This window comes from Pungitius pungitius, chromosome 7, assembly GCF_949316345.1.
Source record: "Pungitius pungitius chromosome 7, fPunPun2.1, whole genome shotgun sequence".
In the NCBI taxonomy this organism is placed as follows: Eukaryota; Metazoa; Chordata; class Actinopteri; order Perciformes; family Gasterosteidae; genus Pungitius; species Pungitius pungitius.
Window position 1 is genome coordinate 7,149,743 of NC_084906.1, and position 121,578 is coordinate 7,271,320.

General features: G+C 44.7%; 7 protein-coding genes across 11 annotated transcripts; 4 read left to right on the forward strand and 3 right to left on the reverse strand.

The window, feature by feature from the left end:
• Nucleotides 1-946: 946 nt before the first annotated feature.
• On the reverse strand, nucleotides 947-2,696 carry magoh (mago homolog, exon junction complex subunit). The gene is made up of 5 exons (XM_037469002.2): nucleotides 2,496-2,696; nucleotides 2,105-2,163; nucleotides 1,611-1,721; nucleotides 1,254-1,336; nucleotides 947-1,163 (listed from the first exon to the last, which is right to left on the reverse strand). The coding sequence occupies exons 1-5, from the start codon at nucleotides 2,584-2,586 to the stop codon at nucleotides 1,064-1,066; spliced, it is 444 nt and encodes a 147-aa protein (XP_037324899.1). The 5' UTR covers nucleotides 2,587-2,696; the 3' UTR covers nucleotides 947-1,063.
• Nucleotides 2,697-2,825: 129 nt separating this feature from the next.
• aatf (apoptosis antagonizing transcription factor) lies at nucleotides 2,826-5,011 on the forward strand. Its single transcript, XM_037468990.2, has one exon. It carries the CDS (start codon nucleotides 3,045-3,047, stop codon nucleotides 4,689-4,691), a length of 1,647 nt encoding a protein of 548 aa, XP_037324887.2. The 5' UTR covers nucleotides 2,826-3,044; the 3' UTR covers nucleotides 4,692-5,011.
• Nucleotides 5,012-6,018: 1,007 nt separating this feature from the next.
• On the reverse strand, nucleotides 6,019-10,341 carry uck2a (uridine-cytidine kinase 2a). The gene is made up of 7 exons (XM_037469000.2): nucleotides 10,152-10,341; nucleotides 9,027-9,186; nucleotides 8,748-8,844; nucleotides 8,277-8,419; nucleotides 7,968-8,065; nucleotides 7,813-7,861; nucleotides 6,019-7,039 (listed from the first exon to the last, which is right to left on the reverse strand). Exons 1-7 carry the CDS (start codon nucleotides 10,254-10,256, stop codon nucleotides 6,894-6,896), a joined length of 798 nt encoding a protein of 265 aa, XP_037324897.1. The 5' UTR covers nucleotides 10,257-10,341; the 3' UTR covers nucleotides 6,019-6,893.
• Nucleotides 10,342-18,646: 8,305 nt separating this feature from the next.
• tmco1 (transmembrane and coiled-coil domains 1) lies at nucleotides 18,647-22,446 on the forward strand. Its single transcript, XM_037469001.2, has 7 exons — nucleotides 18,647-18,859; nucleotides 19,445-19,522; nucleotides 19,613-19,672; nucleotides 19,805-19,851; nucleotides 20,971-21,038; nucleotides 21,241-21,385; nucleotides 21,964-22,446. The coding sequence occupies exons 1-7, from the start codon at nucleotides 18,790-18,792 to the stop codon at nucleotides 22,060-22,062; spliced, it is 567 nt and encodes a 188-aa protein (XP_037324898.1). The 5' UTR covers nucleotides 18,647-18,789; the 3' UTR covers nucleotides 22,063-22,446.
• A 577-nt stretch (nucleotides 22,447-23,023) lies between these two features.
• aldh9a1a.1 (aldehyde dehydrogenase 9 family, member A1a, tandem duplicate 1) lies at nucleotides 23,024-27,242 on the forward strand. The gene is made up of 11 exons (XM_062563234.1): nucleotides 23,024-23,269; nucleotides 23,865-24,010; nucleotides 24,339-24,468; nucleotides 24,554-24,688; nucleotides 24,779-24,975; nucleotides 25,539-25,679; nucleotides 25,759-25,947; nucleotides 26,104-26,191; nucleotides 26,289-26,430; nucleotides 26,616-26,728; nucleotides 26,894-27,242. Exons 1-11 carry the CDS (start codon nucleotides 23,086-23,088, stop codon nucleotides 26,986-26,988), a joined length of 1,560 nt encoding a protein of 519 aa, XP_062419218.1. The 5' UTR covers nucleotides 23,024-23,085; the 3' UTR covers nucleotides 26,989-27,242.
• Nucleotides 27,243-27,521: 279 nt separating this feature from the next.
• On the forward strand, nucleotides 27,522-30,424 carry med8 (mediator complex subunit 8). Of its 2 annotated transcripts, none has more exons than XM_037468997.2 (7): nucleotides 27,522-27,631; nucleotides 28,115-28,236; nucleotides 28,497-28,641; nucleotides 28,739-28,879; nucleotides 28,991-29,078; nucleotides 29,175-29,435; nucleotides 30,016-30,424. In XM_037468997.2, the coding sequence occupies exons 1-7, from the start codon at nucleotides 27,626-27,628 to the stop codon at nucleotides 30,084-30,086; spliced, it is 834 nt and encodes a 277-aa protein (XP_037324894.1). In that variant the 5' UTR covers nucleotides 27,522-27,625; the 3' UTR covers nucleotides 30,087-30,424. The 2 variants fall into 2 exon arrangements, with proteins under 2 accessions (XP_037324894.1, XP_037324896.1); XM_037468999.2 differs by having other exon boundaries at nucleotides 29,175-29,414.
• Nucleotides 30,425-36,001: 5,577 nt separating this feature from the next.
• LOC119216295 (pre-B-cell leukemia transcription factor 1) lies at nucleotides 36,002-85,098 on the reverse strand. Of its 4 annotated transcripts, none has more exons than XM_037468992.2 (9): nucleotides 84,342-85,098; nucleotides 83,711-83,784; nucleotides 48,686-48,930; nucleotides 47,661-47,851; nucleotides 45,530-45,665; nucleotides 44,076-44,124; nucleotides 41,878-41,990; nucleotides 40,977-41,066; nucleotides 36,002-38,792 (listed from the first exon to the last, which is right to left on the reverse strand). In XM_037468992.2, exons 1-9 carry the CDS (start codon nucleotides 84,527-84,529, stop codon nucleotides 38,700-38,702), a joined length of 1,179 nt encoding a protein of 392 aa, XP_037324889.1. In that variant the 5' UTR covers nucleotides 84,530-85,098; the 3' UTR covers nucleotides 36,002-38,699. The 4 variants fall into 4 exon arrangements, with proteins under 4 accessions (XP_037324889.1, XP_037324888.1, XP_037324891.1 ...); XM_037468991.2 differs by having other exon boundaries at nucleotides 43,965-44,124; nucleotides 84,342-85,089; XM_037468994.2 differs by lacking the exon at nucleotides 41,878-41,990 and having other exon boundaries at nucleotides 84,342-85,097.
• Nucleotides 85,099-121,578: the final 36,480 nt, after the last annotated feature.

Sequence of the window (121,578 nt, forward strand, 5' to 3'; positions counted from 1 at the left end):
TCTCCGTCGTCACATGCACACGAAACATGGCCATTTAACTCAAAAGCCCCGTACATTTTTTTTAAAGCAAAATTGGAGGAGTTGCAGAAAAGCCCCCCAAAAATGCAGTTTAATTCATGCATTGGGTCTACGAAAGACGCATTACGGGCTTCATATCCGCTCAGTTACACAGTAGGGAGAAAGGGGCTGCCGCACACAATTGCCGAAGACGTGTGTTTGCCAGCGGCCAAAGAAATGGTGGATGTTTGGAGAAAAAGAGGCAAAAAAGTTGGACATGATTACTGTGTCCAATAACACTGTGTCGCGCCGCATTGATGCCATGTCTGAAGACATCCTGGCTGTACTACTCAGGTTCTCTCTCTCTCTCTCTCGCTGCAGGGTGAGCGACTTTTGCACTAACCATGCTTTTTGTTACTGAGCCTGTGTTGATATTGTCATGCGTGTTATGGTTATTTGCGCATGTTTAAACATGAGTCTTTATATGACAATAAAACAAAGTTTTGTTGCGGGTTTTTTTTTATGTGTGAATTGGGGGTGCGCCAACCCGGTTGGGACATGGAAGGGGGTGCGCAGGAAAAAAAGTTTGGGAACCGCTGAGTTATAGTATAAAGTGACAATTTTCAGTGTGCTGGTAATATTTATGCAGTTTCACAGATTTAAAACTTCTCTGCAGTACAGATTAGTTTCAACTTCTTTTAAAATTTTAATTCAACAGCACAATTGAGGTTTGTCACTTTAACAACTTTCGTTTAAACTAGTATTGTCATTTAAAGCTTTTTTGATGAGTTTGAATCAATTTTAAAAAATGATTACATTTACAAAATATGCTTCAATAACAATATTTTACTTAAAGCCTTTCTATTCTCTAGAATAAAATATATACTATAAAATGTAGAATAAAGGGTAAGGCATTAAGGCACATTAAGAGTAGCTTAGAGAAGTAGAATATTTTTGTCACCCTTTATTTAGAATAAAAAAAGTTCCACTCAAAACAAATGTACAAATACGGTAGTACAACAACAGAAAAATTACCTAAATCAATTAAAATGAGCAAAATCCACATTTAGATGGGCTTGATCTTGAAGTGTAGGCCGATGAGACTGAATACAAGGCATTTCAGATCTTGCACCAGGTAATAGAACACGCGAAGACCTTCAGGGTCCCTGAAACAAAGAGCCATTTTGAAAGTTAAGCTATTTGTCACTAGCAAATATACAGTGACTCCCTTCCCCGGGACTGGGTGCATTACTCACTTTGACTGGTTGACGTCAATCAAAGAGCCAATTTTGGAAGTTGTGAATGAAATGTGCTCGTCTCCAATGACAATCTCCAGTTCCTGTGAAAATTAGGGCAAAGAAAGGCTTCAATAACTTTTATGGCCAAAGCCATCGAAAATCTTTCATGTGTCCGACTATGTGATTATTGAAGAAATAACTTATGTCAAATCAAATGTTGAGAAATGTGGTCGTCTACATGTGCTGTACAAGTTTGTGACCCTATTTAGAATACATCAGGTCAAAACAAAAAATGTTTTCTAAGACAGAAATGGACAGAACATATTTTAGTAGATCACATTATCTGGTCACTCATGATGAATACGAGTGACAAACCTGTCTGCCAACTCTGTCGGGAGGAGGCCACAGAGCGTCGTCTTCCTTGGTGATCTCACTGTCATCAATGATCCTCTTTAGCTCCTCCATCACACTCTTGTGTACGTATGCCTGGGTTGGTACAAAGCACAAAGATGGACAGGGTCAAACTTTATAAATGTGTGGAGCCGGGTGTAACACGGATATGTCGTGTGAGGATTTATTATATGCACATCTGATTTTCTTAACACCAAAATCAGGTTTTAGCTTTTATACTGTGTTTTGACTGAGAATCACTGCATTGTAAACCATGACCACCAAGCCCCTTAAGGACCAACCACAACACTGAGTGCGTGTTACATACAATAATACAATAATGCGTGAAAGCACCCCGAATCTAGTCAAAGACGTATGTCGTTTGTTGACGGGAGATTCATTCAACAATGAAAGCAACCCAGACACAATTACTGCGTATTATTGGGTTTACAGTAACTTGCTTATGCACACCAACGTACCTCCTTCCTGATCATGACGTCATTCTTGTAGTTGCTGTTGTTCGCGTACCTCAGTTTACCTGAAAGAAAACGTTCAGTCTACAGTTAAAGACCTTGAAACGACGGAACACTTTAACACTCGTTTTGTTAACATCCCCGGAGGCCACATGGCGCTCACACGGCATGGATAGGTCTTAAAACAGTGCTGCATCTGTAAACCTATATCCTGCAGTATTAATCCAGTTCATACATGAATTAGTTGCAGCCAAATTAAAACACGGATGAAAGAAAAGAGATCATCTGCGACTAGCAACTCGTCTCGAGTAGGCTGCGGCCTAGCCACTACCAGGTGGCTAGCTACGTTAGCTTAGAAGCAGCTAACACATTAACTTTACCGCCAAATTGTACTTACCGTCGGGTCGGAATTCAAATTCCAGAAACTCGTGACCAAACTTTCCTTTGTGCCCAACATAATATCTCAAATAGAAGTCACTTGTTGACATTTTGAATCTCCAGAAAGTACGCTCTTAAGCCAAGTGCGCGGAACAAAACTCGAACGGCAAGAAGCGCTTTGCCTCGCCACCCATGTACGCATGCGCAGCTGGTCATGGGTCTAAAGGATTTTGATGCCCCGTAAGATGTCTTCCAGGCGTTCGTCACTACACTATGGACCTATGCTATGGACGTTATTACTGTACCTGAAATGAATTCGTATGTTTTTGTATTGAATCCCCTTATTCAAAATGGCCATATTTCAAATAGTCTCTTTTCTTTTGTATTTAGTTTGATGACTTTTGGACCCAAATTCCCTTTGGAGTAGGGGTTCCGCATTAAATAGACTGAACTCAGGGAAAAATAGAGCGCGACTTTTACTCGTCGTCGCATATTACTGATGTCATAACTCCCCTCGCCAGAAAACGGCTCCGACACGTGTGGTGGTAGTTCTAAATTATTATAATCCATGGCAGGCTCATTTTCTCTTGAGCTTGAGGATTTGTTGAATCCTTTGCCTAAGTTTGCTGATCCAGAGGATGACGACGATGAGTTGACCAAAGCCAAAGTGGTAGAAGGATTCAATGAAGATGAGGACGAAGACGGGGTTGGCCTCAGTGCCTTGCGAAAGCACAACACATCGTTACTCTCAGACACGGACAAACGGTATGTGGGGAAGAAGATCTCTCGTAAACAACTGCTGATGGATATTGAGGCGTCTGGTGACGACGACGACGACGACGATGATGAAGATGAAGATGATGAAGACGACGATGATGATGTAAAGAGCATAGAAGAGCTAGAAGAAGGAGATCCTTTGGGGAATGAGGGAGTTGATGATGAAGATGATTTTGAGGATGAGGAGGAGGAGTTGGCAGGCAGTGATGCTAAACTGGCATCTAAGTCAAAGGTTACAGACATAACCCTTCCTCAAGGAGTGGACTTCCACAAACTGACAGAGGACATGGATGACTTGGGTGTGAGTGAAGAAGATGATGATGATGACGACGACAACAACAGTGGCGAGGAGGAGAGCGAGGACGATGATAAAGACGCCATGGATGAAGTAACTGCCCGCACATTTTCTCAAGACAAAGTGGACAAGGAGGTTGAGAAAGGAAAAGCTGTGAAGGACCAGCTGGCCCTGTGGGACCAACTGCTCGAGGGTCGAATCAAAATCCAGAAAGCTCTGGTAACCGCCAACCAGCTTCCACAGACGCAGATCTTCCCAGAGTTCAAGAGGAGGGGTGGAGCAGAACTTGCTGGGGAGCTGAAGAACACGCACAAAGCTCTGAAAGCCCTTCAAAGGTCCTTGCTGGAGCTTCACGACCAGCTGCTCTACCAAAACGCAGACACGAGAGCCATTGCTCTGGGGACGTCGGAAGCTCCGGATGAAGATGAGGAGATTAACAGCGACGAGAATGAGGATCTAGAGGCGCCCCTGCACATGGGTGTAGCGCCCAAACGGAAACTGGAGATGGCAGAATATCCGGACTTCATGGCCAAGCGTTCTGCCGCTTTCCAGCCGTACCGCGACGCCACGCTGCAAAAGTGGCATGACAAAACCCGGCTGATCATGGGCAAAAGCAGCAAGGGCTTCGGCGCGTTCGACAGAAACATATTGACCCAGGTGGAGCAGGTGCTGATGGACAACGAGAGGCTGGTGCGGCGCACGCAGACCCGACGCTCAGAATACAGAGTCCTGGGGGTAAAACAGGACGCTGCTCTCACCTGTGAAACCATCTCTGCAGAGGGCGAGGAGCTGCAACAGCAGCTCAAAGCGAACACGCATCTGAATGACCTGGACGAGGAGATATTCGATGACGACGATTTCTACCACCAGCTGCTCAGAGACCTGATTGAGCGCAAGACGAGTGCATCGGACCCCAATGACCAGGTCGCGATGGGCAGGCAGTGGCTGGCCATACAGAAGTTACGCAGCAAGATCAAAAAGAAGGTGGACACCAAAGCCAGCAAGGGGCGTAAGGTCCGATTCGACATCCACAGCAAGCTGGTGAATTTTATGGCTCCTATTGACCACAGCTTGGTGAGTGACGAGGCCCGCAGCGAATTGTACCGCGGCCTCTTTGGGCAGAACTCCGCTGTCAGGGAGTGACGTGTCGGAGGTACTCAGGAGTACACACCGAAGTGCCAGGATGTAAAAAAAGCGGCCTGTGTGAGGACTGAGGCCGTGGATGCTCTTTGTCAGAGCATGGAGTCAAATTAATATCATTAATACCTTTTTTATACACTGTGTGTCCTTTCCAAGGAAACAAAATGCATCCGTGTTAAGGAAGAAAGATCATTTTATTCAAGTAAAATACGTACAAATGAAACCTCTTTTGAAGGTGGAGAACTGTTGTAAAAGGTATATTCTGCACATCACTTGTCTCAATAGTATGTTTTTTTTTCTTTTTCTAGTTAGTAAACAAAGCACCATAAAAAAACTGGTTTATATTAACAGACAATAGAATACCTGCATTGTGAAACTGCTAATTCAGAATGTCTTTTTGTTTCTGGTACATTATTCTTTGAGATGTTTCACAATACATCCTCAATGAGAAAATAAACAAATTAAAGCAAGTTCCAGTTATCTGCAGTCCTTTCCATACATACATGCATTGCATCATTTAAACGTATGTCCATCAACAGCATACATACAAGGAAATAATGATTAAACCAGATAGTCTGTTTTGGTACACTGCAGCCACCCGTGTGTAGTGTATTTACTGTACTTTATATTCAACCTTCCATAGTTATACTCAGTATGGATATGAGACATGCATGATGCATTCCTGGTTCCTAACTCGTAATGAACACAACTCATCTTCAGTATTGGGATTTCATCATTTAATTCAAATTCACGTTGTGGTTTTTTAATCCTCATCATTGTCTAAATATTGCTTTGCTCATCAGCAATATCACCAAAAGAACTATTAATGTAGATTCATGTTGGCCAACACGTAGTGAATCTAAAATATATAATATAGATATTGCATAGGCCCTTTTCACTTTGACATTTTCCAGCCATACATCACTTCGATGTTCAAACCTGACTTCAGTCAGATTACGGGCGTTACAGACAATACTGCAAATGCACCATTATATCAAATCTATATTCACACAATTCAGCTAGCTTAAAATACATTTAACAAAAGAAGCGCAGCTAACTGGCTGCGAGGTCATCAGTGAGGCAGAACACCAAAAATGCATGACCCCAAAATTCAGACAAAGAATGACTTGGTAGCTTTTAAGTTAGCGACAGCCACATTATCATCACTTTTCTCCGTTTCAGTAACTTAACTTTTCAACCTTTTCTCAGCATCTATAATGTGGCGCCACCCATGTGGTATTTACCTTTTATTATGTAGATGAGGAAAACGTCAGTCTTAAAATAAATATGTATTTATGAATCAAACAAAAAACATGTGTCAACGCAAAGCAAACAGAGTACCTGAGAACTTTATCATGACAAAATGTACATAGGACAAAAACCCAATCAAACACTTGCAGTGCAATTTTACATGTTGACATTTGAACAACTCAGTGCAATAAGAAACTTCCCATGTGTCTTTCAAATTAAACCTGGATACAACGCATCTGAATATTCCAGTTCAAAAGGATTCAAAAGAAAGATAATACCTTGTGGTTATTTCGTGACAACTTCTTATGAAATGAATTAAGGTAACGTTAGCATCACATTGAAATAAAAATAAATCTGTACACAAAAACAGCTCTTTGGTGATTTCATACATATATGGTTTGAGGTGGGAATCGGTTGTTTAAATTGACAAATAACTGATTCAGTTTGTTAGATTCAGATAAGACAACGCAAGACGCAAACGTCTGAAATATCAAACCATTAGTGCATTTTTTTCAAAATACAGTAGAACCAGTCAAATCAGGATTTACACAGATCTTGGAAAAAAAAAGACATGACAATTGCAATGCCAAAGAGAGGTCACACGGTGCACCTTATAACCGCAGTGAGCCAAGGTAAGGCCTTGCCTTTAGACAGCATGTCGCTTGAATGCATTCATTGCCTGGTTAAAGGCTGTCAGGTGTTGACATAACAGCGCCTGCTTCGTCAGTGCTGTGGTAACGGCAAGCAGCAATATGAAATTAAATAGCAACTTAGCCCCTTTGCATCCTTCCACATCCCTCCTCACATATAGTACACAAACTGAAGAGAAATACAACTGAAGGCGGCTTTAAACGCCGTGAAAAGGGATTTCATTTCTTCATAGCAAAAAGAGGCCTTGTGTGTCCCTGGAAATCAGCCCTGCCTTGTTAACCGTAGTGTTGCCCCCCCACACACTCAGTGAGGCCGGCTGCTCGACTCCATGTTTGGCTGCTTCTTGGTTGTCGTCATCGTTGCATAAACATTTACCCATCCGTTCAGCCGCTTCGTCAAACCGCCGTTCAGAATATCCTGGATGTGCTGGACAATAAGATTTATGGCAACTGCAACAGGAGACAAAGAGATAGTGTAGTCAGGCTTAGCCACAGTATGTGTGTCCTTTGTGTGACCATTACATCAGAGTCAAAAACCTACACGGCACATCTTTGAAACCCAGAAGGTAACGATAAAACGATAAAACCGCCGTTTCATCCCACGCACGTAACGAAACCAAACATCGACAAATGCTGGATGGATTCCCCGGAAATGTGGTTCAGACAATCATAGAAAAGATATCCACTACTTATAGTAAAACCCATGACTTCCCCATCAGTCGGAACAAATGACGTGGCAGCAACTTGTCGATCACAGGTAAGCACCTCCCTAACACATACCCTCTTTTATCCTCCATTTTGCTGGCACTTACTAAATGAACATGATGCTGTATTGGAGAAGATTTGAAACTACCAATCGAGAGAAAAAACTCATGTTTATAGAGGGAATAAATGCCTCGAATGTGAATGCAACAGAATTACAGCCACATGGCCAACATGGCTGTAGACTCGGGGTGGCTGGGTACAATTGGATACGAATAAAAGACACAACGGACATGAACTGAGTACCCTGCTTGATGATATGTACACTTTAGTTTCCTTTGGATGGTTCCAAAGTTCCCTTCTTGAGTCAACAGACCCATCGGTTTGGTTTCCACAGTAGCAGATGTTTTGAGAACACCATTCCCAGTTTAGAAGCCAACAACAAATACAGCTGTATCCTTTTTGGTAAGACTGTTCAAACAAGTGTCTAACATCTGGACTCCAAAAGCAAAAATACTCACCGAGATTATCAACTCCTCTCGGTATGATCACATCAGCATATTTCTTTGTCTGAATAGCGGCAATGAAAGGACAGAAAGGTTGGGTTGTGAGTCGAGGCTCAGGGCCACATTCATTCCAATGAGTAGAGTTACAGTAGACGGAGAAGAGCACTTACTGGCAGACAGAACTCCTCAAACGCAGGCTTCACAAAAGTAATGTACTGGGCTAAAACGCTTTCCAGGTCACGTCCCCGATCACTTATATCACGCAGCACTGGTAGATGAGATAAGAGCAGGGGAGAGTCATCTTTAACTTACAATAGATGGCTTTGAGGATCGTATGGTCTTCCTGCACAGGCTGTAAAGCTGTGTCCCTCTGCCTCCAAGTCTCTGGATCAACCTAAGCTACCGGCCGGATTTCCCAAAATGTCCAACCATCCTTGACTTGGCGGGGGTTGGGGAACTGCCATACTTGGATGTCTCACCTCTTCGAGATAGACGTGTATCCGCGTCGGTGTCCACAAACAGCTTCATTTGGAAAAGGTCTCGGATCTCCTGAGAATAGAACATCAGGATGCCCTCGAACAGCACCACGTCAGCAGGGTACACGGTCACCGTCTCTTCCTTCCTGCCACGCAAAAGACAGCACATGAAAACATGAGGGTTCCTCTGGAACCCAAGAGTGCATTGAACCAAGCCATGGTTTGTTGTAGTGAACGTTTCCTTTGTAAAAGGAAAAATCTTTACAATATTTAATTATTCAGTTGTCCAGGGCTATGTATATATATAAAAACATTTGCTATATATATATATATATATATTTATTTATTTATTATACACACATACATACATACACACACTAAATTTAGTTCTACTCTTTAATAGTGCCTTGGCTAAAACATATATATGCAAATATGTTGTGTCAGTGTGTAGCTGTAGGGATACGACTTTTTCACCTGGAATGAGAAACAAAGTCATAAACGGGAATGTGTACGGTTTTTCCCTCCTTGATGTCCCACAAAGTCGAGATTATAAGGTCGCAGTCAAAGGCATCTATACAAAAGAGAACAAAGCCGTTAAATCATTCCGGCAGCAGGATTTAATACATACAGATTAGCAGCTGGAAGGTCCTCTCAGAGCACAAGGCAGACGTTCCGCAGGAAACACACAGCTGTTTCAGCCTTTCATTGATCACCCTGCTGTGGCATGTGACAAGCTGATTAACACGGACACACCTGGGTGGTCAAAGTTGAACTGGCCCTTGAGTGCCATGGCCTTCTGCTCCGGGGTGAGGACCCTGTAGAAGCTGTCTTGGCTGAGGATGGCCACCTGCCGCTGGTGGTGGTCGATCTCGTTCTGGCCCAGCAGCTCCATGATCTTGCTGCACACCGACGACTAAGGAGCACAAAAAAGTGGCTTGGGATACGCCAACCTCAAACTTAGTCTGGCAAACAGATGCCCACACAGGCGGCGTGTGTGGGAGAGCAGGTGGCTCTGTGAGCGGTTACTCTTGTGGGAGAAAAACACGGCACAGTACTGGGAAGTCCCACCCACAAAACAACGGTGTTGACTCAACCACCTATAATGTCCACCTACACGGCCAACATTAGAAATAGGAAATGCATATAGCGGCCTTGTCCAAAATGGCTTGAATACCTCTCTGACATTTGGATAACAACATTTAAAGCACACATCGAGTTGAAGCAAGCTTTCTATTGTATATGAAGTCCAGATAATGTCTGACAGACCCTGCTGCAAGCAACTAAAAAAAACTGTCCATGTCTGGTCTGAAGAAGAGAGAACATCACTAATTGACCGACCTGACATTTAGTGAATACTGAATCGCGAATGATAACAGTTTTAGTTTAGTCTCATGACAATAAAGACACAATTGGTGTGCCTGTGAGCCAGCTTGAGAAATGAGGGCAAGTGACAATGCAGTGAGGGCTTGAAACAGAGGTTACATCAGTATCACAAAGAGGTTAAAACAGGTTTCAGCAGAGAACACAGATTATGAAAAACAAAAAATCATCACCAGAGTATTTCATTCATAAATGTATGCTAACAATTACAGCTGGTTGGTTATATTGAACTTCTTTCAGAGGCTGTAAATGCGTTCTATTGTTGTCTGGTTTCAGGTGCTGATAGCTGACTGTGCAGGTCACGCTAATTAAGATCTATTTTCATATCAGCAATATATTGGGAGTCCTTAAGTCTGATATCCACATTTTTAATCACCTAAGATAAATGACCTATTTGGACAACCCACGTGTTATCATATTATGATATAATATAAGCAGTTTGCCTAAACACCCATTACGGTCAATATGGTCTGTCTAATTGCTTTGACGGCCACGCACCTTCCCGCTGGCTGTCCCTCCGGCCACGCCGATGAGGAACGGCTGCCGATCAATGCTCTCATTTTCGGCTTGGTCACCTTGCTTTGTCTCGCTGTCTCCTGCCATGCTTCATCTGCGACACGATGCGGCCCTCTAAAAACACTCTCGCCGGGGTGAGGGAGCTCCTCGCGCGCTCCTCCCATTCGGTGATGCTTTGTGACGACGAGGGGGGGGGGGGGGGACATGTAATATCGTGATGCTAACGTCGACGAGATGAAGAAATCAAAATCTCACTAATTGCCACTAAATCTGCATAGTCGTAGTTTCACGTTTGAATAAATGTATTTATTTCAGTATATTTCTTAGATTTTGGGTGCACCTGCTCATCTGCCCATGCATGCAATTTACGGTAATGCGCGCGCGCGCGCGCACACTGGCGCGCACAGACACACACACGCTCGCACACTCACACGTGTGTATATATACATGAGCACACACAGAGTTACATATATAAATATAAATATATATATATATATATATATATATATATATATATATATATAACGCGTATGTATATATATATATATATATATATATATATATATATATATATATATATATACGCGTATACACATACGCACATACATGTATGTGTGTACAGATATGTTTTAATGTAATTCGTCAATGTAAGCATTTGTAACATAGTTAATATGGGTTAGGATAAATCCTGCTAAAATGGCTGAACTACGCCATCTACTGTTTTAATGTGGTACCTGAACGGACCAACGGACCAACGGGATTGTGGGAAAATCCTCCATTAAATTGAGGATTAAAAAGGAGGTAACGTCTTTTTTTTGTATGTCCGTGAACAATGTTTACTTTATGTACTTTAACAATTAATTTATGGTGTAGCTTTATTATTTTGGATGTTTGTTATCTTCGTTTATATTTGCCTTGGTCTTTTATTAATTAATGTGATGTTTTGTACATGTTTTAGTGTTTGTAATAATGTCGGGTTAGCTAGCTAACACCCGTTTTCTGTCGTCCTCCTAGACACGTGATCCCAAATTCTATTTGTGTCCGCTGTTTTATCAGGTATGTTAGTTTGTTTAGATGATTATTATTTACCACTATACGATCATTGCATAAGTGTTTGTTCATTAAATTGAGGATTAAAAAGGAGACACGTGATCCCAAATTCTATTTGTGTCCGCTGTTTTATCAGGAGCTCCAGAATCGCAAGTAAAAAGATAGAGGACACTTCATAGGAGTTACATTGGTGCCGTGACTCGTCCATGACTACGCCGGACCGGGCAGGTGTCTTCTCTCCGCTGCATCGACTTGGAGCTGAGGTCCTTTGGTTTTGAATGTCGGTCTTATTTAGCTAATAACTGCCATATTTCTTTAGGACTGAGTGGGTATTTTGATAGCAGGTATGAGTTTTAATGTCTTTGCTACATCTGGCATGACTCCTCTCAGTTTTGGCAGGGGGAGGGGGCTGCACATCACACCGGTTCCCTTTTCATTAGCTGACCAACAAGTCGGAGATAGGACAGCTTTTGGTGAGGATTTGGTACACAGTCCTTTCAGACGTGGGGGGGTAGTGACACCTCAGAATCAGCCTACAGTTGAGTTACCTCCACCACAGTGCGCTAGTACATCAGTTCCAGACCCTCTCTCGGATAGTGGGAGAGTAGTTGACCAGATGAGCACCATTGTGCAACGGATAGGGCAGCAGCTAGCTGAGAGCATTATGTCACATCTCGACACGTCAAGACCCGCAGCCTCTGTACATTCAAGTCATGAGGAAACGACCCAACCAAAAGACTCCAGCCGCACACTGGATCTTTCCCAAGTGCAGCTTGTAACTCAGAGAGGAGTCAAGGATCCACCTGTATTTCGAGGGGAGACTTCAGATACACTATCTGTCGAGGAATGGGAGGATTCAATGAAAAATTACATCAGAAAGAGTGGCATTCGGGTTGAAAATCAGGCTGAGGAAATTCTAATGCACCTAAGAGGCAGAGCCAAGGACGTTGTGAGATTTGGAGTAAGAAACGGTGAAGTTGATGTCCAACATAACCCACAGGCCATCTACGGGCTCCTTCGTAGACACTTCAGTACGAGCCATTGCTCTTCTGTGCCATTGGCTGACTTTTACTCCACCATACCGAAACAACAGGAAGATCCATATGAGTATTGGCTTAGACTGAACCGAGCCGCTGATGTTGCTGCAAGTTGTCTTGAGGAGCAGGGAAAGATGTTTGACGGCCCCAGCATTGAAGTCACACGGATGTTCATTAGACACTGCCCCAGTAAAGATCTAGCACTTACTTTTAGGTCCAAGACAATCGATAGATGGTCAGCTCGTGAGGTTCAGGAAGTGTTAGATGAATACCATCTGGAGAAGGGATTTAGGTCTTCTGCAGAGGGGGTTAGCAGAATCGACATAAATAGAGTTGAGGTTGGCAATATTGTAACTTCAGTCCCAGACATTCCTGGACAGAAGACGGCTGTGGATCAAGAGAACTCTACTCTGGAGAGGTTAGTTGGAATGCTAGAGAAGGTGTTGCTCCAGGGCCCGGGTTATACTCAGGTCAACAAAAGGCCACATTCCAGCAACAGACTCCCGAAAGTTGAGGGGTTAAATGAGATACCGTGTTCCATATGTAATGACGCTTCTCACTCTGCCCTCACCCATTGCCGAGAGAACAGGCTCTGTTTCCGGTGTCACTTACCTGGCCATCCAAGACGCACCTGCCCGGAAGGAAGACGTCATTCTGGGAATGGTCAGCAGGGAAACTAAATGATCTGTGTGCAGGGGAGGACAGCGCAGATCGAGTGAGTGAGCCTCCCACCTTGGATTTGACAGACATTGATGATTACGAAACATTGTGCCACACCTACCGTAATGTAGTTGCATCTCAAAAAACACTAATTGTGCAACGCTTGCAAAAACTCTCGAAGACTGATAGTCTATTCTACACAGATGTGACAGCTGATGGTGGGCATACTCTCAGAGCATTGATAGATAGTGGATCTATGGCATGCACTATAAGCGAGACAGCCGCCGCAAAACTTTCACAGTCCATCCCCGATATGGTAAAGAAGTCAGCTGAGGACTTTGTCATTGTTGGATGTGGGGGCCACCTTGTCACACCTTCTGCCATGTATGACTTTGCTGCATCAGTTTACGGATATAAAGTAATAATTCCTGTTCTCGTTGTACCAGGACAAACTGATGAGATGATTCTAGGTAGCAATGCCATCAAGTGGCTCATACCCCGGATGGAAGAAACTGTTACTGGCCAAAACATCACATCTCCAGAGAACAATGCTCGAGATGATATGCTGCCCCATTTGACATCCCTGCTGTCTTACTCGGATGGATGGGAAGGTGAAGCTGTGCCAAACAGAATAGGCACGGCCAAACTCAAAAGATGTGTCACTCTAAAGCCGATGTCTGAACATCTTGTGTGGGCTAAACTTCCTGCATCTGACATCTCTGCGGTGGGAAGGGCGGTCGTCATAGAACCCACCCAGTCAAAAGCCAGGCCTGCACAGATTTTAGTGGGAAGAGTTGTTACCTCTTTATGGGGAGATGGCTGGGTTCCAGTCAAGATATTAAATCCCACAGAGAAGCACCTCACCATTAAAAGAAATGCAAAGGTTGCAGATGTGTCCCCCTGTCTCTCTGTACAGGACCTACCTGAACCAGATCGCGTCCAATCCAATGTGCAATGCACACAGAGCTCACCACCTGCACCAAGGTCAGAAGAGGAGATATCACGCATCTTGAGTGGCATGGGGCTGCAGGATGTGGACCTTTCGTCTTGTGAAGTTTCCCTCAAGTGGAAGGATAAGCTCCTGCAGCTCATTGAGCAGTATGAATCCAGCTTTTCAAGGCATAAGATGGACTGTGGTGAGGCGGCAGATTTTGTCCACAGAATCCGTTTGGTGGATGACAAACCCTTCAGATTCCCATACAGGAGAGTCCCACCGTGCCATTATGACAAGCTTCGGACTGCTCTTAATGAGATGGAGGAGTTGGGGATAATTCGTAAGTCTCAGAGCGAGTATTCTTCTCCTCTCGTCCTGGTTGCCAAGCCGTCTGGCGATCTCCGCATATGCAATGACTTCAGGTGGTTGAATGCAAGAACAGTGAAAGATGCACACCCATTACCTCATCAGACGGACTCCCTTGCTGCACTTGGTGGCAATGTGTTTTTCTCCACAATGGACCTCACATCAGGCTTCTACAATGTCAGGCTGCATGAGGACGACAAGAAATACACAGCGTTTTCTTCCCCATTTGGTCTCCATGAATATAACAGGATGCCCCAAGGCCTCACAAACAGTCCTGCCACCTTTATGAGAATGATGATGTCAATCTTTGGCGATGAGAACTTTACAAGCCTGTTATGCTACCTGGATGATCTTATGGTCTTTGCTCCATCTGAACAGGTTGCGCTGGAGCGCCTGCAAATGGTGTTCTCACGCCTGGCTGCAAACAACTTGAAGCTCTCGCCTAAAAAGTGCCATTTTCTTCGCCGATCTGTCAAGTTTTTGGGACACATCATTAGTGGAGATGGTGTTCGGACAGATCCCACTAAGGTACAGGCTATAAATGATGTACAGGAAGCTGACCTGATGGAGGCTGATGAGAAAACACCTTGTGCAAAGAAGATCCGATCTTTCATGGGAATGGTTCTCTACTACCATCATTTTATTGAGGGATGTTCAGCTAAAGCTAAGCCGCTGTTCAACCTTGTGGCTGAGCCTGCGACACCGCACAAAAGAGGGAGATGTCATAAACCAAAATTCAAAAAAGGCAGAGTTAAACTGTCCCCGACGGACTGGACTGATGAGTGTAGGGAAGCATTCAGAATTCTGAAACACGAGCTTGTGCACAGTGTTGCGTTGGCCCATCCAGATTTTGGTGCACCATTCATCCTCGCTATTGACGCCTCCTTTGATGGCCTAGGAGCTGTACTCTCCCAGTTGCCTCCTGATGGAGAAGTTGCCAGACCTGTGGCGTTTGCAAGCAAGACACTGTCACATTCCCAGCTGAACTATCCAGCACATCGGCTGGAATTTCTTGCTCTTAAATGGGCAGTTTGCGACAAATTTAGCCACTGGCTGAAAGGGCGGTGTTTTACCGTCTGGACGGATAATAATCCATTAACCTACATCTTGACTAAGCCTAGGTTAGATGCATGTGAACAAAGATGGGTTTCCAAACTTGCAGCATACAATTTTGATCTGAACTATGTCCCTGGTGCAAAGAATGTGGTTGCCGATGCACTGAGTAGGGAGCCCTTTGTCCGGTCATGCATAAGCCACCGTCTTGTAACTGAACCGTATGCATTGTTATTGAACCATGTGAATGGAATGTTGGATAGGACAGTACAAGATGCATTCAGATGTACTACTAACTGCCAGTTGGTTGTTGACCACTCCGAGGAGCATGCGGTGGTCACTACACCTTCTCCGCAGGGGTCCCTTTCTTCACAAGATGTCTCAGCTGTGTTGGATGCACACGACTCTGGAGGTGTCAGTCAAATGAGAGGCACTGAACCGGCTATTCTTCAGCTTGCCGATGTTGATCAGATTGATTCTTTACCGAAGAGTGAACTGGTCAATTTGCAAGAGCAGGATGATGTCTTGAGCAGGGTTTTCTTTTACGTTCAGCGTCACAGGAGGCCCTCTAGGCGTGAACGTGCTGGTGAGTCTCGGGCGGTGATGAAACTGTTGAGACAATGGTCTAAGCTTTCCATAAAGAATGGCATGTTGTATAAGGTAAAGAAAGACAGACAAATGAACACGACAATTCACCAGATTGTTGTTCCAGACTCCCTGAAACTCCAAGTCCTCCGTGGCCTCCACGACTCATCAGGTCATCAAGGGCAGGCGCGCACACTCTCTCTCGCCAGGCAGAGGTTCTTTTGGATAGGGATGGAACGTGACATCATCAACCATGTGCGAAACTGCTTTCGCTGTATGGTTGGAAAGACCCCGGAGCCTAACATCCGTGTTCCACTTGAAAGCATTATCACCTCGGAACCAATGGAACTAGTATGTATTGACTTTTGGACAGCTGAGCAGACTGACAAAAAGAGTGTGGATGTTTTGGTTGTCACAGATCACTTCTCCAAATTGTCGCATGCATTTCCTTGCAAAAATCAATCAGCAAAGCAAGTTGCCCGTCGTCTCTGGGATGACTTTTTCTGCATCTATGGTTTCCCTAAACGCATCCATTCAGATCAAGGGGCTAATTTTGAGAGTCACCTCATTAAAGAGCTGATGGAGATGGCTGGCATTCAAAAATCACATACCACCCCGTACCATCCTATGGGGAATGGAGTTGTCGAGCGATACAACAGGACCCTCGGGAACATGATAAGAGCTCTGCCACCCCAGTCCAAAGCCAAGTGGCCACAAATGCTTCAGATGTTGACATTCTGCTACAACTGCACCGAGCATGAGACAACGAGTTTTGCGCCTTTCTTTCTAATGTTTGGGAGAATTCCACGTCTGCCTGTCGATGTTATGTTCCAGCATGCTCTCCCTAACGGGGCTGTTGTTGGCCACAATGAGTTTGTCGCTCACTTGAAGCGGGACCTGTCTGAAGCTGCACGCATTGCCCGGCTGAACAGTCGGACAGAACAGGCTCGTCAGGCAAAGAACTACAACCGCAAGGCAAAAGGGTCACCGCTCACTATAGGTGACAGAGTGCTGCTTGCAAATCGCGGTGAGAGAGGCAAGAAGAAAATTGCAGACAAATGGGAGTCCACAGTCTATGAAGTGACGTCTGGGAGGCCTGAAATCAATGTGTACAGCATCAGAGATCCTGTGACAGCAAAGGAAAAAGTTGTTCATAGAAACCTCCTTCTGCCTGTTAGTTTTCTCCCTGTGGGAGATGACAACGCCTTGGAGTCATGCTCCCCTTCAGTGGCGGGAGGTGAACAATGTGCCCCAGTGGTCCCTGTTGATGTACAGGACAGTGTGACAAAGACAATTGACTGGCTCCAGCAAATGGATGAGGAGAGTGATGAGGACACCACAGCCAGCCAATCGGATGTTGTGAGTGCTTCACCCTCGGAGACTGGAGTGACTATTGCCCCACGCGCTGTGTGTGAGGTTTTGGATACCTCGGATCCTCCGCTACAAGCTCTACAGTTGCCTTCCCCTGAAACTTCTAGTGGATGTGTGGTGTCTCAGGATGCCTCATGCCAGCCCTCGGCGGTGGAAGTTCCAAATATTGTCTCCCCGGACCGGGCGAATGAGACACTGTTAGATGCAAGTACACAAGAACAGGTGGTTTGTGCACAGCCACCTCCCCTTTGCACCAGGGCAGGTAGACCTGTAAAACCTCCACCTCGGCTCATTTGTGAAATGAATGAACAGATTGTAGATGGCTCAGTGTCATCGGTTGATTCTTTGTTTTATTTTGTGAAGAACATGTTTTCTGGTTAGAATGCTTTGAGTTGTTTTACAGGTACCTTACAGTTGTATATGTCATATAGCAGTGTTTACAGAAAAGAGGTGTACACGGCATCTTTTGTGTCTACGTTAGTGGTGGGATTGGCCAATCCGTTGCTGACTTAATTCTACGTGAAAAGTTTTCTTAACTGACTGAACTGATTATGCTTTTATGACTAAGCACCTGGACTTTGGTAGATGGTATCTTTGTTATTGTTTTTTTATTCGGTGTGCCCCAATTTAGCAGAATTTAAGGGGGGTGTATGTAACATAGTTAATATGGGTTAGGATAAATCCTGCTAAAATGGCTGAACTACGCCATCTACTGTTTTAATGTGGTACCTGAACGGACCAACGGACCAACGGGATTGTGGGAAAATCCTCCATTAAATTGAGGATTAAAAAGGAGGTAACGTCTTTTTTTTGTATGTCCGTGAACAATGTTTACTTTATGTACTTTAACAATTAATTTATGGTGTAGCTTTATTATTTTGGATGTTTGTTATCTTCGTTTATATTTGCCTTGGTCTTTTATTAATTAATGTGATGTTTTGTACATGTTTTAGTGTTTGTAATAATGTCGGGTTAGCTAGCTAACACCCGTTTTCTGTCGTCCTCCTAGACACGTGATCCCAAATTCTATTTGTGTCCGCTGTTTTATCAGGTATGTTAGTTTGTTTAGATGATTATTATTTACCACTATACGATCATTGCATAAGTGTTTGTTCATTAAATTGAGGATTAAAAAGGAGACACGTGATCCCAAATTCTATTTGTGTCCGCTGTTTTATCAGGAGCTCCAGAATCGCAAGTAAAAAGATAGAGGACACTTCATAGGAGTTACACATTGCATACACAAATATACATTTACATATCCATAAATATATAACGCTTCTTCTGGTATAATACCATCTTGTAAAAGGAAATATATTAATATATATTTACGACCTTTATTTTAGAGGAATGTATCGCACATAGTAAACAGTTTATTTCAGTTTGAGTACATTGAACCGGAAGTACTTTTTACACGTGTGACCTCCTCCAGAGAGCTGACGTCAGCCTAGTGAGTCTGAGACCGATGTAATGTGCTCACTGGCCGCGGTGTAGCCTGTAATGACAAACTGACTACTTGCCTCTGCGGCTGGCTGAACGGGACGATAATCGGGACATTAGCAACATGAGCACAATGTTTGCTGACACTATTCTAATCGTGTTCATCTCTGTTTGCACCGCGCTGTTGGCCGAAGGTGAGTGAAATCCTCCCGACTGTCCCGACAGGCTGCTCGAGTATGGAGGCATTTTACTACCGTCCAGGAAACACATTCCCTCTCAATTGTTTCACAACCTTCTACATTAGATAGCGCAGCCGTGTTTTTCATGTGATTAATATTGATTAATGTCTTTCAAATGTCTTTGACGACAAGTTGGGTGCTTGCTATACAGTTAATATCGCTAATAAAGCTACGTTAAGTAAAAAAGACGTTAGTATGTCAGACGGCGGAAATGACTTCCGGTTTACATTTCCACAATAAAAGACTTGCATTTACGTTCTTTACAATATATGGAGTAACTATGCTTTATTAATATCCTTGGTAAACGTAATGTGACAGTTATTGGACATTTAATGTCCAAGAAAAGTTGATTAAGAGTTTTTTCTTTTTTTAAACCTTCCCAGCATTCGGTAGCCACAAAGTAATCAGACAGAAAAATCGTACAAATGTATATTGTATCAATGCATATGTTGCCCAATATGAAACCCACGTTGCACAATATGTCTTTATTAGATACACAAACCTCTTCTTCTGCCCCCCCCCCTCCCCCTCCCCCCACAGGGATTACCTGGGTTTTAGTATATCGCACTGAAAAGTACAAGAGGCTAAAGGCTGAAGTGGAAAAACAGAGCAAAAAACGTAAGTGACTCATATGTGAACGTCATACTATATTTTCTCCATTGGCTCTGTAGACTTTTAATGCATTATCTGTTGCCTGTTTGATATTAGTTGAGAAGAAAAAGGAAACCATCACAGAATCTGCAGGACGTCAACAAAAGAAGAAAATTGGTAAGTTCACCGTTAACTCAATTGGTGGAGAAATAAGGCAAGCCTAAAAGCTAAAACCTCAGCATGTCTTAGCATTTCTTCCCTTTGCCAAGTGTTCTTGATAAGTGATGTTTGCCTCTGAATGCATTACAGAACGACAGGAAGAGAAGCTGAAGAACAACAATAGAGACTTGTCCATGGTGAGAGACCATCTCTTTGCAACAAATAGGCAATGCTTAGACTTCTTTATATTAACATACCCACTAGAGCTGCAACTAACGATTATTTTAATAATCGATTCATCTGTCGATTATTTGTTCGATTAATCGATGAATTGGATAAAAAAAATAAAAAAATGTAAAAACATTAATTTCCAACCCTTTATTGAAAAATAGAACTGACTGTGCACTTTCTAAATATGTTTTGCACTAACAGATTGCTCCTTGAACATCCCTAAGTAAGCAAATAATAAATACACAATAAATACATACACACATCGCATGATGTATACTTTACAGCCGCCAAATTAAATATATTAGGCACAAAATCATGAATCATTTCCGTGGTGCTCCTGTGCCAGGCCACATCGCTTTTGCATATCTTACAATCAGACATGTCAACCCTCCCGAATTTCAAAGCCCCTCCCGAAAATATCCCGGACCGACCTTTCTCCTGATTTCCACCCGGACATCAATATTGCTGCACCACCCGTCACTGAGCGCGCTGTTTCAGACCGAACAATAATAAAGGTTACACCTTGAAGTCGAGCGCGGCGATTAGAACGTAAAACTACTGGCGCTGCAAAGAAAACCGCAGCACCCCCCCCCCCCCCCCCGTTGCCCGCTAGGACCCGCACCCCCCATTTCAGTGTGAAATATTTAGGTCGCATTGGCTTCTCTTCCTCCGCATGTTTCAGAACAGTAGTACGGGTCTCTCCGATGTTCTGCTGCGCGAGCGCTCAACTTTTTTTTTTCTCAGCTCTGCGCGGCGCGCGCAACTTTCTTTTAATACTCAAAGATAATAGTCGCGCGACACAGCGAATCGATAATGAAATTCGTTGCCAACGCTTTTAATAATCGATTTTAATCGATTTCATCGATTCGTTGTTGCAGCCCTAATACCCACTCACATCAGGCCTGGGAATGTGGTTGTTTTGGCTGTAGTAGACAGCATTTAAAGGCTTTCCTACACTTTTACATTAGTCATGTTGGTGTTGTATATTTCATTAGTGCCAAACTGCATTTGTCCTTGTATTTGTAGTCAGATGTTACCTGACTTCAAATTTCCCTTTTTAATTGTGTGTGTGTTTTGGTTTGCAGGTGCGCATGAAGTCAATGTTCGCGATAGGCTTCTGCTTCACAGCGTTGATGGGCATGTTCAACTCCATGTAAGTGATGCACAAGGTTAAAATCAAGTTGATTTACGTTTTCATTTCTTGATGTATAGAAACGATCAATCGAAATAAGAGAAAAGTCCAAATGCTGACATGACAAACATTTTTCCCTCTGTGTCGATGAGGAATTGTGGATTGAATTTGGCCAAAGCAAATCTTGTGTGTTTGGTAAAAACGTCTCATTTGTTCTGTTCAGCTTTGACGGACGAGTCGTGGCCAAGTTGCCATTCGTGCCCCTTTCCTACATCCAGGGGCTGTCGCATCGCAACCTGCTGGGCGAGGATTACACAGACTGCTCTTTTATCTTCCTTTACATCCTCTGCACCATGTCCATCAGACAGGTAACGTCCCCCTTAGACCCGGTTCAGGGGCAGTGGGGGCCAAGCATTAATAGGAGTCATGGGAGCTCAAAGTGGGTCTGTCACATGAATTGTATCAGGATTCAAGATCATTTGTTCTTAAATAGCAGCATGTTGTGTTGCTAGCCTGTGGCCCAACAGTGTGAAAGTAATCTGAAAGTGTATGTTACATGATGTACAAATGAAAAATAAGATGCAAAAATATAAAGTAAATGTTTAATTTACTTAATAAGCGGTTTTGGTATCCCAGATATGTTACCGTTTCATCCTATGCACTTATGGGCAATTACTAGGCGAAATAACTAAAAAGTAGTATTTTATATCATTTTATACCAGGTTTTGAACATTTGGGGATAAGTTTCATTCTGCATGTTATGCCCCACAAAGAAATTAAGAACAGCAGTGTCCATATTTTCAGTTCTCTCATAGTCTCATAGCTATTTCCACTAATTTTTATTATAATATAATTTATTATAAGTAAAATACCCAGCATGCTACAATTCTCACCAAAGCGACAATGAGTGCCACGCTGAGTGTTTTCTTCTGCTTCTTCTCCCCAGAACATCCAGAAGATGCTTGGCCTCGCGCCTTCCAGAGCTGCAACCAAGCAGGCTGGAGGCTTCCTGGGACCTCCTCCCCAAGCTGCCAAGTTTTCCTGATCACCAAGCGGGCTCACCGGTGCTGTTCGTGCACATCGTGGCGGCTCCGTCCTCAGGGCACAGACGGAACTGGTTCTGCAGGGCTGTAGCGAACGGCTGAATCACTCCTGCTGGATTTTTCAGTCATGTTTAGTTTTATTTAACTTTTTAGAGTCTCACTTAGATGTAAAGAAAAAAATAAGAAAATTAGTCTGTGATTCCATTGATTACTAAAGGATACAGATGACACCTTGTGTTCAGCACAAGCCAGACATCATTTTGAGATTTGAATGATTCATTGGTGCAGTAACATTGATCCATTTGTCAGTATTATTGTATGTAATTGTCTGTATCCTTATTTCTTACATATTAATAAAGTTTATGATTACTCTTTGTTTTTCACTATTTCAATTTTATTATTTTATTCAAGGTTTGCCTAGCCTTCTTTTCTCCATTGGAAAGCCACATTCCCTCTGCACGGCCTCTTTTGCACACTTTGAGGCGCTGCAGGACTCCCTGTTGCAGAAATAGTTTTCTCCCCTCAGCTGTTCCATTGCTGAACTGTCAAATCTACAGGGATTTGCAGACATGTAGAGAACAAAGAAGTACTAAAGGACTAAAGTTATGAAACTAACGATGCAGTCGACCTGCCGGTGTTAACCCCAACGAGAATATAGAAGAAAATAGATGAGTATACATCCCTTTGTAAACTGCATTACAAAGGAATGAAGGTCCAGTTCCGTTTGAATCTTCTTTACATCAGTACATCTCTGTCGTATGAAAGCCAATTGATCTCATAACTGACTTTTTATCATAATTTCGACTATCACTTTTTTAGTGGCTTTCATACGGTCAGACTATCAAGCAGCAAACTACGCCCCGTTCTGGAGGGCGTGTCTTAGGGCGTGGGTATCAGGGCGCGTGACCGCGCTCTCTCCGCTGGGATTGGCTACATCTGAAAAGTTGAGCGAGTCGCCTTCACTGTGCGCGCTGTGTGACAGACTCTCTCTGCATATCTCTCTCCGTCGTCCATCAGGAACTTTGATGAACCGTCTCCGTGTCCTTGCAGGTACTCTCCCACTCACCATGGCCCAGTCAGTCCTCGACATCATGCCCGGAGCCGCCACGGGTACCGTGCTCATCACCGACCCGCTGAACTTCTGGGGTGGAAAGCGAGTGAAGCCCAGGACGGAGAAAAACGCGGAGCCCGTGTTCGAACCAGCGACGGGTAAGTGCTGGAGTCCGATCCGTTATGTGCTGATTAACACATCACGTGACTATCATGACGTTTGTAAAAATATGTTCGAAACCAGTTCAAAGCGTCTTCTTCTTTGGAAGGAGAAAGTATGAGAAAATGACTTGATTTATTACCTCTGTAAGCATTGTGACCTGGGACCTAGGTCTGAAGGCCTGCAAGATGGGCCTGTGGGCCCCGACTGAAAGGGGCCCTCAAAAGCTTGAATTATTTTAGTATTTTAAGTAATTTTAGCTGGAAATAACGTAATAATAATCACCCAATGCACTTGCAAGTTATGCAACTCCATTGCAGGGTTTCCCCTACCATTTATAGATTACCCCCCCCCCCCCCCTCCCCATTAGTATTATTATTATTTTTCAAGCTATCTAGCATCATAATTAGAAGAATTGAAATCTGGAAAAAGCAGTTTAAAGGAGATGTTACTCCCTGTTTATAGTCAAACACCATTAAAGCCATAAGATCCTTCGAACAACTGGATCTATGTAGGAGGAAATCACACTGAATATGTCGTTCCTTCACCCTGGTTTCTTGGAGCTCTGTAAGCCAGCTGATCTTGTTTGTGCAGGCCGTGTCTTGTGTCAGATGGTTCCCTGTGGGTCTGAGGAGGTGAACGAGGCCATAAAGAGCGCCCACACCGCCTACCTGCAATGGCGCAAGATGGCGGGCATGGAGCGGGCTCGGGTGATGTTGGAGGCCGCACGCATTATCAGGGTGAGCCGGTGGAGCTGCTTCATTCTCTCTGGAAACCAGCCGGACTTCAATGTTACGCAACACAAATTGGAGCAAACTTTTGCAAGCCTGCAGTAAGACACTAGTTACTCATTATGCGACCCCAACCTCTTGCTGACCTACATTTGCACAAAGAAGACCTTTTAGTGTGTCCATATCAGTTTGGATTTTAACCTTCGATGTAATTATTTATTTATACAATGACTATGTACATGCAATAACCGCAAGTAAATTACCAAGTAAATGTTTGAATAGTTTGGTCAAAGGTCTCATTCACAGCTTTTTGTTTGCGTTATTCCAATACAAACAGGAAAGAAGGGAGAAAATAGCAAAGCTGGAAGTGATCAACAACGGCAAGTCCATCACCGAAGCGCTGGTGGACATCGACGTCTCCTGGCAGTGCATTGAGTACTACGCTGGCATTGCTGGTACACTCGCAGGTGTGGTCACAAGCACTTTTTGTTCTCTTCTTTTCACTTTGAAAAAAAAAAAGTTGTCTTAAAAGTGGTGTTTGGGACATTGAAGGCCAGCACATCCAGCTTCCCGGTGGAACGTTTGCCTACACCCGGAGGGAGCCCCTGGGCGTGTGCGTGGGAATCGGGGCGTGGAACTACCCCTTCCAGGTGGCCACATTTAAGTCCGCCCCTGCTCTGGCATGTGGTGAGTGTGTGACGGTGGCGATTTGAGCTGTTTGTCCAGCGATGATGTGTCCCCTTTTTAAACCTTGTGCTACGGTGCGGCTGCATTTAGGTAACTCCATGGTGTTCAAGCCCTCTCCCATGACTCCTGTGACCGCCGTCATTCTGGCTGAGATATACAAGGAGGCGGGGGTCCCGGATGGGCTCTTCTGTGTGGTGCAGGGCGGGGCGGACACCGGCACCTTGCTCTGCCACCACCCGGGGGCCGCCAAAGTGTCGTTCACCGGCAGTGTGCCAACGGGCAAGAAGGTGCAGAAGCCGTACCGTAAATGCCAGATTATTTTTACTGTGGTGAAATTAATGTCAAAGACTGTAGTAGAACTTGGGAAGTAGAAACCACCATTCAATCTGTAAGCATTCACAGTTTTAAAATCAAAATATGTCATCAGCATGAATTGTTGGATCCAAAGAGATTTTTGGGGGTGGATGGAGGGGGATCAACTGGCCGCCCAGCGTTTCTGAGTTTGGAGTGAGACAAGGAGACCGGTGATGTTGTGATCTTCGCTATAATACATCTTTGAGTCTTGGCCAATCAGCGTTGATCTCTACAGTGTCTTCATTTCCCTCCCAACTTCTCACCTTTTACTCCAAATTTTACTGCCGAAACTATAATTTTGTCTTGGCGCAATATATGATCTTTAGTCAGATCAGTTTAGAATTTGGGTCAGAACCATTAAAAAGCCGTGGTCTTGAAGGCTTGAGGGTTCATCACGTCGTGAAAAATGTAAAGTTTAATAAAATAAGTGCTCCCTGAGGCTTCTATTGTCCCTGCTGTTGGTTGTTAATGCCCAGTGTGTCCCCCTTGCCCTCAGGTCATGGAGATGTCTGCAAAGGGGGTGAAGCATGTGACTCTGGAGCTGGGAGGGAAATCTCCCCTCCTGATCTTCAAAGACTGTGAGCTGGAAAACGCGGTGAAGGGAGCACTGATGGCAAACTTCCTGACGCAGGGGCAGGTGAGGCAGATGTGTCATTTAGGCGTTGTACAGTGTCAAGTTCGACCCGATCGAATGCATTCTTTGTTTCTATGCGTAGGTTTGCTGCAACGGCACCAGGGTGTACGTGCAAAGAGAGATCCTGCCCCAGTTCCTTGAAGAAGTTGTGAAAAGGACCAAGGCCATCCCTCTGGGTGACCCCCTGTTGGACGGCACTCGGATGGGCGCGCTGATCAGCAAGCCGCAGCTGGACAAAGTGCTGGGATACGTCAGTCAGGCCAAGAAAGAGGTGCTTCTGATCCTCTCTTATCGTCAGATCAGTCCCTGTGGAAGAACTGAGCCGCTTATCAGAGAATGCCCTTTGCTTTTGTACAGACTTCAAAGCAGTCAAGTGTAGTTCCCTTAGTTCCAATAAGTATTTTGATAATATGTCTTTTGTTTCCAGGGAGCCAAAGTGCTTTGTGGAGGAGAACCTTTTGTCCCCAGCGACCCCAAATTGAAAGGAGGCTACTTCATGTCACCTTGTGTGCTTGGTAAGTGAAGATACACCATCACATAATCACTCGGTTTCTATATGTCCCAGCATGTTACAGCATGTTACATTCTTTACCCCCCTACTCCCTGGCATAGATAACTGCAGGGATGACATGACCTGTGTGAAGGAGGAGATTTTCGGGCCAGTCATGTCGGTGCTGCCTTTCGACACGGAGGAAGAAGTGATGGCGAGAGCCAACAACTCCACGTTCGGTTTGGCCTCGGGCGTCTTCACCAGGTCAGCAGAGTGCACGCAGAGGTCACAGCTCCTGATTCAAAACGCTGACAGTAATAAGTGCTTCAACAGAGCAGTCAAAAGGAGTGATGTAATTACTGGGTGGATTGATTGTGTAATAGGGTGAAATGCAGATGACTGTGTGACCTTTTTCTGTTTAAAATGTGTTCCTTTCCTTCGCCCTGCAGGGACATTTCCAGAGCCCATCGCGTGGCTGAGAACCTTGAGGCAGGGACCTGCTTCATCAACAACTACAACATCAGCCCTGTGGAAGTACCTTTTGGAGGATACAAGATGTCAGGTATGGGGTATTAAAATTGTGCGAATGTGTGTTTTTAAATATTGCAAAACCATTCATAGCATGATGAATGTATAGTAGCGAGTGACCTGCATTATCTTCATTGAATGAAAGGAAGAGAAGTAATTCTAATCTAGTTTTAACCTGGTCTCTGTTGCGCTGCACCAGGTTTTGGCAGAGAGAACGGCCAGGTGACCGTCGAGTACTACTCCCAGCTGAAGACGGTTGTTGTTGAGATGGGCGACGTGGAGAGCCTCTTCTAAACTCCTCCCAGTTAACTGTCACAACTTTGTGCTTTCTGCCACACGCAAGTTCACGAAGCTCTCTCGAGTGCACCTACCTTAATGTGAACTAGTAAATGAACACAAACTGATGTCAAACACACTGCCTTTTAAAACACACTACAAATGCTTGTGTGTCCTTAATTAGACATTCTGTTTGTAGTGAACTGTTGTTTCAGCACTTACGCCTTTTCACCCAAATAAAATGTTTTCAATATAAAGTCCATGCCTGGTTACCTGTCTGTTCTGCCTCAGGAAACTCATTTGAAAAGCCAGCTGGGCTACAGCATCTGCACTCTACTTGCTCTTCTTTAACCTTGCCTCTTTTCTTGAACTCCAAAGCATCGATGGTGAATGCTGAGTACTCTTGAATAAAAGTTTGCCTTGGATTTTTTGCTGTCATTCTTCATCTGGCATTGGGTTGCAAAGAATGTACTTTGATTCAAAATCTGTGCAGACTTGAAACAAATTCCAGTCCTGCTGGAATGAAATTAATAAAATGTATTTATTATACGAAAGTTATTCGTTGAAAAACACGTGCATTTATTCTGAAACGTTAACCGGAAGTGTTTGAGACGGATTTAACGCAAGCATTTCAGTGATAACGTGTAGTTCAACAATGCAGGTAATTCTATATTATTACCCATATCTTGTCAATTAGAGTATCCACCTTTGTTAAATTATATGCTGTTAATTTATACGTAGACGTTTGTATTTAGCGTTTCTGGTTTATTACTTATTTCTGGGGCTGGGAGTAGCTAGCTTGCTAACTGATAGCAGCTAACGGTATGTTAACTAGCGTCTAAGCTAACTTAGGTTAACCTTACAGGGAAGTCAATCTCAACGTGACGTTTAACTGACATTGTTTTGATGAGTAAAGGCTCTTGTTCGGGTTGTTTGGTGTGTACACAGTGGAATATCAGCTTCCGTACCACCACACTGGAGAACAGCGTCTTTCTTTTGTCGTAGAGACTGTTTAACTCATCCTCTATGCGCAAATAGCAGCTGCAACGTCGTGGTGCAGCCCCGATGAACCGATAAAGTGACGTTAATAACTTTGCCACCTTGATTTGCCGTCTGTGTTAATCGTCTCTTTTATTTCCCTCAGCAACGAGAGGAGAAGCAGTTGGAGGCGGCGGTGGAGTCTCTCATTTCTCGTGTAGCACACGTCAAAAACGCGCTACACAGTTTCATCTACAAGCTGGAAAATGAATACGAGCGATTAACGTGGTGGGTAAAGCAGTCTAAAGAATAGCTGTAGTATGCACACCTTTGTGTAAAACCCCCCTCCACATTCATCAGGTTTACAAACTTTTCAACTTCATACTTTAATACATATGCTTGATGAGTTTTCTGCTGCTCTAACTTAGAAAAAGTAATCCTACTTTATATGTTTGGCCCAAGATGCTCTGTTTTGTCATGGAAAAAATATACAAATTCAGAAATATCGTTTTTACGGAGATACTGTGATTTGTGTTTGTTTCATTCAGGCCCTCTGTTCTGGACAACTTCGCCCTCCTATCCGGTCAGCTGAACACCATCAATAAGCTGCTGAAGAACGAAAAGACGCCATCCTTTCGCAACCAGGTCATAATACCGCTGCTTCTGTCCCCGGACCGAGATGAGGATTTAGCAGTGAGTATAAAAAGCCACGGACCAACTTTCCACTTCACTGACATCTTTTCTCTTTTAGCAATCTTTCTCTGACCTTTCCATTCACGGCATCTCGCAGAAACTCACGGAGCAGCGGGTCCCAGTGTTCAGCCATGAGATTGTACCAGACTACTTGCGGACCAAGCCTGACCCAGAGGTGGAAGAGCAGGAGAAGCAGCTGAGTGTAGAGGCGGCGCGAATCGGCCCGGAGGTGGCGCAGGTCAGTTGCTGTCTTACTTGTATGGAAAAATAAAAATAGTCATATGTCTTTTATCAATTACAGCGTGTTTTGCATTGTTCAAACGCCCCCTGGTTGTATTTTCATCAACAGAAACAGATCCAGACGTTGAATAAACTTTGTTCCAATCTGCTGGAGAAGCTGAACAATCCTCGTGATGACAGAGATGCAGAGAGTTCAGGTATGCTGCACTTTTACTCGACCAGGTAACTCATCTAAAATGTTTGGATACGTTTTAAATATGTTGACTCGTGTGTGTTTGTTGGTTTTTCCACAGCAATACGACAGAACAAGCCATCGTTCAACCCGGCTGACACCAACGCTTTGGTGGGAGCAGTTGCATTTGGAAAGGGGCTTTCCAAATGCAGGCCTCCCGGTCCAGTGGCCCCTGGGCATCCGGGACAAGGTCCCATGATGAGTGGAGGTCCAACATTACAGCAGGTCACCATTGGTGGTGGTTCAAGCCAGCAGGCAGTTATGGGAGGACCTGGTGCTCCACAGCAGCAAGGGCAGCCAGGTAGGAGACCTGGAGAGCTCGGTTAGTATGGCACCATGACTACCTTTGTTGTTTCTATTCTTATGAGTTATTTTACAGGTGTTAAAGGGATAATACGGTTATTTTGAAGTAGGCATGTATGAGGTGCTTAGTCAGTGTATTACCCACCGGTCAGCACAGCCGCTGTTAGGAGAAGCAGACACAATGTGTAGCAAAACAACTGTCTTCAAAGCCAACAGGCTCCATTTGTGAAAGAGTAGTTAAAGTTTCACTTTTTTCTTTAATCCCCCTAGTTGGAAAGGCTGTTTCTCTTAAAAAAGAGAAAAGTAGGGCCGAACAACAGTCATGTTGTAGGTAAATAGTTGTATAAATAGTTTTAAATATATATTTTCTGATCAGACCGTATTTCCCCACACATCATCTGAACAAATCAATGCACAGTAAAAGCTAAACACATTGATCAAACACATATTTCAATTAGACATGATGCTGCTGGAAAATGTATAACTTCTTTGTCAATCCCATCATTCGGGAAGATGGAAAGAACGAGACAGAAATTCAGCCCAAATACTTCAATACTAGCAAAAGTATTCATTTTCTCTGTATTTTCTTTCTTTCTCAGGAAAAATGCCCAGCAGCATCAAGACAAACATCAAATCTGCATCTGGTTCAATGCATCCTTACAACCGATGAGCTCCTTTTCTGTTTTCTTTTTTTTGTGGTTATGTTATAAGCATTTTTTACATTTCAGTCTCTGTCACAACACTTATTGATAGAATGGAGCAGCTACAAAGTAGTTACTACTCTGTTCTCTCTAAAGACTCAGACCTTCTTGTTTTGAAATGATCTCAAACATTAAATGTTAATACTTGCAACCATCAGTTTCTTTGTTTTTTTGTCATTGTTGATGCATCGTCTGAACCTCCTTGTTTGAGCCACAAGATGGCAGTATGTCTTCATTCTTTGGGAATAGCAAAGCCTGTACTTAGTACTCCACCATTGACCCTTTTTTCCAATTAAAGATCTTCTGAAAAAACGACCTGGTTGCTTCACAAACACATTTAAATTACTTCATCTTTTATTATTTTCATGAACCTAAGGAAATTAATGACTCTAATTAGTCATTGCATTTTATAATCTTAAACTAGTGGGTTTTTTTTTTTTACAATCAAGTGTTTCCACAGCCCTGTAATGTCCAAACTGTAATATTTTCCTATTAGATCATCCCCAGCGCTACGTGCCTTGACATGGACAGAACATCTGTCCCTCAAATGGCCATCCAGACATTCCAGACATGCACCCAATGATCTGATGTCCCTCGCGTGTCTCCGCCCGTGTCCTCTTCTCCTGCTCCTCTTTGCCCATTTCGCTGCAGTACCAAAGGTGAGAATAATGAGGGTGGACGTTGCTCCGTGTGGCCTGATAATGTCAAAGTGTTTAAGAGGCCAAATGAGGAAGTATCGGTGCTGACGTGTGAGGGGGGCCGCCCCTCTCTCTCTCTCTCTCTCCGTGTGTCCACTCTAATCCCCGTCCTGCTCCACGGCACAGAGGCCCTGCTGCTGTCGCAGCGCGCGGGCCCATCGCTGACCTACATACACCCTCTGTCCCCCCAACAGGCAGACGTCTCGCTGTGTCAGACGCCGTGGTCGGACGCTCTGCTGAGACAGCTCAAAGCTGCACAAGGTCAGACCTGCGTCCACACACGAGTTCTGGATCATAAACAAATAACAGGCGGCATTCCTGCAAAGCCGTGGACACGAGAAGGGTGATCAGTGTTTCTGCGCGATTCGTTAAAGGATCGATGCAGCTTTGGACCGTGTTACTATTTGCACGATGCAGTTCACATTAAATCGTTTTATTTGGATCTAAGATTTCTGATGTCTGGATTCCTTATTTAACAAGCAGCCATTTCCCTTCAGATGACTTGTTAGGTGTGTACACTAATTGTTGCATGATTTTACTATTGCATGCTGGGTGTAAGTCTCTACGAGATTAGTTTCACAACGTATTCAAATAAATCAGGAAGTGACCTAAACTTTCCCTGAGCCTCTTCTCCACTGTGCTTTAGTGTGCACGTCTCTACTTAGGATGCACGTCCCCACATGGTATTTAATGCCCATCCTCTCAAAACAATCCAGGTTTACTTGTGCTTTAATAAGCAGGGAGGCTCGAATCTCAAATGCCTTGTAGGAAAAGATTGTGTGTGTGAAAATGATGAAATGAATGATGCCACGATTAATTGCACTCAGCGGCTTCGGGGTCGGGGTCGTGGTGTTGTGCAGGCCGGCTCACTGGGACAACGTTAATGTTATTAGTGACAGCCTCTCCTGCTATCACCAGTCAGAATGTCTGCTGAGGCACATTTAGGTCCACGGTGTTGAGGCACGCCATGGTCTTACACTACTTAAGGCTACGTGTCTTCTGGACAGTTTGTGATTTAGAATTCAGACGTAGAGGTGAAACATTGGAAACCAATTCACGTTCGCACCGCGATCTAAAGCCAATCCGTTGGAGTTGTCCTTCAATTTCCCTTTAGCTGAAGGCTGAATATTTGGTCAAAACTTGATTTAGGAACCAGAAAGAGTTTATCATGTAAATTACAGTAGAATGTTATTTGGGTTTATTGCAAAAACAACAATACCAAACCCTGGTGACTCCAAACCTGCTGGCTGAGGCCAGCTTAAGCGAATTCACTCACTTCGTCCTGAATGGGTCATACCACATGACCTGTGGCTGAAGCTTAAATCGTACATGTTAATGAGCCGTTTGCATTCGATTGGACCACCAATAAAACGGCGGGCCCAGAACTCCATTGCATTAAAAGTTGTAGATTTATGGATTATTTGTCGTAACTAGTTTACCTACGAGCACGACGTACATTTTGTTTTAAAGTAAGAATAGATATTTGGATTTTTATATTAATATTCAAAGAAATATGTTTCACATATGTCAAATAGTTGACTGGTAATAATTATCTTCCAGTTCCAATCTTTCCATTTTCAGGCGTAACTGTTTATTGCCCTAGGCTCCTTCTTTTTTTTTTTAAAGGTTTAAAGCAATAAATAGCTTAACACCTAATTTCAGAAGTTTACTTTCATGTCAATATACGTTAAAAAAAAAGACTTCCATAAAATGCTGTATATTTCTACTTCCTAAATTTAAAGTTAAATAATTTAACAAATATCTACATATTTATTATGTGTTACATCTTTGTTTACATAATGCCACCTTTCAAAAATTATTTCACAGTCCGTGTTATGTCAATGATTAGCAAAGGAAGTTTGATTTTGATGCGTTTACCGTGCAGGATAATATTCCAAACCCCGGGCTCTGTACTGAAAGCTGAATATAATGAAATGATTTCATGTGGGTGTGGGACTGACATCTGGATACTTGAGGCTGTGTTTGTGTGTATTTGGCCAGCACAGTTCGTCATAGACTCAAGCTGAACTTCCAAAGACTAATTCAAAAATCGCAGCAAACGTTTGAAAGCCCAAAATATCCGGAGTTAGGGCCGAGATGAAAGTTTCATAACGTGTGTTTGTGTGTGTGTGTGTGTGTGTGTGTGAGTGACACATTCAAAGCCTCCATGTCCTCAGTGCGCTCCGTCTCTCACACCATGAGGGGTCAGCAGTGTTTCACGGTTTCGGAGGCACCGACCTGCCACCGGCTCAGATTCCTTAAAGCTGCTTCTGTTTCCACCATTAATCTAAAGATGAATCCGCTGCGTCCACCCGAAAGTGGGAAAACCCAACATGACAGCTGCCTCCTAAATAACAATACACACAGCATGTAGCAGGGTCACAGGAGGAACTGGGCAGCTTTTTGTTGTTTTTTTTTAATCAGACATAAATCCATCCTGACAACATAATCAGCATCGCCACCGCGAAAAGACACGAGTTCCCTCTGAAGCGACACACTGCAGCGGCCAAATGTGTCCAATGGCGTCATGTTCACAAAGGCAGGGGAAACATTTAAAGAGATCAAAACACGGATGCAAACTCCAAACCGATCAGCTGCACGAGGGGTCTGCGTTGTGGCAACAATGAGGCACCAGCAGGGTATCTGAACGTCCTCGACGCTAAAAAACATCTCTCTTTTGTTTGGGTTTCATTCTCGATCCATGTTTGGGAGAGATAACTTTCTTGTTTCTTTAATAAGAGCATTTCCTGGCACCGTTTTAAAGCCCCCGCCCCCCCCCCCCCCCACCCCACCCCACCCGTCCCCATCCTGTAATTGAATCACACGATAAGGTCGACATCTCGCTCATTATGGAAGCTTTAGGCAGATATAAAGAACCAGTTTACAGCCATAAACTCCCACGCCCCGGATGCTCCAGTTTCCTGCGGAGTCGGATTCAAATGTTGCACGGTGGAAATAACATGAAAGGCCTAGATGACACACGCTGATCTGTGAAATCTCCTCCGAGTGTCTTCTTTAGGAAAGTTGGGATGAGAGGAATTCATTAAACATCTGTGGGTGGCTGCACCCACAGTCTTTGCCAAACTGAACTGTTTCCAAATGAGAAATGTGCAAACACGCCCACGGCGGCTGATGACTGGACCCCGTTCACTGCTGCGGTTATTTTAGGATCCACACCATCGATCAGTGGAGGAGGACACTTGTTTCCCCACATCAATGCAGAACAGGGTCCCCCTAAGACAAAGCCTCGTACCCTCAGACCTCTGCGTCCTCCGCTCGAGTACGTGTGTGTGTGTGTGTGTGTGTGTGTAACTGATGAGCAGTATGCGTGAGGCGCTATGAGCCTTGTTATTGTCATTGATATAATGCGGGCCGCGGGCCCCGCTGCACGTGCCACGTGCACTGCGGTCTGGTTGAGGGTGATTGATTGGGACTCTGGGGGGGGGGTGGGGGCGAGGCCTCAGATCAGGTGCACGTAGCCAACGAGGGCGGGGTTTAGAGGAAAATGCTCTCCTTTCTTTTTCTTGCCAATGAAGCGCGTTTAAAACAAATGAAATGACGAGGACGCTCTCCCTTGTGACGTGTTATTCCATCAGAATCAAACAGCCTGTTGTGTGCGCACTGAGTGTCACCCTGGGCCCCATTAAGCCCCCAGAGGGGCCCCCTCCCGACACACAGCGGGAATAATCTGGAGCCATGGCGAGGCTCTACGGACGTAACTGTTAGTCGAGTTTTAAGGCCGCTGCTCTACATCCTTTTCCTTGGAGACGTTAATCGTGCTCTCGAGGTGTATTTCAGCTGTTCGTCATGTGACCGATGATTGTGTCAACATTCTGTTGCATTTATTAGTTGTTCATGTTACAGTAGTGAGGACCAGTGTGGAGATGAGTGAGGTTTAAATCTATTTCTGAAAGTAACTTTAAGCTATTGTCTATTCAACTGAATTAAAATATCAATATTTACACTTGAACCAGTTTCTACACATACTGTATAAAGCACCTTAAAATACTGTTGAAATTTCATGTCACCCAGACTTCTACTAAAATCTACTTTAAATAAATCGGACATTAAGGCATCTTTTGAATTGTGATTTGTGGGAACGACTTGCTCCTCTTGCAGTAGATCAAAAATAATAACACCCGTCATCTGAGTTATATTCCTTAAAGAAAAAAAGATTCAGTTCAATAGTGAGTGACCAAATTGTCCTAAAAATATATGTTGTTTAAGGCGATATTTCATTTATTTCTCATCCGTCCTATTTTAGCCAAGAGGATTTTGAATGGCTAAAGCACCTCAGATAGATTCTGCTTCTATTTGTTGTGAAGTAACGCTGTTGATGGGGTAGCATTTGTCGGTTGGCAGCTCTGAATCCAGCCGCTTCCTTCAAGGAGTCACAACAACGTGCAGCGCCTGTGACTCCAAATGGGATTTACACCTTTTCCCCACATAATGACTGAATCAGCCTCACAATGCCTTTTCTGGTTTCCTAAATGAGCACATGAATAAATGAAATGTGTCCAGCACCTCATACAGTGCCCCCTTTGGTAGAAACAAGAGGCTCCTCCATGTAATTACACTTGATCATGTTTGCATATGTCACTCCCACAGTCTCTGTCACGCTCTCTGAATTCGGATGCTCCTGGGAACCTTTTCCTTAATCCGCTAGTTAATGTCTCAACCCCTTCTTCTGTTCCTTCCTGCACATTTTGTAATTTCCCAAGGACAGATGAATTGAAGGAGCAGAATCAGACCCCCTGTCTGCTTCATCTGGAGGAGCGAGATAACCGTGGATTCCGCCTCTTTCAGGGAACGCACATTAGCCATGCCTCCAAGGGAGAGCAGGGTGTTTGGATGAGGGGGGGGGGGGCGGTGTGTCTGCCAGGAGCAACACAGCTTTCAGTCACTTGGAAAACTGTGAACACGTGCCCTTCACACCCTCGGCAGCCCGGGCCGAGGTGCGGCGCCACGTTCGTGTGGATAAAGTGCTCGCGCAGCGCTGTCCAGAGGTGTTGGACTGACGAGAGCGCAACGTGCAAACTTGTGTCCTACAGTGACTCCTGACCCTGACCCCGTTACAGGAGGCCCGAGGAGGAACCACGCACAAGTTTGAGTGGAGATTCAGCTCTCTGGGGGGGGGAAACTTGACCAAAGCAGGAAAAAACACACACAAAAAACTGCAATTTATTTATGCAACAAAAGAAAGTATTTATTTGGGATATGCATCGTCAGTACAAATTAAGAGGCCAAAAAAACCAAAGCCTTTAAGTTATTTTCTCCTCACAGAAAAAAATGGTTTGGAATTAAAAAGACAACACGTTTCCATTTGATACCCTTTTTACATACGCAGAGATCTTAAAAGTCAAAACCTGTCAAGAAAAAAGGCTCCACGGTTTCACTCTGAAATCCTCATAAAAAAGAAGTTAACATTCAAAACACTGCAGTACGTTATTTTATTGAAGAACAAAAAGGACATGCAACAAATAAAACATTTCATGTTTTACAAATTGTTTGTTTTTTCTTTTCCTTTTATATTCAAAAAACTAGAAAGCATCATTACATGAAGCTTTGAATAATATTTGACAGGCAACGTGAAAAGTAGATTTAAGTTCTTCTTTTCTTCTTCTTCTTTGAGGGGTGCAAAAACAACCCAATGTTTGCTGTCGATCCACTCGAGTGACTTCAGGAGACAACCCCCCCTACCTCCCTCCCCCTTTTATTGTGAGCGGGTGAGTCCAGGAGGAAAGACCCTGGTGAGTCTTGCTTGGTGCGATCATGCCGTGGTGGATTTCATACATGTGTAATAAATACAAACACACTGACAAACTGCTTTCAGGCGGTACGATTGATTGGGATTGAGTTTTGTTTCCCACGAGGCTCCGGTTAAACCAAAAAACAACGCCACGGGAGCGCTTTTCGCGTCGCCTTCATTCGGACAGCAGCCATCTTGGAGGCAGGCTTGTGTGACTTTGGCCTTGGTACAAAATAATAAGGAGGACTTTGCCTTAAATGCGACAGGAAGTCCGCCGGGGCTGCGTTAAAGTGGCTGCAGTCCGAAATCCAAAGATGAAAAATAAGAGTAGGGGTGCATATCTACATCCTGTATATAGAGCATTCTGGGGCTCATTCACATATGGTTGCTTAAAAAAAGAGACAGTCCTGTAGCAAAGACAACATTATATCAAATTAAAATAAACAAACAAAATGGAGACATAAAAATATATCCTAACCTTAGCTGGATTTGTGTGCCATTGTGGTGTTTGTTTCCATTTATTTGGCTTTGGAAACAGAATACTAGACGTAGTGAGATGCTCGCTAGTAGCGTGGATAATAATAAAATCCTACAATAAGAGGAAGAAGGAAAAGGTTAATCAAGCTAAAACAAATGTAGGATACAAATTCTGTTCTTTTTTGGTATCAAAGTATGCAAATGATATCTCGTATACATGATCGACCACATTGTACTGTACATAAAACAAATGTCAAAAATGTAATTTCACATTTTGGATTGGTGCCGTTTTTAGCATTAAAAAAAGTGAATGGACTCTTGAACACAAAAAATCCAATCTTATCTTTTTGTCATCCAAGAACTGGAGTTTCTGTCCAGCACTGACTGCATGTGGACTTTTATTTGAGCCAAACAAATGAGCACCTGATATTTTGACACAGAAAAGGATATTTCAGTGGTTTACCTCGAGCATTTCTTATCATGTTTGAAATCCCTTCATTTGAGCAAATGCAAAAACAATTTAGAATGCCCCATCAAGATCATCGCACATGAATTCCATCACCATGGCACCATGAAGTCTGAAATGTGATTATTTTTCTTTTGGATTTGGTTACCAGCAGTATTTGGCTACTTTGATGACGTCTGACCACATGCTGTATGTGCACTCTATTTCTTCCATATGCCACTCTGCATTGTTGTCTGTGTCATTTACAAATGTTCCCCTTTGAGCTCAATCACTGGCTGTTATTGTGCTTTAATGCACGCTGACGTGCCGTAATTGTCACTTCTAATGCCGTCGATTTAGTGTTTTTCGGGCCAAGTTTTCCATCTGTATTGTGGCTGCAGCCATCAATCACAATAGAACGTCAAATATCCTCATGAATCGCGCTCGATTTGTTAAGTGCTTGAATTGTGACTTCTTTGCATTGTTGCACCGCAGATGAGCACAAATCTTGCATGTCTGGAGATAAAATAGAAAATACCATATATGTCATTGTCTGCTTTACAGTAGAAACTATATAAATCGAGTTATTACCTGACCAATATGACTGAACTAATATAATAATAATAATACTACTACAAATTATGGGGTGGAAGATGTAAGGAATAAAAATGTAACGTTATTGAGGTTGAACTTTGGCTCGGCAGACAAACAGAAATGTGTGACTAAGGACAGAAGTCTTCTGAGGGGGGGGGGGGGGTTACAGAAAGATTCCAATAATTATAAAAAAATGAAAAAACAGAAATATTTTCTATGTTGTTGTTTTCGAATCGAGGTAGTGTGGAAACATTTCAATCTACAAGACGTGGGGCGTTACGCTGATAACTGTGTGAACACATAATAATAGTAACCATAACAATAATAATAAGAGAGATCCAAAGAGGCAACATGGACATCGAGGGGGGACTGTACAAAGTGTGAAGTGTGGATGTGAGTCCTCTCCACAGGCTGCTGGCGGTGCAGCGGCGGTCCGGATAGGAAACGTGAAACATTTGTCCTTAAATGTCATCCCGGACCCCGGCTGTGTCCCACCGCGTGACTACATACAGGGCGCCACGTCCAGTCCTGATGGGGATTGATCTTAAGTTTTGGGAGATGTGGGGGGGGCTGCCGTGATGGAGGAAGCTGAGAAGCAGGAGGAGTGAGGAGTGGAGGATCAGTTGGAGGTGTCGGAGTGAACGCTTCCGGGTCCTTCTGTGGGTGAAGTCACCGACGAGGGGGTCGGCGCATCCTGCCAGCCCCCGTTTGCCTGAGAGGGGAAAAAAAAAAAGAAGCATCACTCTCATATTCATTACTCAACGCAGCCGGGTCAAAACACTGAGAGGTACAACGGAGGCCCTGAGGGCAAGGTAGTGCATGAGCGCAGCGTGGAATGCTGGGATACGTGCAGCCTTAAGCCAAATGAGAAGCTCTCCCATCTGGAATTACGGCTAATATTTCAGAACACGACTGACGCAAAGAAATATAAAATCCTGTTTTCAGCCGAGCAGAAAGAGGGAATTAGAGTCTGCGTCTCAGCCGCGTGTCTCGGCCCCGCACTCAAATTCAAATAATGAAAAAAAAAAAAAAACCTGAGTGGAAAAGAAGCTGGGCGAGGATTTGTCTCGATAAATTCCTGTCACTTTTGTTTGAAAAAAATATGAATAACAAATGTGAATTTTATGAAAAGACCCCCCGAAACAAAACAAGTGCAATCAATGTCATGTGCACTAATTGTGGGGCCGACAGCTGGAATTAACATACAATAAGAGCAATGAATGGCCTTTCCCCCGCCAGAGACAGGCCTGTGAGAGAGCATTTAGGATATTAATAGTGCCTTTAAAGCCAACTGGAAATGGTCGTCAACAGCCTTTCATTTAGAAAAAGGGCTGTTATTTAGGGCGGCGTGGACGGGTCACATGGAAGAATGTCTGAATTGGCCCCTTTCAACATTGTAATCACGGCTGTAATCATCCACAGCATGCATTATGTATCAGCTCAGTCATTACCCAGTCATTTTGTTATTTTTCAGATAAGGTAGTTCCTTTAACTCCCTCCTTATCATTTGCTCCCCACTTCACTCTTGAAATCGGTCTTCAGATGTCTGGAAAACAATTTTCCTGACAATGCATGTGTCTCATTAACAAAAGCACAGAAGGAGACTTTTAAGGCTCACGCAGTGTTATTTTAGTTTCTTTAGTTTGAAAAAGAATAGTAGCATCTCTACCGCGTTATCCATTTGGAGTTTCTGTGTGCTCCTCTGAATTCAAGACCTCACCAAGCCAGACAAGGTGGAATTGACACTTTGCTCTCACCTACAAGGCCGACAACTTTGACAGGAATTACCAACACTTGGGAAAATATAATCGTCAAACTGAAATACGGAGCGCGTATTGCCGAGAGGCCAAAAACACGTATTTGCAGCTCCATAAATCCCAGGCAGACAGATGTATCCCGCTCTTCCATTGTGCACCGCGGGGCCTCCTCACAGGGCACAAGGAGTGAGCATCGCGGCGCGCTGTGGCGGCGTGCGATGCGTCGGAGCAAGCGGGCGTCAAAGGAGGACCGGATCCCGCGAGGTCAAAGGACTGCGAGGGAACAGGGGCCGCATACGTTAGCGGGGGGGGTAGGAGGGGGAGGTGCGCTCCGAGGCAGCCGGGGAGCCCATTTGAATAGGCATACATGTTTTTTCTACAGAGAGGGGAGAGGCGGGGGGGGGGGGGGGGGGCATGTGATTATCATATGGCCACTGAGGCACGACGGCGGCGGCGGGCGCGGCTCGCTGTCAGGGCCATTAGTGCGGCGGGAACGTGATCTGAGCAATGCGCTTGGATTGCTGTCCCAAGTCCACACTCTGCTCTCCTTGTGTCTGTCTTATCGATTTTCCCCCCTACGACACGGCTTGTCGCTGTGAATTTCCCCACTCTTTAGAGCCGCCAGCGAGCCAGCACGCCCCCAACCAACCCCCCCCCCCCCTCCTCCACCACGAACTCACACACAAAATGAGACAAACGCGAGGGGGGGGGGGGGGGACGCAGCCCCATGGCACACGAGGAGCTTTTTTCTTCCTATTTTTAGTTGAGCCGTGTCTTTAGCGGGAGCCTCTGGCCCGAAGGGCCGCTGGTCACGGGTCAGGTGGTCAGAGGGGATTTGAAGTCCGGTGCACGAGGTGTCACCTGGTTGCGCGGCGTGGTCGCGGCTGACGGTACGTGGCTGCAGGTGCCGCGGCGGACCTGATCCGACGTGACAGGCTCAGGCGGCGGCCCTGCGTGTGTCTTGCCGGCCACATGTCCGCGTGGGGCGGACAGCACGCCGCCCGTGGCGCGGGTTATGCAGAGGCAATCAACGAGGTGACCGCGGAGCAGAGACGAGTCCCGCTAAGTGGCATTGTGAGCCCCGTGGCTTTGAAATAATTGGCAGGGAGAGAAAGAGAGAAGAAAATAAGAATCCTTACATTGATGCCCTGCGGACTGTACATCTGGTTGGCTGTGAGTGCTTCACTGTATCCGCCTGTCTGACTGATAACATGGCGAAGGGTATCCACCTGAAACATTCAGAGACAACAAACAAAGCAAGGTCAGAGTCAACAACAGGGACGCTCGGGAGCAAAGGCAGAGGGGTGACAGGAGGACGAGACAAGACAACAAGGGTACGCTGCTGCCAGCACATCCTTGGAGACGGAAAGGCCCAATCAAACAAAAAAAAGAGCTTGAGGAGGAAAAAACTTAAGCTTTCTGCTTGTTAGAATAAAAGCCATTCAGCTAGTGACCACATTGGGAGGGATAGCCTGTGTGGTGAGACAGTAAAAGCCTGTAAAGCCAGCAGGTTTTATGACGGCTGTGTTCCATTTAGGTCCATGTGTTTTTTTTTCCTCCTCACTGGTCGGTTAGAGTTGGACAGAGAAGCAATGTGGGTGTGCATGTGGGTTAAAAACATGTAGCGGAAATGAAGTGGAATAAATCTGTGGGGCGCAATATTTGGGAGCAATAAAACAGAAATGAGTGCTTTCATGCTAGCAAGGCTTAGAATACTACGGTTAGTAAGACATTTTCCAACAAAATGAAAGGGTAGGTCAAAAAAACATCAAGCAACTACATCAATGTCACATAAAAAATGAATTCTGTTTTCACACAAACAAGAAAATGTGCAATTGATGAGACGAGTACACGGTGTACCAAGATGGTTACCACCATGGCAAGCCTCAAATTAGCTTAATTAAACGTCAGTAGCGCTTTGTAAACAAGCACCACCGAATGCTAAGAAAAGGCGCGTAGCGCGGACTTAAGTCCAAACGTCTACTGGGATTCAAGGTGGGACTGCCCCTGTTTCATCTGCTGTGCAGCTGGCGGCCCTACCTGTGACTGCACGTTGGCTCCCACCTGAGCCCCCTGGTACGAGTCCCCATTGAGAGACTGCACGCTCATGAACAAGTCCCCGGAGTTTGACATGTTAAAAGAGCCGCCAGAACCTGGAAGAAGAGAGGGAGCAGTCGCATCACAGAGAGACAGAGAGCAAGCAGCGTAAGCAAGTAGGCCGGTCCAGGCAGCAGCCTGGGGGGGGCGGGGGGGGGGCGCCATGCAGGGGTTAGCGGGCAGCCAGGCAGGCTTTGTTAGATGAGAGGAATGCAGCCGTTGTAGAGGAAACGGATGGACACAGGAGGACAGAAGAGGTACAGCTGTAGCCTGGCGAGAGGCGTGTTTGTGTCAGGTTTGCATTTGCTTTGATAGCGCCACACTAAAATAACCAGGTTAGTGATAATAACAGGTTACTCGTGGTGAACTTACAGTCCAAAAGCTTGTTTGTTTAATTTCAAAGTTAAATGTGCTTTATTCAGAATTAAGAGAATCCATACAATGGGAAGTAAGTAAAGACATAGTGAAGACGCTGAGTGATGCTGAGGCAGATTGACAGCTTCAGAATTGTGAAATTCTGAATATTTGGGCTTTTCCCATTTATTTTTCTTCTGAGGTTTTCAATGGAACTTTTTTTCCCACATATTGTGAAATCATCATAAACCTAAAAACAAATGGAAAGCTTTAATGTTGTAGCTATATAAATGCTATAGTGAATATGTTGTTTTTGACTAAATGCCAGAAAATATGGATTATATATCAGAAATATTTTTACCAAACTAAATACAATACCTTTTTTAAATTATAATGGATATAATTCTTCTGGAGTTATTTGTCTGGGTAGCCAGTCAGAAACAATCCCTGGCAGTCACCACTGGAAGCTAAGTGTATAATGCTAAGTGTATAATGAAATAGTTTAGTTTATTTTTTTTTTGCAACTAGATGAATGAATAATTGGTTCAAACAACAAATACATATGCAACAGGGAAATATATATATAGTGTATTTAAATGTTGATTTAGAATTGTTGTCAAAGAAGCTTTTTCATCTTAACAGCTCTAGATATTACCACGTTATTGTCTTGATTTTGTCGATACCCTATAATCTGACTGGCTCATTTATATTAGATAATAACAATTCTTGAACCAGAGATTAGTCAGGATGTGATTAGCTTAGCTAAATAATTTATGTTGTGACTGCTTGGATACAACAATGTGAACATAGCTCTTTTAATTTGTTCACTTTTCACAGGTCTAAGCTAGTTGTTCCGTGCTAACAAGGGTTCTGCTTTGACTCCTGGCGAGACTGTAAATACTCAAAATTCTGGACTTTATCTTTAAAAGAAGAGACTGGCAATACTCTTTCATTTTGTTTACAGTCAACAAATCTAATAAAAGAAGCAATTCAATTATGGACAAATTTATCTGTTTCAGTTTTAAATGTTATTCCAGAAATGCCGTAGTTTTCTGCAAACAGACAATATGAATATTTGGGAAACTGTTAACACAGATTGAACACAGATGCTTATAACGACTGTTGACATTAAATGTACTTCCGATTGTGTGTAATTTCATAAAAAACTGTCCACATTCTTGGACATTTGTTTGAGGGCCCATTGAAGAATGGAGAAAAAGGAGGCACTATTCCTGATGATTTTGTTCTTTATTTGATTTGTTGACAATAAAAAAGTAGAAGAGAAAATCACCAGACCTATTCTTTGAATGTCAGAACAGCAGAACATGATGAAAGCAGAGTTAAATCGCCATACATGAAGAATAGGATTAATTAAGATGAAGGCAGAAGGACATTAAGCATAGGGAGACTTGGGGCTCAGGTTGGCTTATCTCTGACACAGCTTTGCTCTAGAAGTGTAGTTGTACTTGTTAAGGTGACCTGTTCAATATAATAAGATCACCAGGTGATAGGCACAGTCCCTCATACGAGAAAGGCCTTTTTGTTAGTCCTAATTCGTTCATTCCTTACAAATCCCCAGCAGACTGATATAATGCAATAGTTGTTTAGTTGAAGTAATGCACAGAGAGGAGGTACATGTCTAATAGCTGATCAGAGCCAGGGACTTCCTGTCTCACCTGCAGAGTTTGGAGTTGAGGGTGAATTTGCTTGGCTTCCATGTGAGGATGCATTAGCCGCATTCACGGCAGTTCTCGCAGCGTACATGTTGGCTTCTTCTTGGAACTTACCAATGTTTTTCTTGTATCTGATTCTTTTATTCCCAAACCAGTTGGAAACCTGAGCAGACAAACAAGGGAGGGTAGTTTAATGCTCACAAAATCTCACCACACAGAGAGCCTCTCCCCATTTGGGGGGCAAAGCGTTCAGAGGTATCAGGGTAGTCGTCTTAGCGTAGCCTTGATGGTATGTAACGCTGCAGAGAGGTAGGGGCTACATAGACTGGTGCTGCGAATCCGCATTAGTGCCAGAATGGAATGATTGCCAATAACAGTCTCATTATGTCACCATGACTGCAGCTATCATCAGAACTCACGCACGCACCAATCAGTCAACATCCGCTAACACCCATTACTGCTAATGGACTCCCAGATGACGCCAGGGGGGTAATCTCGGCGCTAATGATAAACAACATTAAAATGAAAACCAAATCAATCCTGCAAAGTTTCCAATACGCAGAGTAGGTAAACATCTCCTTTATTATGGCCAAGAAACGGAAAGTCTACAAATCAATGATCCGCTGAGCAGCTTCCACAATCAGGCCCAGATGCATCCTCAAATCATTTGATATAAATTAATGAAACCAATTGAGAAAACAATCCATTCCCAAATGATGGATTCTAAACACAACCTGCTGTTTACCTTGGCGTTGCTTCTCTTATTATCAATTCTCACGGGATTGAAACAACTTCAGTGCTAGAATACAAAGGTGAAGGTGAAAAGAGAGCGCTGAGATGCTAAATATTAGACTTGTTTCGCTCAGCAGCAACTCAGCAAACATCTCTTCTTGTCTTCAGATGTTTGCTAAGTTGCTGCTCGTTTTATAGTAAACGCTCATTGCACGGCTCATGCCCCAAATGTCTGCAGTGCTACTTTTCAGAGGCTAATTACTTCCACACACAGCAGGGTCATTTGAACAATTTACTATCCTATTGGTCTTTTTTTGATCAATTAGTAGTTTTGTGAAATGTTTTGATGATTAGCGAAAACAAAACATATTTTAAAATCCTACAAAACTCAGAAATGCTTTAATCAATCAATCAATCAATTATATCTTGTATCCTACAGAGGTAACTTTACTAACTCTAAATTTGGTGCATTGTAAGTAAACATTTTCCACTGTATGGTTAGAGAAGAACTTTGACAGCAGCATTGTCTCTAGCCTGCGTTACCCCAATAAATACAAAGAGCCATTGGTCAAAAATAGCCTCGTCTGGTTTGAATTACAAGACGTCAAAATGATGACATATATTTATACTTTGAGTCCTTTCTTGTCTCACTGAAAGGTACCGCGGAAAGATTAGAGGAGCTGTCGGTAGCCATGACAGTCAGAAAACGTATTATTAGGTTACTTGCCAAGACGCTCGCGGCCCCTTCAGATTGGAAACCGCGTCTGTCTCACCCTCCTGTTCAGAGGTTTTCCCTACAGGTGACGTGGTGTGGCGTGCGCTCATCTGCGGCGTACCTGGGCAACTGTGATGGCGCACTTCTTTGCCAGCTCCTCTTTCGCCTCCTCGCTTGGGTACGGGTTACTGAGGTGAGAGTAGAAATACTCGTTCAGGATCTCTGTTGCCTGCTTGTTGAAGTTTCGTCTTTTCCGTCTGCGAAAACAGCAATGTAGAGTTAAATCGGGAGTAGGGTCCAGTTCACATGGATCACAGCGGCGTGGAGTTGGAGTGGAGTGTGCGTAGCTGCTTAGGACGCTTCCATCAATCATAAGAGCTGGTCCGATCTCCATGTGCTAAGAAAAGACGCTTCAATGCTTCCTTTTTTATTATTCTTGTGCATATGGGGCACACTGGACCATTATTTACGAGAATAATTAGGCAGCTTGGTGTACGAGCAGTCCTATTAATTCTTCTTCACACTTTCTTTGACTTTATTTAAATAATACCACCAGGAGTCACTAAACGAGTGATAAAAAAGACTTTTCTAACTGAAACTTCATAGTAGTTTAATCTACAAATGATGGACTCACTTTAGGCTTCCTCTAGTCATGTGGTATTAAAATGATTTGCTTTGTGAAAACTACTGCAGTACTAGAAACCTCACCTCATGTGCTCTTAAGAGACTCAGGACTCGAGAGAACAATTGAGCTCACTATAGCTGTTCATTAACAACTAAGAAGTGGCAGTCGCAACGACAGCACACACGGGGCCGTTCGATTCTGCTCAAAATCTACTATTAAAAATCAAGATCAGGATGAAAACAGCTTTTGGTGAGGCTGTGTATCAAACGTCAATACTCTAAAGTATCCAAATCTATATACTTTAGACTGTATAATGCTTTAAATTCAATAACAATGTACTTTTTAGAGTTCTTTGTGTGGTTGTTGGTTGGTACATACAAAGAGTATTCCTTTCTATTTATTAAACCTGCAGCATTTTTCTGGCCACTTGGGGGCAGCTCTGCAAACAACGATGACAAGTGAGGTTGTTGTGTCGAAGGTTTGCACAGTTGTGTATCTACACATCTGGCAGTCAAATGACATCATTTGTAAAGGGAAGGGAAATATTTGGAAACCATAAAACCAAAACAATGCTGTAATTTGTTTCATGGTTAATGCAAACATATTAATTAGGGCCTTGCTTTGACTTCAAAGGCACAGATTAACTGAGCCTAATAGCAAACACACAGATAATCCAAGGTCCAATTCAATCCAAAGTCTTTACATCAAAGCTCAAAATACAAGGCAGGACAGAAACACGACTGGAAGACATTTTTCAACTCTCCATTTAAACCCTGTGAAAGCTCCCCCCCCCCACACACACACCCCAACACCTTTTTAAAGCAGACAGATATCACATGCCGATGCCCACGAGTTGACTGACCCTCCATCTCCTGCACCTATCAGGTCATGTCTGCATGTGCCACATCTGAAGAGGGCTTTGCATAAGCTGCAGGGGAACCCTGTACAATCTCTATGCATGTATCCACCGGTGAGGAGATTTGTGCTAAAATCTCTGTCCTGCACTCCAAAGCCTGCTTGAGAATATGCAAATGTGCACAGCGTGAGCTCCAGCAGCCAGTAGATTAATCAGCGGCGCCGAGCATGGCGGTGCCTCTCAACCAGTGAAAGCTCTCCTCTTCGTCTCCCTTCCCCTCCGCGCCGCCACAATCATTTGCAAGAGAATAGATAGGGGGCTTTGTAAGGGAGCGCATGCCTCATTTAAATGTTATGCCTCCGACTCAGACTTTTGAGTGACATTTATCCTCTGAGAAATGTATGCAAATCCAAAGCGCGCATCAAAAGGAACAAGCGATTACATTAAAAAAGGGAAATAGTTAGCGCTGTGGAGCACGCGGTGAACTCTTATTGGCCGGCGTTGCTGGGTATGCTGGTCCAAATGGCATCCAGAGATGCAAACCAGCCCGCTGCGTGTGTGTAAGCAGCAGAACGGCATGCACGGCACAATTACAGCATGTTTATAGCACGATAGGCCTCCTACATCGCCCATTCGTATAGATGTCAGGGCCGAGCACGTGATGATTTGCAACGTTTGTTAGAAAGCGTGAGGTCGTTTGCGTCTCTGAGTGCAGCTTTGGAACGCAGCAGCAACAACAGGGGGCGTGTAAGGGGAGGAAAAAAAGCCCACCTGGCATCGAGGAAGCGGGAGCGTAGGATCATGACGGCCTCGCAGGTGCTCTGCTTGAGCTGCATCTGGATGGAGCTGAACTTGCGGTGGATGATGTTCACCATGCGCTCGATCTCCTTGGGCGAAATCGGCCGCGTGCGCGACTGCTCCCGCAACAGGTTCATCACGTGGGTGGTGAACTCGTTACACGCCTGTGGAGAGGACGCACACGCACATGGGAATGTGTCAATGGAAATACACTGTAGGACACTGCATATCTTATTCACCACGGCAGAAACACACACACGCGCACGCAGGCAGGCAATGCCATACAGATTTTAAAAGTTGCAGTTGTGGGGCACGCTTTCTCACAGAGTAAAGAGCTGATATATTTCATTTTCAACAGAAGTGGAGATGGCAGTGTGTTGAGAGGAACCAATGACAGCGGTTCCCCTCTCAGACGCACTTTCACAGCACAGCCGCCCTGAGAGACGAATGCGACGCAACGTTTTTCATTCATGCAGCCCGTGTGACACCAGGCGTGAATCTGCCACCATATTACACTCCGGCTCGGCGTCTCGTAATGTCTCCTCTTCTTCATTTCCTCTCATCCCGTCGATCTCTCTCTGGGTTTAGCCGTGTCAGGCTTTGTGTGTGCCTGTCTATCTGCGTGTTCATCTGTCTCACTCGCATGCATCGGAACGCGACGCCGTTGTTATGAAGGCAATGAGAGGAGCCCCCCCTTCCAGACTATACACACTAAACACACAGGGGCACAGAACGAGCTGCATATGCTGGACCATTCTGGAACGAGAACACCACCTGAAGGGAATTGTTACTGAGAGGCACTCATTTCACATTCAAGGCAGATCTTTCGGAATAAGTAGGCTCCGTTCGGCTGTGGAGTCCCTCAGCTTCATTGAGTCTAGAATGTTCAAGTCATTTTGCTGAGTGCAATGCTTAAAATGGAGAAAACAAGACGCACATGGCGAGATGAAGTGGCATCAGTATTATTAATCAGTACTATTCCTCCCATGTGTCCTCACCTGCTCGTACTTCTCCAGCTCCGTGTGGTAGATCTGTCTGATCTGGGTCAGTTTCGCCCTGTAGTCGGAGTGCTCCGTGGAGTTGTCCGCCCCCACCCCTCCCGCTGCGGCCGCTGCGGCTGCGGCTGCCGCCGAGCCGCCGCCTTTCTCCGGACCGGACACGCCCTCTGCCAGCAGCATGTTGTCCAGGCGCATGAGCTGGGGATCCGGGGGCTCCTCCTCCTGGGCGCCGCGGATACTCAGCACTGCGGGGAGAGCGAAAGGTCAGAGGTCAGTCGGGAAAGGTCACACCTACGGGGGCGTGATGCGCCGTAACAAGCTGTCAGCTAGAGGGTGCAGTGTTACGTGTGTGGGTACCACATTGTTATTCACCTGGCAATATTGACCGAATGGCTCATTCAGTTAGAGCTGACATGATTAATCAATGATTTGATCCAACCCCTAAAAAATTAAAATCATTCCTCAAGCAAAAATGCCAACCAATAGTGAGGATTTGATGCTTTTCTCTCTTGTTGACATCATTATTAGTCTGAGATCTTTGTGGTTTAGATAAAGCAAGACGTTGTCACCTTGGACCTTGGACTTTATACAAATGAGTAATTGGTTAATTGGTAACGTTTAATGTAAATAATCTCTAGTATTAGAGTATTAGATGCAGCGTTAGATGGCGTTAGTACGAGGCTGTACTTCGTTGTCAGGATTAGGTTAACATTTTTACATTTCGAGGACGTCACTACTGCTTTCTCAGTGCTGCTGGATCCATCCCACAATCCACTTGTTTTCTTTGTCGCTTACTATCATCACAGTTATTATTTGCTGCCAAAGAGGGCTTGCGGTTTGTTTGATGTATATTCTTAAGAATCTTTTGTATTCCATTTGAAAATAAACATTTAACAATAAAGTTTTCTCAATGAAATGAATGAATTTCTTAAAGTACACTTACACAGTACAAAGTTGATTAATACGGGGGACTTGATGAACATCAACAACAATGGCCGGGGTGGATACCGCTGCCTTCCACTAGAGGTCTCCCATGCCATTCTCGAAAAAACTCATGTCCCACCTTCCATTTTCTGAGGTGAAAACACTCGGAGCCTCTGACTCTCCTCCATCTGAGAACCATCCGTTTCAATATGAAAGCCCTTCCCTTATGGGGAGCGTCCTGATGCTACCATTGAAAATTGATCCTGGTGTAGATATCGAAAGCGCCTCTACGGCGGCCGGAGGTAGGGGGCCAAGGCGAGCCATGGATCTGTCCCCCCCCCAACTCCCTCTGTGTGCCGTTTAAAACGCTACCATTCGTCATGTGCCTTCTTGTCATCGAATGAGAAGGGACAGGCAGGGAGCCCTTCATTAATTCAGAGACAATTGGAGCGCTTGGTGCATTAACCCCAGACTGCTGCCCGGGTTGGTAGGCCTGGGCAGGGGGTCACTGGGATGAGAATGAGGCCTGCTGTAGTCCCCCCCCACACACACCCATTTGCCTTTAAGTGGGCTGGAAATGCAAATATGGCAACTGTTGGCGAGCGGAAGGGGTCAGGGGTTCAGGCCACCGGCTCAGCGGGAGGTAGATTGAGTGTGGAAGGAGTGTTGGGTGGGGGGTGGGGGTGTCCCTCGGGATGGCAGGACTGTACAACACATCCTGTCTCATTACCCAGACTCCTTCATCACTGCCCTAATGTATGGGCGAGCTCGGAGGGGAAAATCTCGGATGGCTTCACACCCGCCTCACCTCCGCACTGCAAGCTGCGCCATGACCCGATCAAGCCCGCTCCATCAGAAACTTTAAACCCGCCTGTCCTCTCCAGTTAACGTACATCAGCAAAGGCCCCCACCCGACCCCGGCTTCTGAGCGCTCACCAGTATGGAGAGGCGGTTTTCCTCTATAGTTACCACCTCATAAATACCAGACTAAAGTGGGTGTTAAAATGAGAGCACACCACAATTTTCCCCGTGTTGTAAAAAAAAGGATGTGCCCTTTGTGGAAAGCATTTTCTGTATGAAAACAACTGCCAGCAGCAAACGGACAAAAGGCCACAATAAGATGCTACATTTAGTGTTCCAGGGTGGACTCAACAGCAGTACTGGGCTTCAGAAGACTGACATCTTGATCTCTAATTTCAGCCTGTTGTGCTTTGGAGCTGCAACTTGCGTAGAAAAAAAGAACAAAAAAAAAACATAGCAAGATTTCTTACCACACCCATAAAACCGTCAAATGAAAATGGAACACAAAAAATTCAGTGTCCAAATGCCACCCCCCCCCCAGAAAACCTTCGATTCACGGCTGCCAAGTTCCAACTTAACACTCATGAAGGGTTTATTTCATTTGGCTGGAAGCACTTCCAACATCAGTCTTCTAAGAGCGCCTGTTGCAGAAAAAGGTCATTTCAGAGGAGAAACCTCTCGGAATGCAAAGAGAAAAACGCTACTGGGCCAAATTTAGTTTTTTTATTTTTGTGGAAAGATGGAATAAAAAAGAAGTTGCGGAACACAAACCCCTCCTTTCATCAGGGCTGTGTATTGGAAGCCTGGTATTGTGCATCAGAAGAAATCGGTAAACGTGTCTTAAATTGACAATCAACACAAGACTCCCGACTCGATCCCCAGGTCTCGCTTGTTGACATGTGTAAACCCGCGCTAATCAGCCGCGCTCCACATCCGCTACTCCTTCGCAGCACAGATCCCGGCTCCATTCTGGCTGCTGATCCAGCTGTCTTGGAGAGCATCTGTCAGGAGGGACCCAGGAAGGAACAATGCATTACGCCATGTTGGCTGTGTACTGTCATCCCTCATTGACAGCACACTGTCACACTTACACAGTGTCCTCTGAGCTGGGAACAAGCTAAGTAGCTGCTGCCTATAATATCAGCCTCTCCCGACGCCTCTTATCGTACGATCGGATGGGCATCCGCTCCGGGTGGGGTTAATGTGGGAAGGATGAAACGGTGTTTCGTTTTTAATTTGGAAATCTAATCAGTTTGATCCTTTCACCGACGACAGACATAATGGCAGCAGTCGCTTGCCTTGCGATGGAACGTTTCCCCACATGGAGAAAACAGACCTGCTGATGTCAGTAAACAAAGATGTATTTATTCCACCCTTGAACCTGGAGCACATAATTAAAACCATGGAGGGATTATCTCAAACAAATAAAATTACTAAAGAATAGGAAGGGGTAATGTGCCTCCATTAAATTGGCTTTGCTGTGGGTCATAATTACACGACTCAGCGAGGGCCACTTTATTGGCTAATAGCAGCCTAATTGATTCATCCTAATGTTTTTTTCTGAGCCTTGGGTCTGCTGGGCACTCCCTGTCCAATAGTGCTGGTGAATTTACTTAGCCACCCGCAGACAAACATCGAAGGTTCTCCCAGGGATAAACAATTGCCTGCGTGCATGCATGTCTCCCCCCTCCCCATTTTCTGTATGTCTCTAATGGATGCCATTTCCCTCTTGGAGGCGTTTCAAAGATGGCTTGTTGTCAGATGCAGCCGTATTCCTCCCTCCTGTTGTTGACAAGCAATTCTCCAAAGGAGGCAAACACTGGGCTTTATTGCTTCACTTTATTCTCTCCGTATAAAAACGTGCAATTCTTACATGTTGGTTTTGGTTGCTGATGGATTCACTAATAACGTGCAGAATGCAGAAGGAAACCTGTGCACGTGTGTACGATGCTGATGCATCTCTGTGACAGGGATCCGGTCAAGATGGGTGTGCACTGGTCGATGGGTTTACTGGTCTGTGTGCCGCACAGAGACGGAAAATGACAGAAAAGGTAAGGCGGGATGGCAGGACGTGATATTTATTTAACAACCCCAACATATGACCTTTTACAAATCAAATCGATGAAAAAAATACAGAAGTAAAAAGACTGCGGCATTTGGCTTTCTAAAGTGATGTTTTTTAGAACATTTGTATTTGAAGTGGAAAGCTTTTGGTCTATGAGGATAAACTGGGAATATTATGCTCGGAGATGATTTACGTCCCCATTTGGAGTGTAGGCAGCTTGCCTAGACCCCCCTTCTTCCCTCCCGTTGCTTGTTTTTAGCGAGCACATGTGTAACACTCTTTCCATATATTAGTCATCTGAGAAGATTGGCTCATGGCTCCTATATGAAGATGGCCGTGTGTATTCAAATATTAATTGAACTGCTAGCAACAGCGATCGTTTCAGAGAAGACTCACGCATCATATCACAGGGTGAGACTTATTGAACAAAGACCATAGAATAAACCCTCTCTGAGGGGGATGAAACTTGGAAAACATGGGCCAGCATCATAACTACCCTCTGAGGAAAAATACTGTCACTGGTGGACACAGGTCCTTCCACAGATTGGGACTTAATATCACCGTGGCAAAAGTTTGTGTGAGGAATATCAAAATGAACGGCAAGTACAAGTAAGATCCTGGTCTAAAAATACGCTTTTGAGTCAGTGACAATATTTTGGATGATATCAAAAGCTTGTCAGGGGATTAAGATTTCTTCCAGGACACTGCGTGCATCTTCAAAATGATTCCGTTTTTTCTTTTTTTTTCGAGGCATAACAATATCCGACTCAAAAGAGTTACAGCACACCATGCTCTGCGGTCCAGATATCGTATCCTATCAGATTAACGGAGGCAAATGGCAGGCTGTCAAAAACCATTACCATATGTAATCCCCTTCTAGATTTCGAGGCATGTCTACAGGGACTGACGGCATGGACGCCTGTCGTGGCGATTGGGTTATTGGGGGAGGGGGAGGCCTGATGTTTAATTAATGATGCTGGGCTGTTCTGTCACAGGTAGCGAGATAGACGGGCAAACCTAAAGCCCTTTGACAGAGATTGGGCACCTCGTTGGAAACCGGCTGACACCTTTTGCGAGGCCCTCCGTTCTGCACCCAGACGCTGAAATGTGATCCGCAGTGTTACATCACAGTTAGCAGCATAGGGAGAGTCGGCCAAAAGGGACACGCCATGCCGGTCAGGTGACCGCGTGTCCTGGCTTGACCTTTCTAAGAGCACTTTGAGTAGAAATGCAAAGGGCACAAAACTTACAGTGAAGACCTTTGAGGGGCTCCATTTCAATTCTTCTGTTATGTTAGTCAATAATAAGCCATTTTTAGCGTATTAAAGCTTTTGCTGCTGTCAGGTTGGTCTTTCCTGTTAAATAAGAAAAACACTGGCGCACAGAATGACATGCTGCCTGTGTTTACTGTATCAGCCAAAGGGTTGTTAGCATTAGCAGCAACCACCACCATGCTTTAAAAACAAAAACATATTTATGGATATAATTCAAACTACTGTTCAAACAGAAGAGCATTATGGTGAACACTAGAGAGCCGCGCTGACCAGACATGTTTGCTAAGCTTGTTAAGTGTTGCTAACAGTAGCTTGTTGCTAAGTGAGGTAAATGAATGGAGATGTGTCCGTGCTAAAGCCTCGATTAGAATCAAGTTCATTGCTTGATAGTTGGAATTTAGAATGTCCTAAATCTTCTTCAAAGGACAAAAAAAAAGAAAATAGTTGTACACGCATAAATAGTCCTGGAGGTACATTGCGTTAGCATAAATCAGGTGTTAGCCATGTTTGCTATTAATTCATAATAACCATCATATCCCAGATACTTCCAAGATTGAAAGAGCACATGGCATCACCCTGGTATATATATTTTATTGTGAAATATGCAAACATTTAGCTAGCTTTATATACGTTTGGGAATTGGGAAAAATATTGTGGTGATATTTGCAATGTTGACTCTTAAAATTCATGTGTATATCTGTGTCAACACCCGGTTTAAATAATATATGCTTTTACAGCTTCCTGTATATTCGGCAAGACTGAATAATATTTCTAAAATCACTGGAGAGTGATATCAAAATATCAAACTTAAATCAGAACACTATTATATCAAATGGGTCTGATAACAGCGACTTTGCACATGTGGTCATACCTTTTAATGATGTAATCTTGCCTCGAATAATCATCCCGTCCCCAAAGACTGTCCAGCGGGTCTGATGAAAGCCAAATGCTTTTGCATAATTAACCCTTTCTGGTCAGGCCGCGGTCGGCCTGTCGGCTTGAATTTACAGTGACAGGCCCGGCTCTATTTGTTTGCATTGGTGCTTCAGTGGGCACACTTCATTGTGGCTTCGGCAGTTAATAAATCACAGTAGAAGCCCCCTCTCTCGACGGCAGCCTGTGCTACGGTGGTCCTGTCACAAGGCAGGCACCAGCGCCGAAGCGACAGCTACATGCTAATTCGACATCGGCATAATTCATTATACAGTCGCAAGTGTACTGGAATGGAAAGAGAACCAACATACACCAGGAGGAAGACGACAGGCATCAAACTGTTAAATCCCACACCCCTTAAATCCCCTCTGTTTGCCTTTGTAAAGGCTCAAGTCTTTAAACTCTTGGCAGCACTATAAAATTATACACAACTTATTAGAAATGCACAAAAAAAGATTTGGGATGTGCAAAGAATACAATTATGTTCCAGCATTTTCTTTCAAAGCGTAGACATAGCGTCGAGCAATTCATATAATGCAAAAAGGTTAAGCGACACCATCAGAGAGGTTAATGGACAATGAAGACAATTAAGAAGCAAATGAGCTCCTTAACAGGATTGCTGAAAAGAAAGCTGCCGTTTTTTATGAAATATGATAATCTATGCAGCCACTTCCTGTAAGTCATGCAAAAGCCAATGCAAAATGACATATCAAAAGGTAGAATGCGAGCTTTTGCACTAAAGGGGAAATTAACAAAAAGATAAAGAGTCAATTAAACCGATAAGGCCTTGTGCTCTTCAGAGGGTGAAAACCAAGGGGAGTGGAGCTGACAGCCTTCACATTAAAGCGCCGCGCTGCCATCTCATCCGCTATGTGGCCCCTCCGCTTTGTAACCACCAGTTCAGAGGAGAAGACGCAGCGTAGTCTTTTGTTAAGGAATTCTACCCCCCCCCACACACACACACACACACACATACACACACTATCATCTGCAGATACCACTAATGAAGGCAATTAGAATTTGAGCAAGCAAGGCCTTAGGGCCAACAGTAATGCACGCATAGTCTTGGCTGCAGTGGACACACACTTCCAATGGAAATTCACATTAAAAAAATGCTTTTCTTAAAACGTGTAATCGTTCACTTCTGTCTGCCCCTTGTTCCAACGTTTGTGCTTCAGAAGCACGGTAGACTTTACGTAATCTCAGTGTGTTAGAGATAAAGTTACACCATCAGCCCCAGGCTCTAGTGTCTTCAAAGCCATTTTTGGCAATTTACCCTTTTGAAATCAATATGTTGCCTTCTTGCTATGCCCTCTACACAGGTTACATACTTCTATGAGATGTGACAAATTTGACCACGGGTGATTTTTCTTTCGCTCACAAACAAAAAACAATACTGCAAAAAACCTACCTAGAAGATATACAATATTTAATTTTGTGTTGCTGAAATATTTATTTATTGACCATTGAAAGTCATTGTCTATCTTTGTAATTTATAAATATATAAAAGTCTTAACTCAAGGTCTACTTATTAGCTTTTCCAGAGGCTTTCAAACGTATCTCAAGGTCCATTAATGGTCAAATATGTTTTCAGGGAAAGATATTTTCTCTCTGAATAGAGTGAACTGAAACCAAACTAAACGACTTGGTTAGGTTTGGCTCAGAATAGGTATGTTTACGTTGCATGAAGGTTATGGTTACCTCAGGGTTAGGGGGTTATGGCTAGGGTTTACTTGTATTACCTCTTTGGGGTAGTAGGGCATAGTGTCCAAGTTATTGCCTTCCATCCTACAGTCTTTACATTATTCCCATATATATTCTACCAAGGACACGATCAATCACAAACACAGCATAATCTGCCATACTTCAACACAAACAAGCCTCTATTTGTGGAATCACAAACACTTCAGGGCAGTTTATTAAAGGACGGAAATAGGCTTTTTGTTTCTGACTGGCTTCTTACATTTTCCCCTTTCGATTGTAAATGCAATGTTGTCACTTGTTGGTGTTCAACAATCAAGCAGGAGATTTATCTGCTATTAGCAGCTCTGTGAAGCCGGGTCCAGCTCACTCACCTCTCCCACCACATAAAGGATGGGTAGCAGTGAAACAGCATCCCGACCAGTGTCCCGCGGGTCTCACGCGAGGACGGCTAGCGTCCGGCAGCATGCACCAGGCCGGGGGCCGTCCGTGGCCTCGGGCGCCGCGTCCACTGAGCCTGCCATGTCATTACCCGTCGCCTTGATCCGCTTCACCTTATTAAAGCCATTCCTTCAGCAGAGCAGACGAGCATGTCACAGTGTGAAACCAGGCCAAGGAGGGAAGGTGACCACACTGCCACCCTCAGCCTGTGCAAGGGGGCGCGGAGGAGGAGGGGGGGGGGCACAGTGCAGCGGCTTTGTTGTCAGCCTCACCCCGGACCCCTGATGTCCCTGTGATTCCCTTGTCAGTCCGTGTTAATGGAACTCGCTCTCGTTATGCTCCTCCACATTCTTATCTCCCGCAGCAGGACAGTGGCGCGGCCCAGTGGTGTCTGTTTAGCCTCGGCTGACCACAAGACAAGTGCTGCCTGGAATATTGACAACGTCTCCCCTGTCAGCGAGAAATATGTTCGGGACGGCTCCCTTTCAGGAGCGCTGTGGCTCGACCTATCGACGCATAGACCTCCAGCGTAAATTGCCCCCCCCCCCCCCCCCCTTCCCGTGCTATCTGACCAGCATTAACTGATGCAGAGAGTTATTGGAGGTTGGAACATCATTAGACTGGTGTGCTCACTAGTTTAAAAAAAAGATGCTACGGCGTGAACTCTGGAGGCCCCCGACTCTGTGCCTTTACGTCTCTCCGACTACACACACTTGTGTGGCATTTTTCACCGAGCACAGCCTCCCTACTGCCAACCAGTTTATGTAGAAGTGATTAACGGTAATTAATCCTTCAGCACCGTGATTAGCCAAGTCGCAGTAAATTAAGCCACATCTGGAGCAGCTGAGGGCTTTGAGAGTGGCAGCAGGCGTGCCGGGTGTGAATGCCACTGTTGACTGAGGTCTACCTGAAGCGTCCAGCGGCACGTCTCAACTGGGCTGTTTGGACTTTGCATTCACAGAGTAGCTCTCTATAGACCCCCCCCAAAAAATCATCCGTGTTTCAGTTCACGACGCTGAGCCACGGATCATAAAGCTCACAGATTTCCTTTCACATGGAGCCATGACATTAGCAAATGTGGATGGGATCGATTCAAGCAATGTTTTTAAAGATTTGACTAAGATTTGTCAAATATGTTGTGTCTCCAGTACGCAACCGACTGTATGTGATGGAAACAGATTATGATTCATCCATCCACGATGAGCTCAATATTAGTCGCCCCTGAAAACAGACAATCTGTTATTAGACATGCAAACCAACCATGCAACCCAAATATGAGGGAACGCAGCATTTGTCCAACTGGAAATATTATTTAATCTACAAATAAAATGCATAGAAAGAGTGACATCTTTAAATGATGATGTGTTGGTTTGCATCCTGTTATCTTTCCTGCCGCAGCCGACAAAATGTCAGCGTGACATTGTTTAACCTGAGTGGTGTTTTATATGAAACAAATAAGCTCTTAAAGACCACTGTGGATTACTTAAAATAAAACTAATCCAAACCACATATTTTGGCATTCAGCATTTCATTGCTGATGAGTACATGTTTATCTTAAATGCACAAACAGTGGAATCTAAATAAGACAAATCATACACACATGTAATTCTTAATATGTATGTGTAACTCATGTTATTTGTGTGTACCAGTGCGTGTGTGTGTGCGTGTGTGTAATAAGATTAGGTCCTTGAATCATGAATCATTTCTGAACACATAAGCAGACACATTTTAAGGAATTTTGTGGCAACAGAAACCACCTTCTCCTACTGACCTTCAATATGTACACTAAACAGACCGCAGATCAGATTCCCCAAACTCACAAGGACACACACACACACAGTGCCAGCCCCCTGTGTGTACCCGCGCTGCATTGTCCATGTGTAGCCTCTCTGTAGCTTCTCCTCCTGCCAGAGAAATGAGGCAGGAGGCCTGGATGTGCGCCGGGGAGCGGGTCCCATCACAGCGGGTGTGCTGTTCCTCTTAGCCCAATGTTTCCCTTGTGCCCCCCCTGGAGAGTTTCTTCCCCGCGCCCCAGTCTCTCCCCGTTACACAGCTCCAGATTAATTACACACTTTAATGAGCTGAATTATTAATGGGGCTCTCACTTGGCAGTTTAAGGAAATGCAAAAGAGAAGACGGCGTTGAGCGTTGGGGGCTGGGGGCTCTCATTAAAACATCACACACACCGCCTGTACCGCTGTTATTTAGCTGGAGAAATGGGATGTCTTATAAGGCATATTGGATATATATATATATATATATATATATATATGCATACATACATATCTTGTAAGCTGCATGAGTTATAATCCGCAGCCAGAGAAGAGGACTCGTGCACCACATTATGTCATTAGGATTGCAGGCCCAAGGAAAATGAAAGGCCATCTAATACAGCTGTTGGAAAGGCTTGCCTCTCTGATTGTTCAGCACAGATGGGAGCAATATTATCTGAAATGAGGTGGACTAAAGCGCAAGTGAAACGAATGAAATGAGAATATGTCTCATTCACGCTCTCCCTCCAAAGGGACGTTTAAAAATGATTATTTTTTGTATCTCACGCAAATGTTAACACTTGCTGCGGCAAGGACGTTTATCAAAATCAGGGATATGGGAAATTGCGGTTATGAAAGCTGCATGAAAATGACATTATTCACATAATATCACAAATGCTGATAAGAGAAAATTGCAGAGTGAAGAGACAGGAAATGAAACCAGGAAACAAGTTCCAGAGTTGTTCCTGTGAGTCTAAATTTATTTATTTCTGCTGGAAGGAAATTCAATCACCTCACGACGTATGGTGTGTGTGTGTGTGTGTGCGTGTATTTGTGCAGCAGTGCTACAACGTGTCCCTACAAAGCCTTGTCAAAGCTCACATATAAGATTGTACAAGGTGGTAAAAGGACAGCCAAAGGCGATTTGTTCTCAAAACATCTCTTTCCTTTTTTGTTTTGTTTTACCTTTTTGACACAACATCTTCATCAAGAAGCTGCTCCTATTTCCGGTGTGATGATTGTGTTCGTGAGACAGTTTTTACTGTGAACGTCTTTCACGCTCGCTTGTGGAATCCACAGTGGGATCCCAAGGGATCTCTCTCTCTCTTCCCGGTGTTTGGGAGAAAACAATAACGCCCTCATCGCTCAGTCGGATTGCATTACAGCCGATAGGACTCTGAATGGATTTTGGCTTTATTGTCATATTTGGGGAGACACTTGAGGAGAAGACAAATGGGTAATCTGGCTGGAGAGGTGGCCTGCCTCCTACCACTGGTGCAGTGGTACAGGACACCGATTAGTAACCCCCCCCCCCCCCCCCCCCTCGACAGGAGCGATCAGCTGACCTGAAATGGCCAGGGCTGCCCGGATGGGACGGTGTCTTTGTGCAAACCCCTGCAGCTCCAGACACAAAGCCCCACCCCGGGGTCACTGCTTCCTCGGTACAGCTGACCCCCCCCCCCCATTCACCCCCAACCAACCCCTCGTAGCTGGGATGAGAAACACACACGTTCCTGCGCAACAGAAATGGCCCGAGTGGCTCATTACGTGGGTCCTATTTGGGTCAGGGAGCAGATGCAGATGTAGGTCAGAAGGAACCCCTGTTGTCAATCAAGAAAGACGAGAGGAGCGGTGGAGTGTCTATGCCCCCCCCCCCCCCCCCTTGCTGCTCCCCACAGCCCATCCCTCAGGACAGAGGGTAACCAAAATGATATGCAGAGGGGGGGGGGAGTGGTGCTAAGCTTCAATGAAGAAACTTAATTAGACTCATGGCAGAGAGGTTCATTTGAGCTAAGCGACGCGAGAGAAAAATCATTAAAAAAGAGAAACGTCGGATCCAGCGTGGAGCTCCGGTTTCAGTCTGGTGTCACCGGACCATACATCAGCGGGGCACCAACCGAGCCCTCTCCCACCCAGCCCGCCCTGCGTGTTCCGCCGTGGGATGATGAGGTCGGTCTGACCTACATGCCGCAGAGCCCCAGAGACGCCAGCATCTAACTCCTCCGCCCACCAGGGAGTCAACTGTGCACGTTACGTCCCCTTCAAGCAAGTGGCGCCCTCACAGTCTGAAGAGGATTTGTTTTTCCTTTTTTCTTTTTTTATTTGTAAGCGCCAAAAATGTAGAAGCACATCATCACTTCTTACTCTTGCACTTTTGGCAAATTCCAGCTGCGCTCTGAAAATCTCAGCGGCTCCGACTCCGAAGCACTTTCCCCTCACACTGAGCCCCGATGCAGCGCTAACCGCCTGGAGGTTGACACTTGTCTGAATAATGTTATGCTAATGCTGTAGTCTACCTGTATTTACCCCTAAGTGCAGCAAGCAATCTGTTGATTGCGAGAAAGCAATTTTCCCCGAAGGAGGGGGCGAGCGGGCGGGCGACAAAGACGGAGAGAGAGGGTAACAAGAGATCTTCTTTAAGCTGCGGCAAAAGCAATTTGCACAGGACGACAATTTTTTTTCTCCGGCTGTGAAGAGAGTGCTCTCTCTCTCTCTCTCTCTCTCTCTCTCTCTCTCTCTCTCTCTCTCTCTCTCTAATTGTGCCTACGCAGAGCCATCAAGATGGGGACACAGAAAATAGCAGAGCAGGTTTGCACGTATCCCAGAGCCACTCGGAGGGTACAAGCAGGGAAACGGCTATAAACCCTCCCTGTTATGTAGTCCAATAAATCCGGATGCCCTTTCATTCTGCAGATTAAGAAAAACGGACGAGCTCCGGCAAACGCAGGGTCACGTCGTGTTCCCCCGGCCCAGGTTAATTACCTCGAGGTTCTACATCCTATGTAACAAACTACAAGCAAACATCATGTCGTGCACATGAGAGAGCGGCTTCCACCCACCCCCCCCCCCCCCCCCCCTGCTGTCTCCTTTCTCGCGCTCAGGTATATCGCCACAAAGATGAATGAGAACATTGTCCCTTTTTTATTTGTTTGTTGCAGAGAAGACAGACAAATGAATTGCCCTTTCTCACAAGGAGTAGGGGCAAGTGTTTGCGTGAATTGTGTGCGTCTGTGTGCGACGGGGTGACATGGCTTCTAAAAATAAAGCAGCAGAACCGCGTGTGTGGTGCCAGATTGGGCTCAGTGCTGCGCTCGTCTCGCTCCGGCTCGACTTCTATCTGTCCGTGTGATAAAGCTGCTAACAGGCCTTTATCGGGGAGCAAGGGGAAATATGCTCCTGCCAGATTAGGCCCCAGACTCTGCCAAGGTTATAAACAGCCTGTTATCTGTGTCCCAAACAGAGTAATCCACGCTCTATCAGCACCCAAACATATGGGCCACACAGAGCCCCGATAGCCTCTGATGGACACTTGGTTTTAATTGCAATGAGATCCAGCGGAGCGTCTCTGGGACGGCAAAGAAAAAAAAGAAAAATAAAGGCCTGTTTTGGTGGCCATGTCCCAGCCTCGGTGGAGCTGGCCAACATTCACAAAGAGCAACCTCGACCTCGCTGCTGGGCTGCACCTGCTCCTTCCTGTGCGCTCAGCACGCCATGTGTTACATTTCCAGGGATCCATTGAAGCTCCGTTGGATATTTGTTTCCCACTCAAATGAATATTTTTCCTATTCATCCGATGTCACGGGGTGTCTTTGTGCCCAGCATGCTTAATTAGATCTGGCCGGCAGTAAGTATGCATTCATTTGATTAGGCGCTGATGGGCTATTTTTGGTCCTCAACAACACAGCGCGGCTATTCTTCAAAACATCGGCTCTCAGACGCACTCCGTCTCCCTGATCAATAACCAACTTCTGCTTCCCCCCCCCCCCCAGACTGAGCCTCTGAGTAAACAAGAGCCACTCAGACGCTCACACACTCAGTGAAGGTCTGAGTGGAGACGATGAGATGACGCTGGAGAGACTGCCGTAGACATCCGTGGTGCGACGGACCAGGAAACCCGCGGTAAAGGATAGTTTGTAAAGATCCCCGTGTAGGTTTTTATTCGGTCCACGATCAATGACAATCCATCTTGGTAGATACAGATCCCTTTGTTGTTTCATTTCTAGCATCTGATGAGACTTCAGACTATTTATGTTTATGCCACCATCTAGTCAGCGGAAACCATCAACAATTCCAAATGTTGCCCTTTGGCTTTCTTTATAAAAACACCCGAACAAAAGATTGTATTTGAAACTGTGTAATTAATCTGTATGCTGAACCGTAATGGGGAATCCGCCAACCGACTCTCACCACCAATAGATATGAACAATTATATTCATATTCGCATTTATAGGTCCAGGTACAGGGCAACACGTGATTGTTTGTTCAGATTAAGTTTGATGGACTTATTTACACCTGAATTCATTGATTTGTTTGGGCACTGAAACAAGTTGTGCAAATAACATTGACATACAGTCGTCTAATAAAGTTGAGATGACGAATGCAGTTTCTTAGTTATGAATCTGAAAGCATTCTTATAGTGGAGTGTGTGTCCAATCTTTACTCCCCTGTTGCTTTAGCAGCTAAAGCGGCTTCACTTAAAGGATTTTCCTGCTATTTTAAACCATGGATATTTCCATAGATTTGGCCATTATTTAGTAATAATAAGTGCAAGTTAGATTCTGTGTTGTGAAGATGTGGTGGTACTGGGTAAGGAACAAGTCTTTTAATTAATCTTTAATTAACCTCGTGGATAGCCAAACTTCTTTGGAAGTTAGATATTGTTTCAACTTTTTAACACCCAAGTGAATTAATATAATGTGGGAAAAGTGTGGGCTTGTTTATAACATGTCAGTGACACCAATTAATGAATAAGTTGATGCACAGAAAATGAACCGGAAAGCAATTGGGTCATGACTTAATTGTTGGTAATTTTTCAATTGATCAAGCTTCTTAATGATGTGGACTCCCTGCTTTCCTTTTACTACGCCATGATTGTAAACCGAGTTTCGTTTTGGTTTTGCACTGTTGGTTGGACAATTAAAAGCAATATGAGCCGTCATTTAATGAGAAAGTCACTGTTAGTTACAGGCCACGAGTTATCCTAAAGCAATAGAAAAGTACACCAGTAGTAGCCAAGTTGTAAGAAAGTGAGATTTCCCTTTGTCTTAATAGCAATTAAAGGTGCTACATGAACGCACCGTGTGCGTCGACGGCTGCGGTCACGCTGTGAAAAGGGGGCGGCGGCGTGGCTCCAGAAGACGGGGAGCCCACTGGGCCCATGATGGTCCCAATGATGTGTTTTTTTAAATAATTAAAGCACGCACACAGGTTCTTGTAGAAAGTATGAACCTGAAAAAGGGGACAATGTGTCCCCTCGAAATCCTGTTTCTTCTCAACTCGCCAAAATACAACCCGGTGCATATTATAATGACAGTCTCTTGTATTCCATCACAGTGCGAGAGTGTACATCCAGACAACATCCGCCTCTTCCTCTGTGAGGAGCGAGGCGTAACGAGCAGCGGCTCCTGCATTAATGAGGATTGAGGTAAATCAGGGCGAGATTTAGACCCTCTACTACTCTCTGTCTCCTCATATAAGCAGCAGTCTGCGCTTTCTGTCGGCAGAGCTGTGATCCGAATACCTCTGCCTTCATAAAAGATTCAGGCCTTATTGACTTCCTACTTTGGTTTCCCCGCAGAGCCTACCTCCTCGCTCCTTTTAAATTCTGCTCTCGTGGCTGAGGATGCGCACCTGCCTCGGGAAAAAAAGGAAAACTCCGACTTAGCACGGGGCTTTTATAGCCTTCCCTGAACCGCATCTAGAACATATCGCTCTCTGTGCAGGAAATGCAGTCCTCATCTCAGCGATCAGAAGATGACCCTGGAAACGTAAATAAACCCCTTGGTATCTGGTAAACTGAAATAATAAATGCCAAAGAGCTCGTTTTGGACCATTGAATTGTTATATTTACCAATCACTCAGCTGTTTCTGAGTTAAAGGCTCAGCTGGTGATTATGACATTATAAAACCCTGTTACATCTGTTATGCTAAATATTGAAATTTTTTTGCTTCAGCATCTGCTACCTGCTCTTTACTGCACATTATTACCGACTGACTGCAGCATTTAAACCAGACGGGCCGAGCTCATCCGTCTCTCTGCGCTATAAAATTTCAAATGTAACCTACACTAAAGGCCACAAAATTCTTAATTTTATACACTGGCCCCATATTTCTAAGTCCTGTCCAATAAAGTTTTAAATGTCATGAAGGACCTATAACATAGGTAGTATAAACCAGAGCCAAGAAAACAACATGCCGCTGTTTTTACTATCTTTTTTTTATTTGATAAAGTTTTATATCTTTGAGTCAACTATAAAATGGTTGGCAAACTGTCCACAAAGGGGTAATTAAGCAAATGTATAGTTATGGTGATGTTTCTCAAAAGGCTAATTTCTCTTTACTGACGGTACATGAGAAATATATATATATATATTTATGTGTCAAATGTATGGTGTATGATAAGGATATACTCTTGCTGTGTAACAGAAGCGAAAATACCAAAGCGAAATCAAGCATAGCAGCGTGTCCCTGACCTCTAAGAATAGCTCGGCACTCTCTGCCCACGATTTCAGAGTTGCGTCAAACCGGTCCGACAAACAAAAGCAGACCAGCATCTCCGAGGCGCAGCATTTCACACTCGGGTTGAGGCAGAGGACGGGCCTTTAATGACACACAGTCCCCCCGGTCACCTAGAATGAACGCAGCGGCGCTGGAAATAGACCGGAAACTCCACGCGGGCCAGAAACCTGGTGACGCTCGCCTGCCTGCCTGCCAAACGAATCTGACCGCCGTGCACACACAGACACAACCCCCCCCCACACACAAACCCCCCCCCCGACCGTGCCTCAATCACACAAACCGAACGTGATCGAAGCATGTTATTCACTCTGTGACGATGAGAAGTGTGTGCAGCACACTTGAGCCGGTTAATGCGCTGACCAGTGATGTGTGATGATAACACAGGAGATGGCACAGAGCCCAATCTCCCTGTAAAACCCAATCCCCGTCACAACGGAGCCGTATTCCTGTTGTCGGGTTTTGAGGTCGGTATTGACATTTTGTAATGCTAGTGATGATTAGCACTCAGAAGATATAGCATACCACATACCATAGAATAATAGCACAAATAAGCTTGCCATAAACTGTGACGTTATTCCAATAAGCCCCTACAGCCTCTATACCCACTTCCACTCACGCAAAATGTTGCCCCCCGCCCCCAAACAAAGTTCTGTGGGACTAAGACAGACTAAGACATTTAATATTGTCATTTGTTTTTCATTTATGACCGGTGCGAGCAGCTATAACCCCGTGGTCTTAGTAATCTTCAACTGCTCAATGGTGTCCTACATCGTAACGTGGCGGAGCAAACCAACTCCGGTTTACTCAACATTAACACTGCATTTACTGACTTTTGTAACGCAAAGGTAGCTTTTGCTATTTTCCACACCAAGCATCAAGCATTTAGGTAACTTACATGGTACTAACACTGAGTGATTTCCTTTCATTTAACTTCTTTGCCAGTGGAAGCAATGTAGCTGGTTTCCTGCTGTTTAAGGTTACTCACCTGTGCCCCTGTGCAAAGACTCAGACTTCCACATCCCAGAACCCCCCCCCATCCCCCATCCCTCCATGACTAAATTCTCCCAGCCTGCACCAGTCTTGCTTTGACAAAGGGAGTAAAGGCAAGCAGCACTTGTGTTAAGGCTCCAGTCTCCTAACGAGCTTCTCTGTTCCAGTATGTTGCATAAAGCCATTACCTCCCGGGCACATTACCTCATTCATTTCTTATATGTGGATAGCCCCCCCCCATGAGAGCATGGCATTTCAGACACGTCTTGCGGTGCACTGTATGCACATAGGCACTCACACGGTCTCACGGTGAGGCACTGTAATGTTTCTGTCTCACGTAGCCGTTGACTTGACTCTGAGATATCTGGCAAACACTGAGGAGTGGGAGAAAAAAGGAGCTCTGCTGGCAAAAGATCTATTATTCACAGCAAAGACCGGGAGAGAAACAGAGAGGGAGAAAACGTCTCCGCTCGCAGTAGTATTATCGCAGCATGTGGCAACTATTGCGGGTGTGGGATGAAAGACGCAGGTGGTGGAGAGCTCCGCGGTGCCTCAAGCTCGTCTGCAGATACAATCCAGGACGGTCGTGTCCCCGGTTTGCCTCTCAATGCGCCTGACTACAGTAAGTTCTCCAATAAATGTGGGGATTCAAATATGGACCCAGTTTTAAACAATTACATGAAAAACATAAAGTTGCCAATATAGGGATGTATTAGCGCTAACAAAAAAAAGGATACGTTACAATTCGGGGGGAATGGAATTGAAGAGGCAGCGTTCTTCCTCATCAAATGTTTCTTGCAAATGTTTCACACAAAATAACAACATTAAAGGGGAAGAATTAGGCTGCTGAAACTCTCGTAATGTTAAGTGTTGATTTGTTTTACAGTTACGTTACTTAAAATAAACAAATGACTAAAATCAACTGGATTTTTCTTTTGAACACAAAACTCCACGGGAAGTCTTTTAATGTGAAGCATTTGAGCAGGAGCTGAGAATTATTTATATTAGCTGAAACATTTATCGTATTTTGTTCAAATGAAAGGTCGTGCAACTGAATGGTGACCTGTATAATGTGCTTTAGTTATATTGTCTATTCAGGATAACAACATGTTATATATACATGTTCGTATATACAACACACGCCAGTTAGTTCAAAGTAGTCCCTTGTTTATGGTAATTGTATTACGCATTTTTACAATTGAGCTGACTCAGTTATCTGAATCACGCTCTGACCGGGCCCGTGCAAATCAAACCGATCAAAGACACGACCGGCTTTTTCCTGTAACAAACCACTTGTGTTGATTGACGAGGATACCGAATGAATCGTATCAATTAGGCTGTAGTAATCCTCTGCCTTTTCCCAACCCGGAGAATATTTATGCCTGTGGAAGACAAAGTTAAATTACTGTGACAGAGCCGCCGCCGAACACGTGGATTTATTCAGATTCACGACACCTTGGTTGGAAATCAGTGGGGGCCTCGGCTCCAGCTCGGTGTCGGAACACTTTACTTTGTCACCATGGATCAGCGGCGGGCCTATTTCTCACACGGCGCGGAGGGAGACTGTGTCTCCGAACGAAGCACTCAATATGGCACCAGTGTTTACATGGGTATCAATATTTAATCAGAGCTAAAGGCAGCTGCAGTTCCCAGAGACAATGGGTCGGGCTCAACGCTTTGTGGCGTTCCGAGGACTTTCTTGGCGCTTCAAATGAAATAATACACAAGGACATCAAATGGAGGACCAGTGGGATTCCGCAGTGTGTACGTAATAACTAAATCCAAAGCGGTAAAGGGCGTAACGTGAGAACCCCACTCGCGATGAGTTCATTCATCACTAGTTTCTCCCACTGACGTCTGCTGCTGATGTTATTGTCTGTCGGGCCGAGTCAATAAGTGATGTTTCAATCCTAGCCATTTGGACTTGGTTAGAGCTCCGACCGCAAGCCCTCACGCATCAATCAGACGAAACATGGTGAGCAAATGTGTCCCCCTGTTATAATTGGATGCAGCCCCCTTTTTCCCCTTCTCTTTCAGTGACAGCGTGTGCACCGCTGGAAAAAACTGTATTGCAACCCAGAGTGAATCATTCCGTTTGAAGAGAGAACGTCTCCAATATGAAATCCATATGAATGTTTCAAAACCTCCTCCAAAGTTTCAAATCTTCCACCAAATTGCCTTGGAAAATTGTCACCCTCTCTCTGTGTTCCTTTCAGGGGAAGGCTGTGAGGCTTATCTTGCCTACCGTCCTCTTGCATGCAGCCAATTTCCCTCCTCCTCTCTTCCAAGGCTAAGTTTGAAACACAGAGCGTCAAAATCACAGCTTTAATAATTGAGCGAGAGACTGCAGGGTACTCTGCCCGGGCCTTCTTGATGTGAAGAGTCCTTAAAAGATGCATGGATGCCTCCCCAGAGGGAGATGGAAGGGTTTCATGGAGCAGAGGCTGTGTACACTTAAAGATTATGTGTGCATCCGCTAAGGCAAGATGACCAGAAAAATGCTCAGAGGACCATTATTTCTCCGCTGGGCGGTTTGAGGAATGGGCACCGAGCTGATAAGATACCATCAATATTCATGCCTCTAAATCAATTATATCCCCATGTACTTCAAATGCAAATCATTTGGCGAGCGAGACGTTTCCAGAGTGACTCTGCAGACTGCGATAATTGAATATACGCAGCTAGGTAAACAAGCACTTAGACGCAGGCTTAGCTTCAGAGGAAGAGCGATAAGGATTCCAGTAAAACACAAACGTGTCAGCTGTTTACAGAAACCCATTCAGGGAGGTTTCTAGTTAACTCCGGAGCCTCATTTTCTTTTCTCCTTCTATAAATGTAATCTCTGACTCAGATGTATCGCTTTCTCCTCACTCCTCCATTAAGGCTAGGGCCTAAATTATTGATCGCCCGCCTTCATCAGCATCGGAGTCACGTCCGAGCGCAGGGGCTCTAACTCTGGCTCTGTCCCCACGCTCCAGCCACTGAAATAATTAGGAGGAGTTCTCATTAAGGCAGAATGAAAGGTTGGGAAAGAGAGAGAGCGAGAGAGAAGAGGAGCAGCCTGAGGGGCATTCTGGGTGTTTAATGCCCTCCCTTGGGCCTTCCAGATCATTCTGATCAAATCCTGCGGCCGCGTCTAAAGGCGACAGGACACACAAATAATACATCAAGAGGCCCCGAGACAGAGGAGGCGCGCCCAAATGAGATGCCGCGACCAAATGAATAACAAGTTGTTAGGCTTGGGATCAATAGCCTCACTGCGGGAAAAGGCTCACACAGACGCAGAAGCAGGTTTAGCAAATGGAGCGGTGTGACTGAAGTGGAGCAATCTCCGCTCAGCTTGTTTTCTTTTAGCTGCTGAGGGAATCCGCGGGGCATCAGTGCCCCAAGGTACTTTCCTTCTTATAGCTTAGTGATTCATACAGCCGAAACACTCCACTCTGTGTGTGTGTGTGTGTGTGTGTGTGTGTGTGTCTGTTTTGTGCATTCAGTGTCGACTCCGAGCAGAAAAAGGTTGAAGGTTGGAAATGAATGAATTGACAGTGGCAGGGGGATGGATGTTTGAGTTCTAACTAATAATAGAAGCCGAGGACATTGTAGAATGTATGTGGCCGACGACGTGGCAAAAAGCCGCACGTGTCACACACTACGCCGGAAAGAGTGAAACCAATTTGATTGGTTGGAAGGTGATAAGCGCGTGCAGCGGAGGAACTGCATCGTCACGTCTCCGCGCGGACAGGAAACAGTAAGTCTGTGAAGGCGAGTTTGAAGAGAAGCCAGCCGAGGCATCCGCACGCTACAGTCACACTCCGAAGCGGCTTTCTTTCGCTCTTATTTTCCCTTTTCTCTTGGAACGACTCGCGAAGTGCATGGATCTTTTCTTGTCACATTGTTTCTCTCGCGCGGCGGCTCCTGAGACTTCTAAGTAGCTCAGTGTCGAGGCCACGCCCCTCGTTAGTGGGGAGGGTTCATTATGCAAATGACCCTGCTGGAGCGGTATCAACGAGGCGCACGCGCCTCCGTTATCATTTTCTGCCGCCGGGGCTCTTCTTCTCCCCGATCGCTCATACGGAATCATGGCCTAATAGCATCCCATTAACATAATTGCCAGCACAACTAGTGTTCCGTGTCTCGGAGCCACTCTGCTGCTCTGCCAGCCGAAAAAGAGAGGAGAAGGTGGGTGTGGGTGAAGATAGGGGGGGGGGGGGTATATAAAATAAATAATTAAGCCAAAGCGTTGGCCACTCCCTCCCGCAGCAAATCTCGTCTATTTCTTGTTCTTCCGAAGAGGAGAGGGGGCATCTTTTGTTTCCGGGAGACCTCGAGAGTCTCCCCGCGCTCCTGGAGGTGCCGGCTACGGTGCTCAATATTCCACTGAATCGTCTCCAAATCCAGTCTGCCAGGCAAAATAAACCCTCCATTATTTTTTAATTAATCCTTAATTAAAATAGATTACGCGGACGACTCCGCAAAGCTCTCCTAATGCGAGGACGCGGCCCACTCGAGCACATTTACACATCTTTAATTAACGCAGCGGCATTCTTTAGGTCTAACAAGCCGTGGCGAGTTGAGTCCCAAACACGACATGCACTCGTACGGAGCAGGCTGAGGGGCTGTGGGTGGAGGTGGTGGAGGAGGCCCACAACGCGCAGGTGCCCTGCGGAGTCTTCCGTCTGAACCGACGCGTATGTGGAGTCGCGTGGGTCCATTAAGGCGCTGCAGCGTCAGCTGCGGCGAATGGAGGGAAACGGCTGCGGCAGGGAGCCGTAATGACCCCCCCCCCTCCCCCCATCTCTCCTCGCTGCACAACCACCCGTGTTGTTCTGATGAATTGATTGACACCATTTTCCATCTTCCGATGCTGTCAGAAAAAGCGCGCGCACGCGAGAGAAGCCACACAACGAGGCCCGTGACACCCGCAGCGACAGCACTGTGGTCCCCTTTGGAGCCCCCCCCTCCCCCCCCCCCCAGTGGCGCGTGGACCAAATGCAAACCACAGCACCCCAGTGCCGCCATAAATTATTTTGTTGCTTTAATGAAAGGACGCTCCCCATACACGTGCTCAGGTTCAGGTGCACGGTGGATAAAAAACGCACGGCTCCATCGATGCGCGTGGAACGGGAGAGACCTGCTTCCCCTCACGGCTCAGCAACACGTCTGGCCTCGTTACGCTTATCACAATGACAACTAAATACGCACAATTAGCCGTCACCCGGGCGTCGATTCCCTTCCCCGAATGATCGCGGGCTTCCCAAACGGTGAAAGCGACCATCGCAAACCTGATATTGCGGGGGGGGGGGGGGGGGGGGTCAAAGCAGCGGGGCTGACGTCAGAGACGGCTCTGGATCAAACTCATTCCCACAGCTTTAAGCTGTTTGTTGTCGACTCCTTCTTATTTGCGGTTGCGGTACCAAGAAGTGGCTCTCTCAATCCAAGCCACTTAAAACAAATCGCTGCCCCCCGAAACAAACTAAATAATGCAACACTGGGCCACACGGCCACACAAACAAGAGCCGGCTCGTCGCCGTCTTTTCCCAGGCTGTTTTAATTTGACACCTTGAGCTGGGGTAACTAGGTGGGGAGCGAGCAGCCGCAGAGGAATTCATTAGGCGCGCCATTGCAGGGTCCTGGCTCCGAGCGTTAATGACATTGGAGGATAGGGAAACGAGACAGCCTGGACGCAAAATGAAATAAACATGAGCACTGTCAGTTCTGACAGCACCAGCAAAGGGGACAGAGTCATTTGGGCCGGAGACCTTCAGCCCGCAAGATCAGACCAGACGGCTTACGGACCAAAACAATATTAGTGTGAGAGCACAATAATCCTCGCTAGGCCCATACATTCCCTTTGACAGACACTGTGTGTGTGTGTGTGTGTCTCTGTGTGTGTGTCTCTGTGTGCATGCTCGCTGGCATTGATCTTTTCTGGGCTTCACTCTTCATATCATTAAAAATATCCATCACTTGGCGCTCCTGCAGCATTCAGATACACGGCTGCAATTAAATATTAATGTCACAGCACCGAACACCCCCCCCCACCCCCAAATTCAAACCGCACTCTTAATGTGGCTGCTGAAAGACATTAAATATACAGCGAACTTTGTCTGGCTTCACCGTGGATCAATTTGGATGAATAGAATAACACCAGGAGTAAAAATAAGAAATGCTAGCCACAGAGAGAGAGAGAGAGAGAGAGAGAGAGAGAGAGAGGAAAAAGTGTATTATCATACTTTAGTTGTTTAGCTTTCAATAAGAAAAGGTCGTGCTCCGGTTTGGTAAAGTCGCAATGAAAAATGGAACTTTAGCATATTTATTTCCACATTTAAGTTGTAGAGTGACATTATTTTGTGTCACAGTATTGATTTGGTGGTACTGGTACATCATGTAAAATCACCATTTTAAAATGCTTACAGTCGAATCTCAGTGTTGTTGATCCTTGCAAAAGTATCAAAGACTTACACGGCTGTCATCGGGCACATTTGGAGCTTTTCTGTTTCACTCGTGGTTGTTGGAACGACGCCTTAATGCTAGTGTCCCCCCACCCACATCGGAGAGAAAATAACCTCTACTATTATTAAACCTCTTTTATCTTAAATTAGTTAAGCTAATAAGAATTACAGATTCCCTCGGTGCAGCCGCTTTGTCTTCAGAACGCAACATGTCAGATTCCTGCTCGGCTGCTTTTGTACAATTAGAAAAAGAGTGTCGTCAGCTAAAAGACGTGGACTCCACACAAAGGGACAACAATGCATACAAAGGGACGAGTAATTCCTCCCCAGCACGGCTGTGGTCTGTGTTTGTAATGCCTCTTTCATCCCTCGTTCCTCAAAGGACACAATAAAGCTGTCAGTCAGCGCGTCAGTCCGTCAGGAGGCGGCCCCCGCCCTGCAACGCTGTCGGACTGCTGGATGCTTCGTATCTGACACTTGAGCGCTCTTATGCACTGATGGCGCTTGGGTCTTTGGCGATGGGGCGCCTGCAGATGGGGGGGGGGGGGGGGGGGCAGACATGAGCCTCCTTTTTTCATGATGCTCAGCCTACCCCGGACGGTCAGGGAAACGGAGGGGGGGTTTGCCCGACACCCGTCTCCCCCAGGACGAGGCCGCCTGCGTGACGCGGGGAGTCCGGGGTTGGCTGTCGGAACAGGCCTGGAGACAGACATGACAGGGCCGCTGACAGGGAGCGCTGCATGCTGGGAGCAGCGCGGCGCGGCCCGTCAAGCGCGAGCCAGGCGCCTGCTCTCTCTTCACGGGGGGGCCGGAGCCCCGTGCGCTGCCCGGTGAGAAGCCTCAGGCCCCCGCGCCCCGAGAGCAAACATGTTCATCCCGGCAGACACCACAGCGTCCAACGTGGACGTGGCCTCGTTGTCATCTGGGTTTGAAGCAGCGGAGTGATGCAGATGAAACGCTGATGGCTGCAGACGCCGACGCGCTGTGGGTGCACCCCGCCCAGCTCCCTGACCACGGTTAGAACAATGTGACTAATTGGCCTACTTTCCCTTTTAATTAATCATGGCTCGCTGACAGCTACCTGTGCCACACATCATCATTAGTCAAGAGGAGAGCAAGTCCCCTACATATGATAAGAGAGGAGGATACACCTCATCAACTCATTTCCCTCCATTTTTTTAATGCCTGTTCTTTTGGAACTGTCGGAGGAAATGGCCGCGTGATATCACATTATATACTGCTATTACAGCCATCTATTGCATGATAAAATTATTTCAATTTTGCAAAGAAATAAAACAATCCCTTGCTTTTGTTTGCAGCTATTCCTGATGCAGCCCGTCTCCCAGATATCAGCAGTTACTTTAGAACTCAAGTATAACATTTCCATAAACTCATAAAAACAAGATGCAGGTTGTATTAAACTCAGCTGTATTCAATCATTGCCGTTGTTGGACAGCCATCTGCGCGCCGCCCTTCTAGCTTCATTCAGACCGAAGGGATGAATTTAATTACTGGGTAACACACTGTCCACACAACGCTCAACAGAAAGGCACATGTGTCACAACGAAAGTCATTGTTCCCCAACGCTGCCTCTCAGGACTCGGGAAGTCAGCAGCTGATTGACAGCTCCATCTTTTAAAGGGGCCATCCGGCAAAAAGGCAGAGAGAGACAGGGAGGGAGAGAGAGGGAGAGAGAGAGAGAGGGGGGGAGGGGGGCGGGGGCACCCCATCCACCCAGTTGAATGCATTTGGAAACCATCAGTTAAAGGAAGCAAAATAAACCATCTTAATAACATCTTAATGAAAATGAAATAAAGCCTTTTAGACACAGATTTACGTTGAGGAATAGTAACCCTAAACAAATTCTATTCCTATTCTAGACTTATTGTTTACAACAGTAAGTTCAGGCTGCTTTTCGTTTTAGCAGCCCTCCATATGCGCTTTAACACGACGTATTTGGTGTTTTCTCACTCACAGGGGATAATTAGCACGTTGGTAAGGCAATAATCACCTTGTTACATTCAGGTTACCGTGTACTCCAGGATGTGCTAGGTAGAGATAAACACACTGGAACATTGTCTTGCTTCCATTTGTGGTGAGCTAGAAAATATGCATTTGGAAGGAGGGTTGATGGGATATCGTGTGAAACAGGGAGAAAAAAGAAGAAGAAAAAAGGCTGGTAGGGTAATATCCTGCTTGAACTCACACAAATAAACGTTAGCCTGCTGACATAGTTCAAAAATGAAGAGAAATGTAGCGATGTAAAATTCTCTACAAGCTGTTAATATTTTATGAGTAGCCGTTCTGACACTGTCGGTACACCTAATTTGTATAGCAGGCGAGGAAAGGGGAAGAGGAGAGAAACGGTGAGGAGAACTAAAAAGAAAAGGGAGGGGGGTTCCGGGCGGAGGGGAGAGGGGGCGTTTAAGAGATGTGGAATAAACGGAAGAAGATATAGGATAAAGGTAGAAAAGTGTCTCCGGAAAAGACATCCGCACGAGCCGAGCCGGCTGACAGTGACATTTTTTTGGAAGTCAGCATAGTTCAAAGAACATTTGAAATGGCCCATTTAACAGCACCGTACTCCACTCCCAGCCGATGGCACCATTTGCATACTTCACATCAGACGAAGATGGATGGTGAGAATCAATGTCACTGAGATGAGCGTTTTATCAAGGTTACACTATCCTCCAAACTCCTGAAACCTCTTTATCTCATCTCTGTTGTCGGAATATTAACTTATCAACACCATCCTCCAACAGCCGAGGCAGGAGCAACGTGCATTCATCAGCAGCGATGGCGATGACAGGGCGGCCAGCTGGCTTTGAGAACGCCATCTAATGACTCTCAATTCATCTCCCAATTATCATTTTCTGATTGACTCATAATCTTTTACTGTTTAAAATGACACAGCCGAGAAAATAGTATGGAGGCAGGAAGGGGGGTGCTTATTGCACACATAAGCGTGTGTACAATTCTATAAATATAGAATTGTGAGGAGTCCGAACCAGCATTTGGTAATGATTACGCATGTTCAAGCACCACTTCAAGGGCTCGACCCGGAGAATGACGCTCTTAAAACATGAAATCGTCCACAACTACACACCGCCCTGTGCCCAATGTCCCCCAAACAGTCAAGCGAAGGATCAATGGTGTCAGCAGATTATTTAGTAAGTGGACACAAGGTGTATTTTCATCAGGCTCCAGCCCCAATGCTTACCTTACAGAGGGAGAGATGCTGTTGAAAATGTGCAATCTCAGTCTCGTAATTGTGTTTTAAATAAAATGAAGTGCATTAGCCCAACTACAACAATTGATTGTGTTCTGTTCCCCATCAGGCCTGCATGGTAATGCTTTGTTAGAGAGAGCGAGACCTCACTATCTACCATTAAACAGGCTGCTTTTCTAGAAATTACAATCCCATGCAACAACCCTTTAATGAACAAGTAATGGCCCATTTTCAACCGACTCCGAGGGAATCTTGCCTGAAACCCTGTTCGCATCCCCTCCTGCACCTCTCTGCAGCCCCGTGCTTAGTGGAACATCCTTCTCTCTCTCTCTCCTTCCCTGTCTGCGCGATGCGCTGCTGGTTCCTCATTAAGGTGAGGACTGAACTTCCATTTCAAGCCTTTGTGACTCCCACCTTTGCTTCAGTCCACTGGTCATAAAAATGTCGCAGGGACCCCCGGGCCGCCGCAGGCCACGAGGTCTAACCGGGGTCCCTCGAGCGAGGGGACAAAACCAGCGGGGGCAGGTTCGCCCGGTGGTTACAGTTCGGAGGTCGCCGAGGCGTCTCTACGAGCCCGCCCTCTCCAACCAGCCGCTGAAAGTGACTCGGGGCCAAGTGCCCATCCAGCGTTCACTCTGCCCGTGTAACGCTGCACCGCGGAGAGAGAGAGTGACAGAGCTAACCACAGGAAGCACAAGCTATTTCTGGAGGAGGATGCCTGCAAATAGCAGAGACAAGAGCTAACGGCTAACAAGTCCGCGGTGAAGTAAAACCAAACAAAGTGCCCCGTGAGTGCGGGAGGCCCCCGCCGATGCCGCAGACGACCGCATGCCGCGCTTTCTAGTTTCCCGCCATGTTGCTGGCGATGGCGTCCAAACCCACAAAGCCTTTCTGCTACGGAACATTTGTTTCGTGGCATTTGCACAGAGCAACCCGCACCCCTCCGTCCGGCATTTCTTTCTGTCCTGCCACGTTGCATGACAGTTTATTTTGGGAAGCGCATGTTGGCACCTGAGACACAGAGCTGACAAAGCACTCGGTGTCACTTCAATGAGGCCAGTTGGTGCCGTGACAGAGCCTCTGGCCGCGCGGCGCTGCGAGATGGACAACACATCGCCCAATATCTCAGCGAAGCAGCAGAGGAGGCATCAGCTGTTTGCACAGTTGCACCCACAGAGGGGAACGAGGCAACCTGCAATCTCTAAATGTGGGACTGCTGCAGGAGGGAACCCACCACAGATTACTGGACCTTAATAAAAATGTGCTGCGTGATTGCTGTACAATCCTGTACTGCGTGAATGAAAATCTGAAGCTGCAACAAGAATTCCCATTTCCCTACAATCAGGAAAGGAGGGATGAACAGCAGGATTCAAGCTCAGTTTACGAGCTGAGGGTCCTGTAAGCAGGTCACATTTACAGCGGCTGACAAACAACTCCTGCATTCAGTGTTAACAAATGATAACTGGTTGAATATCATATTTTTTCCTTCAAACAACTTGAACAGTAGTTAGAATGTCAAATCAAAGGGATATTATCAGGGGAATTTACCCAAGAATCAGTATTATAACATAATATAACATATAAAATATGCATTCTTAATTAAATGTTTTGTTTGTGTAAGTGTAATACTCAACAATAGTTGCATATTTACAGTGGGGATAAGGACACAGTTACATTTTGCTTCTGCCCAATCGTCCCCTAGCCTGAATGGCGTGGTGGTTTAGTCGCATCCTGCGGTAGCTCAGCCAATCGGATGCCTTTGCTGGATGCTCCATGCCGGTGATCAGAGACCAGTTAGCAGGTCTGTGGAGGCCTCGGCTGCCATTCACAGAAACTTTATATTTGGACCTGGGATCATTGTATCCTTTGAGGACAAAACACACCTTAGAGACGGCTTTAAAACGCTACTTTCCAGAATATGAAGTGTTGCCTAAATACTAAATGCTCAGTCAATGACTCACACACTCGGACGCGAGGAGTGGATGCGTATCCCGTTTCTCATAATGCAGCGCAGATGAGATTACAAGCTCAAATGTTTCAAAAACACACATGACTCAAACTTTGTGACCACACACACACAAACACACACACACACACATATACACATACTGTAAAGTGACAGAGCAACTGCTTTGCCGTGTTAAATATCAGATGCAAATGAAAAGAGAAAATCTATCATGACTCTAATGTGGCCTGATAGGAGGGGGCGCGCTCTCCTCTGAGGAGCCGAGCTGTGTGAGGAGGGTGATGTATGGAGGAGCTGGATGAGAGGTGAAAAGCGTAGCGAGACGGGCGAAAGAGAGAGGGGTGGAGGGGCGGGGGTGTGTGTGTGTGTGTGTGTGTGTGTGAGGGGGGGGGGGGGGGGGGGGGTGACGGGGCACGCAGTCCTGCCAGACTCCTGAGAGCCCAGGGCAAAAGTGGAATAAATGTTGATTAGTGTTGATTTTGTCCAACGAGCACCCGGCAACTGACAGTGGGACTAAGCTGCAGCGAAAGGGAACCATTAATCTTGGTCTGGTTTAAGTAGTGTATATTAATTTGTGTCATTTCCACTACGTGGAGAGAGGCCCCCTCTCTCCCCCTCCTCACTGCCTCTCAGCGTCTAAGAGCCGTGGCAGCTTTGTCACAGCGAACGTGCTTTGGACGCCTGGAGGAGGCGTCTGCAAGTCGCAGCTTTGGGGGAAGAAAAGTGGAGGAAATGAGATTCCCAACACTACATTACGGAAAATTAACTCCTGGGGGGTAGGGGGGGGGAACTCTCGGTGGGGGTGAGAAGTTGGTATGGCAACCACATCCAAATGTGCCATTGCATGTTCAATTTTACGTGCGAAACGAATTTGCAGACTTGATTAAATTCGGGAACGTGTTCTAAAGGCCTGTAGTCAAAAGAAAGTGAGGTAAAAAAGCTGCGGGGGCTGCGACTGTGAAGAGAGGCCGGCACTAGCCAGATCCAGTGGTGTTAAAGCGGCGCGTGGAGCTCGGGAGTCGACACTCGGGTAAAAGGCCACCGCTCCTCCACCCAGCTTGCATTCATGCTGGAATCGTCACAGGTGGCCGGACGGCTACGCGATAAACTCAATTATTTTTTATACAAACAGCATTCAAGCGACCTTCAGCCAGGAGGGGAATACAAGAAAAAACATCCATCCTTTCAGGAAGTATATCAGTTAACGGGTGAGAGGAGGCTTTCCTGGTAAGAAATCACATCGTGATGTCAGTGTTAATTAACAAATGGCAGCGCAGTAAGATTCCTATAATTAAGCTCCTTAATATGATTAACACGTATCAATTAGACGACTGACAATTAGCATAATGTATAATGTAAGCACATTGTTCTATACTGTAATGGTATTAAGACACCATTTACAACGCTGTCAATCACTGATGATCCTGTGATTAGGATTCTGAGTCGGATAGAAGCAAAAGTCCCAACATGGCCGATGGCGGCTCATCAATACACGTTTCTTCCTGTGGTCCACATCCTCGGAGCAGAGTTATACTTCATACCCCCCCCCCCCCTCCCCCTCTCTCTCAGTGGATGATTAAGCAGAGAGATTGGGGAAACAGCTGTGGTGGCAAGCTTGGCATTTCTACCCCCCCTCCGCCCGTATGCTGCTGTACCAGCATGGAGGCGACGCTCGCCATCAGAGCAGACACCTACATGCACACAAGCCTTTTACTAGCTGCTGGCTGCAGATATGATGTAAGACTGATGTTTTTTTCTAAATAAATTATCATCACCGATAAAACGATAAAATTAATAGTCAGGTCCTTTTAAAGCTTATTTTCTATTTCAAAGTAGTTGATCTGAGTATAAAATGTCAACGCCAATCACAAACGTCTGGAGACGTCTCGTGTCATCTATAGCTGCAACGACTGGTCAGTTCATTGACCACTAAATGGTCAGTTAAATCATTTTTTAGTTAAAGCCCCAGTTTTGTCCGACTAATAGTCCCAACCCTAAAAGCCTTGAGTTTAAAGTATATGAAGCTAATTAAACGTTTCATTTGACTGTGACTTAAACAGTTGAATGACCTTTCTAAACCGCTGGAGATCCATTCGGCACCAACAGGCCGACCAGCTGAAAGGACTAATTGTGTGAGAGCGCGACGCCACCAGACGGCAGTGCCTCCGAGCCGGCACCCGATCCCCTCCGAAGGCTGCGTCGCAGTGTTTACACAGTGACGCCACGGCTGAGCGGCGTTCAGCCTCCGCTGTACAAATAGGCAGATGCCAAGCCTCTGAGTGGACTGACAAGTCAATGTAGTGTGGGCTCCCATGCACCTTCCATAATCAGACCTCTGGCTCATTTCACCCTGTCAAACACGACTCGGTAAAACACCCCATTTTCACCCTTCAAAAAATAACATTACATCACTCGGCAAGTCATTTTTATAAATGGAGGATCCCCGAGGCTGGAAACCTTACACTACACAAACACGGGGCCGCAAGAAAGCTGGCCTTTTGTTGAGGTTGAGAGGGAGAAAAAAGTCCAAATTAAACAGCGAGTCAGAGCGGCGCATTTACCGGGGCAGCTCGCTGAAGGAGTGCTTTTGTTTGACACCGCTTGAGATTTACGATGTTGGTGAAGTGTTTACAGGGGTCAAGGCGGCTCATTTTCCAAATCAGTTTGTCAAGCATTTGCTTATCTAAAGAGGCCTTTTCATCAATCATACAAAAAACTCTGGGTGAAGACCAGGAGAAAGCGGTCCCCTTCCCCATATCCGTGGTACGTGCGCAGACAGATGCACGGGGTACCGACACAGAGCGTAAACCTGGGATTAGGTCGTGTCATATTTGATTTTGTGCCTCCCTTCGCTCCACTCAGTTAGTGGAAGGATAGGGTTTCATGGGCCGATAGCAACAGAGGGAAATGTTTTGGAAATGGATCTACGCAAGAAGCTCACTAAGATGAAATGTCTTTTTCTTTCTCCTGGGCTCCACATTCAGGATAGACAAGCACAATAATTAATCGGCTTTGTGTATTTTATACTGTCTCTTCTTAGGAATGTACGACGCACACACACTTATGCACTGTGTCTGAAAAAACAAATTCCTTTGAAGTCTAAAAGACAACCCAAATATGCCTGGAATGAACCCGGGTAAAGACGAAGCCAAATAAAAGCAAGCGTATTAAATGAAGTGTGTTTTCTTTGTCCCTTCCTCTCTGGTGTTGCTGCACCATTGTGCTTGTTTATACTGCACAATATTCCTGTTGGCCATCCCTCACTTCAGCTCGGTAAAAATACACAGAGAGCAGGTCAGAAGTTCAGGCCCTAGATCAACACTGGCATTGTGTCCTGCAGGTGCTGTCAGACACACACACACACACACACACACACACACGTGCACACAGCGGCTCTGCCTCCCGGTGTCGGAGGAGAAGCTACGGGTGGAAGTAGCCTGAAATAGTTAAAGGTGGGACTGAGAAAGGTTTGTTTCCAGCCGGTTTCATCATTTAGGTGTGGAAATAATAATGACAATGACACAGAAGCAAACAAAGTTGCATCATGGATTCTGTCGTCTTCAGCCTCCCGTCCAAAGTGATGTAGCATCGGGAAAGAAAGCCAAGTGACTTCTTCCACCAGCGCCACCGTGTATGACACTAACTGCCCAACATTGGAAAAGTAAAACCGCCTCCGACCAGCAAAGCTATTTCATTTCTACAAATTCAGAAAACTTAAACTGAAGTATGACTCAATACGAAATACAATAGGTCTCAAACATTTTTTAAACCCTCGTCAGCGACTTAAATAAATGTTAAAATTAAAATTAGCAAAGGAGCAATCCACCAGGGGGAGCAACAAGCTGCGAACTCTTCTCAACGCTTTAGAAAAGTCAGTGCATATTAAAGAAGTGCAAAGAACAAAAAAACTGCAACTGTTCAACCAGAAGAATTAAATAGTATTTAACATAATTGTATGTTTATTGAAAAGTGCCCTGAGATAACTTCTGTTAAATAAATCACTTGGAATAAACTATCCAGCCCACGTTCTATATTTGATGAGTGGACCTAATGAAACCAGAATAAACTCACCATTCATATCGGGGCTTTTTGTGTGAGTGAAGTGATCTCTTTTGACAGGAATGAATCTTGTTTTATTTCCACTGAAACCGACAGTGATGAAGGTCGAGGTGGGTTCAGAGCACAATTACTCTTGTGATTATTTTCTTAAAGCCGTAGCCCCATTAAAGCAAATCAACCTCCAGTGAGATTAGCAAAAGGCGTATTAAGAACCGGTGTACATTTGAAGTGATATGAAAAAAAAATCTTCAAATTATACTAAAATCAGAGAAAGGGCTTTGAACCGTATTAACCGCTCCTCACTAAGTCTCAGAACAAAGCCAAGTGGATGAAAAGGAAGACGAGCAGCAGATCTCCTGCGTGGAGGCTGCACCTCGTATTTATAGGTCCCCGGCTGAACGGGAAAAGAACGGCTGCGAAGGCAGGAAGAGGTCCGAGCTACTTTGTACTCTCGGCAGAGCCGAACTTTGGATGAACTCCGGAGAAGCGCCAGGGAGTAAAACACCATGCATAACTGTGTCACTCCCCCCTCCAAAAGAAACCTGCTAAGACAATACAAAAAACAGAGAAGCAGAGGAGCCAGCCAGCAGGCCCTCCGACCCCCTGCTCTCACCCGAGGCAGGGTCCGACTCCAGGTAAACACCCCCGGGGCTCGCGGGAGGTTCGGCGGCGAGGTGAACTTCTTTGACCCAAAAAAAAGAAAAGAAAAAAAAAAGAACTCCATGAAAGCAGCAGGCGATCGCACACGTGAACCCGCACGTCATCAAGCAAAGGTCAAGTGTGAGCAAGTGCGACTTTGGGAGACAACGGAAAGAAAATCCTCCCCATCCTCCATCCGTTCCACTCAATTTCATGCACTGATGAGTGTGAAACGCAGACCGGCGTGCTGCCGCCACTCAGTATCTCAGCAGTGGAACTTTTTTTGAGGGAGTCCTGCAGAGCGCCGGGGAAATACAACGAAGGGGCGCTAACGGTCGGAGGCGCACCGCATTCCATCTGTGCCAATTTCAGAAAATGTCACATGGAGTTTGGGGGGGGGGGGGGAAACATGACATACGCATCCTATGTTACGTTATTTCTCTTCTAGTAATTATTCTGCTGACACGCTCTCTCACAGCTGCTCTAATGGAGAGACACAGCGCAGAATAGAAATAGACGTTTTCACCAGATTTGACAGTTAACTCAGGAGGGGAGACATCAATGCACTTGTGACATTTTTTGCTCAATACTCGATTATTCCACAATAGCATACAGAGCCCCCCCCCCCCCCCCCCCTCAAAAAAAAACCCTATTCATGTCTTGACACCGTAATTGATAAGGACTGCTTGGGATAATTGTCCACAGGTCCTATTGTGAAAGAGTTTTAAAAAAAAACGCAAAGACTTTGTAGCTACAGGAGGAAACACATGTCTGACATGTCAGTGAAATTTATGTGGTGAATTGTGTTGTGAGCGACGCTCCGACATCAGGGTTCTGGTGTGTGAATGGGAGCCAGGCGGCACAATAAATAGCTGGTGGCTCTCTGTGTCTGGTAAGCCAGCTCCAAGCTCCATTAGGGATGGTTGAGGAGGCCTGGAACAATTCTTGGGCACATTGTGTGGACGACAACAACAACAACAACAACAACATCAGCAGCAGCAGTGTGGCTTCCCCGCTCGTGGTGCAGATCTACCGTGAACGTACCTGTTTTTTCTTTGATTTCACACAACACATTGAAAAGGGCTGGCTTCATTCTGTGACAGTTGAGAGCGTGTTTCCTGAAACAGAAAAGTGGCTTCAGAATCCAACCCCACAACACACTCATTACACAACCATTTAGATGCTGTGAATACTATAATAATAAATTATACAACTATTTTGAGACGGAATAAAAGAAGCTGTATTTTCACACAATGCAATGAAAATCCTAATTAATTGATATTTTGTTCTGACCAACTTTACCAATAAAGTAAAACATTAAAACTTGTGTCGTCGGTTGATTTAAAGTGTATCACGAGTAAGAAAGTTGCATCGGCTCGCGACGAACTACTCCGTAATTACATTGCAAACATAAATATTTTATTTTTAATTTGTCGGGTCTCGTCAATGCACCGTGGCTGTGTTTAAGTGCTTTTAGGAGGGCGACACGTTGTCATGTCACGGCACCGCGTTCACACGCACTTTGATTTTCTCATTGAAAGGTGAGGCGAATGTGCGTTTTCACGTCGGTCGGCGCACGGCCGCGCAAACTCGCGTGTCCACCTCGCCGTGTCACATATTCGGTGTCTAATCCCCCCCCCCCCCCTTCAGTCCCGAGGAGAGGTGCAGTCTTTACCTGGCCTGAGCTTCGTCCAGACTCTGATCCGTGATGGTCATGATTTGCTGTAAAATGTCTCCAATGTCCTGTTTCCTCCCGTCGCCGTCCGGTCCTCCGGTGCCCTCCTGCATATGCGGCGGCAGGCCGGGGTGCCCCGCCATGCCTACCCCCGAGTGAGAGTGCATCAACCTCGTCTGCTCGTCCATCTCTTCTTCTTCCTCCTGTTCTTCTTCTTCTTCTTCCTCTGCTTCTTGTCTATCTATTTATATGTGGCGCTCTCGCTCCTAAAAAAAACCCCTGCAAAAATACATATGAGAAAGAAGAAGAAAAAAGAAATCCCGGTGGTGTTTAAATTATCGCGGCGCGCGCCCGCTCGTTCCTCCGCCGGAGCGTCTTTTTTTTTTTTTTTAAATAAATGCTTATTATTTTCTTCCTCTGGCGAAGGTAGCAGAGAGGAAAGCGGAGACTCGACTCCTCCTCTGCTCTCTGGCTGTCTCTCTCTCAGCTGGTCGGAGCTGAATGTGAAATGTGATCTGAACTGCCGTTTCCTTCACTGGAGTACGGCGTGCGTAAAGAGGGAGGGGGGAGTAGTGGGGGGAGAGAGAGAGGCTGCTGGTTTCAACTACTGACACGAAATAGGACACGTTTTCCTGTAATCTGGCGCACTAATCCAACCCCCCGCCGGTCTTTCTGCCAAGTTACCCTCCTCTACCCCTTTCCCAAAAAAAACCCAAAGTGTCCGTGAGAAATAAGAAGTGTAGATTGATTGCCCCCCCCCTCCATGTACAGTACGGGCTGGGCAGGCAGCAGCGCAGGAGACAGCGCGAGGTTCGGACTCCGCCCCCGCCACATGATTGGGAAAATAAGACCGTTTAGCCCCACCTTGAGGTGCCTCTCGCGAAACGTCGATCACTGGGCTGAGGAGGCGGGACGCAGGGGAGAAGCTGCTGGAGAGGGTTCGGGGTGGCAGCGGGATGATGAATAGAGCCTGGACTCCAAATAAATAACGGTGGCTGACGCATAAGGTCTGCTTTAGTCCCCCCTCGTGACCTCAGCGGGAGCACCCAAGGGCTCCGCAGGAGTGCCAAGATGCAAGGCCCACCAATCAAACCTATCGGCCAGGGCTTTTCATTTGGTGTAATTATTAAAGGGCCAATGTGAATGGATATTTATGGCTAGAAAAATCCATCCAGTGATGATACACCTTATGTTTGATATTCATATTTCATTTACTAATGTCACATAGCGTTGTCCCAGTAAAACCGGCTGGTTTTGTCGCAGCAGTTGTGCAGCGGAGCCGCGACTATGTTCCCTGGTTTTCAGGTATGTTGCCGGGCTCCGCTTGGCTGACTTTGGCAGGGCCCTCCTAATGTAAGGCGGTGACCCATGTGGCGCAGCCAAGCAGCAAGGCCCGAGTGTGTCTGGCCAGGCTGAAAAGTGCCCTTCAGGCCCAGTGCTGCCTCACTGCCGCTGCCTCCGCCACTGAGGAGGAGGACGAGGAGGGGGAGGGAAAAAAACAAACAATAAAAAAAAGACCTCCAAAGTGGAATTAAATTGTGAACAGTTTTGTGCAAATCATCAGCCTGGTACATGTGTGACTGAGGAAAGGGATGTAAACGCTAATGCGTGCTACAGTGTTTTAGTGCTTGCAGATTATTAAAACAAGGGTTACATGTGTCAAGGCTTTAAGTTCAAGTCCAAATAAAAATGTACTCCTTAAACGATGTCGATCTGAATCAATGTTTTGGTCAGTTTTTTTTATTTGGCATTTTCCCTTAAAGTATAAGAATCGTAAAACTATTTCCTTAAAACAAAAACAAAAATTTAGAAAATCTAGAGGGGCGACTGTGCCTTGATTACTACGTCAGTAAACATTGTAAACATGAGGTCAAAAGGTCAAACATCATTCACTACTTTCAATCAGCATTGATTGTTATCAATGCAGCATGATCATCTAATAAACAATGGTCACATTTAGAAGAAAAAAGGCGACAACCTCAATCCCCTCAGTGTGTTTTCAGTTGAAGAACGTTGATTAAAATATTACATTTTAAAAAATGTTTTTTTTTATTCCATCGCCTAAACCAGTGATGTAATTTGCCTCATAATGGATTCTTGAATCAAAATATGCCTCAACATACATTTCCTAAAGGGGATTTCCTGGTTAGGGGTTGCAACTCTAAAAAGAGAACTACTAGTCTACACAGACAGAGCGCAATAAAACCCCTCCGAGACCAGAGGGGAAAACTATTCAATGCTCTCCATTGATTTGTAGTGCATGACGGTGCCACCTTGTCTCTTTCTCCTGCTAGCATACAACACAAAAATGCTGAAAAGCTGCTCTGTTTAGCGAAGCTCTACCAACAGTCTGAAGAAGTTGATATTTGCATTTTAATATAATCCATCAGAGAGCTATGGAATGATTTTGCAACTGTGTAACAAGCAAACACATAGCTAGCATTAGCTTGTTAGCAGATACATTAGCCATCCCGTCAAGATTTTCGTTATGACCTGCACACCTGCTAGATAAGTTAAGAAAAAACATTTGTCATGCTGAAATGTAGCATTTTTAGCTAGCTTTAGGCATTCTGTCAGCGTTTCTGCCCCGTTTTTGGCAGAATGACGCGTGAGAGGGACATACTGTACTTCATTACCTTTGTGCTTCTGCTGAAGCACAAAGGTAATGAAGGCTCCTAAAGCACAATATTTACTATAATACTTTAAATGCTAAAATGATGTTTCCTAATTGGATTATGAAAAGTCTCTAACGGTATACGTTCTGAAACTTAAAGTCCTGATAAGTAACAGTCTGTGAATACTCCAGAATAAATTAAAAGCCGCTAGTTTATCATCTTATTAGGGCTGTCTCAAAGTAAAAACATGTCCTGATTTATATTAATCTATTTAAAATCATTGAGCTGCCTCACAACTCAAAATATACAAACTGTGATGCCCCGTTGGAATTCCTTTGTACAACTATTAGCATTTTTGAGTTTGAGGGGTAGTGGCAGTGACATCTCAGACTGTCTCCCCAAGCCTCAGGTGGAGTTGTAGTGCAATCCTGGAGCGAGGTACTTTCCCTGTAGGAGCTCCTGTGAAGCGCCAGCTATGTAAATTGGGAGCAGAATATGTATGATGGATAATGGTAAGTGTGGTAAGTTTCTCTGCCATCTGCTCAGTTGTAGAATAATGAGAATACCTGAGGGGGTCTCTGTTACACCAACATCCATAGGACTCCCCAACATCTGCTAAGTTACGTTAGCGGGGCATTTAGAAATCTAAATATATGCTGGTACTTTCAGGCTTCGTGGCGAGGTAAACAAATCACAGAGCTGGCAGTATTCTTCATCCATTCATTGCCAGGCTGATGTATGATCAGGCACTCACTGGTGATAAAACAGGAAAGGCTTCTAGGGGTCCTGTAAAACGCTTAGTTTGCAGCGGGGACGTAAGCGGTGTATTATGGATTGTGGTAATTGTAATCATTTCCAGTGCCAGGGTACCGTCCACGTTAGTAACGCTCTGTGATGCGGTCACAGTTATTAACGGTAACAACGACAGACTTGGGACGGAACAGCCGCTTTGGATTTCAGATCTTCCAGCGCACGCAGTATGTAGAACACCTTTTGTAGAAATGTATTAGTTCTGGAGGATGTCAGCTGACCTGTGTTAACGTGACTTATCCCTTCCCGGGTCCTATTTACTAGTACACGTGGACGTGTTGGCAGTCCACCGTAGAGCAGATACCTAGGGTTCCTATCACAACCCCGTTTACACTTGTCCTTTTAAGTGTTTCATAACTCAACATAATCCTGATGGGATTTAATCAACTTTTGTTTACGCGTTGCCACATAAATGCGTCTATGCTAGCCATATCATGAATATGATTACATCTAAATTTGTTTTCTCTGACAGCATGCAAGCCAGGCTCAGCTCTACTCCAGTCCAGACGGGGAGGTATGGCAACTGGAACTGGCTGCAAACAGAATAAAATGTCCAAAGAAGTATCACTTGTGCAGTCTAACGGTAACGGTTTAGCCAGGTAGCTAACTTTTCATCATCTAACAAAATCCCTTTAGAGTGAATCTTTAGAGGCCCAGACTGACGCTGCTACCTCTCATTCATATATTCTTTCTTTAGTCTACCTGATCAGGCATCATGAAGGATCTATCAAGGAGCAACCTGTGGGTCTAAGAAGGGAAGACAATGCAGAAGTGCCATCACTTGGCAATATTTCTAATGGCGAGCCATGGCAGGAAAAAAAGAGGTCCGTGTATGAAAGTCTGTGATAAAGTCCCTACTTCTCACCGGATTTGTTTCCTCAGTAAACATTGTGCAAGTGGGTTTACGGTCTCAATCGCTAGGTTCAAGTCTTCTTCTAGAGTGTGATGTTCACTATCAAATGTATGGTCCCATTCAAGGTAATAGACGAAGCAGGTAAAGGGTTGAGTGTCGCTCTACGAGTTTTCTTTAACCTTGAGTATGTCAAACCATCACACTGTAGTCCACAAACAAAAAAATGGCCGACATCTACATCCACTTAAATAGACGGTCTATGGTTGGGTACAATAAAGACAAACATTTTCACAAATATAATACTAGTTTAGTGCTGCCAATTCACCTGCTTTTCCACACAGCGGTGTGTTTTTCCCTCCACACATGGATTGGGTGTGCAATCCCTAGTTGAGAGAGAGAGAGGAGACTGAGAGAGCCATCACAAGACAAGTGTTGTCATGTGCACAATGACACAACGTGCTAGTTGTGTCTCAAGGAACATCGCAATTGAGATTCCAGTTCTGTAACTCGCGTTCTGACATTTTTGGAATATTCTCTTTGAGAACAAACTGAGACGAGGGCTATGAATCCCCCTTGGAGCGTTGGCCACATATCCATGCAGGAAAAACCCAGAGGGCGACTGGAGGACGACGGGACAAGCAGCCAGTGGTGGACTGGTTTCCATGGTACCTGAGAGAGAGAGAGAGAGAGAGACCTTTCTACTCCAGGCCCCGGGTCACACCATGTGATGAGCTTGGGAAGATAAATCCTCCCTTTCATCCTGCATGGCTTCTGGCCTGTGTGGAGTAGCGCTAATGGAACGGATTCACACACATAACCCTGTCTTTGATTCTAATGCGCTTGGACCGACTAACAAATGCACAGGAGCTCCATGTCCACTCGGTTTTATATACATATACAGCAAAGGATGTATGTGTACAGCAGTGACAGCAGAATAAATAATCACTTAAAGGACAGGCAGAAACAAGTTTGAGGGCTTTATTTTGAAAGGATTCAAAAAATTAAATGTACAGGATTTGAACTGCTCATTAAGTAATTTCAGAGGAGAGGAAATTGAGTCTGGGTTTGTTTTTGTGTGTGCGTGAACGTGCATCACACAAAGATCCATGACGCGAGCTGGTTTGGGCAAAGCGAGCACTGGAGGAGTACATTCGGGAGGAGGTCTGAATGGATCAATACATCACAGAACAAAGAGGAACTGTGCTTCAGCAGGGGCCCCAGAACAAGACAGGCCCATTGCTCAACCACTGTCACAGCAGTGTATCCCAGGCATCTCACATGCATCTCAGAGAACCAGGATGAAGACAGATGTGAGGATGAGGATAAACTGAGGAAACCTGGGACACAAAGCTATGACAAACACAGCTAATATAGCTTTTACATTTACCTTCTTAAATACTGTGTATTATGACTAGTTTTATTGAATGATAAGTAAGGGATTGCAATTTCAGATTTGGTAATTCAACTAAATGTACTATAGTCCTTGTAATATTCACCAACATATTAACATTTTGGGATTTATATCAAGGCAATCATAAGAAGTTGTCTGGCACATAACCCCCCTGTAATACCCAAATGCGTTATTTATTTAACAATAAATAACCTAACATAACATGTTGGTTAAGTTTGCAGTTGTACCCTGTCTTTGTCTTAAGGTAACAGACATGAGGTTGGTGAGGATCCCCTTATCTAACTTTAAAGAACAAAGTGAATAACCTACATCTAGTTTCTTTACCCACAGTCATTCAGCCATTTGCTAACAATTATTTGTAAAAAAGATCAACAAAAAACAGGGAATCAAGAGTAGATGATATTAATTAGCTTTACTTCATGGCCGCTTAACTGACACTGTGCATCTACACTAGTGGACCACTAGAGGCCTTGGTATGCTTCAAACTAACTTCTTCATATGATGCAAGATCATTTCTGATGTCTAGTGTTAACCTGATGGGGCTCCTTCCGGGTTTTCTATTTGGGTTGATGTCCTGAGGAAGTGGTTGCGTGTGCAATGCAAACACTTTTAGAGAAAAGTCCAACCCAGTCCCCCACACTCTGTTGCCCTGTTGGAATTGGTGAGCGGGACGGCTGGATTGTACGTTTTGAAAAGTTGACGTAAGGGGCCTTTTTGACTCTGATTCTGACGAGCACTTCCTTTGAGGCATACTAGGGCCTTCAACTGCCTCAAACGGCATAATAATAGAAATACAGTGACTGATTGACTTACGCATTTGCCTGATCGGTGCTTTTCCACCTGACCGATCATTAATGTGATAGACACAGTGTCAGGCCATAGAGGTGACGGTCTAGTTATCCTTCACACACCAGTGGCTGCACACCCTCTCTCTCATTCACTTTTTCTTTCTGCCACCTGTCATATTTCTTACAATATTGTTTACCCCTCATGTCAGTGCAGGGCTGGCGTGTTTTCCCCACACCTTACACTCTAACCAGTGAGCTACTATAAAAGGGAAAATATTTCTTCACTGAACTCCGAAGAGAACAGTCCTGTGTCTTTTCTATCCGAGCTGTTGTGCTGCTTGGCTGCTGGGGACTTAAATGAAGCTATAATCAAACCCAAGATAAATTAAGAGGCGAGCGTTGACTCAGCGTTTTGTTGCCCCAGCGATCCATTGACCCTGAGGGCCGGCAGCGAGAAAATTGAGAAATGCTTGTTTTAATGCCTATCCAATATATACGGCATCTACCTCGAGATGGGGCTGTGCAATCAACCACTAATCCATTAGACAGAGATGTTTTTCAAAGATTGACGCGTTATTGTGCTGCTGTCTGCACTGGCTCACGTTCAAGGTTAACCTTTTAGAGACGCCTGATTGTTGCTAGAAGGTTAAACAACACATTAACATGCATTAAAATATTAAATTATGGCTCCATTTACTATATGAGAGAAAAACAACAACATAAAAAAGGCTTTTAAAATTATGAAGGCAATTGATAAAGTGGGTGGCTCACCGGCGTTTGCTCCGGAGGGGAAAACGGGGCTGTGGAAGTGAGATGGTTTTCAAATGGGCAGACAAGGGTGCAGTTGTGGCAGAATGAGGGCTTCTTTTATTGCCGGGTTAATGAACTGATGGTGAGGTCAAGTATTGAAGCCAAAGGCAATTAAAGGTGACTTTTCCCTTAAGAGCGGGCCCACGCGCCGGATCACAACAAATTGGACAGGCCGCTTCTTTTGCTGACGTTTTATTTCAATTTCTTTGGCAGAAGCTCCCGTCGCTTTGGTGCCTCTCACGAAATAGCTAATGTCTGTGATGGTTACATACGGGAAACATCTATCTCCCAGCAAGAGGAGACCCACCCCGCAGGAGGCCAGAGAGAAGCCCTTCTCTGTATTGCGGTGGGAGGACTCTGAATAAGTGATGCCTCCTGTCTGCTTGAGTGAAATACAACCTCCAGCTTGTACCAGAGGATGAGCTGAGCGTTACAGTAGAGATGCACTCCTTCCCTACTTTGTCCATTTGATTAATTTAACGATTGAAAGACCGTACCATTTTAAACATAGGGGAGCGCTCCCATCACCTCGCGTCGAATGTCTAACAGCATTTCCTTTTTAAGGGTCTCGCAGCTTTAGTTTACCACACGCAGTGCCAAAAGCTGCCAGGGTTAGGGATGCACACGTCCAAAGGTTCAGCCAGGAGAAAAAAGGAAGACGAGCTTGGAGGGGGATGGAAAATGAGAGGGAGAGACTCGAGAGAGAGGGGGAGGAAGGACGGACAGAAAGACAGAGAAGGAAGAGAGGGAAGAAACCCTGTCACTTGGACTCGCCATCACAGAGCAGGTGAAGAGAGATAAATGTCAAAGGACTCTCGGCGAAATAAAACAACAACTCGCCTGCACTCATCCAGGCAAATGCAAGGCAGCCACAGTTCGTGAGCCTCCTGGCCTCTTGTCTAAATAGACACACAGAGAAGCAAATCCAAATGCAAAGAATGGAAAAAAAGAGGGCAGTGGTTGTGACTAATGTGGACGCGGTTAACATAAGCTATTAAATGGCTTGCATTCTGTGAGAGAATATAAAACCTAACCCGTCAGGATTTTAATCTACTGGTATTTCCTTTCAAAAGCAAGAGTTTGATAGTAAGAAAGACTCATTTTTGTGGCTTGGGATATTATACCTGGAGAGGAGACCTAAAAGTGCAGGAAAGGCGCCAAAAATGTGGTCTAGGTCCCATGTGTGTGCATAGTGTCACAGCTGCAGTGTGACAGGTCCTCCTGAAGGCCCTATTCTCACAAACACTCCAAGGCTGCTTTTATTAACACAACCCCCCCCCCTCCCGCCACCACCCCCTCCAAAAATAACAGAGAATGGAGCCAGAGCTCTGGAGCCAAGTAGCTGTTGCTGGAATTTTTCTGGCCTAATTTGCATTAATAAAGAGGCTGTTCCTTGTCGGAATGTGTTTTATCCGGCTCAAAAAATCCCTGGGCGATCCCTGTGCGCAGAGCGCTGGGAGAATCCGACTGTCAGAGCCGACAAGACAAATGAATCCCGGTGTCAGCGCCGAGTGGCTCCGCGTTGACAGATTGAGAAGAACTGTCCCTCCGTCGACAGGCATGCTTCATTTTCAAATTAATAAATCTGAATAAAATATTTTACCCTTCATTATGAGTGCTGCCGCTGTGACAGCTTTGCTGAACAGGGCTGGGATGGGGATGCAAGGGGGGGGGGGGGGGGGGCGGTTCGCTGCCAGTGAAAACAGCTTGCACCAAATCCACCTGGGCTTATGCCGTGTATGTATGATGTGTAGGTGTGTGCACGTTTCATTTGTTGTTTGCGGTTTGCATTCTTTTATGCACACGCACGTTTTATGCCTCGTTCCCATTGATCCTCCGCCGCACATCCTGCGCTCAGCGTGCTCCCCGCGCCCCTCATGTTCCACCAAAGAGGATGGGACAAACAAAAATAACTAGCGCCGCTGCGGTACAGTAGTGATAGATTCCTCATATATCCTCCTCTCACACCTGTACAGCCATATGGAAGCACGTCAACATAGAAAAAAAAAGAAGTCTTCTATGAGACTGTTGGGAACAATGTCAACGCAGAACGTAGCTTTTGGCTAATAACAACAAAGGAAATGGGTCACTTAGCTCTTTTAGTAGTGTACTACAGGTGATTTGATTTTACCTGTAAGTACTTACACTTAAAGAAACTGGAAATGCATATTTAAGTTTTTTGAGAGGCATCGACCAAAATTATGAAACAAACTTAACTTTTAACTTTTAGAACGTTTTAAAAAGCAACAAATTGTATGTAGGCTTGTATGCAGAATTGCATGATAAAATCACAAGCTCTATATTATGAGGTGGGCTTCATAAATTGTAGGTTTGGGTTACTACTTTGTTATTTTTTAGAAACAATAATGTTTGCGGTAGTATTTGGGTATCGTTACACCAACATTAATGTTCGCTGCAATGCAGCACGATAAAATGTTAGCAACATTCAGAAGTTGCAATCCCAACGTATTGTTAGCTAACTGCAAACGGCTAGGTAGACGGGTTATCTTTCCCAATCAAAACTTAATATCTGTATAATTACCATATTTTTAAATGATAATATTTTAATCATGGATTTTATTTCTAGTTTTTAAAATAGAAGGTATTTGTACACAAGGGTCACCAGTGGCTTTAATAATTCCCTCTTTATTCTTCTAACCACAACTGATCATGTTGAAGGAATCAAATGAAGATATGAAAAAGTCAAGTCTCTAGCAGTGAATGAACATATGAGTCTCCAATATGGTGGGTATAAGTGGATGATGAGTGACAGATTGATGGGGTGAAAGACATAATTGCTTGGTATAAAAAGGAATAGAAAGAGGGGGGTTTATAAATATTACGCGCAGGGCTCATAATCCTGCGATATTACCCCTTCAGGGCGAGAGAAGGAGGCATAAAGGAGCATGGTGGTTTGCATCCAGGCAGTCATTCTGGATGCTAAATTAATATGCAACAGCAAACACTAATATGCCCTTTGAGGAGAACCGGCATATTGCGGAGAACCTAAAGCTTGTGAAGTCGCTTGAGGGCAAATTCCTATGAATAACGTATAAATACAAATCATGCTCTTTAAATTGTGTAATTTGCAAGGTGCTGCATTTGCCGTCAATTGTTTTTTGCTCTCTTCTGCTGCCTTTTTTTGTAACATTTACAACAAATTACAAATGATGGCGAAAACAAACTGATCCACACCCGAAGACTCTTGAAAATAACGTTCACATTAAGCCGGAGAATTGTAATAGAATAAGTACAATAGAGAACTGTTTCATATAAACCTAAATGCAAAAGCTACCCAGAAAAGGTAACCCATTTGCTTTAATGAGCCTCCAAAACAAAGAGGACAATCCATCCAATTAATTTACACCAGCCGACATGTGTATAATAATGACAGGCAGCACAAAGGACTCCCTGTTCCTGCTTATGTAGGCCTTCAATATTTAAAGGAGACTACGTGTTTTTGGCTACGGCAACGCGTGTCAGTTAAACTTCTTAGACGGCAGCCTCTCCTGTGAACATCACATCATCAGAGATGGCATTTCATCAACTCACTCAATAAATATTAGAACACAACCTGCCATTTGAACCGTGGGTGACAGCATCTGAGGAAATTCTCACCCGGCAGTCTGTTCTCTTATGTTGTCTGTCGTCTTTTATTAGAGTTGTCACCTGTTTTTGCAATGTCCCAAGTACAGTTTGTGTTAAACACCGGGTACATGCACATTTTATGAAGGTATCTTTGGCTTTTGAATTGTATCTGTACACTGGACAGGAAGCAGTCTTCCACTTAAGAAATTCAATAAAGCAAAAACTACAATAATATTTAAGAGACCTCCATCGAGGCTGAGTTGATTTGACATCCTTTGACCGGAGATAGATAGAAATCAAGTAAACAGAGCGGACAGGGAGTGACAGCACTGTATTTGTGATCTCTTTCCAGTGGATGGGGATGGTTAGGAAGGGGAGCTGGAGAAATGCGCCAGCCCTAATGTCTTATGGCAACTCATGCCCAGCTGATAAGACAATATTTCATGACGGGTCAGGGCCAATAAGGAGCCTTTTCAACACCACAGAGATGAAAAGGGCCCTGACTGCCATGATCAAAATACCAGCTACACGTGGATTCTGACACACACAAACACACACTCACACACACACACACACACACACACACACACACACACTCACACACTCATCGGTTGTAATCAGGTTAGTGTGTGTATCATGATGCGGAAAATTGACCGACTAAATTAACTGACTGTTCAAACTGTGCCTCTAATAAATGTAATAAAGCTGGTTTATGGGATTTATGAACTATATAAATTATAACCTTTTATTTAAGCAAAAGATTGTTGCTACAATACTCACCCTCCTTAGCTTTGTTTTGGTCTCCACCTCCTAAAAGAATGGACTAGATTTTTTTGTGCTATTAATTCTCGTCTGTACAACCAATAAGTGGACGAGCTGAATGATGCTTAAGGCAGCTGGTGCTGAGGGGGTCTGCAGTCTGGTGGTAATTCTCTGTGGGTTTGTCACAGTTGACAACCTCCAGTTGTGAAAAGTGAAACTAATGCAGAAGTGCATTCCATTATCCCATTATCTATAGCCGGCAGGATATGCTTTAGGGCGTGACTACCTTGTGATTGACAGGTTGCTACAACAACCCGTCCGTTAAACATGTGACCCTTTCACAGGGCGCTTTTAGTTCATGAAAGTTAATTGTAGCATTTAAGTTGCACCAAAATCTGAACAGTTGTTAAAAACAACTATTATTGTAGCTTTAAAATCACAATCAAACATGCTTAAAAATAGAGTGAAATATCCAGATATGTAAAAAGATATATTTAAATGTGACTATTATGCAACAGCAATTTGTTGCATATGAAATAAGACTGAACATGATTGGACACCAGTGCTGCATGTAGCCTGCAGTCCGTTAAGAATCGCTTTTGACCGCTAAATTTTTTGATGCTTTTTTATACCAAAATCATACTAAACTGATTATTTTGATTTCATGCTCCCGTCATGCTCCAATAAAAAGATCTCAAGTCCACTTGAATCATCATTTTTACCGATTTCATGACTACTTTAATGAGTAAACATGATTTCACCAAAAGGTAGATAACCTTTAGAATATTAGATTATAATACAGTACATGGCTGCTATATTCATTAGGGATTGTGGTCTAAATGTTTGGCCGTTTCTGTGTACAGATAATTGGATTTGGGGCTGAGGAAGGAGTAAACCTATGAAGAGATATATACGTACCTCAGCTGTGACCTCTTGCTCTCCGAGGTATCTCCCCTGTGCAGGATTCTTATTCAACTTCAAACTGACAGTGTTTTTAATCTTTTCTTTGCTTCTCTCCTGGAGATTGGGGAAACAAAAATCAATACAGCGTGGCAGGCGATCTAGAAGCCTGTGAATTACAAGGCCCGCATCCGGCAGCCTTGAGCAGGGCACCGAGGGAGTATCATCGGGGACCAAGGGCAGGTCACAGGTTCAGGTCAGGAGAACAGCACGGGCGGAAAACCAAGGTACTTACTGGAGCCTCCAATCTTCTACACTTGTGGTCTCCTTAGCGTTCTCCCACCACACTTCTCTCCTGGCTGCCTTTGGATGATGTACTGGGCCCGAGTCTGTGATAATGCCCACACTACAAATCTGAGCGCAGAGCGTATCGACACCCGGGTCTGTCATTATCCGTTAATCACGCTGCCGACGTACCTTTCAATCCAGGCTTCTTGGCAGCCCACCAAGATACATAAATGACATCAGATAAATGCACGGGGGGGCCCACGGAGAACATCGCTTCATCTCAGCTCCAGACTCGGATCAAACTTAAGCATGCTGAAACTCATCATTATGCTTTTTGAGAATGATGCACAAAGCCATTTCAGAACCCGACCATGAACTAAATATGTGACATGTGAGTAAATTGAATAAACAGAAGACCCCTAAACACCAATTCAGATCTGTTACTCAGTTGTTGACTCAAGCTGCGTTCTTTTCTGGGAGTATGAATGATATCGATGCTCAGAGTCATGTAAAAATGTAAATATTATTTTTAATGCAGGGTCGTACAAGTTACTTTTCCATATGTATTTTCTAATCGCTATGGACAGATTCTGTATTGGTGTACAGAATTCGAAAGCAAAAAGACTTTGACATCTGCATCTGGTTTCTGTTTATGGTCTCAGTAGTATTGACCAGTAATGTTTGAGTGTGCTGTGGTTAAATGCATTTTTTATTATGTGTAAAACAACATTTCATGAACTGTTTTAGCATTTTAATGCTAAATACTTATTCAACAACATTTTATTTGAATACAAGGAACAATACAGTCCAGCTGCAGACTAACAAATAGTCATGTTACTGTTCTTCTGTTGCAGTGTTGCATGTCTGAGAATGTGTCTCTTTGTAGGAGCGATAGCAGAAAGAAGTGGACGGTGCAGGGACACTGTAAAGAACACATGTACTGTATGTGCTTCTGTTTGTTGGATGTAGGGTATTTTCAAAATAAAAGGCTTTTGGAACTGTTTGATTTTGTTATCGGGATAACAGGCTGTTGGGCCAATTGTCTTTCCGTCAAATTTGACCTTTTTCAGTCTTTTGAGAATTTGTAATAATGGACCGTCAGAACGTGTTCAGTCCCTACTCTCTTTGGGAAAGAAGATAACAAAAACAAAATACCATGTGATGATTAAATATGTGTTTCTTGTGTTTTTCCATGAACTACATTCAAATAATGTAGCATTTAACATGCACTAGAAAAGGAGTAGCCGGTTTATCAGGTACAGTTTGGTGTTTAACCCGGAGGTATCTAAAGCCCTGCATCTCATACCATGTGTATCAAGTTGAGAAGCTCCATTGCAGTGATTATTCCCATATATGGGTTCTTTGATTTAATCAGATTCAAAGTGTTCCAGAATGCATCAGACTGGCAGGATGAAGGACGACTGACTGCATACAATGTTCTATGACTTCTAAAAAGAAGTTTTTAAGTGGCACTTTATCCAACAACTATTTTTGTAATATTGCTGGGTTGGTGGTGTTTAATTGAGAGGTGTGTTTGTAACAGCGGTTGTATACTTTGGACCCAGTTGTTTCCAGAAATCTGTGACTTTTTAACTTATGGTCTGGGCTGCGCCTCCCTCACCCTGCGTGTCTCTCAATCATTACACTGATTCATATTCCCTGATGTCCTCCTATGTTAAGGGCCTTAGTCCAATAAGTAGGTATTGCTTCATAAACCCCACGTCATCCACATTGCACCAAACATGGAGCAATTTGAGATTTCATTTTTTTTTTCTCAGCAAAAAATAATGCCTGATTAATTTCTGCTTGAGAGGCCAGCCCTAAGCACTTTGATCAATATGTGTGCAACTACCTGCCAATGCTGGACTGACTGAGTAATTAGCCAATGTGCTTGGCGGGCCTGACGGGGTAATGAAGTCACACAGGCTAAGCGCTGCCAGGAACCAAATCTGTCTGTTATTCCAGTCCAAATAAAGACAGTTTCCCTTCAAAGCCTTATGTATAGATGATTAAATTGAGAGAGTGCTATAAGATGCTCAGATACATCACGACGCGTACGGTGACAGAAGTAGAGAGCCCGCTCATTTGCACAAACATTAATTCCGGAGCGCTATAAATATCTGCCTGATTGCTGCGGGATGATCAAACGGAGACAAACAATGCGCGTTACAAACAGTTTGTTCTGAGAGAATTATGACAGAAATAACTGACAGCTCCTGATGAACAAGAACATCCAAAGATCAGACAAGTTTTTATTGCATCAGAAATTAATTCTAAAAATGATACATCACTCAATAGCATATTAAAAGCATTCAGCTCCCGCTTGAAGAATTTTTGATTTCCTTGACAACGGAGTCTAATTAGACCAAACACGTCTCTATTTGTCTGACTGAAATAACTCAATTACAGAAATTCCAAACATCTGGCTGCACACTTGCAGAATTGATTAGAGCACAATTTTTTCTGGAATGATTAAATAAGACTGTAATCACTTTAAGCCAGTTTCATCTCCATTAGAAGTATGTGGAAGTCAAAAGATGTGGAACCTCAACGAATCCAATCTCCAATAAACCCACATTCCTCATTGTGTACCGTTACGTGTGAGGGTGAAAAATAATCAAATGTGCACAAATAGGTTTATAATCAGAGCCACGGCATATCTTAAAAGGGTATTTTTTGCTTTGCATAAGTAACATCGCGAGTCCTTATTGCTTTTATTTTTAGGTCGCTTTGTTTGTGACAGATTGCACGGAGCCAGTCTCTAATTGTATGATTACGTGCACCTTAATGTTGGCTACATGCTTCACTCAACAGCGCCATGATCGCTGGGAACAGTTTTGAACACCAGAGGTCTTCTGGCAGGCTTTTCAAAAGGCTTTGGCCCATGGGTTTGTTCAATGTTCTTCTTCCTGTGTAGCCTCTGCCCATCAGCCTATTACCCCTGACAGGACGGAGCAGGAGAGGACAGAGCAGAATCCGCTGTAGTCTTTAATTTCAGGGGGAGGAAGAGAAGGAAGAAAAGAAAAGGAAAAAAAACCCAATTGAAACTTTCTCTCAATGATTTGCTACCTGATTTGACGCCGGACTTTCACATTGTCACAAAATCAATAAAGGCAAGACAGGCAGGGCCTAACTGGAGAGGGCTTTTGGCTTTTCGCGGCGAGCAAAAGCGAGCGAGAGCGTCAGGGTTAAGTGATGTGTTTCTGACGCTGAGTGGGTCTGGGACACCCCATTCGCTCAGCCGCCCTCTGGAACTCGTGGGCCTAATGGCAGGGCAAATCACTGGGGGGGGAAGGGGACTGACTCGCTCTGATGTGTGTGTGTGTAAGTGTGCGTGAACGGGAGTGTGCTTATCTATCATCCACGTGTGGCCATTTGTTTGTGTGTGTGTGTGTGTGTGTGTGTGTGTGTGTGTGTATAGAGGGGAGTCTCTTGGGCATTGGCTTGTTCATAAAACCAAGCGAGGGCTGCACCATAATGACTTCACTCACCTCCCGAAATCAAAATTAAAAAGTGGGATATCACAGTGGACATAGCCATTATCATTGTAATGGGTTAGCCACAATCTGCCAGCTGCTGTGCGCGAGAGTGCGCGCCCCGTGTGTGCTTTGTGTGTGTTTGTGTGTGTTAGGGTCATCTTTGTCTCTTCCCTGGTGTCCCCTTTTATCTAATGAATAAATACAAACACAAGGCAAATATCACTTCTGTCAGGCTAGGACCTCCAATAGGTCAACTTGACAGGAGTAATAATCCTTAAGATTTTCATTACATCAGATCGAATATATGATGCTATTCAAGTTTTTTTCCAGAATTTAATAAATTTGTATTTACCTCTGAGACTATAGACATCAGCGACCTCCTGTCTGGATAAAGTGTCTGAATGGCTTCCATGTGAAAGGCGGCAGGTCCTTCTAATTTGTGACTGAGTTTATGTTGGTGTATTTTGTCTGCGCCTTGCTGTGATTGGCTAGTTGGCCTATTCATGGCCTCCACTGTTCCGCTCTTAAGGGGAATTTTGATCGAGGCAAACTTCTCCCGTGTGCAGTCAATTTCTGTAACTAGTGTAACATGAAAGTAAAATTAGCAAATTAGCTAGCTAACTAGCCAGCAGTTACATGAGTTGTCACAGTGCAGAAAAGCACATTAAAGCAACTTCTCGAGGAGAGTGACAAAGTGATGGTCCACTTTTTGTAACTGCAGTAGTGTGAAATCATCTACTATTTAGCTAGCTTGCTTAGTAGCCGGTTGCTAAATGAGGACAATTCAAATGGATTATAGACGTTTACCAGCTTAGAAATATCTTATCCCATGGAGTTCCTTGTTGTTCTTTAAGGTAAAACATGAACATTTCAAGGTTTTTCCAGTCACATGACGCAAAAACAACTCATTTAGGTTGACATTGCAATGAATGATAGCAATGAAGCCAGTGACACCGAGTGCGGCATAAAGGACTAGTCGACGAGCATTGAACCAGGAGCATGAGTTGCGGGGTTGCCTGAGTAAATGCTCTTAGGCAGATAGAGAAGGCCATAGCCATTTGGGTAAGTAGGGAGCAATTACACATGAGGATGATTTAGGGGGATGCTGTCACTGTGGTGAGGAGCCAGGACCTCTGCAGATGAAATGAAAATGGCCCATATAATGGCAGAAGGGACAACGCAGCCACTTTACATGGACTGACTATTACGGCACGTCAACACGTCCAAGAAAAAGAGCAAAACTATGAGGAGGGCAATTAGAGAACATGAAAGAAAATGGATCCCAGTGGCATCGGCGCAGAGGAGAATGTAACAGCAGAGGACTTCTGAGCAGGAGTTAATGCATTGATTTATGGAATTTGTCACCACAGACATGTATGTTATAAATTTCCTGACTGCAGTAATAGCGATAATGAGGTCACCGACTGTACAGTGTCATCTCAGCACTTTGGGGTCCGGACACAGTATAGAGAGAGGTTACGCGACCCGCCATTCTGAATCATTAGAAGACGGCATCAGTCACCAAACATTACCTTAATGCGAATGTCAGTCTGACTTTGTGCATGTCTCTGTGTCTTGTGATAGCCCGGCGCTCCGAGGCTCTCGGATTAGAAGAAGAACAGCCAGTGATCAGTTTGTGAAGGTCATCATTCAAAATCTACCGTGAATACAGCCCAAATAGGAACGCTCATCTGCATCATCATCGTTATCCACACGACCATCATCATCATAATCATTATGTAAATATGCTCTCAACGTTTTGCAGTTCGGGATCCTGGACGGCACAGCAGGCCCCGTCTTGCATTTGCATGTGCATATTTCAGTGTTTTCCGAGAACGCGCCGCGGCAATTAACACAGGATTAATTGGCATCTTTATCTCATTAGAGCCAATCTGATCAGAGTATGATGAGGTTTCGGCGCTCTCCCATTCGTTTAAGCGGATTGTGGTAATTGCTGTCATTATTATGGGCTCTTTAGCGTCATTTGTGGGCCTCCTCTCCCTGCCTGGACCCCATAAAGCCCAGCCATGTGTCACGGCTCAGTTTAGTTAACCCCTGGAACGGGCCCAGTGGTGCCGGCGTCTGCTTAACGGCCAAAGAGTGATTAGCTCTCCACACATTAACCCATTAACACGTCGCAACCCCCCCCACCCAGTCCAAACTGCCTTTGTGTTCACTCCTAATTACAGCGATACCCTCCCAAATAAAACCTTTACAAGCCCTACATGGGTGGGGGGGGGGATGTACACACGGTTTGGGATCACCGCTCCCGGCTTGAAAGCGTGGTGGTGTGTTTACTCCCTGGACTTCATCTATCAATGCTACCATGAATTATTTCCCACTCTGATACTAAGGCTTTGAGTAGGGATGATATTAGGAACAAGCAAGAGGTCTTCCCTACTCCCACGGTTTATGTTTTACAGCATCCTCACCATAACAAATGCACTGTGGATTTAAAGCATGGAGCATCAAAAGACAGTATTTCTGAAAGAGGGAGCTATTACTTCAACATGAACTCAGATCTACAACCCACTAGAGAGGAGGAGCAGACGGATATTGAGATATAGTGTACAATAGAAAAAGGGAGCCATTGATCCCACCCAGTGCAAACTTTACACTTGCTGCTTAGTTCTCTAAAGGGGGCAATCAAATTTTATATGCTCGTAACTATTTCACCCCCTCTAAATGTTAACAACTGTGCACTCGCGCTATATGGCCCGTCCCCTTTGTTGATCCACCGCGGTGATGAGCCCCATCGTCATGGATTTGCAATATTATAACAATCTGGGCCTGTACACTGTAATGAGGTGCAAGTGTTTCACCTTGACAAGCAGGCTCAAAGTAAATTCATAGGGCCAATATACTGCCCTTGCAAACCAATCAAAGTCCTTTGGGTGCTCTAAAAATATATGAGAGAGGATCTGTCAAACTCTTTGAACAAGGGCAGTATTGAGACGCCCAAGAGGCCCGCTGATCTATCGTCTACGCTGTTCAGCAGCAACTTTGCATCCTGGGAAGGCTGACAATTTGTTGAAAGAAGAAGTAGTGGCAAGCGCGACTATTGCTGCCAACTTTTGATGCGACCGTAAAATATCCCAAAGAGCATCGTTCAGTTAATGCTCCAGCCATGAAATTATTTAAAATAACTGCTTTTTCCATTAAATCAAATCACACTGTTCTTTGGAAATCCCCCCCAAGTGTGCCAAACACATGGTGCTTTGAATACCCATGTATATGAATTCGACATTGTGGAAAGTTAATTGGTTGTGACACCCTTTTAAGTCCGACTTACGCCGTGACTTTCCTGGTTTACGGACCCCTTTGACTCTTGAGTAAAGTAGGAAACATAAAAAATTCCACCATGCTTTGAGACAGGGTGACACAAATACATCTTGAGTGTGTCGCCAAGGAGAACCAGTCAAAATTAGACAACCATGAGTTCCATCAGAGCCCTGACAGCATGTATGACAGCAGCAGACACTAGTTGTACCCACTCACCTATGCCTGTAAGCACAAACAAATATTTGATTTCCTCAAATTCCCCCCATTTTACCCCCCTTTTCTCCCCATGCATACCGCACGACGCCGCCGACACACTCCACCCCAGCCCCCCTCATCTCCCCTAAAACAATCTAAGAAGGCGCGTAGCCATCTGTACCTCCAGGGAAGCTGCTTCTTCTTCAAAGCGTGATCAGCATCATGGCATCGGAAGGACTCCCTCCATGGCTGAGGAAAGTAAACCAGTCACATAGTTGAGACTGACACACTTTGAAAGAGGCACGTCAACACCCGCAGCAAGGCTGTAAGCCCCCAGAAAGTTTACACGCAGTCTGTCCTGTCGGCTTGATTTTTTTCTTGTGCTGTATAAAATAAAGATTAGACACTCTTACTGTTCCAACGAGGGTTTCTCTGGTTCGTTGTCAAACGTGTGAGTATTGTCTGAGAGGGGGTCAGACGTAAACCCATCAGTGCTTCTCGCGGGGCTCAGCTCTCCATCCGTAAGGGACAGTAAACAAAATAATCAATGAATTGATGGGCAAATAGTACCACTACCATAATGCTTTATATCATTATGAGATAGTTATTGAAGAAAGAATTGGGACTTGTTACACTCCCTAACACTCCAAGCTGTCAGGTATGGGTGCTGCTGGTGCAGGTTGGAGGCAGGCCTCAAAAGCAGGATTCCAGGTTTCCAAAAAGTGCTCTTTGATCAAAGACAAAGCCAGGGGAGACGTGCACAACCGACAGCGTGACGTAGACATTAACAATGACGCGGCAGGGGACAACAGGCACACAGGGCTTAAATACACTAGGGAGGCGCAGGTGATTGGACACAGGTGGAAACAATCAGGCAATCACAGGACAAGGCAGGAAGTGAAGTTACCCAGGAACACAAGAGACATGAAACTACAAAATAAAACAGGAAAAAGAACCAAACCGTGACACAAGCAGCTTATAATAATATGTTATTAAAGTAATGGCAATCTATTCTAATTACAGCACAATCCTGTCCTGGTCATTTGAATTGTGTTTCTTTTAATGCAAGTGACTGCTAGAGGACCCCAACAAACAACCCCAAAAAACATAATCCGATAATCACATAATAGCATAACCGCCTCAGCTTCCTTTCTGATAATTTGAATATTTATTCCTGTCTCCATTCACAAAAATACATAAAAAAATAAAAATAAAGGCTCCCCTCCACCAGACATCAGCATTGCAGTGGGTAATGCAGCCAATATTGCAGTCACTAAACTTTGTGGCATCATGCGCTCAATTACCATGGAAGCACTGAGAGGCCACGTCTCTGATGCAGCAGAAATATTCATGTCAGTGGTGCCCTACAGAATCCAATAGGCCTGGCTGCCTTTGAGCGGAGACAGATGAATAACCAGAGAGAGAGAGGGAGGGGGTTTGGGGGCTTGGGGGGGGGATCCAACATGAGCTTTGGTGGAAAAAAAAAGAAAAGTGAAAAGGCGAAGCCGCCTTTGCTCTGCTGGCTCTTTGAAGTCCTTCCTCCAGCAGACACTGGTGTGCAGACACACACAAAGGCACACTCTCTCTCGTTCTCCTCCTCTGTTTTCTCGCCGCCTCCCTCTCTCCTCCATCTTTCATCTCCTCCGTATCCCTTCATCTTCACCCTCGGTTTGCTCCGGGGATCCCCCCTGTCCCCCAGTACTTACCACTCGTTTGCTGTCCGTGCTTTGATATCTGCTCGCAGAAAGATCAACAGCATACTTTGGATCCATTTCTCCTGCTACCACTGCTTTAATAACGGCAACAAAGCCAAGGCTTTTCCACCGCACTGACTCACATCTATTTGTTATTCATAGCCGCTATCAATTCCCCAAAGCACTGAAACATATTCATGCAGAGTTGACTTCATGATTTCTCTAAAACATGAAAAGAGAGCACACCCAAAACAGTGTGGGTTTCTCAAAAGTAGTCCATACGCTCTGAAGTTCTGCAAAGAAAAAAAGTTCAGTATTCAACTGCATCAGTATCACCATGTCAGACAAAAAGCTGAGAATTAAAGTACACAGTATGGTTTACACAGTGGAGCATAAAAGGTTGTTCAAAATGCTTCTCGAAACATTAATAAACATCAAAAGCCAAAATATTAACTACAGTGTGGGTCAAATGTGCACGCACACGCACGCACGCACGCACACACACACACACACACACACACGCTCGCACACACACACAGTGTTTGATGAAGCTCTCTGGCCATGCAGGCGAATGCAGCCTGGTTGTGTCTCAGTAAAGGTTCTGTGAGCCTGCAGGCTAGCCATCACACCAGGCATGAATCATGCAAATGTCAAGTACAAAGTCTGCCACAGAGCACAGCCAAGAGCCCGCGTACTGGGAGGCACCGACCACCACGCGGCCAAAGCACATCGCCACAACACGAGCAGCAATAGTCGCTTCTTTGTTTTTTTTACTCTGATGACAATCAAATTATATCATAAAGCGGTATTTCAGTGCTGTCAATTGTAGCCCCAAACATTTAATCAGATGATCCCAGTGATTCAGTTACTCACAATAGATAGGAGGAAAACACAGGGTGGGTTTCAATATGCAACAATGTTCACGGGCCAGCTTCACGTCAGGGCTGTAGCAGTCACATGGTCCACATGTGGTGTAGATGAGAGCAAAGTTCTAGCCCTGAGCTCCATGCGTGGCTACCCAAATGGTTTGTAGTTCGTAATTCTGAGTAGTTAACGTACATCCCCAAGTGCTGAGCGCAAGGAAAGAGATCAGAGAAGAAAAACAGCATTTTCAGCCAACACTGGTGGCCTGCTGGCTGTGGAGCGTATCCACTATGAATGGGTGGACTTCTATTAACTGGCAAATTTTCCCAAAACTGTATGGAGATGGGAAATTAGACATACTACAAAGTATAAAAGTACTGGTTAAGGTCAGGCAAAGAGTTAAAAGTTACAACAAGCGTTTATTCTTGTGCCTAAAGAAGTTAGTATTCACTAATGATATGTTACAGATATGTTCAGTATTCAAATTTCTACTACTTTAAATTGTATTTGATTTATGAGTCGACTTTTCAGGTCCAAGACTGAAAACATGATTGAAAACAGGGAGCAAGTTCTTCTTTTAATGTAAATTACTGCATTGGATTTTAAAAGAGAGAGTTGTTTTTTGCATCACATTCTGGTAACTGTCTCGATTACTACATTTCTCACAGTATTGTTTGTAGAAGGCTTTTATCCAACAATAGCATACCTTACGGTCTGATGATGAATGTCGCAAAATATAAAATATTTCAGCATATTCGGTCAATCGAGTCAGCATTCAGAGTACTCTATAACTACTAAATACTCTATAACTATAGCTCAGCAATAGATGACATCAAAACCATTTCCCTCAAAGGCTGCTCACTTAATAAAAACCTATTGAATAAAGCTGCAATGATTAAACCTGAGGTGATACAATACTCTGTGAGGATGTACCGCACTAACCTTTATACCCATGTCACCTTGAGGAAATGGGCTAGATGATTGAGAAGGTGCTAGTGGGCTGCTATTTTTACACTTCAGTCTCTCTCTCTCTCTCTCTCTGGCGTGTTATCTCTTTCTCTTTGTTTCAGAAAACAATATTTTATTAAGTGCTGGTGTTGGAGGTGTGATTGTGGTCTACTCCATTCAATACATTCATATTGAACAGGATTGTACCTATAGTGCAAAATGGAACACTGAAAATGGGAGCGAAGCTCACTGGTATAGTCAAACATCTTGAGCCGATCTTCCTAATGGTGACAACAAATGCAGAAAGCATCAAATTTTGATCCACGACAGATTGCCGGAAAATGCAGCAGGTACACTTTGCCATATATGAATGCTCCTCCAACAGATGGATGAAAGATGTGCCGTGCACAGCAAATCTGGAACTCTTAATAATTCAGCAACTTCTAGTGTGACATTGACTGTAGTTTAGCTCACTCCCAAACTGGGCACAGATGGAGAGGCAGACGCGTCTCTCACAGCAAACACTACACTAACAGGAGAAGTCCCCGAAGAGAGCAGAGAAGAAGTGAAACAGGTAAGGACAGACAGACTGCTGCATGAGCCCCCGGAGACCCGGGGAGACTGCTCCTCAGCTGCGCCTGTTCAGCTGCTAACAGCTTGGGCTGCTGTGCCACATGCCGCCGGAGACACATCCTCCTGTTCACAGGTTTCATTAGAGCACAGCCAAGATCGACCACGTTCAGATTGTGATGCCCCGACCGGGTTCAGAGGACTGCATGCATTATTGGAGCACGCCTCATGCAGGACTCTGATCGAGTTAGCGTAACTATCTCTAGTGTATCTACAGTATGTTGGAGTCACTAGATTTAGTGGAACTCTGCTGTGTTTTCTTGTAACCTTCCGCTTGACAAACAGATTCAGTTATGCATGAAATAAACAGTTTGATGGCAGGAGTCTGCACCTTTCTGCGAGTTACTTTATCTGAGGATGGAAACCGCGTTTGGACAGATTTTGTGGGGGGGGGGGGGGGGGGGGGTGATTTGTGCTTCAATCTGATTGGTGCATCCAACTTTGTTTTCACAGGAACATAGCGGTTTGATTCCACTGAGACCCACTGGTGTGAACAATAATGGCTGCTTTGCATGCTCTGGTTCGACTGGTCACAGATGTTCTACAAATAGTAGTTAAAATGTTCTTTTGGAGCAGACTTCAAAGCATTTTTCAAACACAACTTGGCAGAGTTCTTTGACTTATCCACCATGAGTCATACATTCTCAATACTGCGTCACTTGCTTTGTGCGATTGATATTGAAGCGTTCAATTGTATCTCAATTGATGATTCATTCACTCAACTTCCGTAAATTGGATATTAGCAACTGAGCGGTTGAGTGAGCACTTCCGACGACGACCAAACCAGAGCTGTGTTATGTATTCTGTTATCACAAATTATTATTATTAGTATTGTGTCTAGTGCTACAAACATGGTTCTCTAGGTTATCTTCCTGGTTCTGTTTAAGGCTCCAACTTTGTTCCCTCTTTCTTGCATATCTCACACAAAATGTTCCATGCTATCAAAATTCATTAAAAAAATAATATATTCTGGTGAGTCTAATATTACACAGAAAAAGTCAAGAATCTATTTACCTACATGCCTGATTAAAAGCTATCACATAGATAGCACCTAGCTGACATGCGGGTTTGAGGTGCGTCTATATCAGTTGCAATCTGCATCTAATATTCAATCTGCTCATATTATTATGGATGTGAAATATAATTTACCAGCCATAATCTAGCATGACATCACATCAACCACCTCGGTGCATGCAGGGAATCATTGGATGGAAATGAAGACACTGTGATGCCACAGTTGAAATGCGACTGCGTATCCAACGACTGGTCAGATGAGCAGAGGCGTAACCGAGGGCAACACATTCCATACCATGTGAGGGAAGATCTTTCAAATGACCGCCTTTCTCTGCCTCAGATACTTGCTGATTAGTTATGCTGAAAGCACAAGTTTTTGGACCAGACTTACTCACCAAGGTGACTTTGTATTTGTGAGTGCTTTGAGCCTCCAAAACCTAAATTCCAACATTATCAATTGTGTTGGTGTAGAATATCTCAAAACTAAGTGAAAGTGAAAATTCAGAGAAAGAAAACTTTTTTTAATTTCATTTTAACTGGGGGCAACCAAAGTTTGATGAATTGATGAATGAACAGTGCAGCATTCACTTTATGGAGGATGGCACTGAGATGGAAAGACGATTCCCATATTATTGTTATTAGATTATCTTGTTGGGAAAAATGTATTACGAGGTATATTTTCTACTTAAATGTAAACAATACTTTGATTGTAAAACTGTCCTCATAGTGACGTTCCTCTCAATAGGAACGACTCTAAATCCTGCTTAAATAAAAATCAATTCCATTCAATTCCATTCATTTTATTTTGTATAGCCCAAAATCGCAAATTACAAATTTGCCTCAGAGGGCTTTACAGTCTGTACACATGCAACATCCTCTGTCCTGAAACCCTCACATCGGCACAGGAAAATGGGGAAAAAAAGGGAAGAAACCTTAGGGAGAACGTCAGAGGAGGGATCCCTCTCCCGGGATGGACAGACTGCAATGGATGTCATGTGTATAGAATCAACAATGTAAAAGATGTACAATACATTCAAATCCTCTAACAGAAATGATACAAGTAAATGCAAGTAGCAGAACAGGTGTACGGCATTAGATCGAACCACCATCCACAGAGGCTTCTGTGGGGAGGGAGAGCAGAAAAATGTTGGTTTAATCAGCAGAGATGTTTGTGCTGATTTACCTTCTAAGGAATAATAATCAAAACCTTTTTCTTGAGCCTGCACTAAGCCCCGCCCCCAATGCTGTTCCATCAAGCCAGGAGCAAACACACTGGCTCTCCTTTAATACATATTATCTAGTTTTGGGTGAATGTTACAATAAGCTTTTGAACGCGGTTTTCAGGGTGCCAGTAAAAACTGTTTCAAAAGAAAAAGATTAATCTATTCAGATCATTGTATAAAAAAGTGAACCCATATTCTTGTAACCAAGAGGAGATTCATCACTGCTTTCTGTATGACTGGGGGGAGGCTTGACTTCTCAACGCCTGTTGGCAACAAGAGAAACTTCCACACAGCTTGGCACAGCTCCTCCCAGACCTCCGAGGACCCCTGGCAGTGTGTGAGTCACACAAGCACACACACTTCATAAGGATAACTTCCACTTCAGCTGGTTAGGTGGACTGCCTGCTCGCTCTCCTCGTTGCTAACACTCTTTTTCCCCTCATTTCACTCTTTCTTTTTCTCACTGCCTATCTCACGGACATCCCCGGGGCACCAGTAGTTGTTAGAGTCTCATAGTGGAGGAGCACCATGGTCTCATTACCTTCACACACTCACCCTGCAGCTCGCAGTCGGAGGCCTGAGATGAGGGGTGGCGGACGGAGCCTGATTCGTTTTGATGTTGCGCACATAACGAGGCTCCCCAGTGTTACTCCTCGCCCCCGAGCGCAGCCCCGAGGAGGCTGACACGCGCCCGCACCACGCCACGGCCTCCACGGCAAACCTCACAAAGGTCAGGGAGTAATATCTGCTGAATTTCTGTGTCCTCGGGGCTTTTCTCATTAGCAACCCGGAGTGGGTGGATCTCCAGCGTCAATCAAGAAACACTCCAAGGATCTCACAGTTGGATAAAGAGCAGAAAAGAAGAAAAAAAACCTCTACGTGCCGCACTCTCTCTGTAACAAAGCAGACATGATACAGTTGGGACTCTTCTGCAAACAAACCTCAGGAAGTTGCAAACAACCCCTCTGTCCTCTCACTCTCACTCACAATCACAAAACACTTCCTCCCAGCTCCCGACCGCATGCATCGCACCGCCACACATATCCCACACTTAATCTCCACGGCTCGGTCTCAGGCCTGACAGTTGAGCTTGATAAGGTATCTGGTTTTTCCATTATTGTGTCTGGGATGATGGCTGAGAGTATCTACACATGTATGGCCGTGTCTGCCTCACTGATGCTTCCACTAGTGGAGCCTAATACCACCTGATTGCCAGCGCTCAGAGAGGCTTCGCTCCCAGTCTGCCACCCTCCTCTCCCAGCTCGGTGGTTTGGTCTGGGGAATAATCGAATAGGCACATCACGCCTGAGAAGTTTCGGCCTAATATATTTCCTCTGAGAAGCAGCACGGAGAGTGAGCACCGGCCGACCGTCTAATAAAGTATTCAGTCCCCATGTATGTAGTTGGAACAATATAGGAAAAAAAATGGTAGCACACATCATCTCTTTGGCTGTTTGTGTCTTGGTGGGATGTGGCTGCGTTGGTGTTCTTCATCGGTGCCAAACAGATGTTGTTTTTAAAGGTTGTTTTCAGCTCCTCCTAACTTTCATCTGGAACGCCCCACAAAAGAATGCCTGCGGACTTTAGTGAACTTCTGCCGATGAGTATGCTTGCACAACGGATGAGGCACAGATTTCTCTTTCACATTTAAATAAAAAAAGTCCTTTTAGGATTTACATATTCAGAAACAAATGGGCTACAGGGTGATTTGTTGACAGCACGAGTAACACCAGTGTTGTCCTTCACTGACTCAGATAAGCAGACATTATACAGAAAAGTAAACTGATTTACATGAAAATGATAGTGCCCTTAAAACAACCCTGTCCTCTATAGCCTCTTTGTTACGTGACTTAAATTAAGGATGAGCCCATGGATTCATTTATGAGACAAACAGTGGTCTCCTGCGTGAATGTCTCTTGTTTATTTCCCCAATCCATTCAACCTCACCTATTTCATGGGTGGATTTACACAGATGTTGATGAGAAACAAATAGGCACCCTTTTAAATCATATATAACAATGCGATTTTGTTAGTTGGAAGTAGGATTTTTTAGTCATCTTGGCTGCTTAGAAATCCCACAATATAGGGGAGAGTGGGGTGATTTGTGCCAGGGGGGAAGTAGATCCACCCCCTGTTTCTGGAAAACCATAGAATAAATTGGTCATATGACCACAAACTTTTGAAAAGCCATCTATTTTACTTATCCTCCAAAGAAGAGACACATGACCTGGCTACACAATCTAGTCTATTGAGTTAGCATGTAGTTTTTTCCCAAAAACTATATTTCTGAAACAATTTATCTCAGATCCAAAGTTATTGTTCTCAGGCATGCCCCACATCCTTAAATCTATGTACATCCTTAAGTTGAAGGCGTTACTGTCATGGCCTCACTTTAAAGTCACTTTGAATAAAAGCTGGCACAACTCACGTATACATGTACGTATATGACAGTAGATGTACTGGATACTACATGTAATAATAACATTTTACTTGTGTTATTAAGGAGAGGTATATTTAAATAAATGTGGTCTAATATAGCAGTCGAGGCACCTGGCCATACTGACAGTATTCCCCCAGGAGCCACTACAGGCAAACGCTTGTAACACGGAGGAGACAAGGTCAGACATTAACCAACAGTATTGCAAAAAAGACGTCAAGAAAGATGTCAGCACTTTTTTGTCAGGGCGAGGAGACTACGAGTTGATTTTCGTTTGTCAATGCCTCATGAGCAAACGGAAGAAAAAAATTAAATTGGAGCAAATCAGTTTGAGGCTGCAGGATCTGCAGCAGCGAGATCCCCAGAAAAGGTTACAAAGTCTAATTCCTTTGTTTCTCACCTTGACTTTATTTCTCCCGCTAACCCCTTAACGTAAGCGTCTCCAATCTACTGACTCCAGCAGAACCGTGATTGGCTCCTTTGTGGCTGTCCTATCAGATGGGACTTTAAAAGACAGGTCTCCCTCAGCCTTCAAGGCTTCTATTGAGTCGCGGCCCTCTCCCCTCCGCTCTGCAGGGCCGGCAGAATGAGAAGCTGCAGACAGATGGATGGACAGCAGCGGGCAGGTGGAGCCGGGATGAAGCGCATTAAAGACTTTCTTACTGACCACTATCTGACACACAGAAAGCAATCAGCACAGCCCCAATTCTGACTTCTCTCCTGCAGCGGCATTTTATCACAGCAAATGTTATCTGCAACTGATACGGAGATATCCAAAGAGTTCACGGGAAGAGATTAGCAAAAATACACCCGGGTATCAAGTCAGATTCTACCAGCACATTACGCAGCGTGCGAATAACAACCGTATGCTACGTGCTGTTTTTCTCCCCCGAGTCCATTTCCAACACTGCGGCTCATTTGAAGTCAAGCGGGAATGAGTTTTACATATTCTCCCCCTGTACGGTGTTCACTTGATCTTACCAATCTATGTGTTACTCTGAGTCATTGGGCAATGTGTGACGGGCTGGGATTGTAGACTTATTTCAACAAAATGTTGAAACCGACTCTGCAGGTGTTCATGTGGTACAGGTCCAGGTAGATTCCAGAATTGTGCAGTGGTTCATCCACCGATATCTAATGCCGTAAAGTAACAGTCGACCTCAATCTACAACAATAATGTCGAAAATGTGAGGGCATCCAGCGTGTTTGAAGGCATGACTGCAGCATTCTCAAAGCGGCTCGCAATGTGCTCGGGGAGTGCTGGTCTGTTTTCTCTTACTCCAAAGCAGGAGATGGGGATCAGAGGGTGAAAAGTCAGAGGGAGGACAACTTGACAGATAGAGCCGGGGTGGTGGAAGGGTCAGCGGCGGGAGGGCCATTTCCTCACTGATTTTTATCTGTCTATTAACACAATACACCACCTGGCAGCTATAAACACACGTGAATAAGAACATGGCACATGCAAGCATTTTGTGCAAAATATACTTTCAGATAAAAAAAAAGGATAGTTGAAAGAAAAAAGCCCCAAACAGCCAGGCCTGTAAAATGTTCCTCTATGCTCCTTTCACAGCTCCATTCAAGGAAGTGAGTCTCACATTAATCAAAATAACTTTCATCACAAACTTTGAGGGTAATTCTTTGTCCCAAGCAACCGACGCTTTGATTGCATTTTCCTTTTTTCTTCATTTTAATCATAGGAACCTTTTCAATAGAGAATGCAATTACTCTGCCCACCTGAACACACAATGCCTTGGACCTCTTTCAGCGTGGGTCATTGTTGGTTTAAGCATCAGCGTCTCTAATAGGAAATATTGATTCAAACTTCCTTGCTCGCTCCCCGGTTCTGGCCTGTTTTCTGTTCTGCTGAACAGATTCAGATCTAAAGTGAACTGGTGTTTATTTCATTTGGCCGTATTTCCCCTCAGACACGCAACGCCTCTTTGCAGTTTATTGCTTGGATTATCATCCCGAAAAAGCAATTAGTATGAAATGATCCCTTTAATTCATTAGTATGGGGAGAGCGATGAGGAGGCCGAACACTAACCCTGCGATGTGGTCTGAATAACATTTGTAGCAAGAGCTAAAGCACTGAGTGCTGTTTAATGTTACACAGTTAATATTCCTGACAAAGGTAACCATGTTGTAGCTGCAGAGACTGTAAAAGAATCATAATGGCAAGAAATACTTTAAGCAATGAATGCCCTTTTGCAGGAGTGGCGGTGTATTTTGATAAAGGTCAGCGGCAGACTCTGAGAATAAACAGGAGCGCTCCATCCAGCTCTGGAAACAAGCAGCCTTCTCTGGACAGCTCCAATTTCAGATTCAGCAGTCCAGCCAGAGCCAAGTGGAGTATATTCATCATGTCCAGGTCCAAAGCGAACAGTTTCTACAAACGACTTCTGCACCCATCACTTAATAAATCTACTAAAGCGCACTTAATGAAGGTCTACGATCCCGGCCACAGAGATTTACATACAAGTTATGACACGGCAGAAGGGTCCAAGTCGATGCCGTTATCTCATTTCATTTGGTTTTAGCTTGTGCGGAGGGCACGTTTTTATCCAAGTCTACACATGCCTAGTATATCAATATCATATTACAGACACTAGCAGCAAGGCCGCACATTTCAATAGCTACTTAGCTTTGGTGGATCAACTTCTATTTTATAGCAATGATTGGTGTAATAGAATAACATGTTATTATACTATACTAAATCACACATTCTTTTCTCTGCTTTATGTTTTCATCTGACCCTAAAAACTAATGATATTTACTGGGGATATTAATATATTAGGATTGTCAATCGGCTGCTAATGAAGATGACTCTATCCGGTCCAAAGCAACACAACCGTTGTATGGACATTATCGCCATGCCGACGGGGCCGCATAGGCAGCGGCCAGCTAAATGCCTTACCTATATAGTATAAAGGCTCCAGTAAAGGTTAAAGGATATTTTAATAAGAGCATTTCTTAAACGTCTTCCTGGTGTGTCAAAACCAAAAGGAGTGCACAGTGTTTGTGTATCGTTATCTGCACAGCTATCCCTCCAGCAGCAAAGAGAAAATTCCACTGTCATGTCGACGATGAAGCCTCCCTCCTCTCTGTTTTTCTTTGCCAGAATGGAGGTGCTCCGCAGAGCATGTAGGCCGTGTGTGTGTCTGTGTGTGTGTGTGTGTGTGCGCGCGCTATCTACCTGCCTCCACTACTGAACCCATTGCAATGGTAGGGAGGCGTCCGCGATCCCCCATCAAGCGCTCAGGAGAGCGCAGCCACGCAAGATTGATGACACCCTCCGGAAGAAACAAAAGATCTGCCGCCAGCGAGAACTGGCTTATGAGACCTGATAGACTCGTCTCTTAATAAACATCACTGATATGTCAGCCACGGCATGTTTCACCCGCCGCTGCATGGTGGAGGGTGCAGCGAGCGACTGCAGCGAGCGACTGCACCCCTGCTGTCACTGCACTCTCACAGTGAAACGCCATGATGGTTCCAACCAGACCACGCCGGGAAAAAGACTAAACCGGGAATATTGGGGTGGAGGTTTTCATGGGGGATGACCCATCGATTGAAATATAGTTCTGAATAGTGGTAATATGAATATAAATTGTGTTAGTAATACATGGCTATTCTCAATAATCTTTGCGGCCGGGTTGGATGGGCGGCACTTTGGCAGGAAAACAATACCACTTGTCACGGTGTATTTGCTGGTAAAATTGCCTACATTGCCTGTGTTCCATAGTTTATCTTTTTCCAATAATGCCTTGTTATTAAACGACGCAATCGATACTCAGTAATCCTGATATTTGCATTTAATAAATGAGGCCTGTACAATTCCTGCTGTCGTTGCCTATTATAATATTGACAGTGGACATCATTCCCACAGGGGGAGGAGCGGGTGAATGGCATCTATACATACATGAGATGCTTTTCCTCTGCCAACTCTGCCACAATCATACACTCTTCTGTTTACAATATTCTGGGGGTTTTTTCGCCATAAAAAATGTTGTATCTGTCACAATTCTATCTCTCAGACCTTCCCCTCGGTGCTGTATAATGCCTTGTTAAAGTCAGCCGTGTGTGAAATGGCGTTTTAAAATAAATGAAACCGAGCAGGAAAGTGAGGAGAGGGGGAATATTGCGATGTCAAACTGACAGACAGGCAGTGAAAATGTAACAAGAGCTATCATCTTAAAGAAAAAGCGGATTAAATAAGAACCCAGAACCGCCGGTGCATCTCCAGCCCTGATGTTGACATGTCACCGGCTCGGGCCATTTTTCATTGTCTCATCAAGACAAAGCATTATGGGAGATCAATCTCCTCCTCCTCCCTCGCGTCAGATAGGCACATCCTGTTGAAAGTGCTGGGTGTTGGTTTTATTATTCCTGGTAATCCACTGAATGTTTTTGGACACTGTAGCGAGAGCATCACTGTCACACTTTAGCGCGCCAAGAGGAGGGGGCTTAATTTGAACCTGGAAGGATGTGTAGCATCTGCTGTCACCACGCAGCTCCGAGGCCCAGGGTGATCTCAATCAATAAAACACTACGGAAAATCTCCTCACCATCACACCAGACCTGATGTCCAAAGCATTTAGTCTATTTAGAAAACAACAAAGCTAATCAAAGCCAAAAAAGCAAGAGGATGGGAATCCATTTTCACTTTCAACCACGACCATAAATGCAGTTATTGCGTTGCCCGTGTTACACGACAACAAACCTTACAACAAAATATTATATATTTTCTCTTTGTCTCTGAAATTAGAGTGGAGATTGTTGCCATCAGATGACATTAAATTATACAACTAGTCTAACCCCGGACGCTCCAATACCGTTAGGGGTCATTCATTTTGAAGTCAATCATTAACCTGCCATGTAATGTGGAATAAGCAAGGTACGAGCCATGCAACCAGGAGACCAGGACGCTCTGCAGGCTGCACAATAGTGGTGGAAGATGTGCATGGATCTCATAATACAATAGAATACTCAATTAAAAGTTCTTGTGTACAGTCATTATTATTTTATTATGGATCCTTTAAATATGTTAGGCATTTTAATATATAACTGGAACTACTTTATGTACGGTTGTGTTTAAACTCTAACAACAGCTATACAGATAATATAAGATTTAATGAATAAAAAATATTTAAGCCATTTGTACAATTTTTGCAATATACAATTTCCTTTGCCTTATAGATTTATTTAACAGCTATATTTTCACATTTCTTTACATCAGCTAATAAAACAATAACACTATTATAGCTCAAACTACACAAAATCCAACAGCCAAACGAAGATCACCTGAACCAGCTCCAAAACTGTAATATTAATTTAACATTAAACCGGTTATAAGTAGATATATATGGGGGTTTTTCTACATTATGAGTACTTAAAGTGAATTTTGCCATCTATACTTGCCTCATTTGAGTGAGGTTTATGAGACATTTTCATTGGAGTATTTTCATATTCCAGTAATAGAATGGGAATCGTTTTTCTGCCACTGAACATGCTGCCATATATGAATATATGAATAATATATTTTGGGTGGGCTGTAAATTCAAAATACTGCCAATTGCCGCCATCCGTAATGATTCAAAAATATATATTATAATGGTAAATATTAACCTTTATTGCTATAGGCTGGGTAGTCCGGTGCGCTGCAGTGTGTGTGGTTTACCGACGACAGGGCAGGTAGATCTTTTTCTAAAATATTATGACTTGATTCTCATTACAACACAGGTGTGTGGAATGCGTTTTTGAAATGTGCAGAAGTCCTGCAGAAACCCCTTAAAAACTATCTTAGCCCAGGGGTTTATAAATCACTGCAAACGTATCCATGATTGATTAATGTGAAAAGGTGCCACATGCACAGCAGAGGTTACTTCCCCAACGAGAGGGAAGAGTAAATCACACACACATGTGCGTTGGACCAGAGAAACAGTTGATCTATTGCAGAATAAATGCCTGATATACCATTATATCCAATTATATGTCTATTATTTGTTTTCCTTTACATAAATGAAGATATTTCCAACATAAATCAATGCGCGAAAGGAAGTGCCGAACCCCAAACCGCCCTGGCACCTCTGACTCACAGGAGCAGCCCTTCATGCATTATTCTATTTCTGTAAAGTGGGTGGGGCTGATTGGTTTTACTGGGTGGGACGTACACGTGTTGTCGGCGAAACATAAAAAACAAACAGTCTGTGTTGTCGCTATCAGAGATAACAACTAAACGCATTTGTATCGTGAGCCTAATGCAACCAACTGATAAATCCACAGCTTTTCATGCCAACAGTAACAGTCGTAAAGGCCTCCGCCTCCACCTGAACACGACTTGACTCAAACCAAACAACCGTGTCCCATCAGTCAGTGAGTTCAGACTAGGTGGGTTTACCTCTACAGCCCCTCTGGGAGTTCGCTATGAAGCTCCGGCTTCGCCTGTTGATTGCACTTTGACCGATCATTTCCTTTAAGTGCTCCACAATGTCACATACAAAAAGCATTCTTCACCCAGCGGCGAGAGCCCAGCGTCCACCGCCAATCAAAGACACCTGAGTGCATTGGCCTTTTCCCACAGACCCACTAGTGTGTGTTTAGACTGCACCGTGGCTGAATGAATGAAATATTCAAAAAACAGAAAAAAATATTTCCTTCCCCGCACCCGAAATATTGAAAAACAAGAATATAGTGGTAATCTTCGTGGGCATTCTTGTAGATATCTCCTACTTCACACAAAGACAGACTACATCAATGGAGACTCCAAGCAGAGGTTGAGCTCAGCAGCCCTCAGTCAACAGCCCAAAGAGAAGTTGATGTGTCCCTTCTGAGGACCGAATCCGCACCGAGACCTGTGTTTGTGGGGATTAAGACGTTAGACGACCAGGAACCCCCCCCACCCCCCCCCCCGACCGAGGGGCTTTCTGACCACAAATAAACATCAGCCTCAGCGGGTCTCTGTGCTCGGGCCTCTGCGCGGTCAGCAACAGGAGCGCATCAATCACAGCTGGAGTGGGGGCTCCCCAAGGCGGGTGAGCGGGAAAAAAAACTCAGCCAGCTGCCGCCCCGACCCTTCACTCACACACACACACACACACGCACGCATAAGTATGCAAACACATGGTGGTGCACACACACTCACAGAGGCTTCATTTCCCTCCACAACTTAACTCTGATAGACACCGCCGGGTGAGACGTCGATGCTTCAGAGGCCAAACAAAGAAAAGGACACACACACAAAGTAAACAGTGAGAATATGATGACTGATTTCATACGATTTCTTTATTTAATTTTAGCTTAATGTTTTGTGTTACCCAATTATTATTTTTTCATACTTAATTAATGAGAATGATTGCAATGCGGAGGATTCTTTTTTCCTTAAATGGAGATATTGAGCCCACATATTTCTTCACTCAAACATGACTTGTGCCAGTTTGCTTTAGTAGGCGGTTTGTTGTTTAAACACGACACAAGATGTTCGTCCTTGCAGCTTATGCAACAACATGGTCCAGTCTGCCAGAACATGTCGACTCGGATGAACCAGGAGCAAAGAGGGAGGCTAAGCATGACATCCACCCAGTGCGCCTCGGTGTGGGGAGAGTACCAGGAGGGCTGCAGAGGGAGCTTCCTGCTTGGATCTGATGTTTTAGGCATAGGAGTGAAAGCTGGGGGTTCGCTCGGCTACACTGTGCCGTCTTTTTTACGCTCCCAGAATAGATCCTTGACAGAAGTAAATAACCCAATTCAGAAATACCACTTATAGAGATGTGTTCCACAACAGCAGAAAAGAATTAATAAATAAAAGTCCTGTTTTTAAATGCCTTTTATTCATGTTCATATTTATTATTTTCTATGCATGGAGCTCTAACGCACTAATTTTCAGCCATAAAAATTAATTTGCATTTTATAGACGATGGTTTATTTTATGAAAGCTTCATCATTAGAGTAACTGTAGCTCTGATTAAAGAAATAAATTACATCATAAAAATAATAGCATATATTTCCCTTTGAAATCTAGTCGTAAAGTAGCCATATATTGCACTTAAGCACATTATTTGAGTAAATGATTCCAAAACTATGTAGATGGGGTTTGGGGCATTTCATCATAAGCAAAACCATAAGACCATAACAATAATAAGTGTAAAAGCCTGATTGATTAACCAGCCTGTACCTTCTCCTCCTCGTGGACAAAGCTCATGTTTTGCCTCTACTTTGTTTTTAGGTCACAATTGTGAATAATTGCATGACAATTACATTTCCCCTTCCATGATGAGAATACATTATGCAGTGATAATAACCCACTGCTCATGTGGAAGTCTCACTCCTCTTTGCCGCAGGAAGCACTGTGAAATTATTCAGTTTGTCGTCTTACACTCTTTGTGTGAGTGTGAGTGTGCGTGTGTGTGTGTGTGTGTTTGTTAAACATGTGTCTTTTTTCTTCAAACAACACACGTTTTCTCTCTGGGGATTTGAGACTAAACATGTAATAAAGCAGGTTTGTCTGCAGCATCAGTCGGTTTGTCTCCTATCAAAGTTGCCTGAGAATCAGGTGTCTGTTTACTTTGTGCGTTTCACAAAGAAGATGTGATCGTTTACTGAGCTCTACACTGGTTTTACATTTCAGGTGGATCCTCAATATCGAGCGAC

Coding starts and splice junctions, on each gene's coding strand:
- magoh (XM_037469002.2), bottom strand. CDS start 2,586: ATGTCAACAAGTGACTTCTATTTGAGATATTATGTTGGGCACAAAGGA. Junction 2,164..2,495: donor ATTTGAATTCCGACCCGACG/GTAAGTACAATT, acceptor GTTTTCTTTCAG/GTAAACTGAGGTACGCGAAC. Junction 1,164..1,253: donor ATTGACGTCAACCAGTCAAA/GTGAGTAATGCA, acceptor TCTTTGTTTCAG/GGACCCTGAAGGTCTTCGCG.
- aatf (XM_037468990.2), top strand. CDS start 3,045: ATGGCAGGCTCATTTTCTCTTGAGCTTGAGGATTTGTTGAATCCTTTG.
- uck2a (XM_037469000.2), bottom strand. CDS start 10,256: ATGGCAGGAGACAGCGAGACAAAGCAAGGTGACCAAGCCGAAAATGAG. Junction 8,420..8,747: donor GACTTTGTTTCTCATTCCAG/GTGAAAAAGTCG, acceptor TTTGCGTGGCAG/GAAGGAAGAGACGGTGACCG. Junction 7,040..7,812: donor GAGAGGAGTTGATAATCTCG/GTGAGTATTTTT, acceptor CTCCTGTTGCAG/TTGCCATAAATCTTATTGTC.
- tmco1 (XM_037469001.2), top strand. CDS start 18,790: ATGAGCACAATGTTTGCTGACACTATTCTAATCGTGTTCATCTCTGTT. Junction 19,673..19,804: donor TCAACAAAAGAAGAAAATTG/GTAAGTTCACCG, acceptor AATGCATTACAG/AACGACAGGAAGAGAAGCTG. Junction 21,386..21,963: donor GCACCATGTCCATCAGACAG/GTAACGTCCCCC, acceptor TCTTCTCCCCAG/AACATCCAGAAGATGCTTGG.
- aldh9a1a.1 (XM_062563234.1), top strand. CDS start 23,086: ATGAACCGTCTCCGTGTCCTTGCAGGTACTCTCCCACTCACCATGGCC. Junction 24,976..25,538: donor GTGTGCCAACGGGCAAGAAG/GTGCAGAAGCCG, acceptor CCTTGCCCTCAG/GTCATGGAGATGTCTGCAAA. Junction 26,729..26,893: donor TGGAGGATACAAGATGTCAG/GTATGGGGTATT, acceptor GCGCTGCACCAG/GTTTTGGCAGAGAGAACGGC.
- med8 (XM_037468997.2), top strand. Junction 28,237..28,496: donor GAATACGAGCGATTAACGTG/GTGGGTAAAGCA, acceptor TGTTTCATTCAG/GCCCTCTGTTCTGGACAACT. Junction 29,436..30,015: donor TAGGAGACCTGGAGAGCTCG/GTTAGTATGGCA, acceptor TTTCTTTCTCAG/GAAAAATGCCCAGCAGCATC.
- LOC119216295 (XM_037468991.2), bottom strand. CDS start 84,529: ATGGACGAGCAGACGAGGTTGATGCACTCTCACTCGGGGGTAGGCATG. Junction 45,666..47,660: donor TCCCGCTTCCTCGATGCCAG/GTGGGCTTTTTT, acceptor CTGTTTTCGCAG/ACGGAAAAGACGAAACTTCA. Junction 41,991..43,964: donor CTCAACTCCAAACTCTGCAG/GTGAGACAGGAA, acceptor CTCTTCTTCCAG/GTTCTGGCGGCTCTTTTAAC.